The 142,516-nt window shown below is 50.6% G+C and overlaps 2 protein-coding genes and 1 non-coding gene across 3 annotated transcripts; 2 read left to right on the top strand and 1 right to left on the bottom strand.

Annotated features, from left to right (window-relative positions):
- Window positions 1-28,937: 28,937 nt before the first annotated feature.
- On the bottom strand, window positions 28,938-105,923 carry PTPRU (protein tyrosine phosphatase receptor type U). Its single transcript, XM_054571869.1, has 30 exons — window positions 105,851-105,923; window positions 90,608-90,739; window positions 87,559-87,830; window positions 86,992-87,073; window positions 86,772-86,887; window positions 86,247-86,421; window positions 85,414-85,707; window positions 75,856-76,164; window positions 71,273-71,382; window positions 70,530-70,731; window positions 70,073-70,175; window positions 67,294-67,567; window positions 66,533-66,569; window positions 65,622-65,760; window positions 58,691-58,848; window positions 49,311-49,501; window positions 48,475-48,550; window positions 48,124-48,200; window positions 42,727-42,763; window positions 41,980-42,077; window positions 41,774-41,890; window positions 40,835-40,989; window positions 38,720-38,855; window positions 38,072-38,221; window positions 36,473-36,646; window positions 34,089-34,229; window positions 31,835-31,960; window positions 31,546-31,703; window positions 30,377-30,512; window positions 28,938-30,124 (listed from the first exon to the last, which is right to left on the bottom strand). The coding sequence occupies exons 1-30, from the start codon at window positions 105,921-105,923 to the stop codon at window positions 30,062-30,064; spliced, it is 4,311 nt and encodes a 1,436-aa protein (XP_054427844.1). The 3' UTR covers window positions 28,938-30,061.
- Window positions 105,924-112,880: 6,957 nt separating this feature from the next.
- MECR (mitochondrial trans-2-enoyl-CoA reductase) lies at window positions 112,881-142,199 on the top strand. Its single transcript, XM_054571868.1, has 10 exons — window positions 112,881-113,089; window positions 124,707-124,804; window positions 125,302-125,433; window positions 131,623-131,766; window positions 134,462-134,564; window positions 135,575-135,677; window positions 136,670-136,743; window positions 138,018-138,078; window positions 138,234-138,306; window positions 139,713-142,199. The coding sequence occupies exons 1-10, from the start codon at window positions 112,908-112,910 to the stop codon at window positions 139,868-139,870; spliced, it is 1,128 nt and encodes a 375-aa protein (XP_054427843.1). The 5' UTR covers window positions 112,881-112,907; the 3' UTR covers window positions 139,871-142,199.
- Window positions 114,489-114,594, top strand: LOC129069528 (U6 spliceosomal RNA). The gene has a single exon (XR_008529023.1). It is a non-coding gene; the product is annotated as a U6 spliceosomal RNA (small nuclear RNA).
- Window positions 142,200-142,516: the final 317 nt, after the last annotated feature.

Below are 142,516 nucleotides of genomic sequence, written 5' to 3'. Positions count from 1 at the left end.
CAATTTCTCAATGTCCAGCCAAAGGGGTAACACTTATTGGATGTGATGTAAGTAATAAAACACTTGCTCTTCAAGCCAGTCGGCAAAGAGAGCTGCAAACAGAGGGGCCCCGCTGCAGATGCATGATCGATCTCTCTGCCTTCCCGAAATGAGACCTCAGAGGCGCCGACAAAGGGCTTCAGGGTCAGGCAGCCCTGGGCATGGATCTGCTGTTTCCTAGCCGTGGGAGCCTGGGTCTGTCCCTTCTCCTCTGGGAGCCTCAGCTTGCTCCCACGTAAAGTGGGGCTCCTCTGTGTACCCCGGAGGGGTCTCTGAGAGCACTGAAGATGCTGGGTGCAAACTGTCACATCTCACAATGGTCCTGCACAAAGGAAAACAAATTACCACACCTGCCCAAGTTCTCCAGGTCCAGGACAGGCCCTGCCCATCCCCTTAGCCCTGGGCCTACATGTGGGGATGGGAAGGGAGTGGGGGTGCTGGGGGGGAGGTTCAGGTTCAAGTCCTGGCCCTGCATCCCTCAGGAGCTGCTCCCCTTCAGGTCTTACTCCCCTCATCTCTGCAGTGGGGTCATTGTCCCCATGTCCTGGGCTTGGTGGGGACTCAGACACGTAAAGGTTGCCTGGGCTCCTCATAAGCCCCTGCGCTGTGCCCGCCATGCTTCTGTGACTGTTGTCATCCTTGTCATTTCCCCCACCGTCTCCTCTGTGGGTCTCTCAGAGCCAGGAAATCACCTTCAGGGAGCTGGTCGCTGCTCTCATATCCTCCCCTGCCTGGACCTTGAGTCCCCGATACAAGGCTCAATCCACTTCAATGAGCCTGAGGTTCATTCTTTTCTGTTTGTTATTCAATCTGGAGCAGCAGTTACCTGGTCCAATTCCTCCACTGTCAGATAGGGAAACAGAGCCCAGGAGGTCACTGGGATCTGGGCCGGGGAAGCCCAGTGCTGGGCAGGGCTCTCTGTTTCTCCAGGCGGCCCCCTTTGCACGTGTCCTCCCCTGAGGTCCACCCGGTGGAGCTGCACACCGAGCTGCACCAGGTCGGGAGAGAGCGGGTCCACGGCAGGCCCTCTCCACCCGAGCAGTGGGCAGCTGAGCCCCTCCCTCTCAGAGGTGCAGGGAGGGGAGATTGCTTGAATGAAATGTTATTCAACCATAAAGAAAGAAATCCTGCCGTTTGCAAAAATATGGATGGACCTTAAGGGTATTACGCTAAGGGAAGTAAGTCAGACACAGAAAGACAAATGCTGTATGATCTCACTTATATGTAGAATCTAAAAAATCAAAGCCAAACTCAAAGAAACAGAGAACAGAATGGTGTTTGCCAGCGGTTGGGGGGTGGGAGGAAGGAATGGGGAAATGCCAGTCAAAGGGTTCAAACTTCCACTTATAAAAAGAGTAAGTTCTGGGGATCTAATATTCAGCATGGTGACTTACTGTTAACAATACTGTATTATATACTTGAGAGTTGCCAGGAGAGTAGATCTCAAATGTTCTCACCACACACACATACAATTGCAAGTACGTGAGGGGATAAATGTGTTTACTAACCATCATTTCACAATATATACACATATCAAATTAACACATCGCACACCTTAAACTTCACAATGTTATAGGTCAGTTATATCCCAATAAAGCTGGGAGGGAAAAGTCGAGAAGTTCCTCAGGCATCCAGATGAGAAGTACAGTAGGCAGAGGCGTTCAAGTCCAAGTCTAGGTGACAGGTGTCAGTTTGGAGGTCGTCAGCACATAGATGGCATTTCTGTGGTACCAGATGGTCTCCCCTGGGGGCGGACGTTCATGGAGAGGAGGAGACAGTGGAGGACTGAGCCCTCCATTACTGAGAGGAAGGGAAGAAGGGAAGGATCTGGCTAGGGACTAAGAAGTACCAGCCAGAGAGGCCGGAGGGAAACCAGGAGAGCCAGTGCCCTGAACACGGATGTGATGGTGTGGGGGACACACTAGATTTTGCCATCTCAGGACCTGGTTTTATCAGTCAGAGCCAGTGCCGAGATTCCGTCTTCCTCAGTGTCTGCCTCTAGCAGTGATGTCTCAGACCTTGGGCTTTAGAGTCACACAGACCCAGGTCCGAATGCTGGCACTGCCCCTTACCAGCTCAGGCAAGTCACTTCCTGTCTCTGGGCTTCGGTTTCCTGATTTGTAACATGGGGATAATAATTACTTTCCTCAACTCATAGGCCCCAAAAGCCACCTCACCCACCCCACGTCAGGACAGAAGGCACCGTTGCTCAGGCCTGGTGGAGCAGGGCTTGGGGCAGCCTCGCAGACTGGCTCCACCGTGGCCTCTGCCCCCAGCCCCGCCCACAGCCACTGCCCCCACCGGTGGCAATGCCCATGGTTCCAGCAGCTCAGCTCTGCGGCTTCTCAGCAGTTCCATTCCAGACTTTGCTTCCTTTCTGGAGTTGGGTTCTGCCCCTTGACTGCAGCTTGTTTTAGACAGAACCTTCTATGGCAAGGGGCAGAGCATGAAGCGTTAAAGCAAGGGGTATAATGATTTATTGGCCCACAACACGGAAAATACAGGGCATGGAATTGGCCTCAGGGATGGCTAGAGGCAGGGGCTCAAACCGTCTCCCTGGGACTCTGACCCCTTCCTCCCCCCTCTTAGCTCTACTTCCTTCTCTGTGAATGTCTTTCTCAGGCAGACCTTCTCCTCGCTGTGATGAAGATGGCGCCAGTGACTCCATGCTTAGACGGTCCTTATGGTTTGTGATCCCAGGGGAAGAGGACCAGTCTCTAACCCGGTGTCCATATGTCAGATCAGAGGGTCCTGTTAATAAAAGAGAAGGGAAGGGTCTGGACAAACCCAGCCCAGGTTCTCTAGATGACTGTGCACCCTTCTCTTTGTAAGACCCTGGAAAAATACGGGTCTGTCTCCCTAATGTGACAATAGCCGCATTCAACCCAGGAAGGTGAGCGTGAGGTCCATGGGGTCAGCAAAGGCAGGTGGGGCTCCAACGAAGGGCTCAGGGGGTAGACAATGGAAAATTCTGGAAGATAGCCATCTGCTCCTGAGCTCTCTGATTAGAAGCCAGAAGAGAGAGGAAGGCTAAAGGGGCTGGAGGCCAGGGCCTGGCCCCTCGCCACAGGCCCCAAGGCCCCAAGAAGAGATAATACCCCAGGCGTCCTCCTGGGCTCTGGGCCTGGCCAGGCTGCCTCCTGCAGCTGCGGGGCAGAGTGAATAAACAACAGGAAGGCGGGTGCCTTAGAATAACCCAGGATTGGGGAGGAAAGTATTTATCATGTAAGCAAATCACAGGAGAAAACAATCAGCAACAACCTCCAGTCAGCTGAATTCATTTGTTCGGCCAATCCTACGTCCAGCACTGCTGTGAGCGGCTGTTAAAAGAAAAGGGGGTTGGCCGTGGTGGGCCTTCCAGGGGCCTCTCCGCCCACCTCAGCAGGGGGCACCTCCTACTTAGCACACTAAGGACACCATGGCCTCCCCCTGGGTGGGAGCCTTTTGAGGCGTGCAGGGAGGGGGCTCCTCTTTGGTATTTCGGCGTTGATACACTGGCATCGCCAGGCTCCTGATGATGTCAAAATGCTATGAACTTCCCGGGAGAAGTAATGAGTGGAGCCGACTGGAATTAAATATAAGCCTGACTGGAGAGGTGGGCTGCTCAGTGTGTAGTCATGGTGACAGCCTCCCTGTTGACTTCCACTCACCAAAGGGGACACGGGCAGTCGGGGGAGAAAGCATCTGTCAGGCCCTTGTAGGGACCCCGCCCCTGAGTCTGTCTCATTCGGGAGACTGAGGACCTTCAGCTTTATTCTTCCATTCCCTTCCTCATTCCATACACTCACCTAGCACCGATTTTGTTTTGAACATCGCAGGATGTCCCTTGTCCTCAGAGAGCACATGGTATAGGGGAATGCGGGACCTACGTACATAAGCAAATAAGCAAATAAAATAAGGGGAAGAGCTTTCCTGGTGGGGGAAAAAAATTCCTGTGCAAAGGCCCTGAGGCTGGAAGGAGCTTGGAGCATCCCAGGGACAGAGGCCACCAGAGTGGCTGGAAGGAGGCTGGGAACCCAACAAGGACTCGCCCAAGGGAGCGGGACAACAGGAAGTTCCCAGGAGACCAAGGCTGAGTGGGTGGTTAGAGCTGACACTCTCTGGAGCCCCTTGGGCATGGGTTCAAATCCCATCTCCCACTTTCTGGATGGGGGCCTTGGTAAGGAGGCCCAACCCCTCCGGGCCTTGCTGCGTCATCTGGAAAAGGGGGCTGCCCCCTCACTGCCTCCCTTGTGGAGACGCTGTGAGAACTATGTTTGACGGCTGCGCTGCCTGGTGCCCTCGTTTCATGCTCAGTAAATGGTGAGTGCGGTGCTGGACTGGGACTTTGCAGCCTGGCCGAGGGCTCAGCGTGACCACGGCCACCCACATGTAGAGCCCGGCACTGGGCACAGCTGCTGAATGAACTGGCGAAAGAAAGAGTGAGATCTGGGTGAGGCAGCCCAGTGCTGTCTGGGGCCCCACACTTGAATTTCTCTTCTCCCACTTGGTTCTTGGCAAGATCTGCAGTCATTTCGGCAGAGAGATTAACAATAACAATAATTATAATAATCCCCGTTCTCACGTCCCTCCTCTCAGTAGAGCTTTGCCAGTACCAGCTGCACCCCATCCGCCTCCCCAGAGAAAGGGATGCTAAAGGTGGTCTTAGGGCAGGACATCCAGCACCAACACACTGTGTGACTCTGAGCAGGTCCTTTCTTATTCTGTGCCTCAGTTTCCCCATCTGCACAACACAGGCATTGAACTAGTTACTTACAGAAGTGGGAAGAGCTGCTCACTTTGAACCGCAAAGTTCTGATCATGTTCAGAGTGTGGGTGTGTGTGTGCCTGCCTCTCTGACCTTGTCCGTTCCCCCCTCTCCAACTCATAAAGCAACAGCCTCAGGGACATTGTGCTTGTCCTTAAACAAGCTATACCTCTTCTAGCACCAGGGCTCTTGCACTTGCTGTTTCCTCTGCATCTGCTTTTCTCAGGTGTAACCAGACACATCCCTTCCTTCATTAAAGGCTCAGCTGATACATCCCCTAAAGTATCACCCACCCCAGCCTATTACTCTTTTATACCCTGTATCTATCCTCTCCAAGTTTCTGTGTTAAAGTGCCAACCCCCAGCACTGCAGAATATAAATGTGTTTGAGGATGGTGCCTCTCCAGGGGAGAGTGGGTTAAAATGAGACCATTAAGGTGAGCCCTAATTCAATCTGACCGGTGTCTTTATAAGGTAAGGAGATTGGAACACACAGGGAGACACCAAGGATGTGTGCAGACAGAGGAGAGACGATGTGAGGACACACGAGAAGGTGGCTGTCTGCAAGCCAAGGAGAGAGTCCTCAAAGAAACCGAATCTGCCAACATTTTAATCTTGAACTTCTGGCCTCCAGAACTGTGACAAAATAGATTTCTGTTGCTTAAGCCACCCAGTTTGTTGCATTTTGTTCAGGCACCCAGAGCAGACTAATACACCCCCAACCCTGCTTTGTTTTTCTGTCAGCACTTATCAGCCCCAACATTATTTATATATGTATTTGCTTATTGTTTTGTCCCCTCCTCACCCCACGCACTACAACAGGAACTCCATGAGGACAGGAACTTGGCTTGTTCTGTTCTTTGTATCCTCAGACCACAGGACAGTGCCTGGTGCAAAGCAGGTCCATTCACAGCAGGTCTAGCTGTGAATGACACAGCTAGAGTCAAGATCCCTGAGCTCAGATTATTGCCCCTTCACTCCCTCATGGTGTGACCTTGGATTGGATTCTTGACATCTCTGAGCCCAATGTATCTCCTCCATAAAATGGACCGAATAATCATGCCAGACTCAGGAGAGGGTACAAAACTAAGATGGATAAATGCAGACAAATTGCTTAGCACAGCGCCTGGCAAGTAGTGTATGCTGCAGAAATGAGCTGTAATTGCTGCTGTTGTTATCTTAACAGTAATAAGCACACTCACTCGCTCAGTCATTCATTCAATCGTTCATTTCCCTCCCCAACACACAGAGACACCTCTTCTGCTGACAGATGCTGGGGACACAGAAAATCAGGCTTGGCTTCTGACCTCAAGGTCTTCATGGTTCAGTGTGGGAGACAGACCAGTGAATCAGTACGGACAGGCTGTGTGCGGAGACAGAAAGAGGTTCAGTGGGAGGGCTTCCCAGGGAAGGGGATGTTGGGGCTGGGCCTTGAAAAATGAGTAAGAGCTCTCCAAGCTGAAAAGGAGGGAGAAGTGTTCCCTCAGAGAGACAGGCAGGTGCCAAAGCAGGGACAGGTGCCTGGCCGGTATGTACCTGCCTAATGTCTGTGCCTCTCTGTGGCTGATACAGGGCTAAGGAGTTTGGACTGTGAGCCAAGGACACCGTGGAGCCAGGGAAGGGTTTCCGGCAGGGAGGGACCCCATCAGCTTTGTGCTGCAGAGGGAGGCTAGCCCTGGAACGTCGGCAGGGGCGGGGGGTGGGCTGGAGGGCAGAGAGGCTGCAGCACAGAGAGCAGGGGCACAGGGGGACCAGACAAGGGTCCCATGGTGAGGACAGGCCCGAGGTCACCTCAGGAGAAGCATCCCGGCCAATGGGCTTGACATGAAAATGTCTGGGCTGCAGGATGAGTCCCCCACCCACCCAGCAGGCAGAGGGGGTCTGACAGGAAGAGCTCAGCGACAGTGGGTGCAGAGGGCTGAAGAGGATCAGTCAGAGCATCATCCTCACGGTTCACGGGGAGGTCAGGAAGGAACATTCCATCAACCGAACCAGGGAAGGAACACTGACAGGGCTGGAAAGGTTTCCTCCCCACCCCCAAAAAACAAAGGGAAGAAAATTTGTTTTCATGACACATTCATATTTTTTCAGGAGACCATGCAATTGTTTTTGCACTGGAAAGCCGTGAAGGGAAAATTCCGCCTGCCTCCTCCAGACACCGCACAATAGTGGAAGCATCTGTCCCCGGATTCCAGGTGCCTAAAATTCTCCCCTGGGAGCTTCATCCCTATAACTTGGGGCTTTGCTCTTTGTTAAAGTGCAAACATCTTCACAGAAGTCATGTCTTCCACACAGACTTATTTTCATTAATTCAACAAATATCTATTGGCTTCTAGATAGCAGACAGTACCTCGAAGCTGAAAATAAAGAAATTAATTATGACTTGTCCACATTCAGGCCTTTATTTAAAAATGAATAAAGAAGACATTTTAGGTGATACAAACAAGCTTACTTAACACTCCATGAAGCAGGGAGTTCCCAAGTGTTCAGGAACTGCAAAATAGAGCAGAGGGCAGGAAGTTTTATAGGTGAAAAGAATGAGTAACAAGAAAGACAAAAACAGAAAATGAATAAGGAACCAGGAAGAGAAAAACAAAATAAATAAAGAACAAGGAAATAAGCAAAGAGCCCAGAGTTGGCTTCAAATTTAGGGGTGGGCTGATTAGATATATTGCCTTTCTGGTAAGTGGAGCATTTACAAAGAAAGTTATCTGAGTTTTAGTTTGCTGATAAGGCACCCTGGGCAGGAGCAGCTCCATCTTGGGCCTAGAAATCTATTTCAACACCTACAAGAAACTGTCAAGCTCTGTGTGTATAGGGGGTGGGTGGGCCAAGGGGCCACAGGAACCCTGACCTAATGGTGCAGCAACTGTCAAAGGGAGCAAGGTGCTCTGGGAGATGCCAGCAAAAGTGACTCTCATAGCTGCAAAAGGTGAAGCTTGAGATGCTGCCTAGAGGATGACAGGGAGTGGGGGAGGGGTGGTAGGAAATTCTAGACAGAGGGCACAGCCAGGGAAAATGAAGGGAGCCATGAGTTAGTACGGTGGGGGACAGAGGACTTCATACCAGTCAGAAGGCTTGCGCATACACATGACATGGAAGATGGAGCTGGGAATGCAGGGACTTCTCTGACTGAATGTTACTAATCACCTCGGTTCTTTGCTATCTCCACATCTTCCACTTTACTTCCTCCCACCCATCCCAACAGGATCTCCTTTGGAGAAGTGCCTCGTCTCCCGTCTCAGGCAAGCGGTCTGAATGCCCCACCCTCAGCTCCAGAGTGGAGGCTGATTGCTTTAAGCTAGCAGCCTACCGCGTCTGGCTGGGGAGTGTAGCCAGAGATGAAGACAGCACTGGAGGAGGGTCGAAAGGAGAGAAGTTCCAAGAAATGGAGCCTGGTAGACCTGCGTCTGCAGTTCTCAGCTGAGCCAGCAGATTCCCACATTTGTCCAGCCCATTTGTTGCTACTTTCAGGTGAAAAGTTCTTAACTGGGGCAGGGCATTCCTGGAGGACAATTGCACAGAGTTGGCACCAGTGGGTGCCTTGACTTGGAGTGGGGTAGCGTGTACAGTTCTTATGAGTCAAGATTTCTCCCCAGACAACATCTCCTGACCCCTTTCACTGCTTTGGCACCTGAATGGCAAGTCCTGGTCAGGTAGCCTGGGCATCAGGAGTTCTGTGTTTTATCCTAACCCAACCCCGTGCCTGGTTTTGGGACCCCATCGAGTCTCACACCCTCTTTTGTTCTCCATTGATGATTCACCCACCAGAGCCCAGAATGAGCTCCCCAAGGGCAGGAATGATGTCCAAGCCATCCCTGCAGTCCCAGAGCCCAGGACAGGCCTGGTATAAAGCAGGTTTCCGTGGGTGGGTCCTTCGCCTCCCAGGGTCAGGGTCATGTGTGACACTGAAGGGGACGGGCTGCTGTTCCTCTGTCCATCCACACAGCCTCCTGGAGACCCAGCCCCATGTTAGAGTACCAGGAAGAGCCTTCACAGGCTGCATACAGGAGGCCTCAGCTCCCACAGAACCTTTAATGCTGTTGAAGGCTCGCTGAGCTGCAATTAAACTGGAGGGTGAGGGAAAAAAATACCGCCAAAGCTCAACCATTTACTTTCCAGCTGCAGCTGACCTGGACAGTCAAGCTCATGAATCTCTCCTCAGTCTGCTCATTGTGGACAACGTTGAAGAGCCTGTTCTGGGGGACAAGACTCAAAGAGCAAAATAAATCAGTGGGGGTCAGCCCAGGTTTATTCCTTACAAATGGCAGAACCACTGCTCTGTCCTGCTGGTGGCATGGGCTACGTCTCAGAACACATGTCTGTATTCACAGAAGTCAGGAGTACAGAAGGCAAGGGTGGAGGGTCCCACCTTCTCCCACGGAGAAAGGATATAACCTGAAGAGCGCTAAAGGGTGAGCCTGGAGTTCAAAGGAGTGTGTGTGTGTGTGTGTGTGTGTGTGTGTGTGTGTGTGTGTGTAGTTCCTGTGTGAGGTGTGAAGGCAGGGCAAGGGTGAAAGTGAGGGAGGGAAAGAAGGAAGTGGTCAATGATGGTATGGTTTCCAAGCTAAGGGTCTTGAACTTCGCCCTATAGGCAGTGTATCTCACCACACACACACACACACAAATAAGTATAAGGCATCCTCCCTCTGTGTCAGTTTTACTGGAAAACACTCGTTATTTTGTATTTTATATTAAAATAATTATAGCTGCCAGAGGAAAGGGGAGGGTAGGAAGAAGGAGAAGGGATTAGTCACAGATCATGTATGAATGACCCATGGACAACGGTGTGGGGATGGACTGTGGGAGTGGGAGGTGGGCTGGACGGAGGAGGGCAAAGGGGGAAATTGGCACAACTGTAATAGAATAAAAAACAAAAAAAACAATTATAGGTATGTCATAGAGGGCAAAATTTGCATGGATTTGAAATATTATATTGGAGAGCTAAAAGAACCTGCGAGTTGTGCCTGGGGTCTTGATGAAGCACTGTCTAGATGTAGCCTTTTTGATAACCTGGGTGTCCCCACGTCCTCACATCATTAGCACGAAGCTCCCAGTGTCTCCTTCCTAAACTTGTCAAAATCAAACCTCAGCTGCCTTCGCATAGATCTGTCCATGGTGCTGAAGCAGGATTGAACCATTTCAACAGGTGAGTTCAGCCCTGAAAGTTTCTATTGTGTCCATCTCTTGGAAGCGGATGACAGGGAAGGCTCAGAGAAGACGCCCAAAAGCTGAGCGACACTCAGGGCCAGGAAATAAATAATCCTACCACCTCCCCTTCAGTTCAGGCGAAAGAATCCTCAGGGCAATTAGGGATGATGGAGGGTAAAGAGAAGAGCAAGATTAGGACAATTACCACATGTGGTATTTATAGAGAAAATATTCTTGAGTTTGGAGACTTTCTTCTGCTTATTAAGAACTATTTAGGGTCCTTTTTGTAATTTTGATGTATTTACCTTAGAGAGAGATAGAGAGACATCTATTTGTTGCTCCACTTGTTGATACATTCATTGGTTGGTTCTTATATGTGCCCCGACTGGGGACTGAACCTGCATCCTTCACATATCAGGAGGGCATTCTAACCAACTGAGCTACCCAGTCAGGATTCCATTCAGGTTCTTGAAGATATAAAATAGGGGGGCTGTGTGCATGTGTGTGTGTGTGTGCATGTACACACACACACACACACATGCACATCTGACTGACTATGCAAGTAATAGAGTCTTTATGTTATGATATGTCTCTCACATTAAGACAGCCTGACATCTCATAATCCAATTACTCAAGATCAAAAATCTATGACAAATATTTTTTTAATTTTACAATGTAAATTTATTTATACTGTATTTATGTCAGCTGTTAAGTTTTTAATGCACACATTTTTTTGTGTTTCCTCTATTTCTGCAACTCTAATGAAAACTATACAGTTGCCTAATATATTTTTGTAGGATCCAGAAGTGACAAAAAACAAATTCCCTGACCTTTGGCGCTTCCATTCTCATGGAGAAGGAGACAATAGATACATATATATCTATGTACAAATTCAGTTGGTAATAAATGCTGGGAGAAAAATTAACCAGAATAAAGATGTTGTTATTTTATTGTTTTTTTCTTTTTCTCCTTTTTTATTTAAACTAAAAACAAAATAGTTCATGCAGATCTCCCCTCCTTCACCCCTGCCTCTGGCAACCATCAATCTGTTCTCTGTATCTATGAGCTTGGTTTATTTACTTATTTTTAGATTCTAAGTATAAAAAAGATCATATGATATTTACCCTTCTCTGTCTGGCCTATTTTACTTAGCATGCCCTCAAGTTCCATCCATGTTGTTGTACATGGCAAGACTTCGTTCTTTTTATGGCTGAAGTGTGTGCGTGTGTGTGAGTGTGTGTGTGTGTATCACATCTTCATTCATTCATCCATTGATAGACACTTAGGTTGTTTTCATATTTTTGTTAGTGCAAATAATGCTGCAATGAATGTGGGGGTACAGGTATCTTGTTGAGTTAGCATTTTTGTTTTCTTTGAATAAATACCCAGAAGTGAAATTGCTGGGACATATGGTAGTTCTATTTTTAATTCATTTAGGAACCTCCATAGTGTTTTCAATAGTGGCTGCACCAATTTACATCCTCACCAACAGTGTATGAGGGTTTCTTTTTCTCCAAACCTCCCCAGTACTTGCTGTTTCTTATCTTTTTAAGATTTTATTTATTTACTTTTAAAGAAAGGGAGGGAGAAAAAGAGGAAGAGAAACATCAATGCGTGGTTCCTCTCACGGGCCCCCAACTGGGGACCTGGCACACAACCCAGGCATGTTCCCTGATTGGGAATCGAACTGTCAATCCTTTGGTTCACAGGCCCATGCTCAATCCACTGAGCCACATCAGCCAGAGCTGTTTTTTATATTTTTAATAATAGTCATTATAACAGGTGTGAGGTGATATTCATTGTGGTTTTTTATTTTCCTGACAATTAATATGTAGAGCACCTTTTCATGTGCCCGTTGGCCATCTGTAAATCTTCTTTGGAAAAATGTCTATTCATATCTTCTGCCCATTTTTAATCAAAAAAATTTTTTGCTATTGAGTTGTACAAGTTCTTTATATATTTTTATTGAATATATTAACCTCTTATCAGGTATATGATTTACAAATATTTTCTCCCATTCAATAGGTTACCATTTTGTTGATGATTTCCTTTGTTGTACAGAAGTATTTTAGTTTGATGTAGTCTCACTTGTTAAATTGCGCATTTGTTGTTTTTGCTTTGGTGTCATATTCAAAGAATCATTATCAAGACCTATGTCAAGGAGCTTACTGCCTGTTTAATTCTGGAATTTTCAGGGTCTTACATTCAAGCTTCAATCCATTTTGAGTTAATTTTTGTGTATGGTATAAGATAGTGGTCCAGTTTATATATATATATATATATATATCTGTCTAATTTACCAACACCATTTATCAAAAAGGCTTTTCCCCATTGTATATTCTTGGCTCCTTTGTCATAAATTAATTGACCATATATATCTATGAGTTTATTTCTAGATTTTCTATTCTGTTCCACTGATCTATGTGTCTGTTTTTATACCAATACTATACTGTTTTAATTACTATAGCTCTGAAATATAGTTTAAAATCTGAAAGCATGATACCTCCAGCTTTTTTTTTCTTTCAGAATCACAGTAATCATTGAAGCTGAAGGTCTAGAGATCCTTAATCTTCTCATTTTACAGATAAAGAAACTGAAACCCAGAGAGTGACACCCAGCAACTGAGGAACAGAACCAGCATCAAATCCCAGGATCCCTAATTCTTACGCTTTTGTCTATAACAAAATGGCAGGCACAACCTATGAGTTAGTCCAAGATGTTGGTTTTGTTTTGTTTTGTTTTTAGCATGTTTCTCACCCTGCCTGTTCTCCTGGGAAGTTGGGGGTGCAGGCAGGGCAGAGCTGCTTAAATTCAGGCTTAACATCCAAAGTCTGCCACTGACTCAGTGTGTGTGGCCTTGGGCAGCCTCTCCTTTACTCCCACAGGCCTCACTTTCTCAACTGTAAAATGATCTTTCACAAGACTGGGGCCCTCAGTTTTGAGTCCCCTGGCCTCTTGGATGTTGTCAGAGCATCCCCTTCCCCCAGGGGTTTCAAAGCTGAATATGGTCTATATGTGGTTTGGCTTGGCAACAGCTGCTTCACTTCCCCAGCAACAAATTCAATCCCTCCTGCTAGAAACTCAGCTCCATGTATCTGGGCTGAATAAGTTGATTTGTAGATATTACCATTTCCTGGGGCTGCTCACATCAGAAGCAGCAGGAGATTGTTCCAAGTGCTTCTGAATAGCCCCAGAGTCCAGCTGGGACAAATCTATCCCTCCAGAACAACATCTGCTGGAAGGTGGCATTGAATTATGTCATATTAGAATAGCATTTTATTTGATTCCTGTAACCTTTATTTAGTCAGAGTCGACTCTCCCATCAAGGGACCCACTTCCCTGTCTGGGGACTTTTACTGGCAAGAGGCATCCTTGGAGGTGACTAAGTTATACAAGGAAGAAAGGGTGTCAATGGCAGAGTGAAGGTCTCTGGGCCTGGGTGGGGGCAAAAGCAGGCCCCTGTAAGGAGAGGAGAAGCCTGGGGTTGAGAGAGCCACACCAGTGGGATCATTTGCTTAACAGGGTCTGTCACCCAGCATAGGTGCCCCAAAGATTCATTTCATCACTCAGCTATTCTCTTCTGTCATTCACTCAACAAACACTTTTTGGCCATCGACGTGCAGGGTAATGTGTCAGGTGAAGGGTACACAGAGGTGATTAAGAGTTTGCCTTTACCTTCAGGGACTCACAGTCTAGCACAAGGGACAGAAGCTCTGCCCCAAGAAAAGCAAAAATAGACACCAGGGAGAGGAGAAAGGAGCAGGAATTACCTCAAGGGGCAGGTGGGGCAGGCATGGGTCTGAGAGTGGATGCCCCAAAAGCAGACAGAGAGACAAGGGCTCCAGTGCCAGCCGTTCATGTATGAGGTGACCCCAGGTGGGGACATGGAAAGACTGCGCAGGGAAGAGACTAAAGCCGACACAGCATGGAGTAACAATGGGTCACAGTGACAGGCAGCAAGCTCAGTCCTGCTGGGGACCCTCTGAGGGCCATGAGGAGCTATCTCAGAGCCATCCCACTGGAGGACAGGGATGCTGGGCATTTACCCAGACTCTCAGGACATTAGCTCCTCCTGCCCCCTGAACTTCCAGGTGGCACTTGCCATGCACACCTGCCACACACACCTGCCACAGAACAAGCAAGTTCTCCAGGTGCGAGAAAGAAAAGAATTAAAATGCAGGCTTCTGAGGCGGGAGCTGTCAGCAAGCCCAGAATGGTCTGTAGTTTCAGGAGAACTCAGAAAGTTGGGGAGAGGTGAGCTGGGGCATCCACAGCACCTGCTGTGGTATCTTTGGGAAGCCCACCTTTGAGCTGGGTTTGAAGCGTGAGGAGTTTTGTGGCTGCCGTGGGCACAGAGGGTGGCTAATCCAGAGAGTTAGAACAGCGTGTGGGTGGGAGGAGGGGAATGAAAGTGGCTCAGAGGGCCAGAGGATTTCAAGACAGTAGCTTATTTTAGAATTCATCATGGGGACAATTTGAGCAGCCTTTATGCAGGGACGCCTTAGGTGGTGGGGTCAGAGAGAGAGAGAACTTTGTAGGGACAGCCCCCTGCAAAGGCGGGAAGGGAAGAACCCAGAGTTCAGGAGGAGACTGGCCTTCCACCAGGACAGGAAGAGCCCTGTTCCCAAGAACGGTGAAGAACCCTCTCCCTGAGCTGACTGAGAACAGGTTCAGCTGTAAGACAGAGCGGGGTACTCAAAGGAGTCGGTTACCTGTTGAGAGTGAAGGCTGGGGGCAGGAGGGGGCTTGAGAAGGCTTGAGAAGGATGGAGGACTTGAAGAGTCCTGGAAGGTAAGGAGAGCGGGAGCAGGCGACAGGAAGGTCAGAGGAGGGATGGGCGATGCTGGAGGCAGCTAACGTTGGCACGAACACCTTGGCAGTGTTGCCAGTCCTCACTGAGCACATTTTTCTCAGCGGCTTCCCAGCATCTCAGAACAGGAGCTGAGAAAGCAGATGGTTGCATTGGGCAATGGCTAGGGTTTGGCAGGGCCGGGCGGCAAGAGGAGAATGCCGGCCTGCATGCAGGCACAGAATTCCTGGGGGTGGGTCTCACTGGCGCCCCATCTCCTTTCCTATCCTTGTGCCAGTGAGAAGAATGGGTGAGGGTGAGAACTGAAAAGACCTCAGCTGGGACTTAGGGGACCTGGCCGTCATCCTAGCTCAAGTGCCCACTTTGTGTGTGACCCTGGGCCAGTCAATTCCCCTCCTCTGGGTCTCCACTTCTACATCTGTTAATTCAGAGCTTCCCAACCTCAGCACTAATGACATCTTGGGCCAGATAATTCCCTGTTGCGGGGGCTGTCCTGTGCCAGGTACGAAGTTTAGCAGCATCCCTGGTTTCTGTCCATTAAATGCCAGGAACATATATATACCTCTGCTGGGAACCAAATGCTGAAAACCCTGTAATAATAATAACAACAACAACAATGGCAATAATAATAATACCTATCCAGCCAACCCATGTACTAAAGGGTTCTCACGAGGAACACACTGAAAAACAGGAAGTAAATGAGGGGGGGCCCTCTGACAGCAGATTAGAGCAGCCTGGATATGAGTAGGTATTTATCACAACTTCTCCATTTCCCACCTGTGAAATACATGGTCAGAGGCTGAGCTGGGTCTGGAATCCAGTCATCCAAAGTCCAGGCTCTTCTCATTCTACCAACTTTGTGAAAGTTTGCTTTTTGGCAAAGCATCCTGGCCTCCCATCCTTGCAACATCCTTATTTTTGCACAGTCACTGGGTGTTCCCAAGATGGATCTTAAAGAGCAGAGGTGAGGAGAAGGGCCAAGAGGAGAAGATCAAGAGGGAGCCCCAATCTGTCGAGGTTGGAGTTGGAGGCAGCAAAGGAGACCAGGTGACGAGGTGGAGGGTATTTGAGTCCGAGTCTATTCGGGAGGCAGGGAGCACACCAGTAAGTTGAACAGAGAAAATCAAATGTAAAGAAGTGTTAATTAGTAAAAGGCAGTTAACTACTAGAAGGATTAAAAGAGGACTCTCAAGAATACAGGAATAGTAAATGTAGGAAACATGTACTACCTCGAGCAATAATTAAGGGTGTGGCTGAAGCCAGCCTGTAGAAGTGGCTGCCAGCCGAGGAGAGCATCGCCTGAGGGTGCAGTGGAGGGGGCCTCTGACAGCTGCTGAGCGGGCCACTGAGCCGCTCCCACACCGAATCAAAAAAAAAAAAAATGAAAGGTGATCCAGTCCCTGAAATGAGGTGCCTTCTGATGCTATGGCCTTGCACCACCCCTCCAATGCCCTCGACTGACAGATAGTAACGTTCACTGGCCAGCAAGGAAGAAACGTTGCCAGAGTCCAAGGTCCAGTATCACAAATCAGAGCAAAGAAGGGCAGACTTGGAACTGAGAGACAATATAGAGGCAGCTGCCACAGTCCTTGCCTTTGTCTCATCAGCTTCCACATACACCCTCACCTTCTACGTGCTTTTGAACTTCCCTTCACAACAAAACAATTCTGTTTCCACCTAATAGGACACTTATCCTTTGTATAAATAAAATTCTGACACTTGCCTCAAAATGGGGTGATCCACACAGTTCTAACATCGCTGTATCTGTCACTGGCTTTGTGAATGACTCCTCAAATTCTGTTTCCTAACAACTAAATGATAAAGTTAATCTCCAAGAACCTGTATATAAATACTAATGAGAAGGAGAAAGAGGAATAAAGCAGTTAACATCTACATGTAAATGTATAAACATAACAAGCAAAGGTACTATAGCCCTCATTTCTGTAGTTGGTGACCAAGCCTTAACCTCTACCTATGACTCCCTTCTTCCACTCCCTGTCCTATCTCTACCCCATCCTCTACCAGAACCTCAGCTAGTTGGGGTTTTTACTGGGAAAAGTGAGCCAGAACTTCATCCCTGAATGGTAGAGCCCTCAACTATCCTGCTTGTGGGGGCTGATGGAGTTCCCCTTAACCTTTGCAGTTGGACATGGAAGTACTAAGAGGTTCTCCAGAGAACCCCCGAGCTCCAGATATAGTCCTCTGTGCCCCACTATGTAGCAGCAGCTCGATTTCACCTCAGTGCTCGGAATCAATCCATCATTCTGTCCAGTGGCATAACTCTTTTTTGTGGTTAAACAACAACAACAACAACAACAAAAACTTTTTGCTTTAGTGTTTGTTCAGTGACACAAGGATCTCAAATGGCTCTATGACAGTCTCATCCTTCCATTCATTGAAACAATCATTGTGTCCTTTGGCATAGCCCTTGGGAACGAAGATCTCCAAGCCAGCAGAGCTCAATTTTCCTAAGACAAGAAGCAAAAGTTCTGCAAGTGGGTGATTAAGAATGACGGTGAGAGGAGCCTGTGTCCATTGTTATTTATCGCTTCTCAGTTTCAAATCCACCCTTCACGGCGTGTTTGTGGTCCTAGAACATTTTCCCTTGCAAGTATGATGTTCGTCTTTGTCAGTAGATGGCACTGGCAAGACACAGGACACTATCTGATTCCTGTGCACTTTGCTCCTGGGTATGCAGGAGGGCACTGAGGACAGCACAGTCCTCGTGGCACCCACAGCACCCCCACAGCGCACTTCGCAAAGGCAAAGTGACGTAAGCCCCAGCTCCCCTCCTAGCATCTTGCTGATGGCAGTTCCCTATTCCCTGCCCCCTGACTCTGCAGGAAACTTCTTGGCAGCCAGTGTCCCCACTGGCTTTCCAGTATATTCAACAGCAACCCTCACAAGCAGCTTCCCAATGTCATCAGCACCTCAACAAGCGATTCTCTGCCTGCTAATGGCCCACCATTAGACAACCTCAGGCATGGACAAGCCAGCGAACTCTTCCACCCTCGATGGGCTGCAGCCACACCCTCTCTAGCGGTCTGAATCCCTGCCGTGGGGAGGATCCTCACCCGCTTCCCAGTTTTATCCCTTGAACACTCTCCTTCACTCTCCATGGTATTCTTGGAAGTTCTCCTTTATTTCCTTTTAGTTAATTTGATGTGGTTTCTGTCTCCTGATTGAACCTTGACTGACAAAGAACCACTCACACTTGCACACCTTGATTACTGGGCCCATGTATTTCAATGATGAGGAAGACAGTGCTATACAGTGTTGTCTGAATCAAAGCCTATACTGCATCCTTTCAGGGTTTGTGTCCCAACTGGCACCATACTTGAGCCTTTAATAAACCATTCTGTCTTTCAATTAAGCCATCTATTTCCAGACGATGACTCATGTGGTAAGACCAGTTAATTCCATGGGAATGAGCCTACTACAGCTCTTCCTTTGTAATGAAGTGAGTTCCTTCAGAAGAGGCAATTCTGGGCAGAACACCATGATGGTGGGTGAGGCATTCTGTAAGTCATGGGTGGTGTATAAAAAAAGCATTACAGGCAGGGTCAGCAAATCCATATCCAGAAAAATAATTCTATTCCAGTAGGTAAGAATCGCTTTCCTCTACGTGATGGAAGAGGTGCAATGATATCAACCTACCACAAGGTAAATAGCTGGTCCATCCAGGGAATGGTGCCATACTGTGGGCTCATGTTGGTACCATATTGTGAGCTTATGAGCACCCAGCAGTGCTGGTATCCAAGGCAGCCCTTAGTAAGGGGAAGTTCATGGTTTTGAGTCCATGCATATCCTCTATCCTTGCCAATATGGCAAATTTATTCATGGGCCAACTGGACAAGCGCAGGGATAGCTGGGTAAGGCGGGTGATAACCACAAAGCACATGCTAATGTTTGCCTGATTATTGGAAGCCTCCCTTGCAGTAGATTCCCGTTCGTGAGCATTTGCGTGGGACGCAGATCAGTCTGTGCCCATTCTCAAGAGTCCATCCACATACCTCTTCCTTAGAAGTCCTGACCACCAACCTCCCAGTCCTGTTCCTCCCAAGCTTCTGACCATCCAGACAAACGATACTATTAGTAACTGCTCATAAACCCTGTAGATCCATATTTCTGGCCATCTCTAATTCCAAAATAGGCAACCAAATACATTATCAATGCTTAACTTCTTCAAGTTGTACCCACTGTAAAGATTTTCTTCCACCACTGTCCAGATGACGCTGCAATGCTGCTGTCTCCCATTTGGGGTGGTACTAGTTTATTGAGTACTACTAACTATACACCAGGCTTGAGTTTTTATTCCTCAGTCAACTGGTCATAAGGAACTCCCTGGGAAGCCGTAAGTATGTTTAAAAAATAGGAGGCAATGAAGCAGGAGTCAGAATCACTGACTCATGTAAATCATAACTTCCAGACTTGCCCAAGCATAGTCTATTTTACACCCTTTCCATCTGATGGTAGATTGCTGCTTCCCAAAGCTAAATTTATAGCTGGTTGTGTCAAGGAAATCCTAAATGGGAATCTCCGGCAGCATAATATCCCATAATTAGGCATCCAGTCTCTACCACAGTCCAGTAGCAAGTGAGAAGCTATTTCTCAGAAGAACAAGTGTTATCTGCAAAAGAAGGAATAGATTTACTCAAACCTTCAAACCCTAGAGGTCTGCTCTGTGATCTCTCTTTTGGGACTTGCCTGAGACTCAATACAATATCCATATTTACTATAAAACCTTTGAGAATCACTGGAGCTACTGGATTACAAGGACAAAGTGGTAGGAGGACTTGTACATGGAGCCTTCACTTCACGCAGAGCCTTCTTCTGCTATGGTCCCCACTCAAAGCTGGTAGTCTAGTGAGGATTTTGTCAATGGGTCAAAGCAACTCACACAAACGTGATACACATTTCTTCCAACATCCAAAGGCCTACCAAGTGCCATCCTCTTTTTTTGAGGTAGGCTGTATAAGGCACAGCAAGTTGACTTTCCCCTCAGAGAGGGCATCTGCACATGTCTCATGCCACTGAACACTCAGAAACCTCACAGAGATGGTAAACTTCTGAAATTTGGGGGTACTTCTTTCCCACCCTCTCGTTCACATATGTGGTGCTTCCTGTTCACCAGATGCAATCAGCTTGTCATCACTGTAGTGCACCAGTGTGGTGTCGTGTGTGATGTCAAGATGATCACATTACCTGTGGACTGCCTAATGGCAGAAACCACAAGAACTGACTTAGCTCCGAGACAAGGCTGTGACAGTGTGCAGTTGGCCCCATCTGGTAAAGGTAAACCGGTTTTGGCAGTTCTCACAAACTGGTACGGAGAAAAAGGCAGTAGCTTCGGGACGGTATGTCAATGGCTATGTACCAAGTGCTGTACTGAGTTGCTCCAGTAAAGACTACACCTGAGACAGAAGCTGCAATTAAGTCACACAATAACGTAGGCATTTGCCAAAACCTGTCCAACCTCTGTGCAGACCAAACAGGCAAGTTAAATGGGGGTGAAATAAGAGTTACCACCTCTGTACATTCCAGTCTTCATCAAGCCCTGAAATCCCCCCAGGGACAGAGAGGTGCTTCCAGTTTACTACTATCATACGGAAAGGAAGTTCCAGAAAGTTCCATTTTTTTCCAGAATTCCTTCCATAATTGCCCTCACTTCATGAGTCAGAGACCCAATTGTGGCGATTCTTCTAGTTGCCAATTCAGTCCACTTCAGTTATGCCTTCAGGAACTAGGCAAATGGCCCACTGGAAACACTTGGTGTAAGTATTGATCACCTAACTATGTTCGCTGTTTGTCACTTTGGCTGGTGGGCCACGGTGGCGTCTTGCAGCTCCATGGATTACTATAAATACAAAGCCGTGTCTAGTAAAGTCCAAAGGTCTGAAAGGTCTGGGTACTTTTTTTTTAACCTAGTACAGTCATTCTAGTAAATGGCCACAGGGCCCTTTGGGGAAGGCTTGGGGGAAGATGAACGGCACAAAGTGATGGCACTGGCGCAGGAACCTTCTCCAAGGGGTTTGGCTTCCTCTTCAACAAGGGGCCTTGATCTGAGGGTTGGCTTAGGCCTGAAAACCGATGAGAAGCCCCAGCTCTCTAGTGTGGTGATTCAACTCAGGTTTTGGCTACCAGGCCCAAAAGTTTGTTTGTTTGTTTGTTTGTTTTTCTGTTATGTAGATCAAGCAATACTGTAGTAAGCTATTCATTTATTTCCTTCCTAGGGACACACTGATCAATTAGCCACCACCAGGGTAAAGCACAGCAGGGATATTCTGATCACTGGTACGTCCCTGCTGTGCTTTATGGTAAAGGCACTTACCTTGTCTTTGGCTATGAAGCACGGCCACTTAGCCTCTACCTCTCCAGGGCCTAGCATCCCCGTGAAATCAGGAAGCCCACCTGAATGTCAGCATACCCCCGGTAATACCTGGCCTACAGAGGTGAACACCCACAGAATAGCATAAGGATGTAAGTTCTCACCTCACTAATACATTTCCCAATGCCTTCCTCAGGAAAGCGTCTTCTGGGAATTTTCATGGAACATAGTTTGGGGTGGCTATGTAGATCATATATGAAAAATTCACTCTAATTCCCTGTATCCTTAAGCCTTTAGATTCCCTCTTCCACATGATTCCAGGCAAGCTCTGGCATCCCCGCTCATTAAACGTAAGCCATCTTTTTTTATATAAATATTTTTTGTTATGCTATTACTGTTGTCCCACTTTTCCCCCTTCGCCCCCTCCACGCAGCCCGCCCCCCACTTCCCTAATCAGTCCCCTCACCATTGTCCATGTCCATGGGTCCTTCATGTATGTTCTTTGACTAATCTCTTCACCTTCTTTGAATCAGTCCTCTCCTCTCCCCTTCCCTCTGACAACTGTCAGTCAGTTCCATTGTTCTATGCCTCTGGTTCTATTTTTCTCATTAGTTTATTTTGTTCATTAGGTTCCTCTTATAAGTGAGAACATACGGTATTTCCCTTTCACCTATTGGTTTATTTCACTTAGCATAATAGTCTCCAGTTCCATCCATGCTGTGGCAAAAGGCAGGAATTCCATCTTTCTTTCTGTTGCATAGTATTCCATTGTGTAAGCGTACCACAGTTTTTTTATCCACTCATCTACTGGCAGGCACTTCGGCTGTTTCCAATGCTTGGCTATTATAAATAACACTGCTATGAACATGGGGGTGCATAAGTTCTTTTGAATTGGTGTTTTGGGATTCTTCAGGTATATTCCCAGCAGTAGAATCATTGTGTTGAAAGGTAGTTCCATTTTTAGTTTTTTGAGGATATTCCATACCGTTTTCCACAGTGGCTGTACCAGACTGCATCCCCACCAACAGTGCACTAGGGTTCCCTTTTCTCCACAACCTCACCAGCACTTGTTGTTTGTTGATTTATTGATGATAGCCATTCTGACAGGTGTGAGGTGATGATATCTCATTGTGGTTTTAATTGCATCTCACTGATGAAAATTAAGCAATCTTCTAGTCCAAGTTTCAGTCAACCAATCAAGTAAACTGCTTAGAGCCACCTTCCACTACACAAACTAACATATTAAATCCCAAATCCACATCCATGAATTCAGAATGATTTGATATTGTCTTCTGCCCTTTGAATCAACTCGCATATATATTCCCCAGGATTAATCAAATCTTGCCCTTAGCAAAAATGTTGCTATTCTTCTATTGTGTAAACTATCTCCTCCTAGATCATAGTGTGTACCAGACTCCTTTAGAGGTTACTGAGATTTGACCTTCATTACAAATATAATGAGAACAAAGGGTGCTTGTGGCATGTCTTGATTAGAATAGTCATCAGCTTCATGAAATCTGTGCCATATAAGGTTATCACAGGGTTTTCAAAGAAAGAAAAACTAGTCTCTTCAGATACAAGAGGGCAAGTTCATTCCATTACGAAAGCTCCAAGTGACTTTCCATTAAATCTGAGTCCAACCAGATATCTCTATTCCAAGTTTCATGAGTCCTTTCTTTCCTAACTTATACCCAAACTCTTGCGTGAACACCTTGGTAATGTTGTAAATTTAACTGATGTTTAAATTCTGTGACCCACACAAGTAAATGTGTTATTTTTATTAATATTAGCTCGGCGCTGTGCTCATGGGCAAGAAAACAATCAAAATTGCACTTTTGAGGGTCGGTTTCCTGGGACCACCCCTGCTCTCAATTCTATATCAATTAGAATTCAGTCAGGAGATGGAGTTCATAACCCATAACTTGAACATGAAAATTTTAATATAAAGAGTTATTAACTAGCAAAGAGTAGTTAATTAGTAACAGGCATAAAGACACTAAGAGACCCAGGAATAGCGGGAAAGGCATCTTGAAGAGAAAGTGTTCTGGAACGGAAAAAAAGCAGCAACTTATGACTCAGCTGAGGGAGAGGGAACAATGAAGGAACTAAGGACTGACAAGGTCCTCACGAAGACTGGGATTCAGGTCGTTTCAATGAGGGTGGGATGACCCCAAGAACATGAAGAACAGGCAGCATCTAGTGGCTAAGAGGTTTGCCAGAGAGTGTGGGCTAGCAGTGGTCTGTAGAAGTGACCCTCTGGAAAGCAAGGCCTGAGAGAAAATCTGGAGCTGGTTTACAACAGTAGGTGAGGTTTTGGCTCCTATACTGGACTTTTAAAAAAAAATGGAAGGAGGGCCAGATCCTGGAAAAGAAGTGACTTCCGGCGATCACCTCACAGTGTCCCTCTTACGCCCTCTACTGGCACAGTTTACCATTGCTCCAGCCGGCTAAAGAATTGTTGACAGGGTCCAGCTCCAGTACCACCAAGCAGGGCAAAGAAGGGTGTATTTGGAGCTCACAGGCAATAAATCAATAACTGGCATGGAGGAGAAGTAGACATAGAAAAAAGCAAAGGGTTCACTAGACTGAAAGGGGCAAGAGTTTCTCTGACTTTGGGGGAGGAGGGACAGGCATGGGCTGGAGCCCTGGGGAAAGAATTGTCGCCAGCTCTCTTCAAAAAGATAATTCAGCCACATAATAAACACAGCTCAAGAAAGCCACATTGTTCAGCTTTCAAAAGAACAGAAAATAAAATTCCTGGACAGGCTCCCTCTTGCCACCCCGGGGAGTAAGTAGGAAGTGAGTTGAGATGCATTTCATTTTTCTTGAAGAGACTTTTTCAGTTCCTTGGCTCCTGCTGACTCAGGCCACCCCCACCATTTGCAGATTCACCTGCTATTCAAACATTTATTCAACAGCATCTCTGAAAGGCCTGCTAGGTGGTGAGCACTGAGTCTGGGACACTGCTTGACCGTGGGCCTCAGCTGAGCCTGCCTGCGGCCGTCTGTGCTGGCCGAACCTGGCTTGGGCAGGTGGTGAGAGGGCAGCGTGATTTGTGGACAAAAAAGGAATTTCAAGCAGTTACTGTGGTTCAGGCTCAGATTTGCCAGTATTTCTGCTATGATTCCAAGAGCAAAGGCTTTGGAGTTGAGTGACATGGGTTCTAATTCCATTGCGGTCCTTGTCTAGCTACGTAGCCTTAAGCAATCACCTCACTTCTCTGAGCCTGTTTCCTTATGTATCAAATGGTTCTGGTAATATGTACCTCTCAGGATTGCTGGAAAGATCAGGGACAATCCTTACGTGTACTTAATGTCTACATTAAGCATAATGCAGGGACCTGCCAGGATAAGTGCCCAGGCCCGCCAGACCAAAGCCCAAACCACACCCAAGATCTCGCCAGATTCAGAAAGCTGATACCGAGACCAGTGGCCTGACCCCACTGTGCCATACCAGCCCCATTGTCATTGCTGTGGGGTTTGGTTTGTTCTTTTCCTTCTAAATCACAGTTGACATACAATATTGTATTGGTTTCAGGTATACAGCATAGTGATTAGACATTAAATAACTTATAAAGTGATCACCCCAAGTCTAGTGCCCACCTGGCACCATACATAGTCATTATGGTATTGTTGACTATATTCCCTACGCTGTGTTTTACATCCCTGCCTTTGCCACTGATGTTGAACCAAAGGTAACCCTCCTTGGAATGGGCTCCTAAAGAGCACCGAGTCCCGCCTCCTCACTGGACAGATCAGGAGACTGAGCCTCAAAGAGGGCAGATGTTTGCTCAAGGCCGCACAGCATGGTGGTGGCTGAGCCAGCACTGGAACCCAGCCTCATAGTATCAAGCCATTTGACCATCTGGAAGACTAAAAATAATGTGCCTAAGAGTATGGGCTTCAGAGGAAGACAGATGGTTTGTGTCCTGGCCCTGCACCTTCAATTCATTCAACAAACATGAGTATTCACTGAGTCTGTGCCAGGCGCCATGCTCGGCGCAGGGGGCTCAGGGGGACCAGATCCGCATGGCTCCAGCTCTCTCGCAGTCTGGCGGGAGAGGCAGTGCACAAACAACCGATGAATAGCAAGCTCATCGCCCACTGTGAGAAGGCAACTAAGGACATGCGGGGCAGGGCCCTGAGAGTAACAGGGACCGGGAGGCCGGGAGGCCCCCTCAGAACAGTCGGGGCGGGCCTCTCGGGAAGGGGCCATCTGAGCTGGGACCTGGATAACAAGACGCAGTCATGCAGGGACTGGTGAAGGGCAGTCAGGCAAAGAGCTCAAAGTGATGAGAAGAAATGAGGTCAGAGAGAGGGCGAAGGCCATCCCAGGCAAAGCCTCCAAGGTCAGGGCCAGGAGCTCAGCTCAGCTTTTACTCACAGAGCAGTAGGAGGTCACTGGAGGGTCTGAGCAGGCGAGTGATGTTACCTGGCTTTTTTTTTTTTTTTCCCAAACGACCACTTTGGCTGCTGCTATTTGTGGGACATTTGGTGGCTCTGTGACCTTAGGCAAGTTGCTTAAGCTCTTGGAGCCTTGATCTCTGTAAAATGGGGATAAGAGAACCTGCCTCACAGGCGTCATTGGAGGCTAACATGACAACACACACACAGCTCTTAGCATGTATTGCAAGTGCCCAATAAAGCTTTGCTGTTTTACCTCACCAGGGCCGAAGCCCTCGTCCTCTACCAACAGGACGTAGCTTGGTCTGACCCTGCTGAAACCACACGTCCTTCCAATGCAACCCACACAGCCCAGCCTCCCATTGCCCTGACAGTACCACAGCCCGTGGCTCTTCTTTCTTCCATTTCCCAGACCAGGCCCGGGAGGCTCACCGACGGTCCTGCCTCAGCGCCCCCGCGAAAAGGAGGCCCTCAGCCTAAGGGCTTCGGACACCAAGTCCCTGCTCTCTCCACCACATGGCGAGGTAGGTCCTGCCTTGGCAATGATGCCACTGTTTGGCATCTGCACTGCCCTCAGACGGGGGGGTGTCCATTAAGCTCTTGTCCGTCAGAGGTCAGCCAGGGTTGGTCAGCAGGATCCCGGTGACAGGGAGGCAGCCAGGGCCTGCTCTCAATTAAGGCCTTGCAAATGGCCTGAGCATCTATCAAAGTCACGGCTCCATCTCCTGGGTGCGCAGCATATATAACATGTCCCGATCAGAGGCCGACGGGGAGGCCGGGAGAATAATTGCTTGGCAGGTTCCTACAGCCAGATTTATTATGACAAACAAATTCAGCCCCTGGCAATGCTAGGCAGCTGGCCCGTCCACGCTCACGGAAATCCTATTTGCTGGCATTGAGTGGGTAGAGGCTTCCACCCCACTCCAGCTGGGCCCGTGGCCCTGGGCAGAGCCAGGCTGGACCATTTGTCTTTTTGTGCTCTAGGCCGCCTGTCCAAGAGGCTACCACCTCTAACACATTTCACAGCATTTGAAAATCGGCGCCCAGGCCACAAATTACTCATTTGGTGTTGCACCAAGTGATTCTCTGGCTTCTGACATCACCCAGATTGCCCATAGAGCAAGGCGGTTAAAGGCCCAGGCTGTGGAGTCAGTGTAAACATGGGTTCAAATTCAAGTCCAGACTCTGTCATGTACTGGCTATGACGCTGGGTGAGTAAACTGCCTCTCTGAGCTTCCATTTCCCCATCTCTGAATGAAGGAGGAGTTACCTCTCCTTTAAAGAGCTGTTGTGTGAACTAAGTACGAGATAAAGGGTACAAGGCATTTAATACAGTAATAGGTGCTAAACGAAAGTGATGGTGATCATCTTTATTAACCAAGGACTCCAGTATAATATGAGATGGCATTTATGAAGGGACAGTTACTATGCCAGTTCCTTTTTTTTTTTTTTTTTTTTGACCATGCTAGTTTTTTTAAAACATGTTTCCCTCTAAACTTCACAACCAATCCTACAAGTAGGTATTGTTGTGTTGATTTTCTAGATTAGGAAACAGGGTGGTTAGGGTGCTTGAGCTGGTAAGATGTGGAGCTGGGGGTGGGATGCTGGCTTGCTAGTTCTGGAGCTGGCGCTCCTCCTAATACACAGCCTACCTTCCCAGCTCCTCTAAAAGGCCATGGAAGGCGACTGGTCAGACAGACAGGCACAACCACACTCCCTCCTTCCTTCCCACCCCATGCCAACATTTCTTGAACATCAGTTCCAAGCCCAATGGATACAATAAAGATGAACAAAGAAACACTTCCTGCCCTTGAGGAGCTCAATACCTGATGGGAGCACACTGTATACACACTGCCGAGAACACATGTATCAGTTAGCTTTTGCTGCATAACATATGATCCCAAAATGTCTTAGTTTAAAAGAAAGAACAATTTATTATCTCTCCCAATTCTGGGGATTGCTTAGACAGCTTCTGATATGCGTAATCATACAGCAGCACTCACTTGAGAGGTTGGCCGGGCTGGAAGGCCCAAAATGGCCTCATTTGCAGGTCCAATAGCTGGTATGCCCCATTCACGGGTTGCATTGGTTCTTCTCCATGTGTCCTCAAATCTTCAGGTAGGCTGAACAGGTTTCCTTATGTGGCAGAGTTCCAAGAAAGCAAAGTAAAAGCTGCAATGTTCCTTGAGGTCTAGGATCCAGAACTCACTTGACATCACTTATGCCACATTCTATTGGTAAAAGTAAGCCACGTTCTGTTGCTTAGCCAGTATCTGACATACATTTATGACCCATCATGTAAGGCTCAGCGGTCAGTTCAGAATGAGTATGAGAGGGTTAGTCTAGTTAAGTGGGATTCTAACTAATAAATGTTTAATTCAGCTTAAAGGACACTGCTGAATTGTGGTTGTTAGAATGGGTCATATCCTTTCTAGCAGCCCCCACCCTTTTTGGCACCAGGGACCAGTTGTGTGGAAGACAATTTTTCCACGGACTGGAGTTGGGGGGGGATGGTTTTTGGGGGGGGATGATTCAAGCATGTTACCTTTAAGCTCACCTCTTGTTGTGTGGCCCAGTTCCTAACAGATCACAGACTGGTACTAGTCCATGGCCCAGGGGTTGGGGACCCCTGCTCTAACCAATGGCAAAACAGAGGCACAGAGAGTCACCAGGGAATCAGTATATCACAGAGCGAGTCTTCATATGAAGAAACTGAGCCCCCAAAACAGGGCCTGTCTTGCCGAAGGTCATAGAGCAAGTCTGTGAGAGCCAGGAGTAGCTCAGGTCCCTATCAGCCAGCCCACTCCTCCTCATCCCCCTGCCTCCTCCCACTGCCCCCCTGGGGAAGCCTCAGGCTGGGAATGGGCTGCACCTGGGCAGCAGGGCGCCGTCCCCAGATGTGTGTCTCCTCTCTGCCGTATGTCCATAAACAGCCCTTTCAACATACCTGGCACCATGCAAGGCACTTAATCATGATGTCTTCTGATCCTAACAGGATTGCCCACATTTTTCAGGTGGGAAACCAAGGACCAGGAAGGGAAGCTGACTTGCCACCCAGGGTTTCGCAGCTGATGGAGCCCATCTGTCTGATACCAAGGCCTGAGCCTCCCATGCTGCCCCCAAAGGAGCTTCACCCAGATCCAGGTCCCCATGGGTGAAAGGCAGCTCTGTGACCCACAAAAGTCTTAGGACAAAGCCCTCTGCCTGAGGAAGTGCCCCAGGGGCCTCAGAGGAGGCAGCAATAAGCCAGAGTCTTTGGAATCACCTCTGCAAATGGAAGGACCCTGAATGATGCTCTGGTCCACACCTCCACCATTTTAAAGATGGGAAATGGATGCTAGACCCGCACCCGGGCCTCTGACTCCCAGTCCAGGGCCCTCCCACTGCTCTGGGAGTCTAGGGCAGGTGAGCAAGCCCCGCTCAGGCTGGTCAGACACACACAAGGCTGCTCTGTGGCATTCAGAGAGCACATTTATTTACAAAGCACTTTACAAATATCAGCTTATGCCTCCCCACAGCCCCCTGCGAGGTAGGTCAGTAGTCATATCTACAGTTTACAGACGGGGAAATAGAGGCACGGAATGGGGGTGTGGCCTGCCCCATTTTAACAAGAGCTTCCCACCCACACATCAAAAAATAAAATAAACAAAAAAGCATTGATCCTCCATCCCAAAATAAACCTTCTTCCTCTGAACTCTAAGGGTTGCAAGCAACCCTGGTCTAACAGTGCCCTCTCCCCGTCTGGCAGCCTGATCAGGAGCCACAGGAACCTCAACCCCAGGGGCTGTTGTTCAGATTGTCACTGGCCCAGGCTGAGCAGGACCTGGCCGGTGAGGCCAGAAAGTTATAGGCAGAGGGGACTAAGGTTATGTCTCATTCTGCAGACATTGGGTCAGGCAGGGAAGGGGCCCCACATCGGACACGGTAGGGATGGGCAGATCCTGGTTCAGGGAAGCTCAGAGCACATGTCAGGGAAGCAAAAGTGGGAAGGATCATGACCAAAATATCCCAGGGGCCGCAGGGGGCAGCAGGTGGAGGGGGATGGGGCTGAAGTTTCCCCTGGGGAGCCTCAGTCTGATGTGCCCACTAGCAAAGCAGGGCAGAACCCAGTCCCCCCGGGGCCCTCAGGAACTGGGCCAGACGGGATTCCAGATGCCAAGGCCCAATGTACTCTGAACTCATGTCAAGCCATGCTGGGCGGAACCCCGGCCTGGTACACACTCCACCAAGGGCTGGGATACAGTCAAGGGGCTGAGCCTTGGGCCCCTAGAGCAGGCAGTTCTGAGCCCCGTCCCTCTGCCAAGCAGTACCAGGCCTCTCAGCACAGGCCAGCAGGACCCTGTACAGGTGGGCTGGGCTACAGTCTTGCTAAGCTGCTCCTTGGCCCCCAGCCTGCCCATGGTACATGGCAAAAGGCCCTGCCCACCGCGGAAGGCAGCACCGAGATGGCCCGTCATCCGCTCCAGTGGTCTCCCTGTGGGGGCTGGGGTTGAGCAGAGTTGGGGATGCAGGTCTTCCTCGTCAGTCCAGGATGACGGGCCTGGCCCTGAGTGCACAGTGGGTGCTCCAGGCCAGGGGCCCCTGCTATCTTGACTCCAGCCCCTCCAGGTACTCCAGGGCCATATCATAGCAAAAGTGGTACTGATCCTGGGGAGAGGGAGAAAAGGAACCATGAGGCTGGCCCCTCTCTAGTACCGGGGGAGAGGGGGCAAGCACGAGACGTGACCCATCTTTGAGGAGAAGGGGAGGAAGTGGGGGTAATGTTTTGGCACCACAAGATTAATTGTGGGGAACCCAAAGTCCAACTGTGGGGACCAGATATCGGAGAGTGGGTGCTGAGGGGCCTGGCTGGACATGAGCCAGGAAATTGGAAGTGGCACAGGGAACATGACATCTCACCAGGGTCTCCACCATATTGGGTTTGTAATTCCTAAGTGTTTTGGCAGCAAAGAAAACATCGACCAGGTTGTGGCAGCGAATCATCTCCAGGACCGTGGAGCAGGCGCAGAAGGTACCGCTGCGGCCGCCCCCATTTCTAAACGAGAGACAAGAAAGGTTTGGGGCAGGGCTCGGGGTAGGAGGACCAACTCCAAGGTAAAGGGCAAGGCCAAGGTCTGGGAACCTGGGGGGCGGGGGGTGGGGAGGGGCCAGGGAGCCCAGAGGTGAGCTGCAGGAGCAGGTTAAGGGGGCGGAGTCAGATGCTAAGACTGACATCCCAAGCTGAAGGTATCTAGGAAGACAGAGCATCCAGGAGACACAGCAGATTCTGAGAGAAAGGAGGAAGATTACTCCAAGAGGAAGACGTGAGACGGGCAGCAACAGAGGAGGGCCATGGGCAGCAAGCAAAACCCGGAGAGCAGGATGGAAAATGAACACTGAGAGTACCAGTCACCCCCACCCCACAGGTACAAACAGGCACATTCGAGTCAAACACAGCCTGTCTCCACGCCTCTCCCTCCTCTGTTCCCCGTCATTCAGGGCGTGAGGTACCCCTTGGGAGATGAAGGACTAGGCAGGCCCTCAGCCCCAGACTCTAGGGGTCTCCCCCACTAGAACTGAGAGCCCCTGAGAGCCAGGCAGGCCTGCTGGACTCAGCTCCCTGTCCCTGCACCCAGCACACCCAGCCCCGCACTGGGAAGGGCCAGTAAGTCCGGAAGCATGAAAATGTCGGGAGCAAAGCAGTGACTGCACCCAGACATGAGTGAATACATGAATTATGAGTGGAGCCTGTGAACGAATGAATGAACGAGTGAAACAAGTTACATGTGAGCACTCATGAACGAAGACCAGAAATCCTTTGGCTTAAAAAGTATACTACAGGATCGTGGGACTCTGACAGGACTCTAATTAAATTGGTCACGTCAACATCACACAGAGAGTACTGGACAGTTCAGGGTTAAATCTACACCCTGGGACTGACTAGGATACCCCAGGGCAGGCAGGGTCGGGCCATCCGGGAGCCCAGGGGCTCTGGTGCCAGTCCTGGGGCCCCCCAACACTGGACTTTCGTCCCTGGCCCGTGGGCTCCCCGACCCCTCCTCCCGCCCTGCGGCAGGACCAGCACTCACAGGCAGTGCACGACAGTGCGCCCGTCCCCGCTCTCCGCCTGCCACTTGTCCACCTCGGCCAGCAGGTGCAGAAAGGCCTTCTTGGAGTCAGGCGTGTCCCGGTACGCAGACCAGCGCAGGAACTGGAAGTGCCGCACCAGCAGGTGCCCCTCCTGCAGCTGGGGGACGGGGCGGGTGGGCAGCCAGCGAGGGGGACGTGAGCACCAGTTATAAGGCCCCTGATGACCTCAAGGTCATTACAGGCCATACCGTGACCCCAGTTCTCACCCAGGGCTCCCAGGTCACTCACCCTAGAGATATTCTGTACCCGGAAGACACGGGCCACCAAGTCTTCGTCCGCTGTGCCTGACACAAACTCCACCTCCATGAGGCCGTACTGCTGCCGGCCCGGCTCTGGCCAGTACTGCAGGCACGGCTGGCGGCACGAGCATGGAGTCAGGAGCTGAGCAGAGGCCCTGGCGGCTGCCACTCAGCCCACCCCGAACCCCACACCTGCCCTGGGGCTCCCACACCCCCTGGCCCACCCACGCACTCCGGACTCATCTTCAGAGCTCCCCACTCTCCACACTCACCCACGAGCTGCTGTGCACACCTCCCCGGTGCAATCTGCACAGACACACTCGGGTCAGCTCAGACAAACCCTTCAGAGCGGGCGCACTGACGCGCGCTGCCGAGCCACTGTACAGCCACACCTAACACGCTCACGCTTACTCACGAGCACACACACCTACACAAGGCTGCCTTTTCCAGGGACAGGCCTCCGATCACCCCCGCCCCGTTCCAGCACCCCCACTCCCTGGTCTTCTCTCACTACTTCTGCCTTTTGGCATCAGCTCAGAGTAGGTATCCCTGATGGTGCAACACAGCTCAGCACCTGCCCAAGGCCACTCCATGGAGTAAGGGTCCTAAATGTATCCCCCTCCAGGCCATGGACTCAAGACGGCAGAGGGACAGAGGAGGCATGGCCACCACACGCATACATACACGAGTCCACCAGTCTAGTGGGTCCCAGGCCCCAGCTTCTAGTCTCAGCTCTTCCTTTGTCTGGGCCCCAGTTTCTCCATCTGTGAAATAGCCCCCAGCCCCTCCCAGACAACAGCAAGCCCCGTCTGCTTCCCTCTCTGATGACTTCCCGCAGGGAAAGGGCGCTACCTTCCTCTTTTTGTCTGGGATCGTGGCAGCTGCTTGCATTCAGGCCTTTCCACATGCTGCTCCCTCTCCATGGATCACTCACCTTCCACTTCTTCATCTAGTTACCTCTACCCTTCCTGCGCACCTGCGTTCACGTAGCGCCTCCTCGAGGAAACCCTCTCTGATACATTATCCCACAGGCTCCTGTGTCCCTCTGCTGCCTCTGTCGGGTTTTGTACCTGTTTCCCCCTGGACTGTGAGATCTGGGAGGGGTGGTGTGTTCTCTCTCTGTCTCCCCAGCGCCCGATGCAGGGCCTGGCAGGGAGCAGGCTGTAGTAAAGGGTGGCTGAATGAATGAGCAAATGGGCGACCTATGTGAATGATGTCGGTGTGAGCCTCCCTCTGGGTCCCTCCCCTCCACCTGAGCAAGGGCAGACACGATTGCCACATGCGATTCCCGTTAGATCTCTGCCCAGGGACTGAAGCTCGTTACCCTGCAGTCCCAGGTCTTTTATACCAAGTGCCTGACTCATGAAGGGCCTGGGGAACAAGTCTTCTCCAGGCAGCCACTAGGAGGATGTCATGCTCATTGTGTAGCAAATCCTCCTGGCCTCCTGGGACCGCGAGCTGGGGAGGGAGAGGGCACAGAGATCTAGGGGATATGGCCATGAGGGGCTGCAAGGCTGGGCACCTGCACTTCCCAGAAGCTTCAGTTAGGGGAGCCCCAAAAGCAAATGGGGCAGTCCCTCTGGCTCAAGTCACTGAGCCAATATCTGGACCAATCTCAGAAGCAACTGTTGCCCTCATCACCTTCATCCCTGCCGTGTACTGAGAGCCCGCTGTGCACTATATGTGGCCAGTGCTAAGCTCCTACGTTCATCTGACATGGTCCTGACAATAAGCCCGTGACAGAACAGGGGCTACAGGGGTCCCCATTTCACAGAGAAGGAAACTGAGGCTCAAACAGTTTCCTAGGTCGCTCAGTCAGAGAGGAAGGCAGCTGGAAACTTGCTCCTCCTCAAAGGCCCCCATGATGGGCAGTTTACTTCCGTGACTGCAAAAGCAGAGGCTCTGGAAGGAGGAGCCCAGAGGAGGGGACACAGCTGTGACCTTGGAGAAGTTGTTTCACCTCTCTGGGCCTTAGTTGTCTCACCTGAAGCCCATAAGTGCAAAGCAGAGCCCCTGACACGTAGCAAGTATTTAATAAAAAGCAGCTGTTTTTCTCTAGCCTGGCAACCTCACTTTACAGATAAGGAAACCCAGGCTCTGCGAGGGAGCATGACCTGTCTAAGGTCACTCAACAAATAGATGGCAGAGCTGGGATCCAGCCCCTGACTTTCGGGGTGTGCCCTGGAATGCGTGGAGGCCCTGGGCAGCAGGCAGGCAGCGCGCCCAGCAGGCGAGGCCCTCACCCAGGCGGAGTTGGACTGGTGCAGCTGGTTGAGCATGACGATGGAGGTGCACCCGTAGTCGTAGACCAGCCGCCAGAAGTCGGGCGTGGTGCTCTGCAGCGGGTGCAGGGTCACGATGAAGGCAGCGCTCCGTGTGTAGCTCTGCAAGGAAACCAGGACTCAGCAGGGCATGTTCGCCTCCACGACACAGCCCGACCCCCCGCCACAGGCTGACCCTCTCCCCGCTGCCCTTGCAGCTGCGTCCCACGGGACCAGGCTGCCTCCGCTGGCCCTTTCACAAGCTGGCCGGTACACCAAGGCCTCTCTAGGGCCCAAGTCCATGGCTCCCAGGAACTAAACAGCAGAAGGTTCCCAAATGTGGGGCAATGGAAGCCTAGGCCTGGTAGGCAGAGCCTGGTCGAGCTTGCTCCCTGCCTCAGGGCCTTTGCATCTGCTATTCCTGTTGCCTAGAACAAATTTCCCAAGTGTTTCCATTGCTTTCTCCCTCACTTCCTTATGGTCTTTGCTTAATCACCACTTTCTCGAAAAGGCCCTCCTTAACCCTTCATCATAAAGAGCCACACACAGCTCTGGCTGGTGTGGCTCAGCTGGCTGGAACATAGTCCTGTGGACCAAAAGGTTGCAGGTTTGATTCCTGGCTGGGGCACGTACAAAAGGGCAACAGATCCATATTCCCTCTCATATCAGTGTTTCTCCTTCTCTCTCCCCCTCCCTCTTTCTCTAAAAGCAATGGGAAAAAAATGTTCTCAGGTGAGAATTAAAAAAAAAAAAAAATAGCTACACACACAGGCCTCCAAAACTCACAATAAATATTTCTTCTGCCTAGTTGACTTTTTATAGAAATTACCAGCATCTGTCATTCCTTTGCATATTTGTTTAATAACTGTTTCAGCACATTCCCCAAATGCAAAGTTCAACAGATCAGAGATTTTGGAGTGTGGCCTGTACTCAGCGGCCCATTCCTACCCAGGGCCAGGGAAGACCCAACGTGACCCTCCCCAGCTCAGAGACACTCGGAACCTTCAAGGAGCCTGCTGTCCAGCCCAGTGTGCAGATGGGAACACTGAGGCCAAAGAGTGGGCTGGCAGGGAGGTCACAGGTTCCTAATTCCCACCCAAAACTCTCCAGCACTCATGCCACTGCCCCAGGACCCTGGCCCCTCAGCAGGTATGTACATGCCTACACTTATGCATCCCACCGGCCTGAGTGACAGTGACTGGTGGCCCCTCTCCAGCCATTCAGTGGCCGTGGCTACTCCTCCCCTTGCCCTCAGCTCACACCAGGACGCCCGTGGGAAGCAAGCATGGGGGCTTTCCCTCTTTAGAGAAAGCCCACTGTCCCCTGCACCATTCTGCCAAGGGGCTCTGGGCAGGAACCAGGCCCCCCCTCCCTCATACCTGCTGTGAAAAAAACCTCCCTCTCCACGTCTCTCCTCTCCATGTGGAGAGACATCCAGTGGATGACAGGCCTGGCAATGACCCACTTTCACGCACTCCTCCCATGGCGAGTTGTGGGACAAGGACTGCGCATGCTCAGCTCAGCCCCTTCCTCTTTCCCCAGGCCAGCCTGTCCTCCGAAAGTGTGCAATCAACTGCTCCTGCTTCCGCCACGTGTGAAGGCCTGTGGCTGTACAGCTGTACCTGGGGCAAGGCTGCCTGACTAAGGAGTGAAGGAGTAGCCAGCCCCCTTAGCCACGTGTTGGAAGTCACACTCTACAGTGTTATCAGCTTTTTTTAAAAAAGGTAACATTTTGATTTCCACCTGTTTGCCTCCTGCACCCATCTCTCAATGGGTTCCAATTTGGGAGAGGAACAGGGTGATGTGCATAGACTCTTCCCCACGCAGACAACGGCATCTCGGAGTCATTCATTGGGCCCGAAAGCCCCCTTTCTGCTTGCAACACCCAATGAAGTAGGCGGAGCCCCCTGAACTGGGAGCAGGAGAAGGGGCTTCCACCAGGCCAGGGTGGAGCCAGGGAACAAGTCACCATCCTGGGCCATGTCAAGGGGAAGATTCTAGGCTCGACCACCCCAGGACAAGCTCCCCTGGCTCCAGACATCAGGTCTCAAGTCCCAACCCCAAACCCTCCCATCCTCTCAGCCAAAGCCCCCAAGTCATTCCTCCCCCCAGGCTCTGCTGGGCCTGATCCTGGTGACAGCCCTACCTGGACTCCACCACTCAGACCCCCACTCAGGCCAAGAGGAACACCTGGGGGGAAGCACTGGCTTTGGTGTCCTGAATGGAAGCTCGCTGGGGATAGTAGAGTCACCCCAGAAAGGGCAGAGTGTCCCAGAGCCTTCAGCTCTGCTCCTTGGCTCCTGGACCTCCCCAGGTGCTGCAGGGGAGGCGGAGTCCCAGAGCCCACCCCACGCCCGAGCCCTCACGTCCGTCAGGGCCGCGTTGATGTAGTTGTTGGGGTCCCCGTCGGTGGAGATGAGGAAAGGCAGGCAGCGGTCGGGCGGCAGGACATCCATGCTGCGGTTCTTGTCCCGGTTCCGGGGCAGCAGGGCGATGCTGCACTCCTCCACGTCCAGCGGCGGCGTGACCGAGTTCAGCGTCTACCAGGAGTGAGGAGAGCAATGGGGGGACATCCAGGGCTTACTGGGCCTCCGCCCCGCCCCAGGGTGGAAATTATGCTGGGTTATTAAGCCCACTTTATGGATGGAGAAACCAAGGTCCAGAGGGAAGAGGCAGAAGGCACGGACCCAGGCTCCCTGTCTCCAGGCCACACGGAGCCTAGACAGAGTGCTGGAGACGAGACCGCCTCCTCACCACCCGTGTAACCTTAGCCTCACCCTTCCTCAACCGCACAACGGCACAGAAATACGCCTGCTTCCGGGGGCTATTAGGAAGATAAAGTGAAGTCACGCCAAGCACCCAGCTCGGAGCCTGGCACGTGCAGGGCTCATACACAGGAAGCACGGAGATGATCATGGCTAGCTTATCAGGTGCTTTCAAGGAGACAAGGTCTGAGAGCTCACATCTCCCACAAAGCGGACTCCAGGGACCTGGCAGAGGGAGTCACCTTCCTTGGTCACGGTCCTGTGTGAACAGAACTCAAGTCTGAACCCCTGGCACTATAACAAGCCAGGGACTCTGTATCTCTCCCCCTCTTGCCTTCATGCCTCATGCAGCCTGACTCACGGGGGCCTCAGTTTCTTTCTCCTGTCTTTGCGAATCGCTAAGGGGATCCCCAGTCTCTCATGATCCCCAGAACCTAACCTCCCTCTCTAGGAATCACTTCCTGGGGTACCACTCTGTGCCGGCCCTAGAGCACCAGGCCCCAGCACATATGCTCCAGCTGCACCCTTGCAGGCACCCTGGAGTGGAGAGCACATCTGGCGTCTCTGCTTGCCTAGTGACCACACTCTGGACCACTGAGAAAGCACCTTTTCCCAGTCCCCTGACAGCATAGAGGACGTGAGTCGCCCTGCTGGGTGCTGGGGGGCCGGGGGGAGGGGCGGTGCTGGGAGGGTTCTAAGAAAGAGCCAAAATCAGAGGAGAACAGAACCAAAAATAGATAGAGACTATGTCTTGACATCATCATTTGAGGACCCGGATCCAGCCATGACTGAAGCTGCCCCACCCTCAGTCTTTTCAGTTACAAGAGCCAGTGAGCTGCACTTTTGTTACTTTCAACCAAAACGTTCCTGGAGAATAGGAACACTACAAGGGCAATATGACCTATCTGTCTTTTCTGGATGAGAAAGCTGAGGTTTGGGGAGGTACAGCAAGTGTTCAAAGCCATTCACAGCTCTTAGCTAGAAAAGCCAGGATTTGAGCCCAGGTTTATCAGACCTCAAAGCCTGGGCTCCTAAGCACATGGATGCACCTTCTCCACTGTCTCAAAGTCCTTCCTAACAGCCCAGCTCTGCCTCCTACAGCACTGAGGACCTCCAACGCACACACGTGCACGCACACTCACAAACCACACCTACATGCCCACATACCTATACACCTGCACACACATGCTCACGGCCCACCTGGAACTCTTCCCGCAGCTGGGAGGAATTACTCTGAGGGTCAATACGGATCATTTCTTTGTAGGTAGCCTTGAATTCACTGACAGGGATGGTGGTCTCCCCACACAGGCAGGCCTCCAGGATTGCATCGTGGATGAAGATGTACTGCTCCTGGAACAGGAGGTACGAACGTGAGGAATCAGGAGGGGACTAGAAGCTAGGGACTTTGGGGTTGTGGCAAGGGGAAGCATGCTCAAGGCTGAGGCACGGTCTTCTGATGTGGAGTTCTGCCATGTCGTTACTACAAGTTGGACCCATCCTACTTGGAACAACCTTCGTGGGTATGTTCACTTATCTCATGTTTTATCCCTGTAACCACCCTGCGAGAAACTCTGATGGTGAGGGGCCAGCCCAGGGTCGCATCCAGTGAAGATCCAGACCCGGGCATAGCTTGACTGCAGAACGTATGACCTTGGCCGGCTGCTCTTTGACCTCCCCCAACAGAACACAGTGGAGCTGAGTTTGGGAGACCCTGAGAATTTGGCAGACCAAGTTCAGGGGTGGGAAAGAACAAGGGGAAATTCTAGGGAGGGGAAGAGCCTAAGGACACCCTTCTGATACCAGCTTTGGGCTCCTGACTGGAGCAGGGGCAGAGGGTACATCCCTTACCTCAGTCTGGATCATGTTGACACGCCGGGAGCAGAGGGTTTTCACGCAGTTGTAAATGTCCACGACGCCCTCACACTCGGCCATGTCCAGCATCACATCCAGGACGATGTAGCACCCTGTGCGGCCAGTGCCCGCGCTGGGAAGAGAATGGCCCAGGCCAGGTCAGGGGCTTGGGGAGGGAGCCCAGCACCAGAGGGAATAAAAGAGGGGCCCTGGGGCACCTGGCCATGTCTACACCACACAGGGGGTGAGGGGCACAGAGAGACCCCTGCCCCGGCAAGGAAGAGCCAGGGAGAAGGCTGCTGGAAGAGTTCTGGTGAAACGTGAGAGAGGACAGAGCTGGGGATGAGTCCTGGGGAAGGAGAGAAGGAAAAGGGAGAACGCAGGGGTGAAACTTAGTGACTTGAGTTGGGGGAGAGGGACAGAGGTGATGCTCAGAGCTTAATCCAAGGCTGCTCTTGCTCCTGGATAGTCCTCCCATCTCCTGAGTGTCCTTCAAAGCCCCGCCCCTCACACCCACTCACAACTCTTGCAGCAGATATCATTCTTTCGAGTCCCCAGAAAAATGTGGACAGACTTTTATTAAAACACCCTTCCTGCTCCGTGATCCTTGGTTACGTGGCCGTCTCCCTAGACTGGGAGCTCGTCGAGAGCTCGGCTGTGTCGGATCCAACCTGGGACCTTCGTGCTGGGCACCAGTGGGGCAAAGTTGAGGGGTTGGGGGCAAACAAAAATGACACCAAGACTTCAAGCTTGAAAATGATAGTATCAGAGTGAGTCCCCCATACACTGCTGCCGCTGGGACCTTAAATTAGTACAACCCCTTTGGAAAACCTGCGGTCTTTACTAAAGCACAGACAGCGATTCCACTCCTACGCACGTACCCCACAGAAATGTGTGTGTGTGTGTGTGTGTGTGTTTTGGCCAAAAGACTTGCCATAGAATGTCCTTAGCAGCACCATTATATAGCTCAAAAGTGGAAACCATCCTTACGCCTATCAACAGCAGAACTGATAAACACATTGGGGTTTATTCATTCAGAGGAATAAGATACAATGTGAATGGCTCTTAGGAACATAAGGTTGAGGGAAAGATGTCAGACATGAAAGAGCACCTGCTGTACAATTCCATTTACACAAAGTTCAAAAACATGCAATACCAGTCGATGGTTCAGAAGTCAGGACAGTGATTGTTCTGAGTGGGAGAAGCCGGGCTCACGGGGCCTTCCGGGTACGGCCAATGTTCTGGCTCTCGATCTGAATAGTGCTGGTTATTTCACAGGTGTGTTCAATTTGCGAAAATTCATAAAGTTACGTATACCCTTATTTGTGCACTTTGCCTTAAGCATATTATCCATGGATGAAATGTTATTCTAAAAAGACAGTATTTTAAAGAGACCTAAAGAAATCAAAGAGAGGCTGGTCTGGGCACTGGCAGGGCAGAGAGTGGAATGATTCCGCTTTGTGGCGTTTGGAGAGCTCATAAGAAGCCAAGTAGTGGAGGCCTGGACTTGGGGGCCCAGTAGGACTTGCCGAAGCCGCAGGGTCAGAGGTGAGGCTCTCCCGTGGCATAGTGAGGACAGGGCACTGGATCCCCAAGCAAGAAGCAAAAGGAAGATACAGAGTCGAGGAGGAAGCAGAGCAGAGAAAGGACAATTGGGGCCCCAGGACCCACGCAAGGCAGGAGTCAGGAGAGGAAGGAGTGAAGGTCAAAGCTGTGGAAGGCAAGAAGGCCAAGGAGTAAGGAAAGTCCCTGGGTTTGGGGAAAAGAAGAGAAGGCAAAGTCGGTCCCAGCACCTGGGCCAAACGGAGCACGCAGGTGTGCGGTGACACTTGCCGAGCGGAAGCACATGGGACTTGACCTTCCCTGGTGCTGCCAGTCTCAGCCCCTCTGTCTCCAGTGTCTCCTTCGTGTCTCAGTCAGGGTCTTAGGAAGCACATGGGGGTGCCAACCTTAGAGCCAACGTCCAAAGGGCAAAGGGCCCGTGAGGGTCCTTCTCTCCTGTCCTCTGTCTCTAAGCAGGATGAACCCAAGCCCAGTCTCCCGTAGAGACCTTGCACCAACCCCACCCGCAGCCTCTCTTCCCCGGGGGCGGGGGGACTCCCAGCGCCGCACCTGCAGTGGATGACAACAGGCCCGGCATCGGGCGGGGTGGAGGCCTTCACGCGCCGGATGAAGGCCAGCAGCCCCGTGGCGTGGTAGGGGACACCGTGCTCCGGCCACGCTGTGAAGTGGAACTGGCGGACCTCGTGCCGGGCAGAGTAGCCTCTCTGGGGGGACAACAGTAACCACAGTAAGTCGCTGCTGGCATCTAATAGACACTCGCTGTGTGCCAGGCACCATGGTGAGCATCTCACCGCAGGATCTCAATTAATTCCAATAATAAACTTATGCGTGGGTGTTAACGTTCCTTGTACAAGCAAGAAAGCAAGGGCTCACGGAGGAGAAGCCTCTTGCCCGAGGTTCGTTACGCTGGACTTGGGCCGGGGTCTGCCCGATGCCTGTGCCTGCGCTATCAAGCACCGGCCCCTGAAACCAGGTTGTTGTTAAACCTGGGAGGCCATGTTGACTCTCTGGTCTTCGTCTAAAGGGGGACGCTCCCTCTCCTCTGAGATCTTACAGAGGATCAAATGGGATCACGGTCAGGAGGACTTTCCTGTCACTGGCTTGTGGCCTCTCATGAGTGATGTAACCACTCTGGGCCTCACTTTGCTTATCTGTAAAATGGGGCTTATGGTACATGCCTAATCCTACAGAGCTTTCCAGGGCTGACACAGTATGTGTAACACACTCAGCAGCGTCCAGCACAGAGCGAGACCCACACCCAGCAACTATCGTCATCATCTTCAGGATCTCGACTTCCTTTCAGAGTCGTCAGCAAAAATGGTTAGCTTCCCATCCTATCGCGCCGCTCCCAGCAGTTACCAAGCAAATGCCTAGTGGGAGAGCAGCAGTGCCCTCCTCGCCTCCCACTCGTGGGCTGGGGGAGGTGGGCAGGTGGGCCCTGCCCCACTCCCTCGGACACACCAAGTCACCGGGTGACAGGAGACTCACCCGCTCCAGGGCAAAGGTGCGCACAACATACTCAGCGAGCGTCTCCGTTTTCACCAGCGTGATCTTGATGTCCCCATACATGTCTGAGTCTTCCGGCCAGTACCGCGAGCATTTCACCTGGAGTCCCATGGGTCAGGCAGGCTCAGTGGGCTCTTCGCGGCCGCCCCTGGCCTGCCGTGCCCCGCCCACCCCACAGCCCCGCTTACCCGGCCCACTTCCACCAGCTTGGTGATCATGACAATGCTAGAACAGTGCTCCTGCCACACCAAGCGCCAGAAGTCGTAGACCATCTCAGGCTTCGGCCCTGGGGGCGCAGAGGGTGCTTGTCTCTGAGGCAAGGTCTCCGTCCAGGGCCGGCACCCCCACAGCCCAGCACCACCATCCCGGGCCAGGAGGCTCCTCAGTCCCAATGGGGGCTTCATGCACACACCACACATACCCCACCAACTGCCAACTCGTGTATGGAAGGCCCTAGGGATGGGTATTATCAGGGAGGGCCTGGCTGGGGACCTCAGTCTTCTTGAGCAGAACCCAGGAGGCAGAACTGGAGGACCGTGGCACAAGTCTCCAGAAAGGATGGGCAAATGGACAGTCGGCAGGGGAAAGACACAGCCAGAGGGACCCAGGCGGCCCCCAGACTGAGAGGCACTATCCAGAGGCACAAGGACTGAGCCTGGCTAGCCCCCTGCACGCACCAGCTCAGGGACAGACGGACGAACAGGGAGCTGCGGATGGACTGGGCACATCAGGAAGACATAGATGCAAGGAGGGCAGGGGCTGATAGCCAGATTCCGGAAGATGCAGCCAGACTGGGGCTCAGACAGACAGACGGACAAACACAGAAGAGAGATAGACAGGGAGCCATGCAACCAGTTGGGGAAGATGGAAAGGTGGTAGAGGGCATTCAGCACAGTGGGGCACACGGGGGGCACACGGGCAAAAGTAACAGGTACCTTGAGTGGCTATGAAGTGGTTTGACCTGTGATAACCCTGGAACAGAAGAGGGAGGAGTGAGACCCCAGGGGCCAGCCCCTTGCTCGCTCAGGCCTCTTCTGCCCTTCTCCCCCCAAAGCACACCCCCACCCCCAGAACTGCCCCACCCAACAGGGGAGACCCCAGGACCTCCTAACCAGGTGACCTGTTCTCCCAGTCCCCAAGCAAGAAGGAAGAGCAGCTGGGAGACCAGCATCTTGGGTCTAAACCCATCTTTGGGACCCCAGGGAGGACATGACTCCTTTATGGGCCTAGAGGAGCTTCCCATCCATAAACTGGGGACAATTATCCATAATCTGCTGACAAACCATCTGTTGTTTGGAGAAAAATCAAGTCCAGGGTGACCCTTCCCTGTCCCCAAAGCCCCAGAAGCCCTAAGCAATCCCAGACCTGAGGCTGGGTCTTGTCAGCTGTCCCAACCCTACTACCTCGGTCACGCTCCCCAATACCTCAGTCACTCAGAGCTTGGGGACCTAGAGGAAATCTCCCAGTGGGAGCAAATGAGCACACAGGCTACTCGTGGTTCTTAAATATTTTTTTAAATCCTTAAAATCAAAAATAATAATAATAAATTTTGAGACCCAATTATGGCCACATACTGTGCAAAGCACTTTACCTGAATTATCTCCCACAAAAGAAAGGCCAGGAACTACCTCATTCTCCATTCCCAGAGCCTCAGGCACAGGAGAGAAACTGGCCAGACCCAACCCCCCATCCCATGGCCGCAGCTGCCCATGAGGTCCTGCCCCAATGAGATACCCAGGGCATCACAAGGGCAACCGGGATTACAGGTAAGAAGTATTGCAGGGCAGATGCAAGAGAAAAAATCAAGGTCAGCCACTTGCATGACGTTCACACCCTCAAAACAGCTCCTTGAACTCCCTGCCCCAGGCCCAGGGAGCCCGCTGGAGTCAGACTGCCAGGCTCCAAACCCCAGCTCTAAGGAGCTCTTGCTAACTGTGAGGCTAGTCGTTTCACTTCTCTATGCCTCAATATTCACATCTATAAAATGGGAAATACTATAGTGTTTACCTCCTTGGGCTGATATGAAGAATAAAGTAATATATGTCAAGGGTTTGGCACTGTGGCAAGCACAGTGTCAATACTTAATCAATAGTAGCTATTATTATTATTACTACTGCTTCAAAGGCCAAAGAGTATCCTTCAGGATCCAAAGTATAATATCAAGAATTTCTGGAGCAGAGGGTGGTTTACTATAGGGGTTAAGAATCTTATCCTTGGGGTCAAGTTGAACTGGGTTTTGTAACAGCTTTGTCAAGTAGTAACTATATGACTCTAGGTACCAGGAGGGTGCTTCTCAGCCTCTCCTGTGCACACAAATCTCCTGGGGATCCAGTTAAAAGGCAAATTCTGATGCAGAAGGTCTGGGGTGCGGACTGGGACTGTGCATTTCCAACCACCTCCAAGGTGGCTTTGATACTGGGCCTCAAAACACATGCTGAGTAGCCAGACTCTAAGCCTCTGTTCTCCTCTGCATATGATGATAGTAGTGAGAAATACATCTCAGAGAGTCTGCTATACACCTATACACCATTCTCATGAAAATGACCAAAATATAGTCAAAGATACCAATAGTGAAAAGCCTCCCAGACTTATTCGGCACTCACTATTGGAACTTCTCCCAGTCTAGCCTAATTCCCTGCTGCTGTCTCCTTAGCCACTGCCTCTGCTTCAGGTCCTCAGCAGAGCTGCTGGGCAACCGGGGTCAGAGGGGAGGGCCCAGCAAAGGTGCTATCAGTGCTGCCCTCCCATCCCAGTGCTGGGCAAGCTGGGGACAGGCTGCCCCGCCTAAAACCCATTGGCCTGAGAATCCCACGTGAGAGCAGGAGCCCCTTCGGATTCGCCCATCTCTCTCCGCAGGGCCCAGCACCATGCCAGCACCCACCCATATGCTAGTCAGCAAATATAAGTTTTTAAACAGATAACCCTCATCATTCGCTTATTACCTTTTTAACTGCATCATGTATCATTGCACAATTATATTACATAGAGGACAGCGAAGTAGAAAGTTTAAAACAATCAGATTTAAAGGAAGATAGGGAATTCACCTTGAGCAAACCCACTTTAGAGACCAGCTTTAGAGAACACTGGTTCTCACAATCTAGGGCATCAGCAGGTCCTAAAAGCCCGATCCTGGGGCAGACCCCACCCCTTCCTGCAGCCTCCAAGTGGGAGGAGCTGGGGCACCGACCACTTGCATCTAGGGTGCGACCCCCTGGGCATCCTGATGCTCCCCAAAGGGAAAGAACCACAGCGTAGCGTTAGGATTGGCTTCTTGGGCTGGGGTTGAGGCCCGGCTCCATGCGGTCATGAACAAGTCACCTAACTTTTCTAAGTCTGTTTTCTCATCTGCCAAATGTGGGTCCCCACCTCACAGGGTGCAGGGAAGATGATGTGCTGGGCGAAAGTACCAGCACAGAGCAGGCGCTCAGCCAATGGCACTCCTGTCGACTGGGAGTGTTTCTTAAGAGACTGACAACGAAGAACTAAATGGGTGGGACTGTGTGTCATACGGAAATGGAGGTATACAGAAGCACAACGATCTATATCCATCCCACGGAGGTGCTAGTGCTGAGCACAGCCACTGTGCTCCGTGGGTCTGATACTCCATTTACATTTGGGAGCCTCACACACCGACTGTGCTCTCAAAATAAGGGGATGCCGGGAGCGCATCTGCGGTAACTGGTCACCTCCAGCAGATGTGACTGCTGGGAACTTTCTCTTTACGTTAGGTGCCTCCATGGTGTCTGATAGTCTGATAATGAACTGTATTTTTGCAACCATAAAAAAGCAAGAACAATATTTTTAAAAGAAAAAAGGGAGATAAAATAGAAAATACACAAAATAGCAAATAATCCCATCAGGCATCAAATATAATGAAAATAATATATATAAAAATCAAATCAGAAGATCACTAGATGAATTTGGGTTTGTTTTTTTTTTTTAATAGTCTTAAAAGGTCCAAAGATGACACATTTTTAAAAAAATAAAATACCCAAACTGCTCTCCAAAATAAAACATTTCAAATTAGGGTCAAATTGAGGGCAAAGTGGTTGGGGTGGAGTTTCAAGCAAACTCATCAGGAAGGGATTTGAACGCCAGGGCAACTAGCTTCCAGGAGACTGACGGGGCTCTCCTTGCTTCCTGGAAAATCCCGACTCGAAAGCCACGAGACAGGGCAGCCAGCGCAGCTTCCCCCACCCGCCCTTCCCAGGGCCCCTGACGGAGGCGTGGCCAGGGAGGGGACTCCTGGAGCACAGGGGCTGGGGACAAAGGTGACAAAAGGTGGCAGCCAGGGCATAACGGGGCCTGGGGAAGCACCCCAACACTGCTGCCCATCTCAGGGCAGTGGAGGGTGTGAGGGCACTGCTGACGACAGGGACGGCGTCGACGCATCAGCGCTGGGCGGCCCCTGGCCAGGCTGCTGAAATGGACAGTTGGTGTTGGGCACACAAGTGAAGGGGGAAGAGGACAGAGACTGAGAGAATCTGTGATACAGCCAGTTGGACAGACAGGAGGAGGAGGAGGAGGAGGAGGAGGAGGAGGAGGAGGAAGAGGAAGAGGAGGCAGGGAAGGGGAGAGAGATACTTACTTCACGGTTTATCCGAATCTTAATGATTCCAGTGAGGAACAGTACAAAGCAAAAGAGACAGATATTAGGCCAGAGGCAGAAGGAGGTGGACGGAGCACAGGAGTGGCCAGAATGGGCGATGCGAGCAGGGGAGGCAGAGCGGAGACGGGTGGGCCGGCTTGGGCCAGGGAGGGCTTAGTGGCGTATCCCTGCTGGGGCCCAAGAAGAAGCCAACTGGGACCTTGAGGAGACCGAGGAGAGGCCCCCTGTCACCGAAGCTGCTTCAGTCTGAGATGCCAGACCCTGCACATATCCCAGCCAGGAGAAAAGGATGGGACGTGGAGGAGAAGGCAAGGAATTCTGGGAAACAGGGGTTAGATTGTCTGGCCCCCAGGAGGGGGTGAAGAAGAGGGAGAAGAAGGTCATCTCCAGAATCCCCAACTCCCCCTCCTCCTCCTACACACCTCACACCTCAGGCCTCTGCTCATGCTCCTCCCTACCAGGGGTGTCCTTCCCTTTCCTCCCGGCCACCCAAGGCCAGCTCAAGCCCTCCTTCGTCCTTGCAGCCTCCCGCTGCTGACCGTGGCCCTACCACTAACTTGCTGTGTGACTCCAGCAAAGTCCTTCCTCTTTTCCAGTCTGTGCTTTCCTATCTAATCTGGAACTATTTTACTTGTGTATATATTAAAGGATATTTATGTGTCTCCCTCACTAGAATTTAATATTCAAGGAAAGCAGGGACCGTGTCTATCTTGTTCACTTCTGTGTCCTTGGTGCCCAGCACAATGCCTAGCACGTGGTAGATGCTCAAAATATATCTGATAAATGAATGAATGATGCTCTCCCGAGCCTGGCCTGTTGCAGGTGAGGGAGTCTGATCAGTATCTTGTCTCAGCCTCCTCCACACTTGGGGAGCAGACTCTTCGCCTCCTGCTCACACCCCAGCCAGGCCTCCTGGCTGCCGGCCCTGCCTCGGGCCCCTCCCTGCGGTGCCACCAGGCCCAGTTGCTGCAGTGATGGCAGGACGGCCTCACGGTCAGCAGCACAGGCTGTGGAGACGCAGACAGGCTGAGATTTGAGTCCTTCGCGACCATGCACTAGCTGTGTGACCTGAGAGAGGGCGCTTCACCCCTCTGAGCCCCAGTTTCTTCGCCTGTAAAGTGAGGTCAGGATACTAACTACCTGACAGGGTAGTTGTAGGGATTATATAAAATTAAATATTTGGTCTAAAGTGCTTAGCACAGTGCTTGGCATACCATACATGCTGAATAAATATGAGTTATTATCCTTAAGTACTACTCGGATCATGGTCTAAACACTTTGAACAACTCCCTGGTGCCCCTAGGGAAGAGCCCGTGTTCCTTAAACTGCCATTTGCGGCCTTCACAGTCCAGCCCCTGACTATATGCAGCCTCTCTGTGTGTCACAGAACCCCAGCTCCGAGCCTCTTGGCCCCTCACGGAGAGGAGATCCTTCCTCACGGCTAGGCCTAGCTGTCTACCCTCTCCCCTTTGTTCCGCTTCACTGAAGCACCCCATCTCTCAGGCCAAGCCCAGAAGACTGCAGGGGTCTTCCTGCCGACTGCCGCCCACTCTGTCTTCCCCTGCTCTGAAGTCCCTGGCCCTGACGCAGAAGATGTGGGCGCTCAGAACCCAGCCCTTTGAACTCCCACACTTATCACCTGACAGGTTTCAGCCCTGCCTGGGTGGGGAGCCTGGAGTGGGCAGGGCCAGGTCAGCAGAGATGACAGGGGTGAAGCACTCACGTCTATATAGTTGGCGTTAATGTAGTCGGCATCGGGGTCGCCCAGCATCGGGTGGAGCTTCACTCGGTGCCGATCATCTGGAAACACAGAGCAGGCCATGGGGTGCACAGAGGCTGAACTGGGGAGCCCAGAGCAGGGGCAGGGGGGTAGGCTTCCTGGAGACTAAATGTGGGGCACAGGCAGGGCAGCCAGGAACTGACCAGTAGGCTCTGGGGACCACGAGGGGCAGGTCAATGGTTTGAGTCTGGGCTACTGCATCGTGAAGGCCAGAGGTCATGTGCTGCTCAGATAAGTATTAGCTGTAGCCCCGCCCACCCAGTGCCCGAGACCCAGGCCCTTCCCAGGACTCACAGGCAGGCAAGGGCTCCTGCCGGCCACCCTTGACCTTGTCTTTCTTCTTTGTGGCATCCCAGCCTTCAAAGAAGCTCTGCCAGAAGGGAAAGTGGAAGTCAGTGGGGGAGAGAAACCCCTCCACTCACAAGACCCCTACCTCTCAACAGGATGCTGGTGGGACCATGGTGAGGGCCACGTTCAGGGGGAAACCTGGAGCCTGAGATCAAGTCACCGTAAATCCCTTTACCAGTCTGGTTCAAAACCAAGCTGGCGGGGCGGGGGCGGTGTGACGCGGCGGGGGCAGAGGGGGGATACGGGGGGAGCAGGCAGGGGGTGGGGAGGAAAGTGAGAAAAGAGGGCAAAAGAGAAGCAGAGTTCAGAGACATTTTAGAATGAGAATCAGGTTTAGGTTAAATCCGGGTTTGACTTGGGAAGAAGGTAAAAGTGAGTGTCAAATTAATCCAGGATAAGAGTGGTATCAGCACCCAGAGAGAGATAGGATGGCATTCAAGTCAGAGTTCAAATGGAGCTTAGGATGAGTCGGGGCTAGGCTGGAGGCCAGGGTCAGTGTTGGTGGTCAGGTTCATGTGTGGGAGAGGATAAGGAGCATGATCAGGGTCCAGAGGTTAAAATAAGATTTAAGGTCCGGATTCAAGTCAGGGTTTGGATTCGAGTGAGAAACCAGATTAAGTCCGAGATGAGGATCGAGGTCAAGGTCCAAAAAGTTAGAATGAGTTGGGGACTGTCAGAGTAAGGGTCCACTGGCACTGGGCTGAGGGCTGGCAGGGTCGGGGTCCACAGTGAGGAACCGGGTGAGGCCCTGGTGAGGGTCTTGCTGGACTGGGGCGCTGCACCTCGTACTCCTGCTTGAAGCCATAGCCCTCGGCAGTCTTCATCTGGTTGATGTGCTGCAGGAGGTCGGCCACACGCACCGCAGGATGCAGCTGTCCCGTGTGATACGGGGAGCCCTTCCGGCCACACGGACGCCGCGGTGAGCCCCCCAGAAGGCTGCTGGCCTCCGTGACCCCGCCGCCACGCTGGTCCCCTGCAGTTGGAGAAAGGGAAAGGGGTTCCTGACACACACAGGTCCCCGCCTGGGGAATCCCAGGTGGACTAGAGCAGCGGTCCTCAACCTTTTCGGCACCAGGGTTTCATGGAAGACAATTTTCCACAGACCAGGGTAAGGGGGATGGTTTCAGGATGATTCAAGCTCACCACCTGCTGTGCAGACCAGTTCCTAATAGGATTGGTACTGGTCTGTAGCCCAAAGGTTGAGGACCCGTGGACTAGAAGGAACTCAGCACAGGCGTGGAGCACTGCTGGGTTATTCACTGGAGCCAAACAGCCTAGCCAGGCCCTCCCACGGGACCCTGGGCCAGGCCTTTCCCTACTGCATCGGTTTTCCCATCTGTAAAATGAGCAGGTCAGGTCACGTGACTTCTGGGGGGTCCTTCTGGCCCAGCCCAGCTTGATGTGGTCCCCACACTCCGTCCCGCTTCTCCCCAGTCAGAACCACCCCTCTGTGACTTCTCCGAGATAGCTGTGTGGGACAGAGCCAGTGACAGCCCCCTCCTTCCTCCACTTCTTTCAGGGAACAATCTGGAAAACTGGCAACTCCCAGCAATTACCCCCATTCATAGACAAGCAAATCGTGAAATTAGTTGTTGAGGCCACCCCCTCTGCAGATTAATGAGAGGCACCTGAATAGAGGCATTTATCCTGTATAAGCATTTCCATTGTCAGCCTGTGCAGCGGCGTCAGCCAATCAGGGAACAGGTGGAGAGGCTCACAGTGCCCCCCCCAAAAAACTCTCCCCTCCCCGCAAGCCAGCCCACTCCCTGGCCCTTCCGGACAGCCCCTCCAAGGATGCCCCAACCTGGTGCCCAACCAGGTCCTGGAATTGAGAAAACAGCCTACTCAGTCCCACCCACCTTCGGACACTCACTCCCACACACTTACATAACCCTCCTTTCCTTCCCGTCCTGGGTAAGGTGAGGGGGTCTATTCAAGGCTAACCCTCTACCTTTCTTACAGCTGTTCTCTGCCCAGGTCTGAGCTGGCAGGGGAGAGAGGGGAACTCCCAGTGCAGCCTAGCCACCAGCCTCTACCCTTCCCTCCGCTCCAACACCCGTCCCCTCCTGCTTCTGCCTGGGGAACTTCTACTCACCCTTCAGGTCTCCGTCAAAATGGCCCTCCTTTGGGGAGCCTTCTCTGGTGCCTGGCCTCCGATTCCCACTCATGACTAACTAACGGAACGAATCCATCAGCACCAGGACAGACCCCCGGGCAGCTCAACTTCCCCCAACTCCCATCCCTGTCCCATATCGGGAGGCCGCCTGGCCCTGCTCACACCTGCCTTCGGGTGCCACGGTTTGAAAACTGGCCCCAGGCGGGAAGGCAACGCGAAGGTAGGGCTCTGCTCCTTTGTTTCTCTTCTTTCAGGAATCAAAGTCCTGAGCTGCCGTCACCTAATGTCTGAAAACAATTACTTCACATGTTTTGTCCAGATTTCTAGTTGCTTACAGCTGGAGAGCAAGTCAAGTACCAGTTACTCCATGGTGACCAGAAGCTCCAAACCCTTCATTTTACAGATGAGGAAACTGAAGTCCAATGATGAGAGACTTGCCTAATGTAGGGGTTGCTGAAGTGCGTTCCAGGTAATATTAGTCATGCCACATGACTAAGTGGTATTCCATTAAAAAGATGATGAGAAGAAGGACAAAGGGGTTCTGTGTTTTAAGGAAATCCTTGAAATTCTGGTTTAAAAAAAAAAAGTAGTTTTTTTTCCTATAAGACCTGTTACAGCTTCCAACCTGGTAGTGTGCATTTTAAATCTCCAAGAGATGGGTGGAAATAGCAGTGTTTCACCACCATCTTTCACCATGGAGAAGTTTTTTGTTTGTTTCATGAAACATTCTCCGGGAACACAGTGTAATGTGGGGATTACGAGGCAGGCTCTGGAGTCAGGCCTCGGCTCAAATCCCAGCCCTGCATGTGACCTTGGGGAGGTTAATTACTCTCCCTAAATTTCTGTTTTCACATGTCAAGTGAAAAAAAAAACAAAACAAAACTGTTACTCTCCAATAAGATGCTGTAAATATTAAATAAGATATTGAGTGTAAAGAACGCAGCCTAGCGCCAGGCACCTAGTCAGCACTTGCAGAGGCCGCTATTGACATGTGAGTAGTTTCCAGAAAAGGGAGGAACCCCTTGAGTCTCAGAGAGCCAAGGCAGCTGGCTATCAAGAGGAGGCCTTTCTCTCTTAGTCTCTCTCCACTGTAGGATCTTGGTCCAGGACCTGACAATTCTAAAGAGCACCTGCAACAAGCACACAAGTACAAAGTTTTCAAGAAAAAGTGTTTCTGCTGGCTCGAAGAACTCAGAGGGCTCTTTGCAGAAACCACGCTGACAGCTCTAGAGAGGGCTCTCTAGGTGGAGAAAGGGATAAAGGGAGTGGCAGGGAACCCAGTAGCTCGTCCCAGAGACGCTGAAGGGCCGTCAGCCCTGACGCAGCCTCACACGCAGGCATGGGTCAGCCTGAATGGCTGAGGACAAGCAAAATCCCACCTGGCTGAGATCCTGACTGGAAGCCATAGCCAAATCTGGGCAGCCTCCAGCAGAGCCTGAGAGAGAGAGACACAAGTTGTTCTACAAAGGCCACCACATGGCCAAGAGGACCCTCTATTTCCTGGATCCAGAGAAGACAGGACCCTGCTCTCCTTGTCTGTAATTCCCACGGGGTTTCATACACACATTCTCTCTCTCTCTCTCCCTCTCTCCTCACCTACCCTCCCTCCTTACCACCCCCACCCCAAGGCAGCCCCTAAGAGGGAGGAAAAGCAGAAGGAAGGGAGAGTCAGCCCTCGGCTTCAAGGTTGCCACCCACGGATTCTCCCAGGCTCTCCCAGCTCCATCATGGTCATGGGACATCTTTTACAAGTAACCACTTGACGGCTGATGTTTTGTGGAGAGGGCTGAGGCCCAGAGAAATAAACGCTGGGTCTGGAATCAAAGAGACTGAATTTGAATTCAAGTCACTTGATCTCTCTGGGCTTCAGTTTCCTCGTCTGAAAATGTGGATCCTCAGACCTTCCTTGAAAATGGGCCTTTTCCCCTATTCCCATCCGTCTCTGACAAAGACAGACTCCCAGTTATACAATCCAGTAGCATGCTATAATTTTCCTTCACTGTAGGCAATTAGCATAAACTTTAAAGAAATACAGTCTGTAATGACAGCTAACAATAACATATTGAGTGCATTCATGTGCTTGGCATGGTTCTCGAAGTCATTTAATCCTTAATCCTTAGAATATCCCTATGATGTAAGCACTATTGTTATCTCCCTATCCAAACGAGGAAACTGAGGCCCAGAAGGGTCAAGGTGCTTGCTCAGTAAGGGGCAGCACTAGGACCCAAACTCAGGCCCATCTGACTCTGTGGCCCTATTGTCCACCCTGCTTTCTCTGTTTCACTCTTCCTGATAAAAGGATATTTGTGGTGATGAAAGAAACTGGCACTTATTTGACAAACCATTTGGCCAGAACCCACTGGCACCCACAAGGGATGAGAGCTCTGAAGGTCCAGGGCCCACAGGGTGTGAGGGTTTTACAGGCAGGATTTCAGAGACAGCAAGGGCGCATTCCAACATCTTGGGAACATCCCAGCTGGCTTCCTCACAGCCAGCCTGCCACCATTTACTCAGCATAATAACTCCCTACTTCAAAATTTGCATACCAAGGATGCATCAAAATCAACATGGCTTTCTGTTCTAAACCACAAAAATCTGGCCTACACTGTTCAGAAAAGGAAAGGAGAAAGTGGAGGCTAGACCGGTGTGGGGCCTGGAGAAATAGGGAGAAGGCTCTGAGACTCAGCTCCGGTCTCCAGAAAATACCTTGACTTCCCAGCTGTCCCATCGTCCCCCATGTCCTGCCTCCCACCCTAGCGCCCACCCCCTCCTCACCACCAGTCAACTCCGATCCATCTCAGCCGAAAACCTGGCCACCCCTGCCCGAAGGTGTATCTTCTCAAAACCCCGCCATGCACATGGCAATTAGCCTGGTGCTGAGTCCCCTGGATCTGTCTTGCCTCCCCAGCCGCCAGTGAGTTCCTTGGGAGCAGAGCCCAGGATTCCTGCCTCTCTGTGTCCCTCAACAGGACACAGCAGCGAGATAGGCACCCTCCTCACCCTCACCTCCCACTCTGCCCAGTGCCCACTTGCGTTTTCGGCCTGATCAGACCTCTCCATGTTTTCCTCAGGCGCCCACCTCTGCGCATGTGCACGTGCTGCCCCCCATCCATGAACGCGCTTTCTTTCCCATCTCTGCCCATCCAGATCCTACCTACTCCTCAAGGTCTAGGGTGATACAATAAGAACAGCAATTTGCAACTCAGATAGACCTGCATTTGAATCCCGGCTATAAGTAACTTCTGGCTGTTAGACCAGCGACTTTCCCTCTTTGAGCTTCTGTTTCCTCATTTGGGTTTTCTTTTTTAATGTTTACAGCAGCTTTATTTATAACAGCCCCAAACTGGAAATAACCTAAACATTCATCCCAGGATGATTCTGCAACATGAAGGGTTGATAATAGCTACCGTGCCCGGCTGTGGTGAAAATGTAATGAGGGAGATCACAAAGAGAGCATGATGAGGAAGTACATGTCAATGAGTTTGAGAAGTTAAATGAAATGGGACACATTTCTAGACAAAATTAACTTACTAAACGTGGCTCAAAAAAAAAAAATAGAAAGCTTCAATAATCCTTTACTCCTTTAGATAAATTGAATGAAAAGTTTACATTTTTTTTCATAGAGAAAACAACAGAAAGAGATTGTTGTACAGATGAATTCCATCAAACTTTCAAGGAGCCAGTTATTCCAGTCTTCTAGGATAAGGAAAAAAGAAAGACGACCTCAATACATTTTAGAAGGCTCATAGAATTTTGATATCAGAAACCAAACAACGATAGCACAAAAAAAGAGAAATGACATGCCAATCCCACTAAGAAACACAGCTTTAAAATCTTGAACAATATTATAATTATACTGAATCCAACAACACATAAAGAAATGTAATATATCATGACGAAGTTGAACTTATCTGAGGACTTAAAGGTTACTTTAACATTAGAAAAGCTAAAAATGTCACTCGCCTCGTTAACAAGCTAAAGGGAAAAAATATGACAATAAGGCAGAAAAAGGGATGTGATAAATTTAATGCCCATTTAAAAGAAAATCTTGTAGCAAACTAAAAACTGAAGGAACTTTGTTAATCCGATAAAACACTTCTACCAAAAACTATAGTCAACTTCATTCTCAGTGTTTAATGGTACAAGTACTCCTTTTAAAATCAGGAAAACATGACAAGGATTCCTGCTAGAACCACTTCCATTCAACACAGTACTAGAGTTCCCAGCCAATGCTATTCAGAAAGACAAGGGGAAAAAAGGATAAGAAGAAAGAAAGAAGAAACAGAGCTGTCAATATTTGCAGATCTTTTCATTGTACTCAGAAAATCTTAAAGATTCTACAGACAAATTAAAATTAGTAAGAAAGTTTATCAAGAAGTATGGATATAAAACCTATACACATGCAGAAATCAACTACACATCTCTCTATACGAGCAACAATTAGACATGCCGTATTTTTAAAGTATACCATTTATACAGGGAAAACTGAATGTTCACATACCAAAGAATGAAGCTGGACCCTTATCTAACATCATATACAAAATATACTCAAAATGGATCAGAGATCCAAATGTAAGACCTAAAACTACGAAACTCTTAGAAGAAAATATAGGGTAGCAGTGATTTCAAGAGGTTACAACACCAAAGGCACAGGCAACAAAAGAGAAAAAAAGACAAATTGGACTTCATGAAAATTTTAAATTTTTGTGCACCAAAAGATACTATCCACAAAATAAAAAGGCAACCCACAGAATGGAGAATATATATGCAAGTCATTTATCTGATAAGAGATTAATATCCAGAAAATATAGAGAAAGAATGCCTAAAACCCAACAGCAACAACAAAAACAAAAAAATAAATAAACAACCCTGATTCAAAATGGACAAAGGGCTTGAACAGTCATTTCCCCAAAGAAGATGTACAAATGGCTCATCATATCATTGGACATTAGGGACATGCAAATCAAAACTCCGAGTCATCACCCACACTCCTTAGGGTGGCTTCTACCCCAGAGCAGAAAAGAACAAGTATTGGCGAGAAGGTGGAGAAACAGGAACCCTTGTACACTGTTGGTGGGAATGTAAAACGGCACAGCCACTGTGGAAAACATGGTGGTTTCTCAAAAAACTTAAACACAGAATTACATGAACAAGCAATTCCACTTCTGGCGGGGGGGGGGGTGTATTTTTTTTAAGAAAAAAACTGTAAGTAGGGTCTCAAAGATGCCCACATTCATAATAGCATTATTCACAATAGTTAAAATATGGAACCAACCCAAGTGCCCATTGACTAATGGGTGGATTAAAAAATGTGGTATGTACATGTAATGGAATATTATTCAGCCTTTAAAAAAAGAGGAGGAAATTTTGAAAAATGCTACAAGGTAGAAGAACATTGAGGGCATCATACTCTGTGAAATAAGCCAGTCATGAAAACGCAAATAGTGTATGATTCCACTTATTTGAGATAATGAGAGTAGTCAAAATCATAGAGGTAAAGGATATAAAGGTGGTTGCTAGAGGCTGGGAAGAGAGGGGAATGAGCTATTATTATTTAAGAAGCACAGAGTTTCAATTTAAAGATGAAAGAGCTGTAGGGACACATAGTAGTGATGGTTGCACAATGTTATGACTGAATTAAATACCACTGCACTGTACACTTAAATATGGTTAAGATGGTAAACTTTATGTTATGTGTATTTTGCCACATACACACAAAAAAATGTACCATTTGCAATAGAAATAAAAAATATAAGGGATCTTGGGGTATACGTAACAAAAAAAGGTAGACGATTTAATAGAGAAAATTACTGAAAGACATTCAAGACCTAAATAATTGGGGTGATATAAATCACATTCATAAATGCAAAGACAATTTCAGAAGATGTCAGTTATTCCCCAAACTGATCTATAGATTCAATACAAGTCCATCCAACAAAGTTTTCCAAGGACCTTAAACAGATAATTGTAAACTTGGTAAGACAGAAGATGAAAAACAAATATAGCCAAGATGTCCCTGATGAAGAACAAAGTTGGGAGGGCTTGATGTTTCAGATATCAAGACTTAGGTAAGTACAGAACATAGAAAAGGTGGCACAGGAATCACCAAATGGGCCAATGAAAGCGAACAGGGAACCAAAACACAACCCGCATATATATACGTAAATGTGATGTATGATAAAGGTGCCATTGTAAATCAGTAGTGAAAGTATGAACTATATAATAACTGATGCTGGGACAGTTGGTTTTCCCTATAGGAAAAAATAATAAAAATAATATCCTTAATTCATATCACACACAAAAATCAATTACAGATCAATCAAGATTTTAATGTGAAATGCAAAGTATTAAAGTTTTAGAAAATGTAAAAAAGTATTTTATGATCTTACGTAAGGAAGAATTCTTTAAGAAAACACAAAAAGTAGAACTCTAAAGAGACTGATGAACTTCACTAAACTGAAATAAAAACCTGTTCATCCAAAGACACTATAAATAATCTGCAAAGATGAGTCACAAATTGGAAGAATATATTTGCAATTCATAAGTCACAAATGATTATCATCCTAAATATAAAAAAAAAACTTTGAAAAACCACTAAGAAAGCAACAAAAAACCAACAGAAAATTAGGTAAAAGACATGAACAGGCATTTCATGGAAGAAGAAACCTGAATGGCCAGTAATGATTTGAAAATACATTCAACCTCATTAGTAATCAGAGAAATGCAAATTAAGACTATAGAGAATTACCATTTTATGCGAACTAGTTTGGCAAAAGTGAAGAAGGCTGGCAAATTCTGATCTTGATGTAAAGCAACGGAAACTCTTATGCACTGGGGCTGGGAGCAAACTCAGGCAAAGCCACTTTGGAAAACAATTTGGCACTGTCTTATCAAGTGGAACAAGCACACACTCTATAACCCAGCAGTTCTAGAATCTCCTGTGCAGGTGCATCTGGAGATTCATCTCAGAATGTGCACAGCAGCCTCGTTTATAATAACAGGAAACTGGAAACAAAGCAAATGTCCATGAATGGCAGAATAGAAAAATAAATTGCAGTATATTCAAACAATGGAAAACTACACATCGGAGAAAATAAATGAACTATAGCAAAACATCCATCTGGGTCAATGTTAGACACGTGACATGGAGTTGAAAAATAGAGTGTGATTTAATTTTTAAAAAGCTCAAAAGCAAGCAAAATTCTTCAGTGCACGGTTTAGGGACGCATGCACACATGGTAAAACTACCCCCCCAAAGGCAAGAAAGTTATAAACACAAATTTCAGGGGAATATTTACACATAAAAGAAAGGGAGGGGACAAGAGGGACATCTAGATGATGTTCTAATTCACCAGCAGTGTTTGTCATATTATTATGACTTTATGATTTTCATAAACAGTATATCCTTTCTTTTGTACAAATTAGCACTAAATGGAATAAAAAGATGTGTGATTAAGTGAGTTATGATAAGTTCCTAGCGCATACAACTGATTCTCTTTACCCTTCTTGTGTGCCAGGGACAGCAGTAATGATGTACACACATTATCTTATTTAGTCTTCAAGCAGCCCTACCAGCAGAGGGATGTGAGGAAGCAGACATCCAGAGAGGTTAAACAACTTGCCTGAGGTCACACAGCTTCCAGGATCTGAGATGCAAATCCAGGTCTGTCTGGCTTCAGAGCAGTCCCTCCTAGCCACTGATCTCCAGCCTCTCACACAGCAGGTGCTCCCTAAGCCAGGAGCCTGCTCTGATCCCCTCTGATCACACAGCATCACTCCCTCCTCTGAGTCCCCAGAGCACTTCCCACAATTAACATGTGTCACCTCGCATTCCTCCTCTATGAGTCTGTGTCTAAGTCCTCCATTTTCCTACAGCTCCTCTAGGACAAAGGTCATACCTCTTCCTTCTCTGCATTTCCTGGCCCAGGGCTGGTTGCTAGCAGGAGTACAACAGATGCTTCAATTTTGGTTGGGAATATTACAGAACTTAGCGAATGCGAGGAGCTCCGGAGCCATGAGGACGGGGCCCATGAACCGGGCACTCACCCCGGGGGCTGTAGCCATGGGCGTCCATGAAGGACAGGCCCAGCCGCTCATCCTCCTGCAGGGTGCTCTGGTCCGTGAAGCTCCGGTCCACAGCGCTCATCATGTGCGTCTTCTCTTGGCGGTAGTTGACGGTGGCCTTGGTCATGTTCACGGGCTTCCTGTAGAGGGGGGTTGACGGGAGACATGGGTGCTAAGCTGGGCAGGACAGTGCCCCAAGGTGGATGAGAAAGCCCAGCAGCCAGGGGCCCTGAAGCCAGGTACAGAAACCATTCTAGAAGCATCTCTGAATGCTGAGAGGGTTCTGCCTCCCTCCCTCACTCACCAGACCCAGAGAGTGCTGCCTCCCCCCAAAAGGGACTGGGCAGGGACCCTCTCCTGGGGACATTTGCTAAGAGCAAGGGATAGAGCAGCCGTGGGGGCCTGGCCCCAAGGGCTCAGGAAATGGCAGGAAAATTACTCTGGTCCTATTTTGGTGTCACAGCAGTCGCCCCAAACTAGGAAGATGGCTGTCCCCACTCCAGCCCCTGCATCCCCCCTATCCATCCTCCTTGCCCCGTGTCCTCACCAGTCACCTACTCTTGGAACACCTTTTTCTCATGTAATGGTAGGAACCATATGCCTCCTTCCTGGCCGAGGGTCTCACTGGTGCTCAGCCAGTGCCCGGGAGGCCTCCCCTGCGCCCAGAGTGAACGCCAGCCATGGCTGTATCTTACAGCCCGAACTCCCGGATGGTCCCACCACCGGCCACACTAGACTTGTAAAGACACCCACACAGGGTCCATGTTCCCACCACTAACCATCAGCCCATCCAACTGCTAGAAGCAGCACTGGGAGAGACGAGAGGCCCCACCCCTCCCGAGACGGGGGAGCTTCTGGAAGGTGAGGAGAGCAGTTTGTGCCTCAGGGAAGTTGGAGTAAAGTGGGAGGGAGAAAGGGGATGGGGAGACAGGGGACACAGCTCCATGACCAAGGGGCCAAGCAACAGGCAATGACTGGGGACCCACTTGAGACTGAAGAAGAGCAGGGGCCCAATCACAGGGAAGACTCAAGACGAGAGGACTATCCATTTGCTCGGCCCTACAGCATGCAAGGTGTGAGGCAGACCTAAGAAAGGACTTTCAGGTTATGAAGGCTCGGGGACACTGATGATCATGGAGATAAACAGACCCGTGAAGGGATCTTCCCACACAGACAAATTCCAATCAGCCTGTCCTGGTGGAAGAGCTCCTGGGGCCAGGGGAGGACAGGACGACTTCTGGATGCCCCTTCTGCCAGGACCCCCATGTCCTTCTGGTGATAAGAAGATGGCTCTGTGTACGCCCTGGGGACCGACGCTGCTGTGCACTGAGGTAGGCACAGCCTTCTCAGCCTAGACCAGAAACTGCTCCGTGAGCCCAGGCCTCCTCCTCCCCGCCCCACCCACAGGCTCTGGGCATCACCCTCACTGTGGCCCAGGGCAGAGCCAAAGACCCATTTGGGGGCAGATAAGAAGTCTCTGTGCCTGTGACCTTGACCATCAACATGAGAAGGTAGAGGAGGAAAAAGGGAAGAAAAGAGGTGGGGAGGGAAAGAGAGGGGTGAAAGAATTAGGATACAGGGAAGGAAGAGGGTGCAGGGGATGGGGAGAGAGTAAAGGGACAATGACAAGGGGAAAGAGAGATGGGGAAGGGGACAGAGAGCAGGAGGCACAGGTTGAAAACCAGCAAGCCACAGAGAAGACAGACGGAGGACCAAGGACAGAGGACAGCCAGTCAACCTGGCTGAACAACAGTGCCCAAAGAGGACCTGCCACGAGTGGACACCGGCCTAGAAGGCAGCCTCTGGTGGGAAACCACAGGGCTCTGCTCCTGCCCTCCCGGCCTGCTCGAAAGAACTACACACACCAGCCAACCAGATCCACAGGAGACAGAACCCGGACGGACACCGAACACGGCCGGCCTTCAGCTGATCTCGGGGTGGGATTAAGCAGATGGAATGTAATACAGACACTTATGAAAGTTCTGCATTTCAGTTCAAAAATTAAGTGCACAAGTAGAGGGAGCGAGAACTGCCTTATCAGCAGTTCCTATAAAAACCGAGCTGGAAGCTCCGAGTGAGTTCACATGGACGCGGTTGGTGGAAAAGCTAGTATGACATTAGGTGATGTCAATGCAAATAAAGGGTCCAGGGAGGAGAAGGTGAGAGACCACTGTCCCTGGGCTGGTGCAGGACCATCTGAGCCTGCTCTGCAAGGAGGGAGAACAAGCAAGGGCAGCGGGAATATTCCAGAAGGCTTGCAGAGTCAGAGAAGACAGAGTAGCAGCATCAGGAGTCAGATGGGGACATGGGTGGTAGCCCAGCTCTGCACTTCCTATGACCTCTGACAGGTCCCTTAACTGCCCTGAGCCTGTTTCCTCATCAGTAAAATGGGATCATGGTTCCTACTTGTCAGGGTTGATGTGAGAATTCTATGTAAAGAACTGAGCCCAGAGGAAGCGCCCAGGCAATGGTGGGTCTGAGAAGCCTGGGGCCACCCAGCAAAGAAAGGGCTCCTGGAGACCTGAACGCCATGTGCACTGTATGGAGAGCTGCCACTGTGGGGGCAGGCTGCCCCCCCCATGCACACACACGCACACGGCTGTGGACCCGAGGGCGGGGCTGCGTGAAGACCTTCCTAGACAGGACTGTGATCTGACCAGCTGGAGTGGCTCAGGAACACAAGGGGCTGCCTCGGGGGTGATAGGACACGGAGCCTCAGGGAGGGTCAGTGACTTGCCTGGGGTAACTCAGCAAAGCCAGGTCTGACCCCGAGACTCTGACTACAAAACCAGTGCTCGTGACCTCCACGCGAGGAGGACAACACAGCAAACAGAGTCAGAGCAGAGGAGGGAGGCTCAGAGATCGAGGTGGCCATAGTGGGTGCGGCGGGGTGTCCCGAGGAGGGGCCGGGACCCCAGGCCTGTGGAGCTACTTACGGGTAGTAGGAGTAGGCATAGTGGTCTCTCCTGGCAGCGTGCAAAGAGAACAGCGCGGTTGGGCCCAAGGTCCTTCCACAAGGCCAGGCCCAGGGCAGCACACAGCCAGCAGGGGGGAGCCGGGTGCTTTCTGGGCTCGAGGGGGACTGGCCAGGGACCAGACAGGTCAGAGGGGCCTTCCTTGTCTCAAGGGCTGACCAGGCTCAGTCATTTAGGACAAGGACCCAAAGCCCCTTCTGGAACCTCCCCTGAGCCTGCTACTGGAGTGCAAAGGAGGTAGGGAAAGGGTCTGGGGGAAGCAGAGCTTTCAGCCATTCACACAGGCATATACAGAGAGAAATACAAAGACTTGCACCCCCACACAGAGGCAGGCACACTCAGATGGATATACCCTTACTCTGAGTACACGTAGGAACACACAGACAATATGTGCATTCACAAATGCAGACACAGACTCACATGCACAGACACATGTATTTAAATACACACACTGACACACTCAGATACATACGCAGGCTTATATTCACAAATACACTTACACACAGTCGCGTGCGCTCACACACATCACACCCCCAACTTCCACGCTCGAGGTCACTATACTCACCCTTGCAGACAACGCCCCACCCTCAGTCCTTCTGCCCCTTAGGGGACAGCCCTTTGTATGAACCTGTCTCTGGGAGGGGAGAAGTGGCTGGGACAGGGAAGGAGCAGGGTGGAGAGGGCTCAAGGGCAAACCTGGGGCCCCCCTCGTCCACCCAGACTGCTTCCGGGTGTGGAGTCCATTAAAGAAGCGAGGTCGCCCTTCGTGTGCACCCAAAGCACAACTTGGGTCAAGAGTCCTGACATGGCCACAAAGCACCCAGAGATGAAGCAGAGCAGGTCAGGAAGCTGAGTCTCAGACAGTCAGGGTCTGACGGGGACTCTCTGGGGGTCACTGGTAGAGTCCAGAGCAGGGTCAGGACCCTGACCCTGAGCCAGCTCCCTCCTGAGGCCCCACCCAGGCACCTCGCAGGGTCCTCCATTCACCACCCCCGCATCACCCTGTCTGCAGGGATCCCACTGAGTGGCCTTCAATGGCCTTCCGCAAAGAAATCCTGCAGACTGCGGGGAGGGGAGGAGAAAGGAGGGTGGAAGACTTGAGGACAGCAAGGACAGGTCACACAGCACGTCTCATCCATCACAGGGACAGAGGGGAGGGTCCACAGCCCTGTGGCTTCTCAGAGGCCCTGAAAGGGAGGGGGTGGCTGAAGGAATAGCATTCTTCTGCTCTCCCTAAAAGGTCATGACTTCAAAGGGCCTTGCCTGACCACTCCCCGACAATCACTGACTACATTACATCCCCCTTCACCGTCTCTCTGCCCCCGACCCAGGCACCCTGTTCTTTTCACAAATCCTAATTATCCATTTGTGCTTCTAATTTAGGGCAAGGCTTCCCACTAACTACAAAGCACAAGAGGATTCTGCCCACCACCGGATCCCCTGGGCCCAGGACAGTGTCCAACACATTATAATCTCTTGATAAATAATTCATTGAATGAGTAATCAATAAACAAGGGGGAAAGAAATAAAAGATCTCCACCTCTATGAGCTTCCATTCCTCCTCTAAACAAGTGATGTTAATAGTACCCCCACCCCCACCTCCCCACCCCCTGGGGCTGTGGTGAGGGTTAGGCAACAGGAAGCATATGCTCAGCTCTTCACTGAGGGATACTCAGCCAATGAGACAGAACTTTCTCTGCCTGCACAGAGGGTTCAATCCAGCAGGGAGGATGAACATTGAGCAAAGCACTGCATGTAAGCAAGTGAAAAAGTGCAAGGAAAAGAAAGTGCTGCAAAGGGAAGGGGAGGGGCTCTAGAAGCAGAGCGAGGGGATCTGACCCAGCCTGAGGTCTCGGGCCTGCGCTCTGCGGTAGGCTAGGTCTCCCCTCCTGGCCCCCGGGCCCCGGGCAGATTTGGCCAGTCTCACATAGGCAGGGCAGGATGGCGAATCTGACATCTCCTCCCAGCTGGCCCTGGCTGTCCCCATAACCCCCTGCCCCAGCCACCTCCTTCCTCCAACAAGGGTGCACAGGGGGCACCTGAGTTACTGCCCTCTCACGGTAACCTCTTAACCTGTCCATTACATTTTCACCCCAAGTTGATCTGAATACCCCCATCCCTGCCAGAACTTCTCTGTCCCATGACACCCCCCAGTACAGACTGGAAGAGCCCTGAGGGACACAATGTATCTGGAAGGTCAGGTGAAGTTGGGGCGGGGTAGGGAGGGGGTATGTAGCCGTGGGCTGTGGAAGGGGCTGAATGGCTTTTAGAGGGAGGGTCCCGAGGCTTCTAGAGCTGCCTGAAGGGCGTAGGGGTAGCGGCTGCATAAGCAGAGGGCTTCCCAGTGAGGCCCCGGCAGCACCTCTGGCTCAGTCTCCTGGGCCCAGTGCTCTCTCTACCTGCTCTCCTTGAGGGTAGACTTTTTAGGGCTTCAAATACCACCTTCAACCCCCCAATGTGCGGCCCCCTCCCTTACACCCCTCTCCATCTGTCCCACTCCCCAGAGATGTGTGTGGAGCTCCTAGTACCTAGTAATTACTAAAGAAATAATGCTTTCAAATGTTTTGTATCTTGAAGCTATGTGGAAAGTGGGACAGGGAAAACTCAAGCCTAATGCCCTGGATAGGCCACCAACCCGCCCCCCACACCACATCCCCGCTGCTGGCATGCCCTACCCCCGATTCTTCTGCCGGTGCCTGGCCTCAGGCAAAGGGGCCCTCGCCAAGTCTCCCTCATCTCCCTGGATCCTGCTTATCGGCTGCTGGCAGCCCAGAGACCAGCGCCAACCCATCCATGTGTGCCCAGCCTGGCAGCAGCAGGGGCAGCAGAAGCCAGAGCCCAGGTGGAGAGAGGGTGGGGTAGGCTCTGCTCCTGGTTCCCTATGTGACCTTGGGCAGGTCCATGCCACCTCTGGGCCTCAGCATCTCCATCCCCCAATTAAGGTGCATGTACAACAGTGTCCTAGGGCTGCCTGGTGGGGAACAAGGGAAGAAGAGGTCTCAGAAGCCCCCATCAGGCTCCAATGAGAGGCTCAGTTTCAGCTGCTCCATGTACTGGGCTCCCAAGGGAGGTTTACTTGGTGTTTGGAAGACGGATCCTGTTGCTTTAAAAAGATTTGAAACCCGCTCAACTAGATGTCCTTGAACTACCTGGTAACTCTCACTTTTCTGGGCTCTGAGCTTCTACAATTCTAAATTCTGAGTCTTAGAATCCAAAATCCTGAGTCTATGAAACTCCAAAACTCCACGTTTCTAGGTTCTGGATTCTAAGATGTGCTGGGATTCACGCTGCGCACTGCTGAGTGCACTGGGACGCGCAGCCCGCGCGGACACCGAGGCTGGACCTTTGAGGCCTGCGGGGTGGCAGGGGCAGGAGGGAGGACTTCTCTGAGTCATGGACCCAAGAGGACTCCTCAAGGATCAGGGTCTAAGGCAAGCTGAGCCCAAGGGTGAGGGAGGCTCAGGGTCCCTGGTTTGAAGGGGAGTGAGCACCTCCCTCACTGCTCAAGGTCAATACCACAACCCCATGGTCAGGGCAGGCAAGTTGGCTGAAGGTCTGCAGGGGAACGGGATTCAAAGTCATGTCTCCCCCACACTCTGCCCCCAGGAACGGCCCAGCAGGTACAGGAGAGCAGTGCCTCCATCCAGCCCAGCTCCTCGGCAGCCAGCACTGAGTGCCCTTTCCTGGAGAGCGGCACCTGGCACCAGCCAGACCCGGGCTCCAGCCAAGCTGCTCAGGGGCAGCTCCATTTGCAGTGTCGCTGGCTTCCCACCGCCCGGCTTGGGTCCATCCACGGGCCTGCTGCCCAGGCTGGCAGCCCTGCATACACCCGCCCGGTGGCTGCCCTGCCAGCCCCCAGCCCTACCAGTCGCCAGCCACGGCTCCTCTACGCCTACCAGGCCTCTGAGGGGCAGCAGCGAGGGCGTGGCCTCACTCACCCCTTGCGGATGATGATAATGATGGCCCCCAAGAGGAGTATGAGGACAGCAAGTCCCCCAGCACAGATGCCTAAGATGAGCCCCATCTCCTCCGATCTCTGGGACACCTCCAGGGGCCGCTTGCTTTCCTTGCAGGCAGCTGGGGAGAGCAAAGCAGGACAAAGGATCAGAGGGGAGAAAGGGACTGCCTACCCCCTGGTCTGAGCCATGGGGAATGAGCCCGGCTGCACAAACACACGGGCACCAAGACAGCTGCCTCTCCCTACAGCGTGCATCCAGCCTTTCAGGCAGATCTGTCTCCTCACCACCCCTCACAGCTCCTGCATCCCTGTGTCGGAGGCTTTACATGCACTGTTCCCCTCTCGGGAAGAGCTCCCATTCCCTCTCCACTTTCTCACATCCTCCCCATCCTACAGTGAATGGGGATGGACGATCTCTGGGACCTTCAGACCCATCTTCTGGCCCTCCTGGGAGGTGATAGAAGGAGAGGATTATGTACCTAGGGTGTGGCTAGGGCATCTCAGGATGAGAACCAATTGTTTGGGAGTAGGGACAATCCTTATGCAGCCTGGTACACCCTGTCCCCACCACAGGAAAGGGCACAGAACCAGTGCCCAGCATCCATTACTCCCATGGCCCAACCATAATGGCTGCCCATCCACAGGCCTGTTCCAGGCCCTTGCCAAGCTGTTTCTGTGACCCTGAGGAGCGGGATAAGGGAGAGGTTGTCCCTGCTGCCCAGTCTGGGAGAAGGAGCCCTTGGGGTAGGCACAGGAGGGCCAAGAAGGGAAATGTTTTCTGACCCCAGGCAGGCTGGACAACCCTCCTCGGCTAGCACAGCCCTGGGTACTCAGGGTCCACCTCCCCAAGTCCAGCAAGTGACATATGCCCCCAGACCCAGCAGGACTTACCTTTCCTGGCGATGCGGATGCAATTCAGCCGGGTCTCCTGGAGGCACAGATGGGGGTCTCAGCACCAGTGAAGCCCGGACCTGACCCTCCCCAGGAGGGAACCTCAGACAGCGAGTCCTGGGCCGGGTCAGGGCTTGTCTGCTCTAGACAGTAACTAAAGACACCCCACAGGGCAGGGGGCCCGGGGGAACTAGGAGGGAGGGGCCGAAAGGGGAGGGGCCTGCAAAAAGGGCAAGGCCTTAAGAAAGGAGGAGAAGGAGATCAGCTAGAACAAGAAAAGGGGCGGGGCCTCCAAAATTCGGGTTGGGCCTAGGTCCGGGATCTGGTCTGGATACGAAAGCCTGGGTGGGAGAGACCAAAAGAGAGAGGAGCCAGGAGAAGAGCAGGGCTTCAGGGAGGAGGTGAGCTCCAGGCCTCAGTCTGGTGGAAACAGAAACCTGAGACGGACTCCTCTGGGGAAAGAGAAGCCTGAGACAGAAGACCAGGGCCTCAGGGAGCAGGCAGGGACTAAACTGGGAGCTTGGATAAATGGGAGTCCGGGGAAAACAAAAAACAAAAAACGCTCACGAAGTGGGTAGGGCTGGTGGGACAGAGCCTAGGGTCAGATGGGCGGGGCTCAGACGGGGGCGGAGTCACCAATAGAAGGGGAGGGATCAGAAGGGACGCAACCTGGGGAAGTCTGCTCTCGGGGCGACCCCGCTCCAAAGTGTCCGCAGCCTGCCCCCCAACCGCCCCCACCACAACCCCGGCCTGTCCCTCACCCCCTTCAGGTGGCTTGTTGCCTGGAAGTAGATGAGGTAAGCCTTCCTGGGCTCGAGCGGTGGGTTCCAGAAGCCGCGATAGGTCTGATTGTCACCCACGGTGAAGGGCATGGCCTCAGGCAGACTGCTGGCGGCCAGTTCGGCCCCGAAGTAGTGCACCAGGCCGCGGGCCAGCGCGGCGTCAAACGTGAGCGGCACTGGGAAGCAGTCCTGGCTGCCGGGCTCCCGCCGTAGCCTCCGCGGGCGCTCCTCCTGCACAATCACCTGGTACACGCTGGAGGGAGACCGGAGAGCGCAGTGATCCCAGGGGCCAGGAACAGGGAGAACTATCTGGGGGCCAAGGCCATAGGCTCTGAGGTCAGGCCCTGCTGGGGGCTGATCTCAGCTCTGCCTCTGTCCAGCTGGGCAAGTCACCTAACCTCCCTGGGTCTCAAGTTTCATCCTCTGTAGAAGGGGAGTTATCTCAGGACCCTTCCTTGAGGTAGAGGTGAGGAAGGGGGCAAGTTTAGCAAGCAGCCAGTGCCTATCAGCTGTCATTACAGTGACAGACTAAAGCTGAAAGAATGTGGGCCCTGCTCAGGTGAGCTAAGCCCTAAAGGCCCCAACCTGACTCCCCAGTGAGTCCCCCAGTGCCTGCCACGTGTCCGGAAACCTGTAGCCTCAGGCTCCACTCTATCGTTGGCTCCCTTCTGAGCCTCTTAAACTAGAGTTAGACAAGATGCACCCATTCGTGCACAGAGAGTGCATGAACTCAGACACCCGGCCCTGAGCTAGGCACTTGGGGATCTAGTGACCTCCTGTAGGAGAGGCTGTCAGTGAGCAAGCAAACAAGGACACACTGATCCTACACCCCAAGTCCTCCCAATTGAGGCAACCTCGAACTTGCAGCTCTGAGCTCGATGTCTCCCGGTCCTAATGGCTGAGTATGTTCCCTCTGATTTGTGTCTCCTGGTCCCGACTTGTGTGTTTCTATTTATTTTTATCACTTTACTGAATGGCTTTTTGCTGTGAACTCCCCCAAATCCTCTGTGGAACAAAGCCAACAGTAACTAACTGAATACTGACAAATTTGAATATTTCAAGTCACAGCCTTGATCACGTCTTGGCATGTGACACCCCACACTGACAGCCTGCGCTCTGGGAAGCAGAAATGCCTTTGCCTTGCTCTCCAGCTGTTTCTTTTGAGCTTCCAAGTTATGGGAGAATCACCCCAGCACCCTGGCATTTGGGCCACAGAGGTTCATTCCCTGTCACTAGCACGTTGCAAACTCCAGCCCAGGCCCCCCTCAGCCTCCATTTCCCAGGCTCAGTTCAGGCCTCTCCTGGCCCTGAATCCTACCAGAAGATGATAATAATCAACACTAGCCATGAAGAGAGCGCATCTTGACCGGGCATGATCCCCATTATGCAGATAAGGAAAGGGCGCTCCGAGAGGTGAAGGGACACACCCAAGGGGCACAGCCATCATACCTCTCCCTTCTCGCCATGTCCCACCATCACCCCCACCCCGCCCAGCCTTGTCATCATTGTCCCAGAGGGAGGCTGACCAGGCCAGCTCACAGGAACCCTCAAATGGACAAGGAGAAGAGGTTTCCCAATTCCTCCCAGACTCAGGCGCACCAAAGCCCTGTGCCTGAGCAAAATGCAAAGTGCCCCTCAGATGCCCTGATGTTTTTCTGGGACTCTTCTGACGGTCTGGGAAATAACCCAGGACAGGCTTTGCAGAGGCAGGTATGGGGGAGGCAAAGCAGAGAGAAGAGAGGAGGGGAGTGAAGAAGCCAGGGGTGTCCTGGGCACGTGAACAACCTATTACCTTCTTGAGAGGGCTCGCTAGGCCCCTCCCGTGGCCAAAGACAAGCTTTCACCTCTCTCGGGGCATGTACTTTTGTGGGTAGAGGAGACAGAACAGAGAGGCAGGGAGGTTCTGTGACTTCAAGGAAAGGTACTGGCTTAGTAGACAGACCTGGGCTCCAAACCCCAGCTCTATCACTCCCCAGCTGTGCAGCCTTTGGGCCAGTTCTTTAGGCTCTGAGCCTGTTTCCTGATATGTAAACTAAGGTACTAGTACCCACCCCACAGGACATGAGGACAAAGGACCCTGCAGGTTAAGTCCCTCGCACGGTGTCTGGGTGACAGTGAGTATGTGCACATACCCCACAAACACCCTCATGCTCTCTCACATACTCACACACCCCTCCACACCACGCATCTCATACACACATCACGTACCTTTCTCGCTCGCTCTCTCTCTCACACACACACAGCTTGTCTCCAGCACCTTCTCCCCAGCAGAGGCAGCCACATCAGCAGCCCCAGCTTCCTCTGGGGAGAAGGAACTGGAGAAGCCAAGTTCTTGGCCACTCCAGAGAGGTGGCCCTATCTAGCCGGCTGCCCTGGTCTTCTAGAAAGCCCAGCCCTGTGTCTCCCAGGGAAGAACCCTCCAGGAGATAAGCTAGAAAGAAAAAAGGCCCCAGAGTTCACTCCTCCAAGGGGTTTGAGAGGAGGCCTCCCAGAGAAGCCTGCACAGTCACCTCCCCAGGCTGACACTATCCAGAGATCTCATGACAGTCACCACCAGACACCCGTGGCCTCAGAAGGAAGTGGCTACAGGCGTCCACCTGCCCAGGAGCAGAGAACATCCTCCTCCAGATGCTCTGAACTCTGAGGGGGAGGCTGAGGGAGGACAAGGGCGGGGGGGCCTGGGCAGCGGGCTCTGGGTCAGAGGAGGGGCCTCTTCCCCATGACCCTCACCTCCCACCCTCCCTCCAGGCTTTCACACCTGATGGGCGCACCACGGCCCTGTGCAGGCCTCAGCAGCACGGTGATGGTGTTCTCAGACTCTCCCAGGGGCGACGGCATGTCAGCATAATCAAAGCTGGGGGCTGAGGAAGGGGACAGGGACATAAGCATGGAGCCTGGCCACTGGACCAGAAGGCCAGGCATCCAACCTCCTTGACCCTCGTCCTTAGAGATCTCTTCTCCTCAACTTTAGACTCCCTGTTCCATCTCACCTGAGTTTCCTTGACCCCTGACCTCAGCCCTCTGATTCCACTGACCACAGTCTCCTGAGCCCTCTAACTTAATTCTCCCTGACTTCAACCCCTACATGGTCCATTTATCTCAGCAGAGGCCAACTGCAAGCACCCCCAGGAGGCCCCCAGCACCCTCCCCGGCCCACGGAACCCTAGGATTCTGGGCCTCCTCCAAAGGGGCCAGGCCAAAGCCAGGGAGCTCACCTGAGATGTTGGTGGTGATCTCCGTGAGCGCTGCCTGCCCGAAGCCTTTGCCCGTGCGGGCCCGCACAGAGAAGAGGTAGGTGGTGCCTGGGTGCAGGTTGGAGAAGACGTGGTAGGTCTCGTTGCGGAGCTTGGAGATGGTACGTCGTGGGCCTGGCACGTTCACCGCCGGGTCTGATGACTCGATGCTCTGGTAGCTGATCTGCGGGCAGGAGGGGCAGGTCGGTAGGCATGGGGATGGGGAAGGGCATCCCTGGCCCAACAGCGTCCCACCATTATGTTTCGCATGAGCTGGGGATAAGGCTGGGCAAAGGGAGAGGCACAGTGGGATTGCGGATGCCCCTCAGCCCAGGCCGCTGAGACCTTTCACCTCCCTCTCCTGCCTCCATGTCCCTTGTCCCAGTAACCCAGGGGCCCCAAGCTCCAGGCAGCCGTGAACCAGTATGGGCCCAGGCCTATTAGGAAGCAGGCCGCACGGTGGTGAACTTGAATGAGAGCTTGAATGTAATATATTTCAATCATCCTGAAACCAGCACTCCCCTGCCTCCTGTCCATTGTAAAACTGTCTTCCACAAAACTGGTTCCTGATGTCAAAAAGGTTGGGGACCACTGCTATCTCCTACAGACCCTAGTCATAGTTGAAGGAACCTCAATGATCACCTCAGTCCCCCGACCATGCACCTCCCGGTCCAACTTGTGTGTTCTTTCACCAAGGGCCCCCTCAGTAAGGGGTCCAAACCCACCTCATACTGAGTGATGAGGCCATTGGGTTCCTGCGGCTCCTCCCACTTGAGGAAGATCATGTCCTCCAGGGGCGTGAAGGTCAGAGACTCCGCTGCGATCCCGCCAGGCACTGCGAGGAAAAGGCGGCATGGGGCAGGGGAAAGCTGGCTTTGTAGCCATGTACCAGAATTCAAATTCTAGCCCTACCATTTCCAAACTGATACTCTTGGACTATTCGACCTCTCTGAGCCTCAGTTTCCTTATCAGTGGAATGGGGGTGATAATAACCCTTCCCTTACTAAACTTAAATGATGTGATGTACATAAAACAATTTCCTATGGCTCAGCCCATTCCTGAGTACTCAGAAAGGGTGGCTGACACTTTCCTTACTGTGCAGGTTGCATTCAACAGAGAAGAATGTTGGAATGGTCTTATTTTGATCCAGCTGAGTGGTTTTCAAAAAATATAAACATTTGCCAGAGAAACTAAAATAATTGCCTTAGTAGATAGATGCATTCTTGTCTAAAAATTTCTAATTACACAAACAATATGCTCAATGTATAAAATCAAAATGAGCATAAAGAAAATTAATGGCACCTACAATTCCATTAGCCAAAGAATAATACTGTTAACATTTCAGCATAAACCCTTTCAGGCATAGTTTTGTTTTGCTTTGTCTGTTTTTGTTCACATGTATCATCATAACAGCAGTCACAAGACATTTCTTCTGGGAAGAGAATGGTCTCTGTTTGGGAAAACACCTTAATCAACCACCGAGGGGAAGCTCAACTCAAAGGACAGGGGAAAGCAGAAACCAAGATAACAATCGCTGAAAGCCAAAGTGTTCTCTGTGAAAATGAGCAGTTACCAAGGCAACACCACCATCCACCCGCCAAAATGATAAAATGAAAAAGACAATTCCAAGTGTTGGTGAGGACATGGAGCAAGCCAAATTTTCACACTCCTGCTAGTGGGAGTGTAAACTGATGCAACCACCTGGGAAAACCGGATCTATCTACCTCTTATGAACACACCCATCGGAAATGTGTAAATCTACCCAAAATATTCTACAAGGACTTTTCTTTACAGCATAATTTAAAATAGCTGAACACTGAAGACAACGAAAATGCCCAACAATAGAAAATAGGATAAGTAAATGCAATACCTGCATATAGCGATCTATTCAACAATGAGAATAAATTCTCTAGAATTGTACATGCAACATGGCTGAATCCCTCAAGCAAAAAGTTGAGAGAGAGAAGCCAAGTCTTTTATACAACATATAAAAAGAATACACACTGCATGATTCCATTGATATATAATTCAAACCAAGTGGAGTTTAATCCATGGCATTGCAGGTCAGGATAGTGGTTACCCTTGGGAGGCTGCGAGTGGGAGGGCACGCGAAGGGGGCTTCTGGGAGCTGCTGATGCTATTTCTTGGTCTGGGTGTGGATTATCCTGATGTGTCCGGTCTGTGAGAATTCACTGAGCTGACCACTTAACATAAGCATACTTCCTGTTAGTACTATACTAACACTTAAGTGAAAAGTAAAAAATATCAAGTAGTGAATGGTTACTGGAGGCAGCAGGAAGGAAAGGGGCAGGGAAAGAAGAAAGAAGGCCAAGCAGTCCGAGCGAGGCCTGGTCAGAGTGGGCTGAAGTCGCAACAATATACCTTGCGGGGGAGCAGAGCAGAGGTCAAAAGACTGGAAGAACAGAGTGATCTGATGTTGAACTTGAGGATGTTTGTGAAGGGTAGCAGAGTGTGTTGGCCTAAAATATGCCATTTTGGCATAAGGATTATTTTGAGCTGAACTGAGAGGGGAATTGAGGAAAAGCAGATAGAGAAGATCCTTGAATAAAGTCTTCTTTCAACATTGCTTTATTATAAACCTGATAAGAAAAAAGATCGATTCCCAGCCGGGGCCACTGTCTGTGTGGAGTTAGCATGTTCTCCCCATGTCTGCATGGGCTTTCTCTGGGTGCTCCGGTTTCTTCCCGTCCCCCAAAGATGTGCATGTGAGGTGAGCTGGTGTGTCTAAATGGTCCCAGTGTGTGACGCGACTGGGACGGAAGGGCATCCTGTCCGGGGTGGGGTCCCGCCTTGGGCCCTCAGCCCCAGCCATCCTCCACCCTGAACTGGAATAAGCAGGTTGGAAAATAATTATCTTTCTTGTTTTTAATCATCTTTTCAATGTTTAATATTAGATCTATTTTGGGTCATTAACCAGAAATATGCCATAGGAATTTGATCCTTGTTTATAGCAATTAGCCTGCAGTAAAATTGGTTTTGTTATACGTTGTTTCACTTAAAGTCACAGTTTCCAAGAACTTATCAACAATATTAATTAAGGACTGTAAAGAAATTTGCTCTGCCCTCTCCTATTTGCCTAAAAGAAAGACATAAATCTGCAAAGGTGCCTCCCTCCCCTCTCTACCCTGAAGGAAAGAGGTTCATCAATGAGACAACTCTAGACTAGCAAGATCTACTCAAATTATATTAACTGGCCCTTGTCTGTCATTAGTTTCCCCATATTTTTGCCTTCACATAATTTGCTGCCCCTAGAACTTCAAGGTTTTTTTCCTTTGTCTTGTCACTTCTCTAAAAATTCACTGTTCTTTTGTTAAAATGCCAAGAAGCCCAAGTTCTAACCACCACTTTGAGTTACTCATTGCTGAGCGCTCACTCCCATATGTATGTGCCATGCACATGGTAATGAACTCCCATATGTTTCTCTTGTTAAGCTGTCTTTTCTCAGTCTAATCTACAGAGCCCCAGCCAATGAACCTAAAATGGAAAGAAGGGAAAAGAAGTTCAGTTTTTCCTTCTCTACATTTGCAATTCTTCAGGGTAAACCCCTACAGTCCTCACTCCCACCCCAACAAACCCTCACCATGTCAGCACCAAAGAAGGAGCTGAATGTTGTGTCTGGGCCACTGCTATGCACAGCAGAAAACTACACATGCAGGGAGGCAAGAAAAACTGTCAACCAATGAGCTTAGGGCACCCAGGAATTTGCAGGAATCTGGGGGAAGACTTTGGACCTGTGCTGGCATTGGAGCTGCTAGGAATGAAAACTTTGATGCAGATAGCCACGTACAAAACCCAGCTCTGCTACCTGTCCACTACCTATTGATTTCATCTGCGAAATGGGAATAGTAATAATAACCTACCACATAGGCTTGTCATGGAATTATATGTATGAATATATGGAAAGCATTCAGAATAGTACTTGACGTGTGGAACAAGTGCTTGATAAGTATTAGCTTGACTTAAGTAGAACACTTCACCCAACAATGACAGAATGCATATTTTTCCAAGTACATATGAAAGATTTTTCAAAATTTAACTATAGGTTGAGCCATAAATTGAGGGTCAAATTTCAAAAGACCAAAATTAGAGTATGTACTCTGCCCACAGTGGAATTAAGCTAGAAATACAATAATCATAAAAGTCCCAATTGCTCAGAAATTAAGCAACATAATTCAAAATAATTCTTGGGTCAAAAAAGAAATTATGATAGAAATTAGAAAATATTTTGATCAGAATGATAATAAAGATAGGACATATCAAAACTCATGAATGTAGGTAAAGGGCAGGGATTACAGGAAAATTGATGGCTTTAAATGCATATATCAGAAATGAAGAAAGTTCAAAATTAATGATTCCATAAGCTTCCGTCCCAAAAGTTAAAAGAACAGCTGTTCAAATGCAAAGAAAGTGTAAAAAGGGAAATAAAGAATAAAAAAGGAAATAAATATACAATAAAGAAAATCAACTAAGCCAAAGTTGCTTCTTTGGAAAGGTCAATAAAATTTTTAAATCTCTAGCAATGGTGAACAAGTTTCGAGTCAGGAGGGGTCATATCTGAATCCTGGCCCTGCCGGTTACAGCTGGGACCAGGGGCTGCCTCGCTTCACCCCTCTGAGCCTTAGTTTCCACAACTTCAAAATGAGATAATAATAGGCCCTACCTCACAGGATGGTTGTGAAGTTTAAGATAATGTGTGCAAAGCAGGTGCAACAACAGCTAATACCCAATAGGCCCTAAAAAATATTAGCTATAATTTTGTTTTAATAACACAGTTCATCTCCTAAGAGAGAAGACACAAATTACCAATATCAGGTAATTGGGACAATGAAAAAGGAGATATCACATAGACCCTACAGACGTTAAATAAATATAATAAGAGAATATTATAACCAAGTTTATGTCAAGGAATTTGACAACTTAGGTGAAACGAACAAATTTCTTAAAACACAGCAAATTCCTTAAAACACAGTACACCAAAACTGATACAAGAAAAAATCTGAATATTCCAAAATCTATTTTAAGAATTAAAACTGTTATTTAAAAACCCCACCACAAAGAAAACTCCATCCCCAATGGCTTCACTGCTGAATTCTTCCAAACATTTAAGGAAGAAATTATACCAATTAACCCAAAGGCTTCCAGAGAATAAGTATTAGCTATCATTACTTTGTTGTTACAGAGTTGATTTAATCCTAAGAAAAAACTTTCCTATATGCGTCTCAGTCTCAGACATGGGGTTTCTGTGGGAGGCCCTGGAGGCGCTGGGAATCAGGGCCGGGGCTCTTACCGTCCTCGTCCGTCTGGAAGGTGACCTCCTTGCCCTCCTTGCGTCCCTCGGGGTTCGTGAGGACGAGGCGCACGTGAACATTCCGGTAGGGCAGCAGGTTCTTGATGGTGTAGCGGCTGACCCCCCGCTCCATCTTCACACACTCCCGGACCGTCTGGTTGTGGCTGCTGCCCAGGGTGTAGTGATAGCACAGGGACACGGTGTAGGTGTGGCACCGCGTCACATTGTAGCCCAGCGGCTCCCACTGCAGGGTCAGCTGGCGGGCCTGGATCTCAGCGAAAGCCAGGCCTTTGGGGGCCCGCATGGGTTCTGGGAAACCCATGAAACAGAGAGAAGAGGGCAGAGGAAATGGGGAGAGAAGAGGGCAGAGGAAATGGGGAGAGAAGAGGGCAGAGGAAAAGGGAAGAGAAGAGGAAGAGAAATCAGAGAGGAAACATCTTAGCTGACTGAAATCATCCCTCCTTGGTCCCCAAGAGCTCAAAGGCATCCCCTAGAAGTGGAAAAGTGCGCGGTTTGGAGTCAGGTGGGGACACATCTGAATACTGGCTCCACCGCTTGCTGCTGGCAACCACTGGCTGAGTCGCTTCACCTCTCTGGGCCTTAGTTTCCTCAGCTTCAAAAGGAGATAATAATAAGCCCTGCCTCATAGAATGGTTGAGAAGTTTAAAGTAATGTATGCAAAGTACATGCAACAACAGCTAATACACAATAGGCCCTACAAAATATTAGCTATAATTTTGTTTTAATAACACAGTTTACCTCCTAACTCCTGGACCACATCAGGCCAGTCTGAATCAACCTATTGCTATATTTTTCTTAAGAGATTCATTCCACAGTTGTTCTGAAATATATGATACAATAATAGACAAGAAGTCAGGATGATAGAGGAAATGAGAGCCAAATAGTTTTAAAATGCCAGAGAATGTTAGGGAAACAGAAATGCACGCCATTAAGTCCTATGCGGGGTCTAAAATAAGATTCAAATTGAGTGATGAGCTCCCTGGCTGCCACAGCAAAAAGGGAAATACAATGTTATATTGGGATAATAATAATAATAATAATGGCAGTTAACGTTCACTGGGGGATTTGCATGTGCCAGGTATTGTTTTAGAGCCTGAAATCCAATAGACAGATGCTATCATTAGCCTTACAGAAATGTAGAAGTGGAGGCACAGAGAGATTAAGTAGCTTGCCCACAGTCACACTGACACTAAGTGATGAAGCTGGGATTTAAACCAGGGCAGGCTGGCTCCAGAATCGATGATCTTAACCACCGCCACCCAGCCTCCCTGTTAGGAATTCACTGTCGTCAAAAAAAAAAAAAAATTACACCAATGCCTCAGGAGAAACAGCTACCCCAAAAAGAGGGAGGAAACATGTTAACAGCCTCTTGATGGCTCTATGGAGCCATAAAACTGTCCCCATTTGATAAATTAAAAAACTGAAGCGAAGCCAGGACGGAACCCAGAGGCTCATCCCCAAGTCCAGCATCTTCATTGTGATCTCAGGCAAATCTCTGAGCCTCAATTTCCTCACCTGTAAAATGAGGGAATGTGGGAGGAAGCCAAGATTACTTGTAAGGGTCCTTTTCTCTCAGGCACCCTGACTCTGTGAAATGCAATTTCATTGCCCTCAAGTTCTAGGAGCACAAAACTGTCCCCAGTGAGAAGATCTCAGGAAATACCTTAATGAACAGGTGAGAGGGTACTGCGGTTTGGCCTCTCAAAATAATTACATCCCTATCATAGTTTTTCCTATGATTAATGTGCTCAGGATGTGCCTTACAAAGAAGATGCAGAGAGAAACATCAGCCCAGGCCGCTCTTTCCTTAGACACATCGATAGCACAGCTTTAGGGCCTGGCCCCGAGGGCAGCACAAAATGAGTTTCTGTTCCCGCCTGGGAGCTCTCCTTTCTTCCCTGAGCCACAGGCAAAGACCACGTCTCCAGTCATACATCTGGCCACCAACAAGATATTTCCACTCCTGCTAGGAGCAAGGCCCACCCCTGGGCTTCTTACAGTCTGGCTCCCTTCTCCACGCAAGCATGGTAGACCCTCAACCCATCCAACAGGGACACGAAAGGGCTGGCTCCCCCGCTCACTGCAGCCTGAGGGCTGCAGGCTGCAAGCCCACTTACCGCACTTAGGTTTCTCCTTCCTGGCCCACGGAGATTTTCCTATTGTTTTTCCCTGTAGTCTTGTTTTAACCCATCATTCTTACGTGCTTGGGGTGTAGGGGGCGGATTTTGTGTGTTCTGTCTCTGCTGTCTTGTACAGAGGTCCAAAGTTTACTCCCTGACTTTCTGGCTCTGGTCCTTGCTGTCCTGTGTGTTTTGTCCCAAGATGTCTATGGGAGCCAAAGTGCCACTGCTTTATTTGCACTAATGAGAGCCGGCCCTGGTCTGTGCAGCTCTGCTCACACCATCCCTGCCCCCGGGAATACCTGCCCCACATTCTTTTCCATCCTTCCAACGTGGCCGAAGCGCCCTGCTTCCTTTGCCCTCCTGCAGCATTTAGAGAAGGGCATGGACTGTTAAGTGTAAAGAGGTGACACAGACTGGGCCCAGAGTATGATAAACAGGACAATGAGCATTGCATCCAGGAAGGGCAGCTGCGGCCCAGCTCCAGGCGATGTTCCCAGGCAGGACCACAGGCTCAGGGTTGCCAGATCCTCCCATTTTTTAAGAGAAGCCAGAAATTCAGATTTTTATATGAGACCTCCAGATTTTTAAACACTGGCAACCTGCTCTGGTCCTTTAAAAACCACTTTGCAGGGCACATCCTCTACCTTGGAGGATGAGACGCCCACCCTGATGCTCGGGTACCTCGCCCTCCCACAGCTGTGCCAGCCCCGACCTACCTCGCTAGACTGAGGGCTCTTTGAAAAGAAAGCTCACTTATCTCTTCGCTCCCCACCCTGATCAAATCTGGGCAGATCCAGAGGCTGAAATAGTTTGTTGACTACAGACTGATACGTTGATTGAGGGGTGTGAATTCATGAGTCTCTCTGTGTTTCCAAAAACCATCTGGCGCCCAGACACACTCGCTTCAGCTGCCAGCACACACCGGCCAAGCAGAACCTGGGGACCTCAAAGCCCCGTCCCTCTGAATTCCACAGGGCTACAGGCCACTCAGAGATCAAAGGTCCCAATGCACATTAAAACAACAAGGCTAACAGTTAACATCTGTTCAATTAGTCCAAAATGTGTTTATTTTAATAATGCTAATGACAATACAATAATCCTGAACCATTCAACTGTTTCTCATGGTAGGGACTTTGGAGTGGGGTCGGGGTCTCCAAACTTCAAGTCCTATGTCCACCCCTTATTAGTTCTGTGACCTCAGGCAAGTAACTCAACCCCCCTTGAACATGAGGTCACTGACTGAAAAAAATGGAGGTAATAACACCTACTTCGAAGAGCAAGTGTGAGAGTTACATGAAATGAGTCAAACTGGCCAGCCCATATTAATGAATTAATATGTGAGCACTGAGGTTGAGATACTGGCGACAGTATAAATTAGTACAACCATTTTTTAAAGCAATATACATCAAAGCCCTTTCTTAAACCACTCCTGTCTATTTATCCTAAAGAAAACTCAGGAAGGAAATAAAGCACTATAAGCACTGTTTCAACGTAGTATTATTTATAATAATGGGAATCTAGAAACAAATAGTCCAGCAATATGGAGACACTCAATGGATTTCTACACCCACTAAACAATATGATAAACAACCTAACACATGTAATAACATCATGCGAAGGAAGCAGAATACAAATGCTTTCTACATCCCAATAACAAGGGTGTAAAAATGTGTACTGTAGGCATATGGGCAGAGATTTGAAGAAGACAGAAAAACTAAAACAGCTGTTGGACTAGGATGGTAAGATTTAGCGTGATTTTTGTAATGCCTTTTACTGGCATTATATTATTGCTTTTATGGTAAATAAGATTGTGGGAGGGGAGTGTCGGGGACAGAGGAGATGACAACACAGCTGGCCACCAGAGCAACAGCCACTGGCCAAGGCGCCTAAGCAAGGAGGAGGTGGCTATGTCAACAACGAGAAACGTGTAATTAAAAGGGGCAGGATGAGCTGTTTGGGTCCTGCCCGTCTGGCCCCTGCCCGCGCTTCGCCCCGGCCAGCCTGTGTAAAATGTTTCGCAGTGCCTGGCACAAAGTGGGCGCTCCGCCCATCATGGCAGCTGTTTTGCTGTTGTTTCAAACACTGGATTGGAAAGCAGGGCATTCAAACTTTGGTTCTAACTCTGCGATGGACTCACTATGTAGATTTGGGCAATGACTCAATTTCCAAATCTCAGTTCACTCGTCTGTAAAATGGGTTCAACAGCCGTTATAAGGAAACCTGGGACCGTAACCCTCTGTGTGATCACAGGCAAGTGCCTGGCCCTCTCTGGGTTTCCATTCCCCCACCCGTACTATAATGGAGTGGAACAGAGACTCTCTATGGGTCCCCAGCTCTCATATCTTTTATTCTAAGTGCCTGACCAGAACTGGCTTTGAAGAGCTAAAAACACCATAATAATGACAATTGTCATTTATCGAGTGCTCCCTGTGTGTTAGGCACTATATTTCCCATGTATTTAATGCATTTGTATGCAATTACCTGCCTTAAACCCAAAACACTAGGGGGCCCCATGCAGGTTCACAAGTCCTCTCTTTTCCATCTACATTTATTCCCTAAAATCTAAGGACTAAATCTGCGGTTTTCAGCCTTGGCATTATCGCCATTTTGAACTAGATAATTCTTTGTTTGTGCACTATAGGATGTTTAGCAGCTTCCCCTGCTTCCTCCACCCTTTGATGCCATTAGCACCCCACCCCCAGTTGTGACAACCACCATGTCTCCAGACACTGCAAATGTCTCCCAGAAAACAAATCACCCCTGGCTGAGAACCATCAGCGTAAAAGACCTCATCCAGTCTCATGGCTTTAAATACCATCTACACCATGTCTATTCTGATGGCTTTCAAATTTATATCTGCCGCCCAGACCTCTTCCCTGAACTCCACACTCGTAAATCCATCTGCCTGATGGATTTCCCCACTGACCCTCTAATAGGCATTTCAAAGTCAACAGTTCCAACACCGAACTCCTGATCTACGAACCCCATCACACGGCTCCTCCTGCAGCCTGCTCCTTCACAGGAAATGACAATTCCATCCTTCCAGCTGCTCAAGCAAAACACCTTGGAGCCATCCTTGACTTCTCTCTATTTCCTTCTCTCTCATTGCATATCCAATCCATCAGCAAGCGCAGTAAGCTCTACCTTCAGAATAAACCCGAATCTAACCACTTACCACTTCTGCCCTCTTCCCAGCTCTCAGCCTCCACCATCTCTCAGCAGGATGCTGCTGTAGCCTCCTCACTGGTCTCTCCTCTGGTTCCCTTTCGCTCCTTGAGTCTATTCTCCACAAAAGGGCCAGAATCATCCTTTTAAACAAAGCTGGTGATGCCACTCCTACTCTCCAAACCCCACAGAAGCTCCCCAGGTCACTCCTAGTAAAATGGCCCTGAGTCCCACGTGGCCAGCATGGTTGTGACCTCCTCTCCTGCCATCTCCCCCTCCGTCACTAGCCAGCAATTGCACTGGTCTTCTTGCTGCTCCTCACACAAGCCAAACACGCTCCAGCCTATACTGAGCTTACTATTCTCAGTCAGCCTGGAATGCTCCTCCTGCCGGCAAACCTCCAGCTTTCTGCAAGGCCCAGTCCTCACCTCCTCCAGGTCTCTCCTAAAATGTCACCTTCCCAGTAAACCGGACACTTGAGCCTTTTTAAAATAGCAATCTTCCTAGCCCCCCTCCCCCTCCCTGGCCTTTAGCATCATTTCACAAACTGTGTATTTCCCTTGTTTACTGTCTCCTCCCACCAGAATGTGAGTTCCACACCCAAAAAAACTCACATGCCAGTGGCCTTTGTCTTGGTCTCAGTCCTGTATCCCTAGCAACTATCATAGTACCTGACACATAATAGGCACTCAATAAACATTTTTTGAATGAATCTTCACTCTCTGTATGGTAAAGATTATTATTATTCCCATTTTATAAAACAAGAGACTAAAGTTCCAGATTAGAAAGTAATTCCTGCTGGAATACTCCAGCCCACCACCCTAGGGTCTGCCCAAATGTAGAATTACACTGGATTTTAGAAGGTTCCCAGATCAGCTTTTAAATAAAGCAAAGAACATATATTACTTATAACCGTAGAAGTCAATATATCCAAATAAAATATGAAAAACCTTGCTGTTACTGATAAACAAAAAAAACACTTAAGGACACGAATGGCAAAAATAAATAAACCTTAAACTAAACTTTGTAACTTATTCAAAAATTAATTCAAAATGGATCATGGACTTAAGTGTAAAATGTAAACCCTATTTTACACTTTAAGGAAAAAAAAACAGGAGAAAGTCATTTGATTCTAGAATTAGGCAAGGAGTTCTTAAACTTAACACCAAAAGCATAATTCATAAAAGGAAACTTTTATAAAATGGCCCTCACCAAAATTTACAATGGTTGTTCTGTGAAAGACCAGGTAAAGAGGATAAGAAGACAAGTTGAAAGCTGGGAGAAAAATATGACAAACTATATACCCAACAAAAGGATTTAATCTAGAATGTGGAAAGAATGCTCAAAACTCAACAGTAAAAAACGAATAATCCAGTTAGAAAATGGGCAAAAACATGAACAATTCATTGAAGAGGAATACAGATGGCAAATAGCACATGAAAAGATGTTCAACATCACCAGACATTAAAGAAACGCAAATTAAGACCATGATGGAATACTACTATACACCTCTCAAAACGGCTAAATTAAAGAAATTACGACAACAAGAAATTACAACACCAAATGTTGCCAAGGATGCAGAAAACTGGATCACTCATACATTGCTGGTGAAAGTGTAAAAAATACAGCCACTCTGGCGGTTTCTGATAAAACTAAATATGTCATTACCCTCTGACTCATCAGCAGCAACCTTGAGCATTTATCCCACAAAGTTTATGTTCGTGAGAAGCCTATACACAAATGTTCATAGGAGCTTTACTGGTAATAGCCAAAAAGCAGTACCTGTCCAGATGTCCTTCAACAGGTGAAAGGTTAAACAAACTGTGGTATATTCATACCACAAAATACTACTCGGCAATAAAAAGGAATGAACTATTGATATACACAACAACTTAGATGAGTCTCCAGAGAATTATGCTGAACAGAAAGATCAATCTCAGTGCCAAAACAATTCAATGGGAAAAGAAGAGTCTTCTCAATAAACGGTGCCGTGACAACTGGACATCCACATACAAAAGAATGAGGCTGGGCCCTCACCTCACACCATATACAAAAATTAACTTCAAATGGATCAAAGGCCTAAATGTAAGAGCTAAAACTACGAAACTCTTAGAAAAAATAGGGGTAAATCTTTGTGACTTTGGATTAGGCATTAGTTTTTAGATATGACATCAAAGGCACAAATTGGGCTTCATCAAAATTAAAAGCTTTTGTGCTTCAAAAGACTCCAGCAAGCAAATTAAAGGACATCCACAGAATAGAAGAAAATGTTTGCAAAATACCCAATAAGGGTCTAGTATCTAGAATAAATAAAGAGCTCCTACAGTTCAGTAACAAAAATTTGAAAAACAACTTAAAATGGGTAAAGGATCTGAATAGACATTTCTATAGAGAAGACATACCAATAACCAATGAGCACATGAAAAATGTTCAATATCATTAACTATCAGGGAAATACAAGTCAAAACCACAATGAGATACCACTTCACACCCACTGGGAGGGTTATAATCAGAAGATAGACAATAACAAGTGTTGACAAGAATATAGAGAAATTGGAACCCTCATTCACGACTGATGAGAGTGTAAAATGGGACAGCTGCTTTGGAAGTCGGCAGTTCCTCAAAGTTTAAACATAGTTACCCTGTGATATACATGCTATATACCCAAAGGAAATGAAAACATATGTCCATACAAAAACTTGTACACAAATATTCATAGCAATACTGTTCATAATAGCCAAGAAGTAGAAACAACCCAAATACCCATCAACTGGTGAATGGATAAGTTGTGGTATTGTCCATACAAAAGAACATTATTCAGTAATAAAAAGGAATAAAGTTCTGATATATGCCACAACATGGATAAACCTTAAAAACATTATTCTAAGTGAAAGAAGCCAATCACAAAAAACTACATATTGTAAGATTCCACTTATATGAAATGTCCACAAAGAGGTAAATCTATAAAGACAAAGTAAATGATTGGTTGCTTAATGTTTGAGGTGTTAGCTAAAAATGAGGAGCGGAATACTAAAGGGTAGAAGATTTTGTTCTGGGGTGATTAAAGTGTTCTAAAATTGATTGTGTTGATGATTGCACAGCTCCGTGAATATACTAAAAACCACCGAAGTATACATTCTAATGAGTGAATTGTATGAGATGTGAATTATATCTCAATAAAAATGGTACCAAATTTAAAAATCAATTCCAAAAGGTTATATAATGATTTCACGATTTATATGACATTTTTGAAATGACAAAATTTTAGATATAGAGGACAGATTGGAGATTATCAGAGTTTGGGGCGGAAGAAGGAATGGAGGTGAATGTGGATATAAGAGAGCAACACCAAGGATTCTTAAGCTGATTGAACTGTTCAGTATCTTGACTGTGGGGATAAATACACAAACCTACACATGTGATAAACTGTATAGAACTAAATGCATACAAATGATTATAAGTGAAACTGGAGAAGTCTGAATAAGATCTGTGGATTAGAGCAATGTCAATATCTTGATGATGATACTATGCTACAGTTTTGCAAAATGTTACCATTGCAGGAAACAGGATAGAGTGTATAGGGAATTCTGTCTGTATTTTTTTTCTTACAACTCCATATGAATCTACAATTATTGCAATAAAATTCCAATTAAAAAAAAAGCTGAAATCACAGAGTGAGAAAATTGTTCTATTCTCAATTTCTCTTCGGATTAAAATGCTTTACCCTTTTCAGAGTGAAAGAGCAGACCTCAAATGTCTAGACAAGAGAAACCAGTTACAATTTAACAACATACTTTTATTTAATGGCAGTTAGTTGTTTATCTTATCTGGATGGTATAATATAGAATAAAGAACACAGATTCTGGAGACAGTCAAGGGTTGCAATGCCAGCTCTGCCATTTAGGAGCTGTTACTTGGGCCACTTAACATCTCTGTACCTCAATCACTTCATCTGCAAAATGGATATGACAAGAGTACCTAGATCGTGGGGTTGTTGTGAGTTTTGAATCAGTAAGAGTGTATGTGTGTACACATATATATAAGTGTCTGGCACAAAGTTGTGAGTTAGCTATGATTTATCATTTCTATCTTTACCATAACAAGGACTGAGGGAAAATCACGTTTTAGCAAATTTTAGAAGCACAGGTGCAGACCATACTACCTCTCAGATTGTGCCACTTTGCCCCTTGGGTGCTCTGAGCCCATGCCCGGGTGTCCCAGGGAAGGAGTGGTTTCATGAGGCACCCACCTGCGCACTTCGTGCGGCTGACCAGGGGAGGCCCGGGGCGGCCGGTGCCACCCTCACCCGGGCGAGTGAGGAGCACGCTGATCTCGTACTCGGTGTCGGGGTCCAGGTGCCAGAGCTTGTAGGTCTGCAGGTTGACGGCGTGCACTTCTGCCCACGGGCCGCGCGACATGCGGTACTCAATCTCCTTGCGCACTATCGGCCCGTCGCCAATAATGGAGTTGGTGTTGAGTTGGATGATGAGGTAGGTGGGACCCGCGCGCAGCAACTGCGGGGGTGCAATCGGAGTCGGGGGCTCTGCGAGGACAAACCGTAGCGGCGGAGCCGACGGATGTTGCTGTAAGGCCTCTGGCCCCAGCTCTGCACCCCATCACACCTAAATCCCCAAGAGCCCCCACCCCTGTCCTCCCAGGCCCCTGGTGCAGCCCCCGAGTCCTCAACACCACTTCTCCCTACCGCATGAAATGCCCAGGCCCTAAGGGGCGCCCCACTCCAAAGGCTGACCCCGTCCTCGCCTCTCAGCCCACACCCTCTCCCTCACTCCCCTCGGAAGCCCCACGTGCTCGCCTCCAGGGACTGATCGCAGGCCAACTCGGGTCAGCGGGTCAGGCCCCCTGTCCTTAACGGCCTGTTCCCGCCTCGCCTGGCTCACTCCTGGACCCCGTCCTCCCACAGACCCGCCTCTCAGTCGCACCCCAGCCCCTCCACCAAGACCGCCTCTTCGGATAAGCACTGCTTGCTCCTTAGGCCACACTGGAGGTCAGGCTCCGCCCCTGCAGGACGCCGCTCCCCAACCCGCCGTCGGCCCCGCCCTCCGTGAGCGAGCGCGCGCTGACCCTTGACGATGAGCTCTGCGAAGTTGGAGACGCCCGCGCCACGCGAGGCCTGGGACACACAGCGGTACAGGTCCTGATCTTCGCGGCCCACCTCGGCCAGCGGGAAGGTGGCCAGGAAGCGACGGTGGCTGATGTGCCGCACGCCGGCCGCGGGCACCAGCGCCCCGCTCTGCCGCTGCTCGAGGAGAGGGGCGACAGAGTCAGCGACGCCGGGGAGAAAGGGTCCCAATCTCCCTCTGACCCGGGCGAAAGGGAGTAGTAACTGTCCTTGCCCCATTTAGGCGTCCCTACTACACTGGGGGTACATGGGGTTCCCGAACCGGATCCACCACAGTAAGGTGCGGAGCTGATTGAAGAGAGGTTGTCGCCCTGCCTTTGATGGACAGTGTGGTTGGGGGATCCTGGAGCCGCGCTCTGTCCTGGGTTGGGGGGTGAGGAGGATGGAGGCACCCAAGAGGGCAGAGCAGAGTCAGGGCCCAGAAGAGGCCCCCAACACACTCTGGCCAAGGTCCGCGCCTCCCTCACCTGCAGGAGGAAACGCTCCGCCTCCGCGGCTCGGCCCGCAGCCATGCACTGGAAGGAGGCGTTCTGGCCGGCGTTGACCTCCACGTCGCCCAGGCGGGAGAAGTGCGGGGCCTTTGCTGCGGGAATATAGCCGCGGCGTGAGTCGGGCCTGCGCCCCCTGCAGGCAGGAGCTGTGACGGCCCGCACCCCTCACCTTGCACCCCAGGGGTCTGGAACTCACCGCAGGGGTAGCTGAGGAGCAGGATGTCATCGAGGCCCATGTAGCCCCTGCGGTCTGGGGAGATGAGGGCCTCAAACAGCACCTGGGGGAGGCGGGAGGGTCCCTGTCATACTGACATTGCTCCAGCCCTGCCTGAGAAGGTGTCCACAAGAGCCCCCTTTCAGCTCTGCTCCAGCCCAGCAGAGGTCAGCCCAGCTCATAATGACCTGTCAGCGTCCAGAGCTAACAAGGACAAGGCGAGAGGTTCCATCCCAATCCTGGACAGTTACCTTCAAGTTTTGCTAAACTCTACCCAGCCAGGCAGGGGCACAGTTCCAGCTCACCCTTGACCCCAACCATAGACTATTCCCATTAAGAAGGACCTCTGATGCTGAAACCAAACTGAATCCTCACTGAATAACCCAGTACTGACCACAGACTGACCTCTGACCTTGACCGCAGATTGGCTCCTGCTGCTGAACATAAACTCATTCCAACCTTAGACACTCACTCTGGCCTCAAGCGGACACCCCTCTACCCCTGCCCCCAACCAAAGCATAAGCAGGCCACACACTGAACTCAGCGCACCTGATATTCATTGGGCCAGAAGGTGCTGACAGCCATCTCAGCCTGGTGCCACTGACGGCCATGGGATCCAGTCATGTTCCAGACAGCGCTGCCCAGGGGACCTCCATTGACCCGCACGTAGATACCCAACGTGCCTGGGCTGTGCCCATCTCGGCTGTACAGGAAGTAGCTGAACTGCACACAGTGGGTGTCATTCTCGCTCAGGCTCTGGAAGATGACATGGGCCCGCTGGCCCGGGGCATGCTGGGAAGCATTGACCATCAAGTAGGAGCCTGGAAAGAGAGGAGGAAGAGTCAGGAGCTGAAGAGACCCTGAGGGAGGACCAAGGTCAAGTGGGCACAGAGGAGGGGGCAGAAACAAAGGACCCCAGGCATTTGCACTCACCATGAGTCAGGGGTTCTGAGTTCTGGTCCCAGCTCTGGTTCACTAGGTAAGCCCCTTCACTTCCTTATGTCTGTTTCCCAAAGGAAAGAGTTGGAGCAGCAAAAAAAAACACAAAACCCTTTCTTGCTCCTCACCACTTAGAATCACAATCCAAACTCAGGCTGCTCCAAGGCTTTCCCCATGTTCTGAGCTGTCCCTGGAGGCAGGGACTAGGCCACTCATCTCAGCAGTCAAGAGTCTGGCATGACAAGCCCTCAAAGGCCTCCTCTTCTGAAGTTTCACCCCTACCCCATCTTTCTATGGGCTTCTCCCTGGCCTTAGACCATTAATAAAGGTGTGTATGTTTCCCATCAGCCTATGATGCCTCAGGGCTCCACTATGTCCCCAGCACAGGCTCTGAACCCACACTGAATGAAAGTAAAGAACAGACTGCATGAAAGGACTCTAACTTCTCCTCCAGCCCCCACCCCCTGAGACTACATTCCTGGGATACAATTCTCTTGGTTTCCAACCTGAAGAAAGGCAGCTCTGCCCCTTCCCCAGAGGTCTAGGCTGTATGCTGGCTTGGGAGTGGGGTGAAGGAGTGGGCTAGGCTCCACAGGACCTGGCTGAAGGATCATGCCTTCCCTTCGGTGGGGGGAAGGCCTCAGCAGCTGCCAAGGGGGGCCTGCAGCCACCCAGCGCTGCCTCCTCCTGGGCTTGGCTGCCAGCCAACACAAGCTCATTCAACTCTCAGCTCGGGGAGAACTCCCCAGAGACTCCACAGAGGAGATCTCATTCATCTCTGTGAGCCAGAAGCCTGTGAAGGCTGCTTCTGGTTCAGTCTTGGAGGGCTAGTAAACAAAACCCTAGGTCCCCATCCCCTCTCAGGAAGGGACAGATCCCAGCCCCCGAAGTCTCTCTCTGCCCACTCCTCCGTCCTCCTCTGTCCTCTCCCTGTGAGCAGCTGTGTGTGTCTTTCTCCCCCTTTCAATCTGACACTTTGTTCTTGCCTCATCCTTCTGCTCCCTCTGCCTCCCTCTTTTTCTCTAGGTTTTTCTCACTCTGCGTCCCCCCACCCTTCTTTCATTTACTCCATTCCTGTGGCTCTTCCTTCTCCCTCTCCTGCTCTCTGTTCCCTCTCTCTCCACCCTCAATACCCCCCCCAAGACGGAGAGCGCCAGGAAGGCAGAGACTGTGTCCACCTTGCTGACCACTGCATCCCCAGGATCCAGCACAAGGCCCACGTTATTAGCTAAACTTCTCTTTCCCCCTTCTCACCGATACATCTCTGCTTGTGTGGGTGAGAGAGACAGAGCCCACACAGGGTGGTCAGGACTGTTAGAGGGGAATTCGAATCACCTCGTACCTGCATGCCAACCATGTACTGTGACTGGGCCCTGCGGACATGGAGACAGCACACGTAGGGCCCTACCGTGGGGGACACCTTGACAGATCACTATCACACAGATCAGACGCTGATACTTGACAGTTGAGAGGTCAAACTAGGAGCTGGGAGCCCTGCAAAGGTGGAGATGAAAGCTCCAGGGAGGGCACGGTGGCATAGAAGGGTAGGGGGGCAGCCGAGAGGCCTCCAGGAGGCAATGCCAGGAATTGGAGGCCACCCATGCCAGGTCGTGGAGAGCATCTCTCCTGTTGGCTTCCACTCCTGGCCCCACCACTGAGCCTCTTTGGTGCCCTTCCCCCGCACCTTGACAGCAGTTGCAATCCTGGCCGTGCTGGGCTGAGCAGTTAGACCCTGGCCCTCTCCTGTGACAGGGCGAAGAGGAAGCAGCCCCCAGGCTCTCCAGTTCTGAGGCTCCCTCAGCAAGCCCCTGTGGTTCTTGCACTATCCCATCTCCTCCCACCCAGCCTTTATCGGTAAGAAGGTTGATAATTTGGCCTCTACCTGTCTTATTCCTTTATTAACTCCCATTTGAGTCTGCACCCAGTGAAGAGGGATGCTAGTACTTGGGCCCCCTCAGACACCTCCAGCAATGGCAACACCTACATGCCACCCCATGTTATGTACTTTATCTAATACCCCTATAAAGTAAATCATTCTCCCCATTTTACAGTTAAGAAAATGGAAGCCCAGAAAAGTTAAGTGACTTGCCCGAGGTCACACAGCTGATAAAGTGATAATGCCAGGATTTGAAGACCATTCTTCAGGATGCTGGAACCAGTGCCCCGGGGGCCCATGTCAGAGTGGGAGGCCAGTGCTAGAATCCATGGATGTAATTAACCTCCTGAGTCCCCAGTCTAGGGCTCACAGTGCCAAAAGTGCCCCATCCTGAAACAGGGGCAGAGCATTGTGGAAGTTGGGAAGGGTCTGGGGCTTGCAAGAGAAAAGGGGCAGAGGAAGGAAGGTTTTACGCACACCCAGCCCCCAGGGTTACTGCTCTGTCAGCCTCCTCAAGTCCTGGGAGACCAGCATTCAGAGGCTCTCCGTGAGAAAAAGTCTTCTATTACTTGGACCTACTCCCATTTTATAGGGAAAACTACATGATGCACACAATTGGACAGTGTCCAGAGAGCTCCATGTTCACAGTGTCATGTATGTCATTAGAGACGCCAAAGCAGTTGAGGCCCAGAGACTAAGTAATGTACCCAAGGTCACACAGCAAGTGGGTAGAATGCCCCCAGAGGGAGACAAATGGGGAATGGCGACTGAGAGTAGACTCACCGTGGGGCAGGTCCGCAGGAGCCCGGGTACCAGGGTGGATCCGCACCTGCTCCCACTGGAAGTCGTCGTACTGGGCCTGGCTGTACTCACAGGGCACAGCTGAGTCACTTGCCTCCTCGAAGGTGCAGCCGGCTGTGAGGGCAGGGCCTGGTTAGCCAAGGCTAGGACAGGGCTACCGGCCAGGAGGGCTCCTGGGTCACCTCCAGGCGCCCCCACACTGTCCCCTCCTACTCGGGCCCCTCCACCCCCGCCCCCTCTGCTCAGGCCTTCCCCTCACTGCCCACTCCAACAAAACTCTCCTCTGCTGTCTCCCTCTACGAAGACCCGCTTTCCATTGTCTCCTCCCAATACCAGGCCTCCCCACAATGCCCACACCCCCAGTACTTTCCGGGACCCCCCTATTGCTCTACCGCCCATCAAAGACCCTCAACAAAACTGGTTATCAGTACTGCTCTATCATTAGAGCCTCACAACAACTCGTGAAGTCAGGACTAGATTTATCACCTGAGGAAACTGAGGCCCTAAGAGGCAGAATGACTTCCTTAAGGTCACACAGGGGGTTAGTGACAGAGATGGGGTTTGAACCGAGATCTACTGCCTGCTGGTCAATGTCCCATTGCCTGCCCCTCCAACTCCACATAGAGGACAGCCATAGCAGACCCCAGGACTGGCAGGGTCATGAGCACCCTAAGCCACCCCTGACAGTATCTCCTTTAAAATAACAATGGCGACAGGTTTACGACAAGCCCTGAACAGTGCTAAACAGTTTGGGTGCAGACTCGCATTTAGGCCTCGCCTTCTGAGCGAGTACCACTACCATTCCTACTTGACAGATGAGCATAGGAGATTCCCTCATTGCCCAAAGTCACCCCACTTAAGACTCTGCCTGCAGCAGTGTGACACGTGAAAGCACAGTCATGTGTGGACGGGGCACACCTATGAGTAGAGGAAGCAAATTCTCATGGTTTGGAACCAATATTTACAGTTTAAATGAGAAAAAGAAGAAGGAAGACGGGACCGAAATGGATGTGAGACCTTTGGCTGGTAATGAGGTCCATAAATCTTAGCTGGCTCATCAAAGCCCTGAGACATGCACCTAATAAACCTCAGAGCACCACTGGTTCAGAAAGTACGCGCACTCTGGTCCCTGCACCCATTCCCGAACCTCAGTGTTTGGAGTCCCATCAGGCGTAGCCTGAAGCACCTGAGACCTAGAAAATGCCTGAGCAAGTGGCAAGGAAGCAGGCACAAATCGTGCCAGCCCTGGGTGTCTGCACTGGACCGATGAGGTGACTGAGGCTTCGAAGGTGGAAGGGTTCATCCACAGTATTAACGTGGTAGACACACACTGGTGAGTGAGCTTTGGCCTCACACGCACTTGGGAGTGAGTCTTGCCTCTGCAGTTTGCCAACCCTTGTAACTGTGGGCATTCCCTTCTCCTTTCTGAGTCTCAGTTCCCCCATCACATAGCGGTGGTTGAGGATTCAGTGTAGGGTCCACTTAGCACAATGCCTAGAGCACGTGCAAGTACTCAGGAAATAGCAGCTCCTTGCACGTGCCACTTGAGCCTATGTGAGTAGCAAGCAGAATTTAAACCCATGTCGGTCAGCTGCCAAAGTCCACATCTCCCACCAAAAAAGCCTTCACTGGGAGTACAGGCAACCCTGAGCTGCTTCCGGGGCTCAAGAAGAGGAGGGAAGAGAAATAGACAGCCACTGGGGAGTGCCACGTGCCAGGAACAGTAGTGACTTTGCACACACAGCTGGTGACTTCACTTTAGGAGGCTCTTGTTTCATCTGTAGCAAGGACTTCTCTAGGTTGTTACGAGGATCATGTAAAGTAGCATATGGAAACACACCCAGGAGAGCCAGGCACAAAGGGGCTCGCCATTGTTGAGGGGTTTTCCTTTCCTCTTCTTGGACCCTACCAGTGTGTAAAATGATGAGAAGTGGCCATGCTTCCTGGCACACAGTGCATGCGAGGAAATAGCAGAAGCCTCTCTCCGGAGCTGGGACAAGACCCAGGCCGAGCTCTTTGCCCCTTTATGTGAAAAGCTCTGGCCAGCATCATGTCCTGTGGCCTGTGGAAAGTGGGTTTTAACCCCATCAGTGCTGGGAAGGCCTCAGCTATCCTGCTAGAAAAGGATCCACAGTGCAGCACAGAGAGAACATTTGGCCAGTAGGGATGGTCAGGGAGGACTTCCTGGAGGAGGGGACAGATGAATTAATTCAGCCTGAACTGAGTCTGCTCCTGAGGGTCTTAGCCAAGGCCTCCCTGAGGAATAGGGATTGCCAGAAAGGGAAGCCCAGGGTTTAGAGCCCTAGCCAGGGCTCAGGTTCTTCCTGCTCCTTCACAAGTATCAAGGCAGCTGCCCAGGTGTGAGCCTAAGAGTGCCAGCTCCTTCCTTCACGTGCTGCCAGGACTTCCAAACTGACCGACCTGGTCAGAGGGACTCCCACACCATCCGACCTTAACCAGAGTAGCCCCCAGACTGACTGACGCAGGTCAGTGACACCACCTCGGTAGACCTGAGCCAGAGTGGCCCCACTGCCCTCCAGATGGCCGCCAGACCATCTGCCTTCAGCCAGAATGACCACCAGACTGACCCATGGCCACAGTGGCCCCTGACCTCCGCCAATAACTCCTATAAGGGACCCCAGCGAGGGTGACCTCCGCAGCTGACTGACTCCACCAGAGTGCCCCCTGAGGCGGAATGACTCCCTCGCCCTGGCCCGTGTCCACCTCCAGTCCTGTATGTCTGAGCCAGGCCCATTCCAGCCACAGCCCTCAGTGGTAATATCCTCACGGAGAACCCCGCCCCCCTCCCACTCCCAGCTCACCCTGAGATGGGAACAGCGAGCCTTCCCAGGCCCTGGGAAAATCCCCATGACCTCCAGTCTAGGCGGCTCAGAAGCCAAGAGCTCCAAAGCCAAGTCCCAGCTCCTGCCAGAGACCCAGCTGAGGCTAGGGGCCACCAGCCCAGAAGGAAAAGAACTAGATCAGACTTTGGTTTCAGAGCGGGAATGGCAGCAAGGAATCCCTCTCAGCTCCTTTGACATGGAGGTGGGCACAGACGTGTACACACACATCACCACCACCACGGCGGGGACTGCCATTCACCTCCGGGACCGTCTGTGCTCGTGAACCTTCACAGTAACTCAGAAAATGGGTACTATTATTATTCCTATTCAATGTATGGAAACTGAGGCACAGAGAGATGAGGTGGCTTGCCTGAGGCCATACCTTCAGTCCCAGAAGCTGGGCCTTCAGTCGCCTATTTTCTATTCAAGAGGACAAGGCACAAACAAAATCAGGCCCTGGTAAACCACTGGCCACAGGTGTTAATTCAGGGCCATTCACAGGACATTTATTCAGAGACAGGAAAAGGCAGAGTCCAGGCTGGCACTATTAAAGGCACAAGGATGTTAGGACTGCCCTGCCCTCCAACCTCCCTGTACGAGAGGGGGTGAGGGAATGGGACAAATGAGAGGTCACCAGGGCCTCTTAGAGAGGTGCAGATGAAAGGTTCCCGGAGGTGGGTACACTGAGCAGAGGCTGGCGGGGGGAGTGTCATCCTGGCCAGCAGAGATGAGTGGAAGGGCACGTGAGGCGAAGGGTCCAGCGGCACCAAAGGAAGGCAGTAAGCAAACACATAGTTCGCCTAGGGCACAGAGAGGGCCAGACCGCCAGGAGCTGTGGGAGAGGAGGCCGGAAGGATGGGATTTAAAGCTTCCTCAGGGAGGCCTTGAGTTCCAGGGTGAGAAGCTGGGAAGCCACAGTCGGTGCTTGAGCAAGGAGCACCTGGATTCTGATGAGGCAGGTGATAGACTCTATAAGCCATGAGGAGGGCAGGTGGCTTCTCCAGAGGGCACTACAGGATCGGGGTGGGACAAGCCACCAAGGGGCTGGGAGTCAGATGCCAGGAACTAGTGAGGAAAGGGGCCTAAAGTCCCCGTCCTGGATGCACAACACATGCACATGCACACTCCCTTGCCTCAGCCTAGTCCAAGCCTTAGGGACACAGTCTCCCCTGGACTAGGGACAGGGAGGAAGCCAAGCCTCTCGCTGTCCCCGCCAGGACCTCCCTGCGAGAGTGCGCTTGATCAAAGCAGGACCACTACAAGCTCCCCCAGCCTCAGCTCAAACTGGCCCAGCTACATTCCTCAGCTAATCTTCCCCAATCTGGCAGGCGGTTGCCTGAGCAACCGTCAGCCACAATTTGGGAAGGCAGGAGGATGGTTTATCCACATCCGGCTGGGCTCTGGACTGGGTGATGCAAGGGGCAAAGCAACCTCTGCAAGAGGAGCCAGAGTGTGGGAGGGGGTCCCCAGTGCAGGCCTGGTGTGGGGGTCTCCACCACTCCACTGCACGTGTTTCCATATGCTGAGGCGCGTGTGCGTCTGTGCGTGCGCGCCTGTGTGCGCATGGCGTTGAGAGTGACAGGCTGGTGCCGACTTAGAAGTACTCAGGCAGGACACCTGGATCTAATTCCTGCTCAGCCTTTATCATCGCCCCTGCCCCTGCTCCGGTGACCGCAGGCAGATGGCTTGCCCTCTCTGAACCCCTGCTTCCTCACTTATGAAGTGCAAATGGAGAACCAGGTGACCGCTGATTCCCCCTCCAGAATTCTGATTCCATTTGCGTGACTACATATGTGAGCATGAATTACTTGAAGGCAGAGACAGATACTATGGGGGAGAGGTGACAATGAGCATGGGTGTCTCCAAGTGGGGTCCCCCGGGGGAGTGTGCTGTGAAGTTGCGGGTATGCAGGTGCATACCTATGCACAGAGGTACATGAGCATATTCAGTGATAAGCGTGTGTCTATGGGGCAGGTAAGGTGCATGGTGGGGGGTGGGGAGTTGAGCACGTATGTGTGCGTGAGTGTGAGCACCACACACATGTGAGTGTCAGACTTTCCTCCCCACCAGACAGGGAATGGTACTCTGTGCCAACTGCAGCTGCCAGCCACCACCAGTGTTTCTGAAGACCCAGGTAAACAGAGTTTGTATGCAATGACATTTTTGTTACTTCAGTTTGTCAACAGAACATCCAGTTCCCAAGGGTGGCCCCAGGAGAAACAAAACTTCTCCCAAAAGATTACAAATCTAGGGCTAGGGTCACACCCAGTTCCAGGCACAGCCCTGGTCTGGGAACCCAAATACAACCCCAGTGTCAACACAGGTCTATTTCCTCATCCGAAGCCACACCTCTATTCTAGGTAGCCCAGCCCAAACCTGGAACCAACAGTGGTCTCACCCCTGGACGTCCCTGCCCAACCCAGCCCTATCTCAGGTTCTTTACCCCGACTGAAGTTCCATCGCAGGCCCATCTAACCCCCACCTCCTCCCTTCCTGAGGTTAAATCCCCAAGCCCTGTGCAGAATAGATGGTCAATAGTGGATACACTTACATTCCCAGAGAGTCTGGCCCCAACCAACTCCGCTCGGGCTCCAGGAGCATGACTCCAGCCGAGTCCTGACCCAGCCCACTTCACCAGTCTCCTTGTCCCCATCATCACATCCAGACCTCAGCCAGGGCTCTCTGGAGCTGCCCTCCAGAGCCCTGAATAATTGATGAGCAATTAATTAAGGGCAAGACTGGCAGTAATAGTCCACCTTCTAATCACACAGGCTTCAGCATAGCTGCAACCAGGAAGGTCAACTCAAAGGCCAGCCAACTCAAAGGCCAGTGATACAACATCCTTCATCTCCACTGAGGCGAGAAGGAAGCCAACTATAGAAGGAGAAACAGGTTAGACCCACTCCCCATCTCCCTAGTCAATAAGTACCCAAATCCCAAGGTTAACATAGGGCTGATCTGTTGGCAGTGTAAGGGAAAGGCACAGGATGGGGCCAGACTCCACAAAGGGCTGAATCGGGGGCTGTGCTGTACAGAGGGACAGGGGCCAAGAGTGCACAGACTCCTGCCATGGAGACACCCGCTATCATATAAAAACGCAGTGCAGAGTAGGGAGGCAGAGGGCTCTGCACAAACCATGTAGCGGGACAAGCCATCCTCTCTAACAGTCCCGCGGAGGGAGAGGGCTGTGTGGCGCCACAGTGTGGTGCGGTGCAGTGCGGGCTCAAGGCCGCAGCTCCACACTGCACAGAGGCAGAATGCAGTTATGCAACACAGGGGAGCAGAGCACACAGTGCTCACAGACCCCGGCCCAGACACCCAGAGCAACGCGGCCCAAGTGGTCAGCACCATGATGCAGCATAGAGGTGCCACAGCCATCGTGGACATGACACAGGACTTCACAGAGGCACAGTGCACCAGGGCAGTGTGACAGGTGTCTGGAGGAATGCCCAAGTGCTAAGTTCAAGCCTTACCAGTTCTCCCCGCTCCAGACGCTAGCACGAGGCCAGGCACAAGGTGGGCATTCCATGCACCCTACAGAAAGGATGTGTCCTGTGTAGGCATGCAAATAGCACAGAGATACAGGGAAGAAAAGGATGCATGTGGTGCAGAAGGAACTGCTGGGTGTGGAATACAAACTCAACACAGTCCCAAGGAGCAGAGTAGGTGTAGACACAAGGACGGGGGTAGAATGTGGCACAAATGTGGAGTGCAGTGTGGAACCATGAATCCGGTGCAAGGGCTCTGGGCCCCAATATCCAGTAGGGCGCACAGGACCCAACAGTGTGCAGGTACTGAGCAGGGTGCAGTCTGGGGCAGTAACCCTGTGCAGTGCACAGTTGCAGAGCTGGGTACTGTGCAAAGGTGCTGCCCAAAAGACCCAGGCCAGTCCCCAGGCCCAACAAAGTGGCCCCCAGGTGCAGCATAAGTACAGACACCCTGAGCAGTGCACAAGGAAGGGCAGAGGTGCATGCAGTGATGGCATTCTATGCAAAGATTTTGTTCAACTGGGGCTGCCAACAGAAACCTGGGAGAGGCCACCAGCAGACATCTCAGCAGTCACACTGAGAAAGGCATGGATCCCACAGGGACAGTGTTACAGAGGCAGCGGTGCACTGTGAAGGGCTAGGTCAGGAGCAGGCACGCACCCAGTGCCGTTCAGTGCAGAGAAGCCATGTGATGCAAAGATGCAGCGTTGTGGTGGCATGCCATCTGTTGGCACAGCACAGTGGTGCATTGCTAGGAGCTATGCCCAAATCCTAGGAGAGCCCACAAGCCCAGCACAACAGTGGCATCTGAGAGAGGACTAGAGCACAGACACAAATGGCAATGCAACGGCAAGGTGGAGGAGCAGTACAATGGGACAACGCGAGGGCGGAGCCTGCAGACAGCCAGCCAGTGCGATGCAGAATCCCGGCACAGTCACACAGTGCAGGGCTGAGATGCAGTGCAGTGTGGCCCAGTCCTGAGGGCCTGGGTCCAGGGACCCCAGAAAGCACACACTCAGGGCAGTCCAGAGCCAGGATGCAGCACCGTTATCAGTGTAAGTCAAAGACGTGGCACACCGCAAAGGCGCTGTGGGAGGGTTGCACGTACTGCCCTGTGATGCCCCGGAGGGCAGGGAGCCCAGACCCTTGGAAAAACCTCTGCCTGAAGCTCTGCCTGAAGCTCTGTCTGGCTACCCTGTGGGTTAGGACCTGAGGCCTTGTCTGCCCTGTGGGCTTCCCTCTATCCCATCCCCCAAGCCCGAACATCTTCCACCCCAGTGACTCTCCAAAGGCACAGGATGAAACCGCTGCCGCCCACGGGATGGGCAGCACATTGTCCAGGTATTTATCTCTGAGCAATGTCCCAGCGCATTGGCAGGCAAACAATGAATTCAGATTTTGCTAAAAAGCTTTTGGACAATTAGAGCACCCTGGCCCCCTGCCCAAGACAGAGCAGTGTAGGGCAGAGCAGGGGAGAGACAGAAAGGGAGGTGTATTGGATTAGGCCCCAGTAGAGGGTAGGCGGCAAATAGGATGAAGAGCAGAGTGGAAGTGAGAGGCAAGCCATATCCAACCCATCTGGCTGGTCACTCTTGCCCTCCCCACCCCATTAACCGCTCCCAGGGCTGGACTTCATCAGAAGCCAAGAACACGCACATAATAATAGCTAACACTTACACAGTGCTTACTGTGGGCCAGGACCTGTCCTAAACTATATACGAGTAAGTATGTGTACAAAGCATATCCTCACAGTAACCCCTTGCAGTGTGTTCTATAATTACCCCACCCCACAGATGAAAACTCTAAAGGGCCAGAGAAGTCACGTAACTTGCCCACGTGTTAAACAGCTAGCAATGGCGGAGCCAGTTTTAGAAACCAGGTGGTCTGGCTTCCGAGCCCATGACCTTAACCACCACACTATAGGTAAAACACATATTTACACACATGTACAACCACAAGGGCGCACACACACTCACACGTAAACACACACACACACGTACCCTCATTCTGAGCGATGCATTTCCCTCTCTCCCAGACAAGACCCATCTATTCTGTCCAGAGAGCCTTCTGACACCTCCCGGTTGTCACCCCTTATCCCCCAGCTGTCCCAAACCCCCTTCTCTCCATCCCCCTTCTCTCTATCCCTCCTATGTCCCCCAACCCTCAGTTGCTCCCAACATCACCTGTCCCCTCATTCCCAGCTGTCCCCACCCCCCAGATATATCTTCATCACCGGTGATCTCTCACCCCCCAGCTGTCCCCCAACCCAGCTCTCAGCCCACCCCCAGTTGTGATCTTGACCATCCCATATGTCCTGTGCCCCAACAACACCCAATTTACCCATCCCACTCCTTACACACACACACACACACACACACACACACTTCTATGATCAATTCCAAAACCTCAATGCCCTCTCTAAGCCCCCCTTCTCCTCGTCCCTTCAGATTCATCACCAGGTCCTGGGGTCTGCACCCCGGGAATCTGTCAAGACCTCCTGAGTTGTAACAGCCCCTTCTGAGGTGCCACTGGAGGAGCCCTCCCTTCTGTAGGCAACGGCAGCCCCTGCCCAGAGTCAGTCAAGGGGGCCTACCAGCCCCCAGCCATGACTGCCCCCTGGAGCCCCAGCCCAACCTTCCACCCCCATCGAGGCTTCCCTGTGTACCCACAGGCAAACACTGAGTGGCACCTGCTGTGGACAAGGCCCCGGGGACAGGAGATGACAAAGACTCGGCCCCGCCCTCAGGGGCTCCCAGCCTAGTGGGCAAGATAACAGAAAACAAGTGCCACACACTGTCACACGGGCATGTGGGAGAACTCTGGCCCACTGGGCCGGGAGGGCACTGGGAAGGCCCCACTGGGGAAGCGACATCAGAGCTGGACGCTGACAGCTGAGCAATTAGGTCCTCCCGGAGATACAGAGGCCCGACACACACAAAGGCAGGGAGCGTGAAAGGGCCCCGGCAAGCGCGGGGATCCGCACTGGCCTGGCGAGCCTGGAGCACAAGGCCCAGGCAGGGAGGGGTGGGGCCAGGGCGGAGAGCCGTAAGCGTGAAGCTGTCACTGAAGACGGGCTGGGCCACACAGGACCTCGCCTGCCCTGTTAGCATTTGGGTTTTGTCCCCTGGGTGCCGGGGAGCCTTGAGGCTATGGCATGGCAGCATCCTATGTCTGCCTGGAAGAAGTGATGCGGGTCCCAGGGCAACAGAAGCACCAGAAGGCTGATGGCAGAATAAAGACCAAGGAGGGGGCTTTCGCAATAGTCCAGGCAGGAAACGATGGAGCTGGGGAGAAGGGGTCATGGATTCAACAAAAGCTTCTTCAGCGGCCACTGAGTGACGGGTCCACCCAGACCCGTTCCACTTCCTGAGGAGTCCAGGCCTCACCCCTCTGGACCAGCACCGTCCACAGTACTTCCTGCCATGACAGAAATGTTCTCTGTCTGCAATGACCAACGTGACAGCCACTAACACCGTGTGATTGGCTCTTGCGGACTTGAAATCCAGCTGGTGAGACTAAGGGACTGAATTTTTCTTTTAATGAATCTTAACTAACTGAAATTTAATGACCACACGTGACTAAGTGGCCATCGTATCAGAGAGTGCAGGGAGAGAACGTTTCCATCACCGTAAGAAAGTTCTATCAGGCTGTGCAGCTCTAGACTGACTGAGCATGGAGAAAGGGCCGTCGGGGCCGCCTCAGGGGCTCCTGGCCTTGGGGTCTAAAGGGAGATCTAGAGGCAAGCACCAGTCAAGGCGGTGTCACAGGCTGAGCTGGCACAGTCCCAGTGCCTGGTCCACAGCTGAGCACAGTCACCAGGACATTCCCCATCCAACTCACGCACACCCCTTTCCTGAAGACACATACTCCTAAACATACATATAGACACACAGACCACAGGGCACCCCATGGCCAGACTCAAACACTGGCTAGTCCAATGCATATGCACCCCAGTGCTGGGTACAGAGACACCTCATGCTCAGCTATCCATGCGCTTGCATACCTCGCACCCAGGCACCCAGGCTGGACAGCCCCACAGCTGGACACAACACAGAAACACTCCTGCCCTTGAACACCCACTAACCTGAGGGCTCCCCGGCGTCTGGATACACCCACCTCTGGATACGGAGAGGCGAGGATACCCTTATGATACCCTGGTCCTTCACATCCTGCCACTGGGAGACCCACACCCAGATACTGAAACACAACCCACCACATAGCTCCGCAGCCGAACTCCAAGAATTTAACACTGAGAGGCCCAGACATCCTAGCATCAGGCTCCCCAGGATCAAAGTGGCTGGTTGCCTCCCTACTCCAAATGCAGACCCTACCACACAGAGTAACCAGATGGCTAGACGTCCTGACAGGCCACACATATGTCCTGTGCCCCGGGCTACAATCATACAGCCACAATCACACACACACACACACACACACACACACACACACTCTCTGACTGTTCAGGTGCCAGAATCGCACCTGCACACACCTTCGCTCGCCTCGCCCCACCTGCAGGAGTCACCGCAAGGAGCAGCTCTCCCCACTTCCCTCGGGCTCACAAGGAGCCAGGACCCAGGCTGCAACCCCACCCGCCCACTCCAAGATGGGAGACTAAGGGAGTCCCCCACTCCTGATGCACAGTCTCCCCCACCCCACCTCCTCCCCTGACTCACTGACAGTTGGGACTCAATGCCTCTCAGCAACTGCCAAGGCCTCCAGCACAAAGGGCTGTCCACTGACACGCCTGGCCAGCTGCTGGGGGTGGGGTAGGAGGGAGGTGGGAGACCACGGGGGCAGCCGGGGGAGGGGCTGGCAGGCAGAGACTCGTTCCCTTCCTCTCTGCCAGGGACTTAACCTGCCTAACTCACAGCTCCCAGACGACACTCTACGTGGCCTTTTCACACACAACACCATCCCCCAGCAGAATTTTCCAGATTCCTGGAGGGAAATTTCTTTAATCTCTACTTTCAGTGGAATAACTGCGCCCCCATCTGGCACCTCCAGCTCAGAATTTGACCCCCTGGACTTCATTCATTCTTTCCTGCCAGATACATTTCACTCAGCAGGAGTGGGCTGGTGGGGCCTCGTGCCTGGCACTAAGGATCCAAAGGGGAACTAAATACTCAGTCCCTGTCCTCACACAGCTCATGGTCTGTAAGGAAAAAGAGCCAATATACTATAATTACAATGGTATAAAAAATCCAATCATCCCCCTCCTTCCCTTCCAAGGCTAGAACAGGGAGTAGCAAGGAAGGCTTGAGGCAGGATGTGATGCCTAAGCTGAGAACGGAAGGAGGAGCAGGAGTTCACCAAGCAAAGAGATGGGGTTCGAGAGTACAAAGGTCCAGAAAGGAGATGGAGGGCAATGGGCATTTAGCAAATACTGAAAAGTGGGTCACACTGGCCAGAGCACAGGACAGAGAGAAAAGGGGCACAAAGAGAGACGGGGCTGGACAGGTGGGCAGGAGCTAGAGCCAGCAGTGAGGCCAGGGGAGAGGCAACCATGAAGGCAATGGGGAGCCTTCAAAGGGTTTCAAACCCAGGCTCCAAACATGTGTTTTACTTTAGGAAGATCCCTGGCTCTGTGGAGGGAGGGAGGGAGGGAGGAAAGAGGCTGGAGCCTTCCTGCAGGTGAGAGATGCCTGGGGATGGAGAGATGGGGACTGATGGGAGATCCTGAGAGAGGGTAAGGGCAGGATGCACGGGAATGCAGGGAGAGGGCTTGGAGGAAGGAAGGGGGTTAAGGGAGGGAGGGGAACGAGGCTGCCCTGCAACTCTAGCTAACCCAGCCCTGCAAGCCCAGCTCAGCTGATGAAAGCACGGAAGGATGGCAGCATGCCTGGAGCAAGCAGGGTGCCCACCCTGGATTTTCCCTGACACCTGAGCTGGGCAGGAGGCTGCCCAGGAACTCAGCACCCCAACTCTGGCCACTCTCACTGCTACCTGCCGAGTCCCCTCCCCTCTGCCCCAGGGAGAAGGGCCAGCTGCCCAAACAAGCCCTTATTGCCCAACCTGAAACCACTGGGCAGCCCTTCCCTCATTCCTGCTGTCCACAGCTCTAGCAACCAAAAACACCAAACGAGCTAGAATGCAGAGGAAGAAATTTACTGCCCGATTTACACGGCTGAGAGGCCTCACCACCCGCCTAAGGAGGGGAGGGGGACTCCGCAGGCATTCAGGTATCCGGGTGACTGTACCTAGATTGGCAACCCAGGCTGATCCTATTCCTTCTACTAAGCACTTCTGAATTAAGCTCTAACCGTAAGCAACAGCTACAAGGGTGCCAGGAACTTGAGCCATGAAGTGACCTGCCCAAGGTCACGAGGACAGCAAGTGCTAGAGGCAGAATTTGAACCAGGTCCCCAAGCTTCAAATCACAGCCGCAGGGGGGCACTCTGTAACAGTCCTCCAATCCACCTTTCATTCTCTGGCTCTCGCAGATAGAGGCTTACTTTACAGTCTACCAAGTACCATACACAGTTATTATGATCCCCCTGAGGCAGATGAGGAAGCTGAGAGGCTAGGTGGGAAGTGGGGGTCGGTGAGGCTGCAGGAAAATGGAGACAACTGTACTTGAACAACAATTAAAAAAAAAAAAAAAGTAAACTGAGGCCTGAGGAATGGAAGTAATGTGCTCTAGGTCTCACTCCCAAAACCTCGGTTCTTGACAATCGTCCCTGCTGGCAGGAGATGGGGCACGTGAGGATTCTTGGAATCGAGGTAAAGGCAATAGGGGTGGGGGAGCGCATATGACTCCTTGGGATTAATCTCAGGGCAGGGGAGGGGAACAGAGTTGCTGCGGGACTAGGGGGGGTTGGGTAAGGATAAGGAGCGAGGTCGCCTCGGCATCCTCTCGGGCCTGGTGAGGTCAAAGCTAAAGCTGTGCCGTAAGGCCCGGGAACCTTAGAGCTAGTCCCCCGCAGGGCTGGAAGCCTGCGAACAGCGTTCCAAAGGCCCGAGAAGACGGCGGGACCAAGCACTCGATCCCAGGGAGGCTCGTTCTCGGAGGCAGACGGCCAGGATTAGTCTCTGTCTCCGGGCCGGGGCCCAGGCGCCTCAGGCACGTGTTGATCCGGCACGGTGCTGATCCCTGCCCCGGGCGTCTCCCCGTTATTCGGTGCCCCAGGTACCAGGCTGGAGCCGCCCAACCAGGGGGAGTCGGAGAGACTGAGGCCCCCGGGAGGAGGCTCGGCCACCCCGCCCCAGGGGAGGGGTCGGATGCAACTCCGCGGGGACGAGGGCCACAGTCTGGGATCCCAGGCCTCAGGGTGGGATGTGGGGGTTTTCGGAGGTGGGGCGCACAGACACACGGTCCACAGCACACACGGGCCCACAGGCACAAGCTCCAGATACATGCGTAGATATCCGATCACACATACACCTACACACACACACACACACACACACACACACCACCCCCCCTCCCCCGCCAAAAGACGCCAGACTCCGCAACACACCCAAAGACAGAACGAAGGCACAGCAGACAAGCACAGAGACACGTACACACTCTCACACACGCGGCGGTCCTGCCCGGCCGGGAGGCAGCACAAAGTTGCGGAGTCGACCAAGGGAGTGTCCCGGGAGACCCCGTTGTCCGCGGTGCCTCCTGCGAGCAACCGGAGGGGAAGCCGTCCGGAGGCCGAGAGCCAGGCCCTGCCCTCGCCCGGACGTCGCAGCCCTGCCCGGGCCTGGCCCCTCACTCAAGAGCGCCCGCCGTCCCAGCCCTCCCTGCCGCCCCTCGCGTCCACCTCCCGCGTGGGGCTCTCCCAGCCGCCCGCCCGGCGCCCCGCAGCCCCGGCGCCGACTCGGATCAACCGGCCGCCAGCGCCGCGCGGAACTTGCGAAACAACAAACGGCCCGACATGTCGGAGTCGGCGGCCGCGGGGGCCCCATTCCTCCCTCCTGAGCCTCCAGCCGGGCCAGACCCGGGAGGGGCGGGGGAGCCGGGCGCGACAACTTGTTCCGGGCTCGCGCGTCACCCGCACGCGCGCGCGCGCGCGACACACACACACACACACACACACACACACACACACACACACACACATCCTGCCACTGCCCCCTCGGGCGGCCCCGGGCCCCGGGCACACACTCAGCCACGGCCCAGGCGCGCACCACACTCACCACATTCCTGGACACGCAGCCAGCGCTCACGGACACACTCACACACTCACATCCGCTCCAGACACGCTCCTGCACACGCATTCCCGGGTCACTTGGCATTCACTCGGACCCACGCAGCCCCCGGTGGAGCACACCACCAACCCCAGGCACTCCCACACGTACACATCGCGCACACAGCACACGGACACACACGTTCCGACCCATTCCCACGCCTTCACACACGTACACGATCTCACAAGCACACACACCACACACGCGTTCTCTGATCCACACGCGGGCAGAATCCACAGAGCACCCCCAGTCACACGCATAACACAAATACACAACACATTCTCAGGCACAACAAACATTTCATGCCACGGCATACGAAATGCAAACAAATGCAACACATAGCAGATACAACTCCAACCATCCAAACTCAGATGCACACACAACGGACACACAACCTACTTGGCTGCACAATCACTACACCCAGGCAGACACACAGACACTCTGCGCATACCCAATGCCTCGATGTACACAACATTCACTCCAACAAACTCGTGAACACACAACACACACAGCACCTTTTCTTACCCACACAACTCATGGATACACAACATTCGCAGACACAGAACACCATGTACACAGAATCGCACATCCTACACTCAGACACACACAGGGAGCAAGCTCGTAATGCCCGGTCATCCAAAACTCACACTTTCTTCCCAGCTACGCCACGGGCCCGGGGACTCCGCAAGGCAAGCTTGGTCCGACCGACGCGCACTTACCTGCCGGAGTCTCTGTTTCGGGCGCGCAGAGCTGGAAGGTAAGCGCCAGAACGAGAGCCTGGGCGCGGGCCATGGTGCGCCGCCGTCTGCCCGGGAGCCGGGCGCGGGGGGCGCCGCGGGAGACGGAGCCGAGCCCGAGGCAAGCTAGAGCCCGAGCGAAGCAGCGCGGAGCGGACCGGGACTGGCGCCGAGTCCAGAGCGGGAGCCCAGGCAAGCGGGGCGCTGACGTCAGTCCCCGCCACGGGTTCCGCGGTCTCGAGGCGCCCCCTGGTGGCAACCTCGGATTCTAGCGTAGGGTCTGGTCTAAGGCTGCCTGAGCGCGCCCCTCCCCCACTTCGGCACCCTCACCCCCTTCCCCATCCCGCCTAGGGGTCCCAACTAGGCCCAGACTCCACCTAACTCTGCATTGAACTGACACCGACATTCTTTAGCAAGCACGCTCACGGTCCACTCCTACCTCTCACACTGCTCTCAGGGACAGAGACCCAAAGTCACCCAGCCTCTCCGTCCCATCTGATGCTTGCATCTCCTCTACCTGTGCCCCTCTGAATGTTCATTCATGCATACCTTGAAGGACAAGGAGCTCATCGCCCACCAAAGGGCGGGTGGTTGGGTCTTTGGAATGTTAACTTTTAGAGTTGGTCATTGTCTTTTTAATGTCCGTGGGATCTGTAGTGATGTCCGCCTTTCTTTCTGATATTAATAATCTGTGTCTTCTCTCTTCGTTTCTTAGGTAGCCTGGCTGGAGGCTTGTTGATTTATTGATCTTTTTAAAGAACCAGCTTCTGGTTTGGTTGATTTTTCTCTACTGATTTTCTGTTTTCAATTTCACTGATTTCTGCTCTAATTTTTATTATTTTTCTTCTACTTCCTTTGGATTTAATTTGCTCTTTTGTTTTTCTAGTTTCTTAATGCGAAAGCTTAGATAATTGACCTTTCTTATTTTCTCATATATACAGTTGGTGCTATAAATTTTCCTCTGAGCACTGCTTTTGCTGAATCCCACAAATTTTGATAAGCTGTGTTTTCATTTTCATTTAATTTTTGTTTAGTTCAAAATAGTTTTACATTTCCCTTGAGATTTCTTCTTTGATTCATGTGCTATTTAGAATTGTTTTATTTAATCTCCAAGTATTTGGGGATTTTACAGCTCTTTCTGTTATCAGTTCAGTTCATTCCATTGTGCTCTGAGAGCAATCATCATATGAGTTCTATTCTTCTGAATTTGCTAACATGTATTTTATGGCCCTGAATGTAGTTTATCTTGGTGAATATTCCATGTGAACTCAAGTAGAATGGGTGTCGTGCTGTTGTTGGATGGAATAGTCTATAAATGTCACTTATATCCAGTTGATTGATGATGTGAAGTTCAACGATGTCCTTGCTGATTTCCTGCCTGCTGGAAATGTTCATTTCTGACAGAGGGGTGTTGAAGTCTTCAACTATGGAAGTGGATTCATCTATTTCTCTTTGCAATGCTGGCTTTTAGAAAGCTCTTCCTTTTCATTCTGTGAAGTCCACCGCCCTCACTAACTCTCATTGGTCCCAGTCTACTCTCTAGCCACCCAGGTTAAGTATTATTAGGGTTACTAACAAATATAAACCCTTGTACAATGTCTACAAACTAGTTGTCCCTTACTATGTAAGACCAGACACCTTCTATGTGCTCAAACCACATGGGCTCACATAATCCTCACCCCTATTATTCCCACTACATAGCTGAGAAAATTGAAATACAGAAATAGAGGTGACTCTTCAAAGGTTATGCAGGAGTAGTATGCAGCAGCAGAAAGATTTGAATGAAGGTCACCTAGGAATTGAATTGGGACTGAGACCTGTCTTTCATCTGGAACAAATCAACAAATACTGAATACTGATTCATTTATTCAACAATTGCTAAGTCAAAGCGTAGATATAAAATGACAAAAATCCCTACCCTCGTGGAGCTTATATCCAAAGAGAAAATAAGGAAAATAAACAATCAAAAACAGCAAAAACAGTATATGAGACAGTGATATACCAGAGAAATGGGAGAGAGGACCAGTGAGGGGAGAAGCAGGTAATTGCAGTTTTAAACAGCACAGCCACTATATGACATATTCATTATTTGTCTCCACCCCTAGAACATAAGCTGCCTAAGGGCAAGGACTCTGTCTTATTCCAGCACATGGTATCTGATACGTAGTCAGTGCTCAATAAATAGTGAATGGATGAATGAATGATTGATTGAATGAATGAATATAGACATTGTCCTTGCCCTCATGAAGCTTACATTTTGGGGGAGAGACCAATAGCAAACATGCAATAAATATATCATTACAATCTGTGATGTATATTCTAAGAGAAATGAATGGCATGTTATGATAAATAACTGGAGGGGTGGGGGAGGATCTACGTTAGTTAAGATAATCCAAGAGGGGTTCCCTGAGCAAGTGGTGTGGTGACATCTGAGCTGACGCCTGAGGTATGAGAAGGAGCTAGCCTCGTGCAATCACGGCGGAGGAACACTGCAGCCAGAGAGGAGAGCCTGTGCGGAGGGAGAAGCTGGTGCTTCTAAGGAGCAGAGAAGCCAAGGTGGCTGGAATAGAGTGAGTGGGGAGGAAAGGGAGGCCAAGTGCAGCTCTAAAGGCTGAGAAGGTCATACAAAAAACTATGGGGGCTTTGGGTTAAACCCTAAAGGCAGTGGGAAGCCATTGAAGCATTAAGCAGAAAAGGTAAAGGTTCTGATCTCTTTCTTTTTTTTTTTAATAAATAAAAAAAGTCCCCTAAACTGCCAAAGAGAGAGCAGGCTGAGGAAGCAGAGACCCCTGGGCAAAGGGATCTAACTAGGCGGTCAGTGATGTCAAACAGTGCCGGGCAGTTCAAGGTGTACCTAGGCCCTTCCTGTGCACTGCCCCTGCTGTCTGCTGCCTCCGCACTGGGGCTGGTACAGTTGAGGTTGCTCTGGCCTGGAGGAGGCAAGGCTGAGGACGCCTGGGCTCTTGGTCTCCTTTCTGGCGAGCCCTGATGAGTTCCAAGGCTGAGCCAAGAAGGTGCCAAAAAGACAGCAGGCCAGGACCAGGGGCAGAAAGTGAAAGAGAGAGAGTCACAGGGAGACAGATAGAAGCCAGAAAGAAGGTGATGGGGCCTGGACTGGTGTGGCTCAGTTGGCTGGGCATTGTTCTACAAAGCAAAAGGTTACCAGTTCGATTCCTGGTCAAGGCACATGCCTGGGTTGCAGGTTCAGTCCCTGGTCAGGGTGCATATGAGAGGTAACCGATCAATGTCTCTCTCTCACATTGGTGTTTCTTTCTTCCTTCTTCCCTTTCCCTCTCTCTATAAATAAATAAAATCTTTATTTTAAAAAATGGTGATGAGAGACAATAGAGACAGAGAGATGCTAGAGCAGAGAAGAGACAGAAGGTACTACCCAGAAAATGAAACTCCAGGAGAGAAATCCGGTGAACAGAAACAACCAAGGATGCTGCTGTTTGCAGACAACTCTTATGGGGGCTTCTGACAGAGGTATACCACGGATTCACCTTTTTTGGATGTGGAAACCAAGGCTCAGAGAGCATAAGGCACTTGCCAAAGGTCACGTGGCTGGTAAACGGTGGGCCCAGGACACAAACCCACACCGGACTGATTCCACTCCTCCACTCTGTGCAGGGAAGTCTACAGGGCAGAGGCTGGGATGGATGGAGAAAGAACACAAGCAACAGGTGGACAAATGAAAAGAGAACATTCTTTTTTTATTATAGATTTTATTTATTTATTTTTAGAGAGAGGGGAAGGGAGGGAGAAAGACAGGGAGAGAAACACCCATGTGTGAGAGATACATTGATCAGATGCCTCCCACATCCCCCCAACTGGGGACCTGGCCCGCAACCCTGTGCCCTGACTGGGAATCCAACCAGTGACCTCTCAGTTCACAGGCCAGCACTCAATCCACTGAGCCACACCAGCCAGAGCAGAAAAGAGACCATTCTGCTTCACTTGAAAAAGACCATAAACTTCTCTAAGAAGGAAGAAAGAAGGAAAGTCCTGCCCCAATTGACCCAAATTTAAGGCAAAGGAGACGGCGTCATGGGCAGGGCCAGGCCATGAGGAAATTCAATTACTTTCAACTCATGGAATATTTATGACACCTACCCTGTGCCAGGCCCCATATTGGGTGCTGGCATCATGGGCATGCACCAAACAGGCAGAGCTCCACTCTTGCCTGGAGGGGGAAATGGGCACATAAATAAATAAGAGTCTGTGTTCTGAAGGCTGTACACCTTTCCAGAGAAAACGCAAAGGCAACAGGGGTTGACTCAACCTAGGAATTCGGGAAACAACAATCAAGAAATAATGTGAACCCAGAGTTTCCCAGATAGGCAAGGCAGGGAGAAGCATATCAAACGGAAGGAGCAGGCTAAATAAAGACATGAGACATGGAAGTTCTGAGAAAGGTGGGTACCAGGTACAGTTGGATCACGGGCTGTACACGGTCCAACAGCAGGAGATAAAGACACAGTGGGAGACAGAGTGCAAAGCTCTTGATGCAAGCCCAGGACTATTGGACTTGACCCCTTAGATCAATGGTTTTCAAACTTGCCCCTGGGGGGACCCAGGTGTTTCTCAAGTCAAATGGAAGGGTTTTCCCACTGCATTAAAACCAGTCATATTTTTCTAATTTGCAAGAAGGGAAATTAATTACAATGAATGTAATTTTTTTGTTGCTTTAAGGTGTTTTTCCTCATACATTTTTCTGAATACTTCAGTAAATGTCAGCAGTATGAGAGAATGATAGAATTAGCATAGAATCATAGTTTTATTTACAATTTTAATATATCAATAGCTAGTGGTGTTTTACAAAGAACTGTAGTTTCTGGTTCTCTCTAAAGGAATCAGGGAGGCAGAAAGAAGGGAAGGGATCTCAGTCAAGAAGAGGCTGTTGACGCAGTTACAAGCTGAGGGCCTGAACAGAAAGTGAAGGTTATCAGGATGGATGGGGACTAAAACCAGCCCCAAAGTGGAAGACCTGCCAGGCTGCCCACAGAATTGAGAGGAGCCAATTTGGTGGAGAAGATAATGTCAACAGCTCAATGTCACCTAGGGAGTCTTACTAGAGAAGTTGCCCTGTGTGTCACTGTGAAAATAGAAGATAAGCAAGATGGGGGGGGGGGGGTGTGTGTGTGTGTGTGTGTGTGTGTGTGTGTGTGTGTCTGCCAGCACGAGCACAGTATGGAACCAAGTCTTTCCCCCATGATGGGACACCAACTTTTTCTATAATAAAAGCAAGTACAGGCCTTGCCAGTGTGGCTTAGTTGATTAGATGTCGCCAGTTCAATTCTCCATCAGTGCACATGCCTAGGTTATGGGTTCAATCCCCAGTCAGAAGTGTATATGGGAGGCAACAATTGATGTTGCTCTCTCTATCTCCCTTCCTCTCTCTCTAAAAATCAATAAACACACTAAAAAAAGAAAAAGCAAATACAAGCACTTTGAGCACATCCTATGAGCCAGACCCTGGTCTGTATGTTTTACATGTAATATCTCTCATTTAACCTTCACAATAACCCCCAAAAGACATTCATCAAATTCTTTCATGTGCCAAGCATTTCTGTGCTAAGTGCTTCAAGTGAAGTGAATATCTCACTTGATCCTCACAACAGCCTTGAAACAGACACTATTATTTCCCTCATTTTAAGGATAAGGAAATGGAGACACAGAGAGGCCAAGTGACTTGTCCAAAATCACTTTGAAGTGGTTTTAGAAAGTGGCTGCGCCAGGACTCAAACCCAGATTTGCCAGAATCCAGCACCTGCACCCTTCGTCACAGCACTTTGCTTTCTTCTCTTCCTCAGAGAAACGGTTCTGAGTTAAAAAGCTTTGGGTCAATCAAATCCAGAGAAAGGAACTCTTCCCTATCCTTCAAAGCTGAGCTCAGTGTTTCTCAAAGCCTGTTTCCTGGGCCACCTGCATCAGAATATTAAGAGTCTGTAAGAAATGTACATTTCTGGACGCCTCCCCAAGATTCTAATTCAGTAGATCTAACCTCAGGTGAAACCTGAGATGAAACCTCAGGTGTTTTTTATGCATATTGAAGGTTTTGAGTCACAGGACTGGCTCTGACACCACCTCCTCCAAAATCCCCTCCCCCAGCCCCTCCCCAGACACCTCTCTCCTGGATCCCAGCAGTGCCCTCTGTCATGCTCTTAACGTTCAACTGAGACTTTAGTTAAGCTTCTGTCTTCACTCTACCAAAAAATACGATCCAGTGTCTTTACTGGACTACATCTTTTTACAAAGCACTTCCATTGTCCAACTTAATCCTTTTCTACATTGAGCATTTTCAAAGGGGGTCCTCCTCTTTGTGAATCCTCCCTTACAACTGAACGCACAGTATTTTACAAGGCGCTCTCCCGTCCCTGATAACTTTATTCGATTGTTTCATCCAATCCTCACAACAATCTTGAAGGAGGTCTATTCTCTCGCATGTACCTATGAGAAAACAGACTCCACGTTTCAGTCACTCGTCCGATGGGGCCAAGCTGGGAAGCGGCAGGCCTGGAGTCTGAACCTTTATCTTCTAACTACAAACCCAGTACTCTTGCCTCCACATCAGATTACATGTATCCTACTAATGGAGGGAAGTCATCTTTGCCTCCCTATGCTATTAGAAGATAGTGTGGATTAAATGAGATCATGCCTTTAATGGCCTGGCACAGTGAGCGTTCTATAAATGGTCGGGAGAAAGAGAAACTGAGGCCAGGGGAGGGGAAGTGTCTTCCCCTAAATCAAGCAACAGATCGCAGATTTCAGACACAGCTTTAGGCCAGTCTCAAGCCCCGCTTCTTGGGAGATCAACTATGGCAGGCTCGAAATTTCCGCGACTCCTGCAGGTCCCTCCACCACACATCCCTCTCTTCACGCAGTCTCACCAGTGGCCGCCGCTCCGGCGGTCGAGGAAGGGGACGGCCCTTTAACAGGAGCGAGGGGCGTGGTCACGAGGCCGGGCAGCGGTAGGGGAGCAGGCGCGCGGTCGCGGGAAGATGACGTACCCCAGGCGTCCGGCTGAGAGTTCCCTGGAATGAACATGTGGGCCGGCGGCACTCTGCGGTTTGCGCGAACCCCGGCCCAGCTGCGGCGGAGGCTGCTACCTGCCTGCGGCTGCCGCCCTTCTGCTGCCGCCTCCTACTCTGCATCTGCCGACCCCTCCCGGGTCCGGGCGCTGGTCTATGAGCAACACGGGCACCCACCCAAGGTGGTCGAGTAAGAGACAGCGCCGAACCGGGGCACGGGGACTGGGGTTCTTGTAGGGTTTTAAGACGGCTGTGGAGAAGGGGGCTGGGAAGGAAGAGAAAAGGTCCAAGGAAGAAGGCAAAGAATAGTAGGACCGAAACTGAAGCCCAGGGTACGTTTGGTAGCTTGGAAAGTTCGTGTTTCTAAGAAGTTGAAGACCCGAGGGGCACCGTTATAACGGTAATAGTGGCTGACGTTTATTGGTCGAGTACTCTGTGTCAGGCAATCCCTGTGTAAATGGATGCTCTCATTTAATCGTCACAACCACCTTTGGGGTAGGCACTTGACTTAGACCCATTTTTCAGATGAGAAAACTGAGGCACAAGAGAGGTAAAATCACTTGCCCAACGTCACCCAGCCAATAAGTGGCAGAGTCAAAATTTGAATCCAGGTCTGACTAACTGATCTGCCTACGTTCTTACCTTCTATTATTTTTTTGGAGGGGAATTTCAGAATCCTTTTACATCCATTTGGATCTTCACTTCTCAGTAAAGTAGGTCAGCGATCGTTGTTTCCAGTTTACAAAGGACAGAGGACTTGTCCAAAGTGCTTTGCTAATAAAGATTGGAACCGGAACGGGAAGCCAAGGCTTCTGACATCTATTCTGATGTGATTTCCTCCCGCTGCACTATATGTGTGCCTTTAGCTACAAAGTGCTCCTATTTTGGAGTCAATACAGACCTAAGGTCAAATGCATACTCAGCCTCTTAGTAGCTGTATGATCTGGGACAAGTCATTCAGCCCCTCTAAGCCTCATTACTTTCATAATTATGTCCTCCTAAAATTCTGGTAGATATTAATCAATGGTTTTTGCACGTGGCTGATGAAGACAGTATGTGTGTGACTCGTCAGCCGTTCTAAATCTGCACATAAGTAAGTACAGGCATACCTCATTTTATTGCATTTTGCAGATGTAGGGTGCTTTGCAAACTGAAAGCAAGACCCTATACCGGCAATAAGGTTAAGACTCTGGATATAATCGCCTTGTTGCAGTGCTCTGGAACTGACCCTGAAATATCTCCTGTATAGCTATTCAAAAGGGCTAGTGTAGACAGTAGTGAAGCCAAGGTGAAAGCACTGATCTGGGATTCAGAAGACCTGGGATCAAATCCTTGCCCTCCCTGTCCTCGCAGTGTGTTTGGCAAGTTGCTGAGGTTCTCTGAGCCTTGGGTTCATCATCCTTAAAAATGGAGACGACATAATCATAGCTCATTGTGCTCATCAGCTGAGATCAGTCTAGTGCCAAAAAGTACCTACACACCCTCCTGCAGTCCCTTGTTTACAACTCTTTGATTTCCAGCAAATAGTTTGATTGTTTTCCGGAGGATAGGCAGAGGGGATTATTCTCGTGATTAAAATGCAGGCTAGGGTGCTTGCTCCAGCAGCACATATACTAAAATCGGAACAACTCAGAGGAGATGGCATAGTCTCTGTGCAAGGGTGGCACACAAATTCGTGAAGCGTTCCATATTTTTACTTAAAAAAAAAAAAAAGTGAGCTGGATGTTTTGACAGCCCAAGGGGATATGCTTCAGATAAATTCAAGGTCATTCACTCAGCCTAGCCACATCCACCATTTGAATTGAGGCCAAAAGAATTTTGAGAAGACTCATCGGTCAATAAACCCCAAATTGTATGTTGCTCATAAGTAATAAATCACCAGTAAACCCCAAAGTGTATGTTGATCATGAGTAATAAATCACCAGTAAACCCCAGATTGTATGTTCATCATAAGTAATGAATTACCGTGAGGACAGTGCTGTAATGAGCTGGTAAATCTCTGATGATCGCACCTTTTCCAAAAATGTACCTGAGACAGGAACAATGTAGTGCCTCTCTCGCAGGCTTGTGATTTATGTGTCTGGTGCAGGGCCTGCCACAAAACAGGTGCTCCAAAAATGTTATTAAGTCTGTATCTGGTTTCAGTAAGAAGTGCGCCTTTATTGGATTCTGTGGTGCTGAGGAAGGCATCTCCGATGTTCAGGGACCCTCTGGAAAGGCCTGGGAAGGTTGGGCAGTTGAGGGCAGCTGCCTCCTGATGATCGCCTCCTCCTGGAGAGCTAGGGAAGCCGGAACAGACTGGTTGCAGAGGCCACTTAGGGAAAAAAGACAACTTGTCTTGTCTCCTTCTATGGGACCCTAGTAATTTCCCAGAAGTTCAAAACACAGTACTTCCATGAAGGATTGTATTCAACCTTGGCTTCACATGTCAGTCACCTATGACACTTTTAGAAACCACATATTCCCAGGCACCACCCCTGAAGTACTTAGTAAGTCTAGGGGGGCCCTGAAATCAGTGTGTTTGTAAAGTGACTCTGCTGCCCAGGCCCAAAGGGTTGAGAACCGGTGCCCTGTGGGTATGGACGGGCGGCAGGCAGGCCGGCAGCTCTCCCTCTGCCTCGGAATGGCAGCTTCCCCTTCTGACCCAGATTCAGGCAACCCGACTTGATCGTGTATGGACTGAGGCCAGAGGCTGGGATTCTCTTCTTTGTAGTCATCTCTTAGGGGGATAGGGTAACCGCACTGTCACAGAAAGAATTGGGTGTCCTTTACACATCCTAGTAACTGGGTATGTAGGTCAGGTTACACCAGGTAGGGGCGTCCGAGCAGAGTCCCCCAGGCCCACACGGTCTGTGATGGTCTGTGATGCTCGCACTGTGGGCCAGAGTTCTGGGAGCAGCCGGGAGGGAACGAGGAACAGTCTGCTCAGGTCTGAGGGGTTGTGGAACTTCCCAGAAGGAGGCCTCCAGGGAGCTCCTGTTCTCCTTTCAACATCCTGAATGTCGTTCTCTTCAGCTCTGCCTCCCAAACTAAGCTCTTCCCTCCTCTACTAAGGCTTTTCCTGTGATACTTTAGAGTGTCTTTCTTTTCCCCCAAAATGAGCTCCCCTATGTACCTGGGCCTTTTTCATTTAAAGAATTGAACTGCTGATCTAAATGAAGTTATGTGCTGGACAAAATGACAACATGGGAGAGTGACAAACATTCCAGAAATTTCAGAGGTCCCCATAGCCATTACTTCTTGTCCAGAGCTCCGGATTCTCTATCAGATAGTTCCCAGATACCCCGATGTCCTTCCCTTCCCTTTTGTTGCGGAAAATTCCCTTTCAGAATTTTGCATTCTCCAGGTCTTACGGTGAAAGCCGCTCTCATTCATTCTATAGCTACTATGTGGCAGGCATTGGGCAAAGTTCACCACATGTATTGTGGAATTTAAAACTCACACTACCCCAGTTTGGTCATTGTTTTCCCTATTTTACAGACAAGGTAACTGAGGCTCAAGAAGCTTGAAAGTCACTTGTCCAAAATCATCCAACTAAGATGTCACTCTATTTAGAGCCCTTGACACGACCATAGACCTGAAAAAACAATGACAGTCATTCCAAATGCTTTTTGAGAATGAGACAGTCCGAAGAGATGAGATCATAGAAAGGACAGGCCCACCCTGGGGAAGATGGTAGGAATGCTGTCCTCTGTGTCCTCCGGTTTCAGGGTTCTGGTCGTCACTGCCCTCGCACCTGCCTGCTGCTGGCACAGAGTGAGACGTGGGTGGGAAGCCCTTGGGCACACCCCCACTCTGTCAGCCAGGTGGAGTGTCAGGGCCCGGCCGTGGGGAGCCAGGCTGTGCAGCTATAGTGAGTTCTGCCTGTAGGGCACTGTTTCCTCTTAGGGGATTTCTTCTTTTTACAGTTGATGTCAGCGTTTAAAACCCAAGCTCTATGCTGCTTTACTTGGTTTATAAAACAGAATTATAGTACTTAGAAAAAAAAATTAGCATTCTGGTTTGGCAGCCTGTTGAAAACTGGGGTTTTCTTTGTTTTGTTTCCTGAAGCTCTTTATTGTGGCTGAGAATGAAGGAGGAGGGAACAGAATTCAGTAAGTTAGCCAGCATATATTCTTGGAGGGCCTAGTAAGTGCTAGGCACTGAGAATGCAGAGGAGTGATCCGTGGTCTTTGCCCTCAGGGAACTTGCATTCTAGCCCAGGAGAAAAAGTATAAAAAATGTTCCAAGCATAGATCCTGCATGGGCAAAAACCCAGAGGGAAGAGAAAACTGTGGTGTGTGTGATTAACAAATATTTATTAAGTGCCTCTTTGTAATCCTCTGAGGGAAGTATCGGCAGAATCAGGCTCAGAGGGACTCAGGAGAGCTCACAGGATTCTCACTCAAGCCAGACTCCACATCCTGTGACACTTGAACCTTCCCTTCCCTCTGGACTTCACACTAGGCTATGGGGTTTAGGGCCACACCCTTTTATCCCCACTTGCTCATTCCGGCCTCTGAGGGTGACACTGGGCAGGCACGCCTCAAGGAACTGCACAATAGAGCATTTTCCCCGTGTCTGGAGGGTCTGGGAAGAATGCTGCCACCCAGCGCGACCCCAAGTCGCTGTGATTGTCCGGCCCTCTCCTGGCAGCTCCGGAGCTGTCTGCTGCAGTTCCAGGCCGTCCCCGCCCTGAACGGGGCAGCAGGGTCCTGGGGTTGAGAAGGAAAAGCAAAGAGGGCATGAGATTAGTCTGTGGCTCAGGGATTGTCGGTGGGGCCTGGCCAGACTTTTAGTCCCCACTCTGCCGCTCGTTATTACAGTGAGGAAATCAATCCGGTCTCCATTTTTGTGTGTGTTTTCAGTTTCTTTGTAAAGGGGTTGACCGAAGTCAGCAGTGGTAAATACAAACATTCTTGCTATCCCCACACGCCCACCTTCTGGGCCGGTGACAAACCTTCCCAGCACCCTTTTTTATGCACCTCAAAACCTGCACACCTCTCTACCCCATTCTCCCCAAACACTTTTTCCTGCCAAGACAAGAAGAGGCCTCAGCATTCTTTTCAACATAGTACTGCAGCCATGGAAATTCTTAGGAGACTTGAATCCTCTTTGATCCAACAACTATCCAGCTCCAACAATTCTATGAAACTGAAGCAAGCGTTGGACTGCCTGCTTGCCAGTGGTTGCTCTACCAACCTCCAGGAGTGCTGCTGTGGCTAGAAGTCTGGGGTCTTGGGCACAAGTTTCACCAAGGGCTCCCTTTGCCATCGGTTGGTTACATAGGCAGCAGCCCCCCACGTAGGGGGCTGCATGGTCATCTTTGCACCTGTCAAAGAGGCAAAAGCAGTGGCAGACAGTCACTCCACCTCCTGCTATGGCCCAGTCTTGCTCTCTGGAGCAACAAGGAGAGTTAGGCCTCAGCAAACTAAGCAATGGAGGCTCAGCAGCTCCCTTCAAGCAAGTGTCCTGATGTCAGCAGTCATAGAACATTATGGAGCTCCCTAGCTTCCTGGTAATCTTAATTGAGGAAAAGTAGGGGATTGAGAAGGAAGGGAGAGAGTTTCTTTGCCAACTCTGGGTAGAAACTTCCAGGGGTCACCCTAAGTCTCTGATTCCCTTTCATTCAAAATGAGTGTGCCAAAGGTCCTGGGTGGTAGGGAGGCAAGATTTCTTTGAGACACGGAAGCCAGGAGCAGCACAGTGAGGCAAGCAGGACACCTTGCACGCCAAGAGATAGGGAACAGATGAGCTTTGCTCAGGGAAGGGAGCTTCCCTGAGGGCCGAGGACTCCCATCGACTGACGCCGCCGACATCCCCTGCAGCGGGGTGAGCTGGAGAACTCTTCCTCCACAATTCCAAACTGTGCTCTGCTTATTAATTATTGATCAAGTCTCAGAACAATGTGCCCAGCACACGAGGCATTTCACCAAGTCACAGAAGAAGGCCTGTTTGTGAGCGTGGGGGTTGCAGGCAGAATGGGGAGAGCCACGTAAGATGTCAGGTACTTCCACCCAGTGTGCCCTGTGATGGGACACACATTCTTCACTCTCTGTAACGAGCAGGTGAGAAAGTGTCTGTTCTGTGACTCTCCCTGCCTGTTCTTTCTGCTCAAAATGATATTGACCCGCTTGAGGTGACTGAGTGGAAGATGCAAGATAAGTACAAATGGTTGCTAATTAAATGCACAAGGCGGGAAAGCTATCTTAGCGGCGCTGGCTAGTGCCCGCCTTACACAGCAAATATAACCGAGCCAGTCCCCAGAGCCCTGGCCTCTTTTTCCCCCTCTCAAAAGGCTCTTTCTTCTGCCTGCTTTTGTCTCCCTTGTAGTTCACATGGCATCACAGGTGTACAGCTGCAGCCTCAAAGGGGCCATTGTGACCTTATCCAGCCTGGGATCTGTTGAGTGGAGACAGTGGCATCTCTCCGAGTTGCATGGCGCCGTTACACTTGCAGGGGAAGGCCCAGAACGTCCAGGGGAAGTGACTTGAGATCTAGCCAGGCTGTGTTTGGGTGCTTCATTTGCACTCCGCAACACAGCCACCAGTTCCCCTGGTGAGTTTAAAAAAAAACAAGAAGAAATTGCTATCATTACACCAGGGGTTCAACTCCTGGAATTCAGACTCGCCCCGTTTTCCTTCCTGTCTTGGCAGACTGGTATCCTTGACGACGCTGTTAGAACTCTGCAGGAACAGCAGTGTCTGCGGTATTGATGGCATTCCACGGGGCAGGCCTGGGCTGGCCTCCCTGGTGAGACGCAGCTGGTCCAACACACCTTCCCCCGGGCGAGCAGCACGTGTGTCGGGCCTGCCTGCCGCCCTCGCCCACCTGTGCTTGCAGCTTCAGCGTTCCACCTCCCAGATCCTGGTCCCCATCGCACTCTCCTTCCCTCCCACTTCTCTGGATTTTGCCTGGCGCAGAGCAACCAGGCCGCCCAGCAGACAAGAAGAGAGCTGGGTGCAGGCTGGAGCCCAGGACAGCACTTCTCAAACTGCTGTCTGGGGGCGGGCAGTTATTCGGTGTGCAGTGAAAATAGTGTTCCCAGCTGAGTTAACTCTGGAAGCTCCGACTGCTCTAAGCCACATGGGCTTCTGTACTGGAGGACTTCTCAGAGTCTTTATGACTGTAATGTGCTGTCTGAATCTTATAAAGGGGATTTAGTAGGCAGCATTTCCCAAACGAATAGGACCCCAGGGAATACCTAATAATAACATCTCTCAGGACAAAAATTCCACAAACAGCGGGCGGGATGCCGGCTTAGTGCTCTGCCGTCTGAGCTTGGCAGTCAAGCTTCAGATCAAGTCTTGCCACTTACTAAGAGTTTAACCCTGGGCAAGTTACTTAACTTCTGAGCTTCAGTTTCCTATATGCAAATCAGGGTGATAACATCCTCCAGATAGATGCTTTGAGGACTGAACAGCATCAGGTATATAAAATGTTAAACACAGTGCCTAGAGCTTAGTAAACTGTCAACATTAATTGCCATTTAATTGTCCATCCATGGCCCCAAATATGTTCACCTGCTACCCTAGACTCTGTACCATACAGCTGGGGCCTGCCCCAGGCTTCCTGCCCCCTCTCCCCTGCCAAAGCTCTCTTCCCTTGTCCCTTTGTCGCCATCCAGTTACCCAAGCCAGAAGCCCAGGGGCCGTCAAAGACTTCTCCATCCTCCATGTGCAGTTGGTTTCCAAGAGACATCAATGCCACTACTTACTTGAAAGGTTCTAGGTTGTCCGATCCTACCCATTCCCACAGCTCCAGTCCCCATTGCACCTGGTGCTTGGCCTACTGTCAGGTCAGGTTCTTTGCCATTCTCTCTGGCAGGAAAGCCTCGCTTCCTCGCTCAGTCTGCCCCGTAAACGCCTGTTTATCCTTCAAGCCCCACTACAGTATCACTTCTTCCGAAGCCCCTTGGCTCGCCCTTTGTTTTCTTCCCGGCTGGTTCAGCTCTCGGCCGCCTTCAGCACCACAAGCCTGCCTCTGAGATGGTGCTTCTCCCAAGTGTGAGTACCCATACTGTGAAGCTCCTGGGCAGATTTTTTTTCATCTTTAAACCCCTTGGCACCATTACCTGACACTTAGTAGGACTGTCAGTAAATATTTGTTGAGTTACTTGAATTTTCCAAAAACTTTGTCTTCCTTTCCATGATTCAATGATTCTTTATAGAAGTATAGCCAGCTAATTGTTTCAGAGGCTTCCCTGGGCTGATACCAGTTGCCGTATCTTCAGCATCTACCAGGTATCAGGTACTCTAAAAAGTCCTTTATGTACATTAACTCCTTTAATCCTGTGAGCGAGGTTCTAGTGTTCTCCCAATTTCACCGACAAGTATTTTGAGGTTTATCTAGCTGGTAACTGACCGGGGCAGGATTCAAACCCAGGACCGCCAATTTCGACCCCAACCCATGCTCTAGCCTTCATTTATGAACTGAGATCTACCTGTATTCTCATCTTGACCATTGTCATCTAGAGTTTTAAGAAGTGTAATTTTATGTAATTAAGAAGTGTAATATCCGAGCTGAACTTGCCTGTGAGGGAAAGGGCCATGGGTTTTTGCTTGGACCAAACTCAAAGATAATCTCCATTTTTTATTTGTACTCATCCTTCAGGCCTGTTTTCCCAAACAGCCCAAAACCAGGAAGAGCAAATACAGGCCTCAGTAGCTAAGTCCCTGTGGTTTGTGCCTCTCCTCTGCCCTCAATGACTGGCACTTTTATGCCATATTTTCTCTCAAGAGAAGAAACCTGGATCATTTCTTTAGGAAGCATTGGGCACTGTCCTGGTCCCAGGCACTGTGCTAAGGCTGAAAGTTCTCTGCCCTTCGTGAGCTCGCGACCTGACAGAGAAATAACGCACGTGCTTATTCTGACTACAAAACCAGAGATCAGTAAAAAGAGCACTGAACTGAGTCTGAAAGACCTGGATCTAATTCCAAATTTACATCCACAACTCCAAAACCCAAAAAACTCTGGAAACTGACCCTTGTTTTTCTTTTTTAATTATTTGTTTCTGTTTTTTCATAACTCTTAGAAGCAAAACCTGACCTCAACACAAAGTTTTTATATGGTCCTTATTCATTCCACTTAGCATGAATATTCATATGTTTTGCTGCAAAACAATGTGTCTGATCATAGAATGCTGTCCCAGCCCCCATGTGGGGTGTAGATAAGACATGGTTCAGAACCCTGAAGTACATACATCTCACCCCAAGGGTTTTGGAAAAGCAATATGAATTTGTGCCTTGTGATCAGTTGAAAAATATGTATGAAAAGACTTTGTAAACTAGAAAGCAATGAACTCTAGTGGGAGGGTCTCAATGGTATGATCACCTTTTCTGTGTAATGGGTGCACTCAGGATGGAGCCAAGAAGCGGGTCAAAAGATGTCTTAGGGGAAGTAAAATTTGAATTGGGTCTTAACGGGTGAATAGAATTTTTCACTTCCTTGAGAAGCTGTGGGAAAGGAAGTCTGGGCTGAGGCAAGAACATACAGAAAATGCAGGGAAAAAATGTCTGGAATAGCTTGAGTGCACAGACTTTGTCGGCTTTTACAGGAACTCTATATGTCAAAGTGAAAGAAGCAGTACAGATAATACAGAGGGGCCACTAGTCCATAATCTGTGTGCTCTGGGCACGGTTTTTCTTTGCAATGCCAGTTTACACACGCCTTCACAGAGAAACGTCACTGTCTGGTGGATGCCTCCTGGCTTAGCGCGCTGGGGAGGCTGGGGAACTTCTGGCCCCTCTGCCTCCCCTGGCCCGTCCAGCAAGGATCAAGCCCACACACCACTCCTGGCTGGTGCTCACCTTGCTGTCCTTTGCGTGGTCTAGAGGAAGCCGCTCACCATCTGGCTGCTCCTGCGTCAGACTACCAGGTTCACATCACATCAGCCTCTTACTGCTTTTGGTGGCCTTGAGCAAGCTGCATTACTCTTGTGCCTTTGTTCCTTGGATGTAAAATCAGAATAATAGTAGAAAGCTGGCATGAAAAGCACTTAGCAGGGTGAGTCAGCGGTAAGCACTCAAGCAGTAGTTGTTTATTATTATTATCATTATTACAAAGACTCCCCCTCCAGCTTTGTAGAAATACATATATTCCTTAATATTTACTGAAAAGGGCGGGGGTGGGGGGTGCGGATCTCTTTATTCTCTCTGCCCTGGTCATCAGCTTCTTTCTAGTTATCCACTTTCTGTAGAGAGTATTTTTATTTTGTTTTTTACAGCTGTTTCTCCATCATGCTGAGGCATGGCCCCCCTTATTTTGGGTATAATCTGATGCAGGGATTCCCACACTGGGACCCCCAGCTCCCCAGGGGTCCTTGTAGGCAGTCGGGGGTTCCCAGGCTAATCTCCGAACGCTGGTAACAGTAAGGCAAGGAAAAGCACTGATCCTGCAAGTAGAGAAGCCTCGCCACCAACCCGTTTCCTCCCGCCGCGTGAGGTCAGTGATCTCCGGAGGCCTCCGTTTCCCGCTTGACAGAATGGAAGTACTAATACTTTCCTCACAGGAATGTTACATCTTAAATCAGATCACGTATTTAAAGCCTTCAGCACAGGGCATCGTGTGTAATAAATATCTGCCACCATTATTACTATTAGTACAAGACATTTGAAAATCACACTTTTACTGCAAGATGGAGCCTCAGATATAATTAAAAGGTCAGATTTCTGTGGAAAGTGGGTGGAATTACATCAGTTTAGTGCGGTGACACTGTCGCCTAATGCTAAGAGCCTCTGGTCGGCAGTTACATATGCCTTTAGTGAGTAAAAATGAAGGAAATCATTGCTTAACAAGTACATTTGGGCAGAGAAAGTGTGGGCATGAAGCCTGGGGGATGTGGAGAAAGAGAGTAATAAAAAGTCGCAAGGACCCACCAGTCTTGTACACCGATCAATGCTTTCTAGTTGGAAGATCTTTTTAAAAAAAACAAAGTAACACATGGATCTTGTCACCAGGCCTTGCTCAGAAGCCCTTTGGCAGGTTTTACCCATTAACCAAAGGTCCAGGGGTGCCTAGGGCCCCCTGCGATCCCATAGTTATCACATAGACTTGAAATGAGAGATGCTCTTGGAAGTGATCAAGTGCCAACCACCACCCCCACCCCTTGTTTGACAAGTGGAGAAACAGGCCTCAAGCCGGACAGACACTTGCCCAGGGTGGCACAACCATCACATGGTAGGGATTCACACCTAAGATGCTTAGCGCTCTGTCCAGTGTCCTTTCTGACCAGATTCCGCATCCAGAAGCAGCGTCACTCCAGGGGGTGAACCCCACTCACCCAGGGAGTTCTTTCTGACCAACAAAGGCCATCTCTCAACCGCCCTCACCTCGTCTGCGCCTAAGGGGAGTGTCTCCTCTCCCCTGTGTGTATTATAAGGGGGGAAAAAGTGGAGAACAAATGAGCCAGCCCAGGGCGTCCCAGTTGTTCCTGTTCCTAATGCCTACTTGGGATGCCCCTAGCTGGAGATTCTAGGCTGCAGGTTCAGAGCTGCGGTCTGGGAACCCATATTAGTAAGCACACCAGGGGACTGACAAGTGTCAGGAAACACCAAGCTAATCCAGGCCAGTGGAATTTTTAACTACTTTCTGTCCTAGAGTGGGCAATGAGATTGAGAGGGATTTTCCCCTTGCAGTTAATGGCAGACTTAACCTGCATCCTAATTCCTTACAGCACCTTTCTCTTTTCTAACAGAACCTAAATTCTTGGGCACACAATGGCTTTGAAAAAATGTTGCTGCCTGATGTACTCTGGGGAGATGATTTGAGCAAAAGACGCCCTGTCTACCCCGGGCAACATTAACATCTCTCTTTGGCTTTGTGCTTAGACTGAAGAACCTGGAGCTAGCTGCTGTGGGTGGGTCAGATGTCCACGTGAAGATGCTGGCGGCCCCTATCAATCCATCGGACATAAATATGATCCAAGGTAACCGTGGTTTCTGTGGCTTATGTTAATTGGTCGGTCTCTCTCTCTCTCTTTTTTTTTTTTTTTTTTTTTTTTTTTGCTTCGCCACCACCTCATGTTCATTCCTCCCCAGGTGTGGGTGTGAAATTCCTGGGGTTCACAGCAGCTGTCCTGCAGATGTGCTGTGTGCAGACAGCGTGAGCCCCTGGCTTCCCCTCCCTGGGCTGTGAGGCTTTTCCAGAGTTAGGAAGATTGCAGTAGGAGTAAGCCAGTCACAGTGATGTGCCTGCAACATACCGGGCTCATTTCATGCATTATCTTATCGAATCCTCCTAATAACCACAAATACAAAGGAGTATTGTCCCACTTTATAGAAGCAGCAGCTAAGGCTCAGAGAAGTCGGTTGGTAACACAGCTGGTCAAAGGCAGAACCCAGATCGGGCTTAGGCCTGACTCCAAAGTCCACGCTTTCACTGCTCAAGCCTTGTTGGATGACCCTCTGTGCTCTTCTTCCTTAGGAAATTACGGCCTCCTTCCCAAGCTGCCTGCTGTTGGAGGGAACGAAGGCGTTGGACAGGTGGTGGCAGTGGGCAGCAGCGTGACCGGGGTGAAGCCAGGAGACTGGGTGATTCCAGCGACTGCTGGTTTGGGTGAGTTTCTCCAGGTATCTGCAGACTTTCATTGTTCCGGATCTTATTTTACCCACACTGTAGAGGTTTGCTCATTGGCTGACTGTAACTAAGCAATGCAGGGTTTATGAAGTCCGTATACCTAGCCTACCCTCAGGAGGGGTGGGAGCTAAACACGGAGAGCAGAAATTCTGTCTCTTTTGCTCAGGAGGTGAGGTACCTGCTCTCTCATCTCTTTGGCCTCAAGTTGATTGGAGCTGTGATTCTCTGAATCCCTAAATCCCTGCTGTGAGGTACGATGCAGAACACAAATAAGACAGCCCCTGCCCTCCTGGAGGTTAGGATCCAGTTGAAGAAATCTCCAAACCAATAACTCCAATAAAGGGAGTGCTGCAAATTCACAGGAAGCAGACGACATTTCTGGCTACTCTGTGCCTGCGTATGGCAGGGAAAGAGACAGCCGTTGGGGAGGACCAGGGCTTCCTGGAGGAGGCTCATGGGAACAGATCTTTGACAGATGGATTTTGTTAGATGGAGATGAGCCAAAAATCACTGCACTTGGAGGAAACTGATGAGCAAGAACACAAAGGTGAGTTTGGGAAATGGTGGAAAATCCCGTGTCACCCAACAGGATATGCACATGGGAGAGGATGGCATAAGTGAGAAGACCCCACAGGTAAGGGGTCCACGTCAGGGAGGCCCTGCAAAAGCCAAGCTAAGCGTTAGGGTCTCCTTTTTAGTAAGGAGTCATTGCTGAGTTATTTAACACTTGATGGTTTTTGAGGCACAAACATTATACAAAAGGATCCTACCAGCATCCACGACAGGGAAGCAGGATAGACATTGTCCATCCCATTGGACATGAGGAACTGAAGCTTGAAAGGAAGCCTATGCCCAGACTTAAACAGCAAACTGAAAGAGAACTCACCAGACTTGCTTCCTGGTTTCCCCTCTGCACCCCAGTGTTAGGACTCTAGGGGTTATACCTTACAGAGAGTCAAGTCAAACCTGCTTTACCAAAAAAGAAGTTACTTGGTTTGTGGAACTGGGAAAGGCAGGAGATGGAAGGCTTCTGGCAGAGCGGGATCCAGGAACTGCAGTGATATCAGAGCTCTGTCTGTCTCTTGTTCTCAATAGTTCTTAGATGGGATCTCCTTGCACTGTGATGTGGTAATAAGAACAAATATTTATTGACCATTCCCTTTGCACCAGGCACTATTCTGAGCATCTTACATATATTAACTCAATTATTCCCACGAGGTAGATACTGTTATTCGCGTTTTGCAGATAAGACAATAGTAAATGTAAAGGATTAAGCCACTGGCCTGGGGTCATCTAGCCAGTAAGTGGTGGAGCTAAGGTCTGAAACCCTCTGCTCTATGCCTTTCATAGATGGCCACCGGCAGCCTGAGGTTTACATCGTCCTGAGAATGAACAAATCACATCACATCGTCCTCCACAGTCCACTCAACACAACCATATCCATCCCCCAGAAGGGCTCTGACTAACCTTCTCTGGGTCCTTGCCCATCCTTGAACCATCACCAGGGCATGAGTAGGGGGCCCACTCCAGTTGCTTAGGTGATTCTCTTGCCCACGTCTGTGCTATAGAGGGTGGGCCTTGTGGTCAATAGCCCTAGAGTTTAGGAAGCAGTAGTTCTAGAAAGAAAAAGGAATCTGGCAGGAAAAAGAAAAATCCAGTAACAGAAGTCTACTAGAAGCTCTTTGCTTCTCTGAGATCAGGAAAGCTGCCAAGAATGGCTGCCGCCTCTCCTACAGCCACCCGGCAGCGAAAGAGCCTGGCCGTGTGGGTGAGTGGAGAGCTGCAAGGATTCGCTGGGCACTCACTGCTGCTCTGGACCAGCCCCTGTGCCGAGCGAAGGGCACATGTGGTGGGTCAGACAGTCTCTGCTGCAAAGTGCGCTTGGCTGGGAACAGAAAAACAACAGTACAGTGCAGTGTAATAAGAGCCACAGTCACAGGATACACACAAAAAGGTAAGAGTCCCCTATCTCGGGAAACTTTAGGGAAGGCTTCCCAGAGAACTAACTGATGGTTGAACTTGGTCTGGAAGACTGAGTAGAAATGCAGCCAGTGGGCTAGATGAGGAAGGGCGTCCCTAGCTGGGAGCGCAGCGTGGGTGAAGGCACGGCACCGCCACAACTGCAGGTCACTCGGTGTGGCTGGGTCAGGGGAGGGACGGTGGAGAAGCAAGATGGGGCTGGAGAGGTAGGCTGGGGCCTGGGCGTGGAGGGCTCACACCCACGGTCAGCGGGGGCCCAGTGAAGAGTTAAGAAGAGGAATGATTTGGTCAGACTCGTGCAGCGTAGAGAATGCTCAGGAAGGGCAGTGGCCGCGTGGAGGCAGGAAGCTGGTAAGGAAATGCCTGACAGCTCAGACTTCAGGTGATGAGTGTCTGAACAAGACAGTGACATAGGACTGGAGGAGACGTGGATTTAAGAGCTAAAGCAAGAGGACTGGGTAATTAGATTCGGAGAGAAGAGTAGAGGACATCTGCCAGGTGTGTGGGTAATTGCTTGGGTGTGGGTGGGGGTGTTAGCCCGGACAGGGATTTCTCCCTGGGGAAAAAGCGAGTCTTTTAAACCAGGTGCCAGTCGGAGAGGATGAGGATTTTATGATTATCAGGACTATAATTAGCTCAGTTTATTCAGTAAACATTTTGTGAACATCTGTAGTGTGCTGAGCCCTAGCATACAGCAGTGAACAGACATGGTCTTTCTTGTAGCAAAGACTGCAGTTTACTGAGAGTGGCAATCAGGTAAACAGCTAAGTGGCCAAACCTTGGTCACTTTCCGTGGTGCCGAGCTGCCCAGACATTGCCGTAGCCAGAGCCAGCTTTTTCCCACATGCAACCCCACATGCAACCCCACAGGTCCCAGGGGAGACGGGGCCAAGAGAATCTGCAAACTGACTTTCCCATTGCAAACACTCAACACCCAGCTGAGGCAGCATGGGGCAGGAGAAAGGGCACTGGCTTGCGAATCAGATGCAGGTTCTCCTTCCACCTGCCCTGCATGACCTGAAGTCACAACTATTGTACTTTGAGCCTCAGTTTCCTCATCTCCAAAATGGCGCTAATAGTCATTGCCTTGCATAGCTCAGACACAGCTCAGCTGAGGCAATTTGTGCGGTGATCTTTGCAAACACTAGATTTCTGTATTCATTAGATCAGGGTTGGCAAACTTTTTTCTTAAATAACCAATTAGTAAATATTTTAGGGTTTGTAAGACATACCGCCCCCACTCAACTCTGCTATTTTAAGTAGCCATAAACAGTACAAAAAAGTGAGCATGGTTGTGTTCCAATAAAACTTTATTTACAAAAACAGGTGGTGAGCCAGATTTGGCCCATGGGCTATAGTTTGCCGACCCTGCATTAGATGATGGAGATGGTTAAGGGTCAGTTGCATGTATGTGAGGAATAGCTGACCGCAGAGCTAGGGCATGAGACTTAGGACCAGCAAAGGGGTGTTACACACTTCCTGCATGCCAGGCACAGTGATAGTCTGTACAGATGCCATCTCGTTGAATCTTCACACCAAAACGCGGATGTTCTTCTCTGCATTTCAGAAGTGGAACTCAAAAAAAGTGAAGTACGAATTTGAAATCACACCACTAGTAGGTGGCAGAGCTGGGGTTTTAAGCAGGTCTCTCTGACTCCAAAGCCTAAGGGTTTCTCCTTTAAATCCCTTAAGGCCCTTGGGGCAGACCTGGGTGCTGCCCTCATCCCACCCAGGTCCTCTTAAGAAGAGGATTAGGGACAGTCCAGCCCCAGAAATCCGTGTCAAGGGCTGAATTTCCATTGTCGTGCCATTAAGAGGAATTAGGAGACACCCTGGATTTCATACATAAAAGCCATGCACTAAGCACTTGGCGCTGACTAGAGTACAGTGAATGTTGGCTAAGATGAAGGGGGCGATGATTATGAAGAGGACAAGGAAGATTTGAAACCGAGGCTGGGTAAATCCCAGAGAATGCCAAGCCACCTCCTGGATTCCAAAGGAATCCTTCAGTTTTTCCGCCTCTTATTTTCTCAGTCACAGGTCTACTCTGGGATTGACATAACCTTTAATAGTGTCCTGCCTCATTTCCCCAATTCCTGGTCCCTAACGTCCACATTTTTCCCACCCTCCTGCAGCACAATTAGTAGTTGCCTCGGCTGCTCCTACTGCCTGTACCTGGGGCACGTGGTACCAAAGTACTGTTGGAATCCCAGCAGCTGGATGACGAACGCACATGCTGGAGGGCTTTGGAAATTTAGGCCCAGGGCCCTGAGACAGCGCAGCCACCAGGCACTGAGCCAACAAGGCTCCAAGTAGTTTCCGTAAGGTGACCTAGTGAGTACATGGCTGAGCCAGGGCTTGAATTTGCGTCTGACTCCAAGGTCTGTCCTCTTCACCTCCGCTTTATACAGGATCCTGCCTGCACAGGCGAGCACCTCTCACCCCTCACCAATGCCCATCAACACCTACTGACTCTTCAACAAATAATTCAAACCCATCTACTTCTCTTCCTCCCCACTGCCGAAGCCTTGGTCTAGGCAGCCATGGTGTCACGTCTCAGCCCCTGCAAAAGCCTCCTGATCAGGCCGCCTCATTTGCATCTGCCCCTCATCACTCCACTGTCCCTTCCTCACAGCAACAACGTGTCTTAAAGCACAAATCCAGGGGCCTCAGAGCTCTCTTCGAGCTCACTGGAAACTTCCCAGCCACTAAAACAAAATCCGTTCTCCATGCCGTGATCCTGAGCCGTGTGTTTTTCAGACTGCCTGTTGTGACCTGTCAGTAAAATCAATCAAGTGAGTTGCAAACAATTGTTTTTTTACTAAAATCAAACAGGATAGGATAAATAATAAGACAGTAGGGTAAATATTGGTCCATGAAAAAATTTGGCTTCTGAGATATGTGTGTGTGTGTGTGTGTGTGTGTGTGTGTGTGTGTGTGTGTGGTGTATGTGTATATAGAGACATACACAGAGATTAGATAGATACTCATATATGTGTATGTACTGCATTACAACATAACTCATGGTTCCTGTGGGTCCAGATCACGAAATTCTCTAAATCACTCATTTAGCCCACAACACCTCAGCCCATCTTACCCGCTCTTCCCGTCTCTCTGCCCTCCATTTCCATACTTGTATCTGTCCTGCCTCAAAGCCTCTGCATGTGCTTTCTCCTCTCTGCCTAGGATGGTCTCGAGTGGCCAGCATCTCTGTCCTTTAGCTCTTGCCTGCTACCTCCTCAGAGAAGCTGTCCCTGATCCCATCTAAAGGAATTCTCTCCTCTGTTACTCTGTCTGCCTATAATTTATAATTATTATATTTGTTTGATTGTTTCTCACTTGTTCTATTCCATGAGAATGGAAGATCCATGAAAGTGAGGGACATGTGTGTGTTGCTCGAGCGCCTGGCCTACAGCAGGTGCGGGGTAGATGTCTGCAGTTGGGAGGGTACAGCTCAGGGTGACCAGGTGGCTCTGGGCAAGTCACTTCCTCAGTGTCCTGCACTGTTGAATGAGGACATTAAACTCCATACTCTTAAGAGCTTTCTTAGTACTGATGTATGATTCCTTTGTCTGGAACTGGAATGTGGACTGGGAGTTCATTTCATGATCATTTCTTTCCAGTTTACAGGATTTTTTTTAATCTCATTTTGTTTGTGCAGCACCTCCCGGAGGAGGCCAATCAGGCTCTTCTTGCCAATGTCATTTGCTATATTAGAGTAGCCAAAACTCAAGTGACTCAGGGATTTGCTCAAAGTAGCGGACTAACAAAACCAGGCCCCAAACGTCAGCCTCCAACTTCTGCTCTCATGCTTTCTCCCATAATCCCACGCAAGTCAACCTGCCCTAGGTGAGAAGAATGAGGACGCGGTAGGAAAACGGGAGCTTTCTCGGCTTCTCATTTTCCTGGTAATGATGTTACTGCCTTACCCTCAGAGCCCAGTAGTTTGAGATCATTAGTCACCTGCTGGGTGACATTAGCTAAATCTAATAGTAACTAATGTGGGAATAACACAACCTACACCTTAATTATAAGGACTCCAAGACATTCAGAAGGACCTCAAGATTTTCTCTGTTCTCTAATCCTTGTTTGAAGTCTGCCGTCCTAGAGGCCCATTTCCTGAGAAGGGTGGACCGGGGTTGAGGTGGAGGGGTCCCCTCACTGCCCCGAACTCCTCCTTTGACTCAGGAACCTGGCGGACCGAGGCTGTGTTCAACGAGGAAGCACTGATCGGAGTTCCAAGCGACATCCCCCTTCAGAGCGCCGCCACCCTGAGCGTCAATCCCTGCACGGCCTACAGGATGCTGATGGACTTCGAGCAGCTGCAGCCAGGTGGGCACCTGCAGGGAGCGGGCCAGTATCTCCCAGCGGGGGAGTGACCCAATCCTGACCCTGAGGCCACAGGGAGAAAGACAGGTCCCTAACCTGCGTGAGCGTGTTGCTGTTGCTTTTGCTTAGAAAAATGTTAGCCTGGTTCCTAGAAAGCATGCTGAAACCTCATGAAGAATCCACTGTGGGAAACTGCTGAAGGATCACACTCCTAGAGCTTGGGGTGGAATCCTGTCATTCAGCAAAAAAAATGGTTCAAGCAGGGCTAAGCCCCGGGGGTACAAAGCCAGACAAGATAGACACAGTCCCTGCGTTTTCAGTAAAACGCTGAACTTAGTAATTCCATTCAGCATTCGTGTATCACTTTCCAGTTCACATGAGAGCCTTTACAGGCATCCCCACATTGACTGCACTAAATGTCAGAGCAGTGCAGCGAGGCTGGTATCACTGGTTGAGAGCTCAAGTCCCAGGCTCACGACCCAGGTCTGAACTCCAGCTTCGCCTTTCACTAACTGTGTAAGCTGACCTCTGAAGTCATCAGATTTTTTAATCTGTCAGATGGAGACTAGGAATCCGGAAGGTTAGCCGAAACACTGCAGTATAATACTCAGCACCGGGCCTGGGTCACAGTGCGGTAACCTCCCTGCCTTTACCATCCATCCTTTTTAGAAATGAGGAAACTGAGGTCCAGAGAGGTAAATTATTTGTGTGAGATCACTCAGCAAGGAAATAACAAAATCAGGTTACTTGGGGACCCCTGAAAGCAGAGTCTGAGACAAGGACTGCGGACACACGGTTCACTGGGGAGGTGATCCCAGGGAGCAGGGGTGAGGGGGAGCGAGACAGGGAAGGAGGAGGAGCCAGTGAATGCTGGTTACTGCCATGGGCAACCGGGGCTCAGTCCTGCTGGGGGCCCTCTCACGACCCCCGTAGAACCCACCGCAGAGTTAACCTCCAATGACAGGAGGTTACCCGCCGACTCCCACGCCCCAGTGTGCGAGGGCTGCCCTGCACATTATGTATATCCACAAGCCGGTAGGACCATGGAAGTCACCCAGTCTAGCTGTGTCATGCCAGTGAGGAAACTGAGGCCAAGAGGTGTTGGACTATGATGAACTTAGGTGGCCATAGCTGCCCAAGGCTGGCTGGAAACCAGTCCCAGCTTCTCGCAAAGAGCAGCGCAGGTTCTCACAGCGCTGGCTGAGCAGTCCTAGCGATCGTCAGCGGGGAAAGCCATCAGGTGTGACCAAGGACCTTCGCTCAAGCCCCAGTACAGCAGACACTGTGGTCACCTGCATCTCATCTCTTCAGGTCATCCCTGATTTGGGCCACCGCTGTGGTGGGCACAGCAGGGCATTCTGACACCACCCGCAATCCGTCTTCACTTTCCTTTCCCAGGGCTGGTGTGGCCTAGGCCAGATCAGGGTTAAACCTATGATCTTGACCCACAGTGACAATTACATTTCATACTGAAATCCAAATCACAGACATATGAATATACATATAATGGAAACCAAAATTTCATGAAACAACATTTACCCTTACTATGTGTGATGTACTCTGCTTTTTTATATTCTAGTTTGCTCTATTTTCACTTAAAAAAAAAAAATGCTGCTTGTAACCCACTACATTGATTCCATAACAACCTGTATGCTGACCCTGGCTGAGGAGAATGGAAACTCTTCTTCCAGGAAGTCCTCTGTGTCTAGCACCAGATCCTGCTGACTGTCAAGACCCAGATGGCATCTCAGGGGTAACAGAGCACCTTCCTGAACATGACAGCATTTACTCTAATTGGGAGCATCCTGACCGTTGCTTACAGGACGCCCATTATATAGGGAGGGAGACTGAGGTTCAAAATGGTCATGACTTGCCCTGTCTCGTTCAATTACAGTCATTGGTGAAGCTGGGACTCGCACCCAGGTCCTTCTCATTCCAGAGCCCACATTTCCCCCAATGTGCCAGGCTGCCTCCCCAGGGACTAATTCCAAATCTAGGCCTGGGCTTAGACCACAAACGATGGGACCCTGTTGCAGAGGCTGCTAGCTCCTCCAGTATGGCTGTCATCCCATTTCAAGGCGATGAACCTTTATTAAGCAGTACAGCGGGGGACTAGGCATGGCCTTCCCCTCAAGAAGCTGCAAGCTCTTGATACAATTGCACCCATATACAGCCAAGTGGAAGATGAGGCAGAGACCGTGTATGTTAGCAGAGATACCTGCCAGCAGAACGCTGTGGGGACGCGTAGAGGGAAGAGCCTGGGAAAGCTTCATGAAGGAAGCCCCGCTTGAGCTGTGCTTCAAAAGATTTCAGTAGGATTTCAAAACGAAGGGAGAAAGAGGAAAACATTGCACATTGCACACCAAGGAAATAACCTAAGTAGAGACTTGAGGACATAAAAATTGGAGGATGATGAAGGACATAAAATCATTTACACGGCAGTGGCTAAAGTACGCCCACTGTAGACTCTGAGTTGCCAAGTCTTAGGAGGCACTGTGGGCGTTGTGGAACTTTGGGGGGCCATTGGTAGAAGAGGGAGCAACACTCCAAGATCTGAGAAGGCTCAGCAGCCAGGTCCCAGGGCCCCTTGAGCCGGAGCACTCCATCTCTTGCCTAATATGATAGGATCTCAGGCTGGAAGCCCTTGACCTATTGCAAGTCTCCAGGACTTGACTTGAGTCTCTTCCTGGCTCCACAGGAGATTCTGTCATCCAGAATGCATCTAACAGCGGTGTGGGGCAAGCAGTCATCCAGATCGCGGCAGCGCTGGGCCTGAGGACCATCAATGTGGTCCGAGACAGGTGCGTGGGAGGCGGAAACCCGTATCATGACTTGGGCCTTTCCTCCTCGCATCCCTGCGTCTCCACCAGATGGCGCCTCCGCATAAGCAGGCTGCTCGCTCCAGGCGCGCCAGCCAGGAGAAAGGAAGTCCAGACCAGTGAATCTTTGAAATGTAAAGGGACGGTGGGAAGGAGGTGGAGATGGACGTGGCTGAACGGGACTGTTTGAAACTCTTGACTTGTGATAACCCCACGTTTTCAAGTCTGCAGTTCAGATTTGGGAATGTTTTACGCTGTTGCTTTTTCTGTGAACTAACCCTTTTCCCCTGCACGTGCGCACTAGTTTGAAGTGCACTAAATGTGGATTGAAGAGGATGGGGCAGGTTTGTCATCTCCCTTACATATGAGGAAACTGACGTTTCAGAGAAAGGAAGCAACTTGCTTAGGGAGCCGCACACAGCAAGTCAGCAAGAGACTTCCTTTCCTGACTTGTTCTCTTTCCCTCAGATCATCCAGCTTCCTTAAGCCTCACTGCCCAAGAGTGTGGCCGTGTCTGTCGTGGAAGTCCAGGCTTGGTAGGAGAACTGATACTCGCTTCAGTTCTCCACCGCCTTGGGCATGCTAACAAAAATCACTGTTTGCCTTGGCCAGAGAGTCCCAGACCCACTCCTGGGCTGGTGTGTGTTTGCACAACTCTCTAAAGAGCCCCTTGAAAAGAGGGAGAGGAAAAGAAGTGGATTTGTCAGTTCACTAGAAGAAACCAGGAAGTGAAACGACCTCTCCCTGGGCACAGAGGGTTTCTGCCATCCCTGAGCTGGCAGGAGCTGCACAAACCACCCAGCCCTGAGGAGACTGAGGCCAAGGGATGCTGGGGCACGATGAAACTGGGCAGCCAGCCCCTGCACAAAGCCTGGCTTAACGCAGCCCCCGCTTCCCGCAGGGAGACATCCTCACAGCTGCCACAGAGGAGTCCTAGGGACCTTCGGTGAGAAGGTGAGCGGATGTGACCAAGGATTTTGTTTGGTTTCCAGGCCTGACATCCAGACGCTGACCAAGAAACTGAAGAATCTGGGGGCTGAGCATGTTATCACAGAAGAGGAACTAAGAAAGCCTGAGATGAAAAACCTCTTTAAGGTACCTAGGATGAGGGACATTGCATCTCCATTCCATGCTCACCCCTCAGAGAAAGGTGACTTTCAACTTTCTGGGGCCTGGCCCCTATGTTCCCCTTCACATCTCCCTTTTGTCTCTTCGTGGAGGAGTAACGCCCGTCCCTCAGCCAGGGGACAGCATGCAGTAAGTGCCCAGGTGCTGTGAGGGAGGCAGGAGAGAAGACGGTGTAGGAAGCCCTATATGACTTGTAGTTTTGAATGTTTGTGTTGGGGCCACATCATTCCACACAGCCGATGGGAATCTCAGCGCTGGGAGGGGACCTGAGGGAGCTGAGGCACAAACAGGAAAGAAAAAGGAAAGAAGTAACATTTCCCAGGTACCTACCTTACATTTCATCTGTTAGTCCCACAGAAGCTCTACAAAGTAGGCACTATCGCTTTTATAGATGAGGAAACCCAGACTCAGAAAAGATAAAGGATTTGACCAAGACCGCACTGTCAAAGAGGTGGAGTCAGGGCTGACCCCAGGACTCTCCACACTCTTAGTTTCTGAACCTTCCAGAGCATCCTCCCCAGCATAGCTAGTAAGTGGCCAAACCACATCTCGGCCTGTTTTCATGGCACTCTGGAATGACCGAGCACATACCCCATCAGGAACACGTGCCCCTTGAGAACACCTCTCAAGGAGGAGGTCTAATATAAACTGAGTTCAAAGTGCTGAGAAGAAGCGCACTTGGGGAAATGAAGTCCTTGGAAATGGATTGTAGATGTCCTTTGTCTGTTCTTTCCCAGAGGAGTTGAGTTCTGAATGAAATTCTCAAACAGATCATAGGATTAGGTTGGTAAAGAAAAGGCCATTCCTGAGCAGGGGAAAAAGAGAATTCTAAGACAGGAACATCCTGTTTTCTTTACCCTCTCCTCCCCGTGCTTGGGCCAGGGAGGTGGTGTTGGTAGCAGCGTCAGCCCCCACGGGTAGAGCGGGAGCCCCCTCACTGCAGACTCCTTGTTTTCCAGGACATGCCTCAGCCACGGCTTGCTTTCAACTGCGTCGGCGGGAAAAGCTCCACAGAGCTGCTGCGGCACTTAGCGTAAGTCCGTCGGCCCCACAGGGCCAGTGCGCCGGCGCTCCCTGGGCCTTTGGGAGCAACCAGTCCCAGTGGCCAGTGTAAGCCAAGGCCAGGGCAGCAGGGCCCTGAGGAGGGGATCGGGGCCAAAGTCATGTCCTACTTATCTAGGCACTTCCTTTCTCAGCCACCTTCATTAAAAGTGACTGAGAAGCCCACCCAGCTTTGTTTTTCTGGGGACCGACTGTTAGACTCTCTGTGACAGGAAAATGGTTAAGAATTCATAACCTAAGGGCATCCTAAAAAATCACTTAGTCCTAGCTTATTAGCTTTTAAAAACAGATTCTAATTTTAGAAGTAACATGATACTTATTACAAAACATTTTGAAAGCATATAAAAGTACAAAGGAAAAATTAAAGTGCCGAAGTTACCTACCATCCCCTCACTGAGGGGGACAAGCACTGCTGACAAGGTTAACAGCACATTCCCTTCCCTCCCTTCCTTTAATTTAAACTCTAGTGGAAGAGTGCGGGAAAGGACGCTTCCCAGCCGAAGCAGGGATCCCCTAAACAGTATTAGTTAACACATATTAGCTGACACCCACTAGCCACAGCATATAGAGATGGCTGAGAGGCTGAAGGAGAACCCTTACAGCCTAGGTGGGAAGATGGGTCAAAGAGCTGTGAAAACAATCTGTGAGAGTTCACTGTGCACCAAATTCTATGCAGAGAGCTTGAGGTACCCCTCCCCCAGCCACCTAGGATGGAAAATGGGGATTCCCATCCCCATTCGTACAAGGCCCAGAGAAGGTAATCACCCGCCCACGATCTAGGAAGCGGCAGAGCCAGGCTCAGCCTTGCTCCAGGAAACCTCCGAGGGAAACTGCAATCCCATGCCATTCGTTGTGGGAGGAAGAGAGTGATTTGGACCAATGTCAATGCCATGGCCAGTCACACACCTGTGGGTGGAGCAGAGCCACACTGAACTCCGGTCTGAGCTTTTGTCAGTAGAGCACGCTGCTTTGCAGCACCTCACCTGAATCTGACTGACTGGGTGGTTAGAGCCGTGGGTTCCCAACCCTGCCTAAACATCCAGGTCACCTGGAGCGGGGGTTGTTGTTTTTAAGAGACCCTTGCCTCCTGGTTCATTAGGTCTGGGGGAGGGCCTAGGAATTTGTAGTCAGCACCCTTCCCAGGAATTCTGAAAGCAAGGTTTAGGCTTTAGGATTGGAGTAGAAGGGCTGTGGCAGATTCCAGAAGGGCTCCGTGCACCCGTTCTGTTCTCTCTGACTCTTCAGGCCTGGAGGAACCATGGTGACCTATGGGGGCATGGCCAAGCAGCCCGTCGTGGCCTCTGTGGTAAGCCGGTGCGGGAGGCAGGCCTGGGCATGGGCCCAGGCTCCACAGCTGTCTAAACGCGGGCAGCGCCCCGCCCCTGGGGGAAGAGTGTGCACTTTAAGTGGGACCTGGAGTTCTTGCCCTCAGAGCCTCAGTATGTCCTTCTGTGTCAACAGAGCATGCTCATTTTTAAGGATCTCAAACTTCGGGGCTTTTGGTTGTCCCAGTGGAAAAAGGACCACAGTCCAGGTAAGTGTGTGATGGCCCCATTGTCAGGGGTCACACAAAAGGGTAGTGCCTGCTGCAGAAGCGACCAGCCACTCTGAGCCCTGGATGGGCAATTGGATCCCCCAGCCCTACAGCAGGATAAAGGAAAGCAGCCTCTAACTGCAGGAGCAGTTAGCAAATAGTTATTGGACTAAGGCGGGCTACTGCCTGGGGGCATGACACTGAACAAGGCACACCCTGCCCCTGTCCGTGAGGCGCTGGCGGAGGGAAGACTGCCTTGGGAGGCAGCCAAGCAAAGAAAAAAAATCCGGAGCCAGCCGGCCCAGGTCTACCATTTCTGGCTATAGGCTCTGCCTAGCCAAACTGTGGGACCTGGACAAGTTGCTTAACCTCTGCCCCAGTTTACATGTCATAATAGGTTAAACTACTGTTAGCCCTATTTGGCAGAAGAGGAAACTGAGGTTCAGAGTGATTAAGTAGTTCTCCCAAAGTCGCCTCACCTAGGGAAGCATGCAGCCAGGATGCCACCAGCTAGTCTCTCTGACCGGAACCTGAGCCAGTACATTCTTCCCCTCCTGGAGGACTGGCTCCCCAGAGAATGACCCCCAAGTTGAGACTGAAGAATGACGAGGGGTTATCCAAGTGAAGAGAGGAAAGTGGTGGCATGGATGAGGTGTTTCAGGTAGAAAAACTAGCGTGCGCAAAAACCCATCAGCGAGAGTGGGAAACTAGACATATTGGTTGTAACCACCTTATAAAAGGCCTTATAAATCTTTTTAAGGAGTTCAGACTCTATCTTAAAGGCATTTAGGGAGCCATTGAAGTGTTTTAAGCAGGGATATGATCAGATGTGAATGCTGAATGAAGTACGTCTATGAAAAAACACTTCTCAGCCAAGGCCTTCACTTCTTATCTCTCTGTACCATATTGGGTCCTTAGTGGGAGGCGATGTTGGTGGCCTCAATTCCTGGGATTCTAGGGGAGTCCTGGGCTCACAGGGAGAGCTCTTCCTGAGCAAAGCTCATCTGTTCCACATCAGTTGGTGTGCCAGGTACACCCACCTCCCTCCCTGACCCTCTTCTGGCCTCCCCACCTTGAAGTAATCCCGCCCCTCCTGCCATTCAGACTCCAGGTTACACCCCAGCCAGGTTCTGTGGGTCTGAGCCACCAGTCTGCCTGCCCGGCAGTTCCTGGGGCCACTCCCCATATTCCTCCCCCCCCCCCCCACCCCTCGCTCTCACTGTCCTGAACACAGGTGGGGACCAGGCAGCCTCCACAGCGACCCTGTCTGTGTCCAAGCCCTGGGCTCTCCAGGCTTTCCTGGAGTGCAGCTCCAACTCCTACTAGCTGGGGCGACACATGTGCCATCTCTCCGAGCCCTGGCACTGCTGCCGCACTCCTGTTTGACTGCCCCCAACCTCCCACAGACCAATTCAAGGAGTTGATCCTCACCCTCTGTGATCTCATCCACCGAGGCCGGCTCACAGCTCCCGCCTGCGCCGAGGTCCCACTGCAGGACTACCGGTGTGCCTTGGAGGCCTCGATGCAGCCCTTCCTGTCTTCAAAACAGATCCTCACCATGTGACCATTCCAGCAGAGCCGGAGCCAAATGGGAAGGGGGGCATCAATAGGACTGGTTTTGTCCCCGTAGTCTGGGCCCTCAGCCTTCCGCAGGCTGCCCCCTCTTCACTGTGACTTCCCACTGGGAGAGCTGTGGGGCCAGCCTCAGGGTCCCTAATGAAGCCTGGATTTCCTAGAAACAAACAAAACCAATACAAGTCACCCCTGTTGAGAAGGACCATCATTATAACTGTGCATCTGCCATCTTCCAGGACTTAGATGCCCCTCCTTGCCTATCCTCCAGTGTTCCCCCAGAGATCATGACCTGACATGCTGAACGCAAAGCCAGGGTGTGCCTGGCAGGTGCGAAAGCCAGCGAGACACAATCTCTGCCCTCAAGCCATCCATGCCCACAGGGGAGAATCTAAAAAGGCAAGTTGAGCCCTGGCTAGTGTGGCTGAGTGGATTGAACACCTGCCTACAAACTGAAAGGTCACAGTTCGATTCCCAGTCAGGACACATGCCTGAGTTGCAGGCCAGATCCCCAGTTGGGGGCTGATGAGAGGGAATCAATGTTCCTCTTACACATTGATGTTTCTCTTCCTCCCTTCCCTTCTCTCTAAAAGTAAATAAATAAAGTCTTTAAAAATATAATGCCCTATTTCTAAGAAAAAATAAATAAAAATAAAAGGCAAGTTGACTCATTCACAGGTGGTGTGTGGCTCAACAAAGAATTACCCAGTCCAAGATGTGATAGTGCCACTGTTGAGAAATCCTTTGTTAAACCAGTAATCCCACAGTAGTTACCATAGTGATCAGCCTGCTAAAGAAGACCCGTGTGGGAAGGTTGGCAGGTGCCCTCTGGATAAGATTTGCCGCCTTGGACATCTGCTCCAGGATCTGCTCCAAGTCCCGCCCATGCCCCTGTCCTTTATCCTCAAGGTTAGGGAAATGAATGATTTGTATAGATGGCTTACGTGGGAAGGTAAGAAAGCCTGAGAGGTAGTAGGGGGCTGCCCAAAGGCTTTAGGAGTGAGAGTTAAGTTTAGGTTCTTCAGGGGCTGTCCACACCGTTGGACTGGGAGTGATGAGTCTGCACCAAGAAGGGGCAGTCCCCTGGTACCAGCTCACAGGAAGCAGACAGGAAGGAGTAAGGTTCATAATACCATGGTTAGGGGCCTCGTGAAGGATCGAACAAAATGTCCTAAGAACAATACCTCTAGGGGCCTGAAGATGACATTTGTGTGGGGCTTTAATGGATGATTATTGTTTTCTCAGACAGGAAAGGAAGGCAAGCATTACAGATTAAGGGACCAGATTAAGCAAAGTTACTGAGACAGGACATTTTTGTTTGAATCTTCTGATTTTCCCCAGATAGCCATTCTCTTCCTAAAAAATAAAACTGATGACTTTTAGGTGGGCACACAGTAGGCTACAGTAAACTCTTCCCTGCCTCTCTCACAACAGACAAGTTCTGCCCCTTGTGATTGATGTAAGCAGAGGTGGTAGCTGTCAGTTTCTTAGGAACCTCTTTAAAATATAGCTGGCACCAATCTTGAACTTTTTCTTCCCCTTCCACCTACCTCCTGGCTGGGATACAGACTTGATTCCTGGAGTTGGCACAGCCATCTTTGACCACGTTAGGAATGGGACAGCAATGAGGTCACAGGAGCCTGGGTGGCACCCAGAAGCCTTGGCTGTCCACTTCAGGACTTGAGAGATAAGTTTTACTTAAGAAATAAGCTTCTATGTTGTTTAACACCCTAGTGTTTGGGCTTTCTCTGAACCTAGTCATAGCTGATACATATTCTGTGATTCAATTTGTATTGAAATGAAGTCATTCAATCTGAAGCTGAAAAAGTGAATTGTGGCAATTTGTGATTCCCAGCTAAGGAACGTGGACTTGATCCCATTGGCAGTAAGAAAAGATTTCTGAGCCAGAAGATCAAAAACTGCTTTGGAAAAATCCCTCTGGCAGCATGTTGGAAAATTTGGATAAGGGAGGCACTAAAAGATAAAAAGAAATTCCCATGCTTCTGAATTTTAAATAAGTAAAATCTCCCTAAATTTTGAAGAGCAACATAGGATTGCCAACACTTAAGAGGCCCGCAGAGGAAAGGAGACAGACAAAACAATGTTAGAAAAGAATCTGACTTAAGCCCTGGACCGTGTGGCTCAGCTGGTTGGGCACCATCCCACAAACTGAAGGGTCTCAAGTTCGTATCCCCAGTCAGGGCACATGCCCAGGTTGCAGGTTCGATCCCCAGTAGGAATGCATTCAAGAGGCAACTGATACCTATTTCCTTCTCACATTAATGTTTCTCTCCCTCCCTTCCCCTCTCTCTGGACTCAATAAAAGGAAAAAAAAAAACAATCTTTAAGAGAATCTGACTTAAAATGAATCATTTCTCCCATACTTCAGAAGTATAGGAGATTACTTTTTAATTTTCAGGCTGAATAATTTCACTGTGGGGTTGAGACAGCTCTTCTGGCCCACTAAGTAAACAATACCATTTTTAATGGTTAAAGGAGGAGCCTTTGGTTCCAGGAGGCTCAAAGAAGACAAACGAGCATTACCTCCTAAACCAAAGCTTGGGCACGCCTGAAGCCCTGATGCTTCATGACTCTGGCTCTCCCTGGTGTCTTCTGGGAGCATGCATCCTGCAACGGT

The sequence above is a fragment of the Pteronotus mesoamericanus genome, unplaced genomic scaffold (genome assembly GCF_021234165.1).
Source record: "Pteronotus mesoamericanus isolate MK-2021 breed Mesoamerican mustached bat unplaced genomic scaffold, CSHL_Meso_final contig_221, whole genome shotgun sequence".
Lineage (NCBI taxonomy): Eukaryota > Metazoa > Chordata > Mammalia > Chiroptera > Mormoopidae > Pteronotus > Pteronotus mesoamericanus.
This window is presented reverse-complemented; position numbering and strand designations above follow the sequence as displayed.

What these genes read in the sequence shown, in the direction of transcription:
- PTPRU (XM_054571869.1), bottom strand. Translation starts at nt 105,923, where the DNA reads ATGGCCCGCGCCCAGGCTCTCGTTCTGGCGCTTACCTTCCAGCTCTGC. An exon ending in AGCTGGTGGAAGTGGGCCGG is followed by an intron (nt 41,891 to 41,979) that starts GTAAGCGGGGCT and finishes ATGGGACTCCAG; the next exon opens with GTGAAATGCTCGCGGTACTG. An exon ending in CCAATATGGTGGAGACCCTG is followed by an intron (nt 30,125 to 30,376) that starts GTGAGATGTCAT and finishes CCCTCTCCCCAG; the next exon opens with GATCAGTACCACTTTTGCTA.
- MECR (XM_054571868.1), top strand. Translation starts at nt 112,908, where the DNA reads ATGAACATGTGGGCCGGCGGCACTCTGCGGTTTGCGCGAACCCCGGCC. An exon ending in CACCCACCCAAGGTGGTCGA is followed by an intron (nt 113,090 to 124,706) that starts GTAAGAGACAGC and finishes CTTTGTGCTTAG; the next exon opens with ACTGAAGAACCTGGAGCTAG. An exon ending in ATCAATGTGGTCCGAGACAG is followed by an intron (nt 134,565 to 135,574) that starts GTGCGTGGGAGG and finishes TTTGGTTTCCAG; the next exon opens with GCCTGACATCCAGACGCTGA.